The sequence below is a fragment of the Dermacentor silvarum genome, chromosome 1 (genome assembly GCF_013339745.2).
Source record: "Dermacentor silvarum isolate Dsil-2018 chromosome 1, BIME_Dsil_1.4, whole genome shotgun sequence".
Taxonomy (NCBI): domain Eukaryota; kingdom Metazoa; phylum Arthropoda; class Arachnida; order Ixodida; family Ixodidae; genus Dermacentor; species Dermacentor silvarum.
Genome location: NC_051154.1, coordinates 287,727,888 through 287,869,929, shown reverse-complemented (window position 1 = coordinate 287,869,929; position 142,042 = coordinate 287,727,888). Strand labels below are relative to the sequence as shown.

Here is a 142,042-nt window from a genome sequence, read left to right as displayed (position 1 = left end):
GTTGTATTTATTCTGGTAGATTTTCTGTAGCAAGTGCGTGGTGGGGAGAGCGCCGAGCAGCCGCCTCCGTGGCGCAATGATTCCACTTCCGGCCGTCGAAGCGAACGGACGTGCGATGACGGGCTCCGCAGGAGCGGCTACAGCGGCTACTTCCAGCCGCGGGAACAGGAATTTTTCACAGGAAGGAGACTACGAGATGATTTTGCCGAATTTGCCAACAGGTCGTTTTGTTATTAATACAGTTTTTCTTCACGGGGACGTTCAAGCGCGACCTTACCGAGTAGAGGACTTTCGCGACGTGCTGGCTGGGTTGACACTGCTTCCTGAGGTTATCGCCTTAGGGGCGTATCGAATGAGCCATGTGTGGGCCGTAACTTTCAAGAGTGCTGAAGCCGTCAAGAAGATACTCGCTGCAAGTGAACTGAAGGTCAAAGGCCGACGCTGCGTCGTCATTGATCCTGGAAATCAAGATGTAAGAATGAAAGTTCACTGGCTACTACACAACATTCCAGACGACGACGTGCGCGTGGCTTTCCTGCCTTATGGAAGAGTGACGCAAATCAGCAGAGAACGGTGGCGTGTTCACGGAATTGCTGACAAGGGGTCCACCACCCGGTTGGTGTCCCTGCGACTCAAAGCCGGCGTCAAGCTTGAAGACGTACCACACCAGGTGAACGTCGCAGGCGAACAAGCTTTGGTTGTCGTATCGGGTCGTGCACCAATGTGCCTTCGCTCTCATACGACGGGGCACATCCGCCGCGACTGCAGAGTTCCAAAATGCAGCGCATGCCGAAGATTCGAAACATGAAGAAGGACAATGCCCTAAGACATACGCCAGCGTCACAGGCCCTTCGAGTGCTGAGGAACCATCCGAGCTCCTCATGGACGAAACCGACGCCGAGGAAGCTGCCAAGCCTTCAGGTGACGCCGCAACCGGAAAAATGGTAACATTGTCAGCCAGCAAATCTAAGCTGGAGGAAAGGCGTGAACCACCTGCGGGCGAGCCTCAAAACCAAGGTCCGGCACTCGTAAAAGCTGCCACATCGAAGGACACCTGTCAACCTACCAGCGAGGATACAAAGGTGGCGGAAAACCAAGAGACTTGTATGGAAGTCGTCGAAAGCGCCAGTGGACAGCCCATCAAGCGGCCATTAAAGGAAAGCGTCGAGGAAAAGGCGGACAAAAGAGGTGAAGGGACAGAACCACCGTTCAAGGAAATGACCACAAGGCGGACCTCAATGAAACCACGGCCGAATATTTCGGCCGAACGACGGTCGGCGGACAAACCGCCGCCTTGACGCTGGGTCTCCGCATGGGTCTGTGTGGGTGGTCTTCGGGGGAGTTTTCGGGGACTATGGTCGGACTGAGTGCAAGTGTTGTGAAGCCTTGCGGATTGAAGAGGCCCATGGCGTACATTGCACCACATAAGAGGAGTGACTGCAAGGACTGCTGTAAGTCTTCCACAATGCTTACTGCTTCACATTGTAAACGGGTAATCCCATGCGATCAACCTGCACCTTATTAAATATGGCGTTAAAATCAGGAACAGAACTACGTATAGCGACAATAAATGTGAGATGTCTGGCGTCTCGGAGACGTCAGTACCAGCTTAGCCGCCTGATGTTAGAAAATGAACTGGACGTCATAGCAGTTCAGGGGACAAAGATAGAAACGCAAGAACAGAGCGATCGCATGGTGTTACCCTTCCGAAATCGATACAATGTATGCATAAGCCATGCAGTGGGTTTGTCGGCAGGTTGTGCTCTTTTATTGCGATAGCAATTATAGGGACACTTCAACCGGATTTCTGCCGTCGGCGTCGCCGAGAGGTTCCGTATAGATAAAATCTTCGCCGCGCGCCGTATGCCCCAGAGGCAGCGTGCGGGGACGCGCGCTATCACGGAGAGCGAACGCACTCAATCTCCCACGCGCAAGCAAGAAAGCGGAAAGCCAGCGCCGGAGGGAGCAGGGGGGGGCGGGGTTCTCTGCCAACAACCGCGCTCGTCGCTCGTCCGCACAGGCTCTTATCTCTCCCACGCGCAAGCAAGGAAGCGGGAAGCCAGCGCCGGAAGGAGCGGGGGCGGGGGGGGGGGGGGGGGGGGGGCGCACTTCTACGCTGCCAACAACCGCGCTCGTCGTTCGTTCGACCGCACCGTCTCTTATCTCCACACGGCTCTGACCTTTATGCGCATTCGCCGCTCAGTTTCCGTTGAAGCGATAGACCGCGCGTACCTTCGCCCCCTGCTGCGGCGTATATATCCGCTCGCTGCCAGCGTTTTGACGGTCGTTGTCTGCAGTCATTCAGTGTGATCTATTCATGTTTGTTTGTGCGCGCTCACACCACGCTTCTTCAATCAGTTAGTAATAGTCGGGCCACATTTTCCAACGCACGCTACACATGCAATGCTGCCCGGGTCGGCAGTGCAGCGCTACAGGTGTGTCCCTTCGCACGCGCTGCCCACGGGAAGCGCTTCTCATCAACACCACCGTTTCACACGCGCCTTCTCGTGGTCATCGAGTCTCTCTTCATGTCGGTCTACTTACGCCGCAGCACACCTGCTTACTTAATCAGCTCATGTTTACTACAATTCATATTGCTATCAAAGCCGCTCACCTTACTTCGTATGACATTGCTGTGTTGCTATCGCATTCATCGCTTCGCCCTTAGGGCGAAACTGACATTTTTTTTCTTCGAAATTCTATCGGGATCGTTGAAGATTCACTAAGTGTTTGTCAAAGTGGCCGATACATTGTTTGTGATTTTACCTTTGCCGGAAAAAATTGGAGGGTGATTAACACGTATGCACCGAACAGGTCACGTGACCGGAGATCGTTTTTTGAGGAAATGGAAAAGTACCTGCTTTGCGATAAACCAGTGGTATTACTTGGCGATTTCAATTGTGTTTGCGCACCAGAAGATAGAGCAAATAAACAACCCATCCGAGATAAAAGTGCAATATTATTGAGCGCCATAGTACAAGAACACAAATTAGATGACGTAGCTTCTTTGTTTTCGGATAATAACATTCCACAGTTCACACATTTTCAAGGAAATAGCCACGCGAGACTCGATAGAGCTTACATATCGACTGCTCTTGTGCCCTTGTGCATCAATTACACGGTGAATCATGTTTCTTTCAGTGACCACAGTTTAGTGTCTTTCTCGCTTGGTGCAGAAAAAAGAAAAAGTAGATTTAATTGGCAGCTCTGGAAACTTAATGACAATCTATTGGATGATAAACCTTTCGTGGACTACGTGAAGGAAAACCTGAATGAGTTACTAGAAGAAGAGCACCAGTGTATTATTGGTAGATGGGAGCTTTTCAAAGAAAAGATAAAGATTAAAGCAATAGAACGAGCTTCTGAACTTAAGCACGTCAAACTAAAACAAGAAAAGAACTGCAAGCCCAATTGGACTTCTTGATAAGCCAAGAAAGCGTTGCCCCCGGCCTGCGCAGCAAAGAAATTCGAGATACCAAGCGACAGCTTGAGCTTATCGACATCGAAAATTATAGAGGTGCTGTAATACGGGCCCGTACGGAGCGTTTGTGGATGGGCGAAACACCCACCAAACGCGCCATTAGCGACGAAAAAAGATACGCGACAAAAAACGAAATCACAGAAATAAAGTACCGAGGCGTAGTAACAGATAAGAAAAGTGAAATAGAAAATGCTTTTGTAGAACACTTTCGGAATTTGTTTGGCCAAAAGAAAGAAATTAATGAGGGTTTTCAAAATGCTTTTCTACCGCTAATGCCACAACTGGATGAGGACGAAACCTCATTTCTAGAAGCATCAATTACAATAACGGAAATCGAAAAGGCAATCGGTGATCTAAGCTCGGAAAGTCTCCCGGTCCCGATGGACTGGGTTCAGCTTTTTACAAGAAATTCAAAAGTAGCATGGCTGAAGTACTGCATGCAGTGATACGAGAGGCATATGACGTCGGAAAACTTCCACTTTCTTTCCGGCAGTCACATATCATTGTGATTCCAAAAACAGACGACCGGCTTAAGCAACTCTTGGTTGGTTCTTACCGCCCAATTACCCTCGCTAACGTAGATTACAAGGTATTTATGAAGGTATTGGCAAGAAGATTACAGGGCTTTATTAAAGATATAGTCGGACCACGCCAGACATGTGGAATTAAAGGTAGAAGCATAACGACGAACATTCATGTAGCAAGAAATATTTTAGAGTGTTGTGATGTATTTGCCAACCACGTTGCCATGCTGCAAATAGATCTGGAAAAGGCTTTTGACCTTGTCACACATGAAATATTGTTTTCTATTTTAAAATATGTTAATGTGGGAAAAATAGTACTGGAAGGTGTTAAAATGTCGTACACCGAATGCACTGCTTCAGTTATAGTAAACAAACAAGTAAGCGAAAGCATTCAGATTGTCTCTTCAGTGAAACAAGGGTGCCCTTTGTCGTCACTACTTTTTTGCATTTACTTAGAGCCCTTTTGTTTAAAGATTATTAAAAATGAGCACATAAAAGGATTTCGCCTTATGGCATGCGAGGTCAAAGTATTGTCTTACGGCGATGATATAGCTGTCTTCTGTACTGATAGAGAAAGTGTTACAAAAGTTATAAGAGATGCCACGGTTTTCTGTCAGTATACCGGGAGTAGAATAAACTGGGATAAATGTCAGGGGATTTGGCACGGTGACTGGGATAGCACACCGGTCACGTACGCCAACATCCAATGGGCAACTACTCCGAGCAAATACCTAGGCGTACCACTCCAACATTACAAGGACACACAAGAATACTGGAAAGAGGAGACAGACAAAGCTCGCGAAAAAGAAAAAAAAAAAAAAATGGGCTGGACGGGATTTATCGATTTCTTCCCAAGCCACAGTGCGCAACATTTTCATTATTGCTAGGGTATGGTACGTCTTGCAAGCACTGCACATGTCGCGTTTAGGTATTCAACGACTGCATAGAGTGTTAGCAGTCTTTGTGTGGAATTCACCATGGGAAAGGGTAAGCCGCACCAACCTGTTTCTTCCAGTGCGGTCCGGAGGACTGGGCTTGAGTCATTTGTTTGTGAGACAAATTGTCTCTAGGTTCATTTTTTTTTCGCGATCAAACGAATATATTTTTGAGGACCTTTTTGCAAGTAAGACTAGCAAACGCTTTGCCAGATGTTATTGTGTCGTCACGTGCCTATATGCAACCCAGCATTCGTGGATACATGCACGAAATTGTTGCCGCCTTCCAATTGTTAAAAGTCAGATTTTCAATGGAATATCTGAGCGATGTTAAAAGAAAACGTCTGTACAAAGACCTAATCGATGTGATGATGCCCGTGCCTTTGTATCGAACGTTGTACAAGCCAGGACCTGGCAGCAATGTCTTAAAAAGGGTTAAAAGAATGGCCATCCGGTCGTCGATCAAAACTTTTTTTTTTCATGCTACATAGCGGCACACTTTCTACAAAACCGTGGTTGCAAGAAAAATGCATATTCGTGCCGTGGTCGGTAAATTGTATAATATGCAAAAGGCCCGAAACGATCGAGCACATGTTTCTCGATTGTGGCGATGCTGTCTTTCTATGGGACATTCTCCAAAGAACTTTAAAAGGAACTGCCGCTCACACCTTATGGCATTCGATTTCTCCCGGTCGACAGCGAAAGTGTGCCCTATGATATGTTAATCATTCTAGTAATGCACAGTGTATGGAAAACCAGAATGTCAGTGCGCAATGAGGATGTAAACCCAAGGTCAGCCAGAGACAACTTCAACGAAAGCATTGCGTATTTACGAGATGTATACAAGCAGCAGGATGAAAAACCTGATTGGTATGTTTTTCTGGGCGAACTCTTGGCTCTAAAGCGTTTTTAGCCCACATATGCTAACTATAGACAAGTTAGCATTTTTAACATGATGTTATATTATTGTTTTCCCTGTATTGTGCCAAGCAGGCAATAAAGAAAAAAAAAAGCCTCCGTGGCGCAATCGGCTAGCGCGTTCGCCTGTTAACCGAAAGGTTGGAGGTTCGAGCCCTCCCGGGGGCGAAGCTTCTCCTTTTTGATGCTTTTTTGCTGTATTTATTCTGGTAGATTTTCTGTAGCAAGTGCGTGGTGGGGAGAGCGCCGAGCAGCCGCCTCCGTGGCGCAATCGGCTAGCGCGTTCGGCTGTTAACCGAAAGGTTGGAGGTTCGAGCCCTCCCGGGGGCGAAGCTTCTTCTTTTTGATGCTTTTTTGCTGTATTTATTCTGGTAGATTTTTTGTAGCATGTGCGTGGTGGGGAGAGCGCCGAGCAGCCGCCTCCGTGACGCAATCGGCTAGCGCGTTCGGCTGTTAACCGAAAGGTTGGAGGTTAGAGCCCTCCCGGGGGCGAAGCTTCTCCTTTTGATGCTTTTTTGTTGTATTTATTCTGGTAGATTTTTTGTAGCATGTGCGTGGTGGGGAGAGCGCCGAGCAGCCGCCTCCGTGGCGCAGATTCCACTTCCGGCCACCGTAGCGTGCGGACGTGCGTCTCATGAGCTCCCAAGGAGCAGGTATAGCCGCCCCTCGAGGCGGCGGTAACAGGTCAACCGAGATGTTCTGCCAGGACTACCAAATTGTATTGCCGACTTTGCCCTCAGGTACGACTGTGAAGGACACTCTCTCTTTACACGCCGATTTGAAAGCCATGCCGTATAGGGTCGAACATTTTAGAGATGCACTCGAGCAACTTTCGCTACTGCCGGAAGTGGTCGCACTAGGGGCTTATCAAATTAATGATGTCTGGGCGGTGACGTTCTGTGACAACGAAGCAAAGAAAAAGATGCTGGCAGCTGGAAACTTCACTGTGAAAGACCGACGCTGCGTTATAGTCGATCCGTGCAACCAGGCGCTAAGGATAAAGCTGTACTGGCTTTTGCATGGCGTTCCCGATGAAGACGTGCGCACTGCATTGGCTCCATTCGGCAAAGTCCTGGAAGTCACCAGAGATAAGTGGCGTGTTCAAGGCTGTAACGAGAAGAATACTACAACGAGGTCAGTGACCTTACAACTGAAGGTGGGCGTGAGTACGGATGACTTGCCGCATCAACTGCGAGTTGCGGAAGACCTGGCCCTTGTCTCTGTTCCGGGCAGAGCACCGCTCTGCCTCCGGTGCCACGGCATCGGACACATGCGATGAGACTGTCGTGTCCCACGCTGTGGCCATTGTCGCCGCTATGGCCACGATGAGACCATGTGCGTGCGATCTTATGCATCAGTAGCAGGCCCACCGCGAAGTTATGATACGTCGGAACATATTATGGACCTGAATGACGCCAAGGAAGCTACACGGGAAGATGAGCATGAAGACTCCGCTGTGACAACTGTTGAGACAAAGCCACCCGGAAAGATACGAACACGAAGGACACCAACGAAGACGAAGGCCCCGTAGCCGCGGCAACTAACACAGACAAAAAGCCCGCTAGTCAACATGAAGTTGCTAATACGACTATGCCTTCAAAAGATATAATTGAAGTGACGGAAGCTCCCGAGGTCGCAATGGAAACAGTTACCAGCGCTGCAGCGAAGCGTACCCGTGATGAAACCCAAGACAACAGACAGAACAACGGCCAGATGAGCACAGGGGAACCACCTACGAAGACGGGCACTGCTCGTCGCAGCATCACGCATTTCAAGCCCAATGTACCACCCGACCGGAGACCGACGCCCACAGAGCCCCCGCCTTAGCGAGGGAACTGTTTGTGTAGTGAGAACTCGAACAGTCCGATCACTGATCGGGCCTCTTTATGTGACAAGATGGCTCTAAACCCACCAGCAACAAAAACGATTTCGGAGCCTACCATCCTGTCGAACGGCGATGTGAGTACTACAAGTATTGTAAAACCTGTTTAATATGGCCAACAAACTAAAATTTCCTTTACGCATAGCGACCTTAAATGTGCGTGGCTTGTCAGCCCGCGGGAAACAATACCAGCTAAGTCGCCTTCTGTTAGAAAATGATCTGGATCTGATCACCGTACAAGAAACAAAAATAGAGACCCAAGAGCAAACAGATCGAATGGTGGAAACTTTCAGAGCTAGATTTAATATTTGCGTGTCGCATGCTGTGGGTACGTCTGGAGGCTGCTTGATATTATATCGAAATTCTATAGATATTGTTGAAGAAGCAGTTATGGCATGCCAGAGTGGCCGGTTTGTTGTGTTGGATTTTGGATTTTGTGGTATGTTTTGGCGGGCCCTATGCGTTTACGCGCCTAATACACCCCAAGAAAGACGTGATTTTTTGGAACTATACAATCGTATGTAAAGTGTGACCGAAATGTCATCCTGTTTGGCGACTTTAATTGTGTGCAAAGACCAGAGGATAGAAGTAAAAAGTTACTGGCGAGAGACAAGAGTGGGATGTATTTGACAGAATTTGTAAATGAACATGACCTAGAAGATGTAGGAAGCGTACTAGTCTCTGGAAACGGCACGAGGTACACCCACTTCCAAGGTGATTGCCATGCCAGGTTAGACCGTATTTATGTGCCTGCTCTTTTTTTGCCTGAATGTGTTGACTATCACGTCAAATGTGTTAGTTTCAGTGATCACTGTTTAGTAGCAGTTACTGTGGGCACAAAAGAAAAAGCTTCCAAATTTAATTGGTTTACTTGGAAGTTCAACGATAAATTATTACAAGATCAACCTTTTCTTGAAAAACTAAAAGAAAAGATACATAACTTGTGTGATGAGTCAGGTAGCATTTCAGCTTCATGGGAAATCTTTAAATCAGAGTTAAAACTTGCTGCGATTGACCGAGCATGTGTGCTACACAGAAAAGAAAAAGAGAAAGAAAAGGAACTTTATACCACGCTAGAATTTATGATTGCAACGGAAAACTACAAGCCGGGTTTGTTTGCAAAGCAAATAAAAGAAATTAAAAGTAAGCTAGAAGCAATTGACATTGAAATATATCGAGGCGCAGTAGTCAGGGCACGCGCAGAGCGGGTTTGGTGCGGGGAAACGCCCACCAAACGAGCGCTAGGCGATGAAAAGCGGCATGCAGTAAAGAAAGAAATAAACGAAATTTGTTATCACAACCGTGTTACCACAGATAGTAATATCATTGAAATGGCCTTCGTTGAGCGCTTCCGTAACTTACTAAATCATAAGAAAGAAAACACCGAGCTGTTTAAAAATAACTTCTTGCCACTAATGCCTAAATTAGAAAAAGAACTATGTGAGGAGCTAGAAAGACCAATTAGCGTGAAAGAAGTTGAAAAAGCAATTGATGACTTAAGCCTTGGTAAATCACCTGGACCAGATGGACTAGGGGCAGCTTTCTATAAATGCTTTAAAGCAGAAATGGCAGAAGTATTGCACCGCGTAATAAATGAGTTACGAAATGAAAAGGATGCCCCCATCATATAGGATGATACATATGGTACTAATTCCAAAGACCAATGATCCTTTGAAGTTACGCTCTGTAGAGGCTTACAGACCAATAAGCCTCACAAATGTTGATTATAAAGTTCACATGAAAGTGCTTGCTAAGCGACTTCAAAAAGCAATTAAAATACTAATTGGGCCTCACCAGACCTGTGGAATCCAAGGAAGAACGATATACACTAATATCCACGTTGCCAGAAGCATACTTGAATCATGTGATGCCGAAGAAGGTCGGGTTGCCATGCTACAGTTAGACCTTGAAAAGGCGTTTGATAAGGTTACACACGAAATTTTACTATTAATACTGGAACACACCAATGTACGTTCTGTCATTCTGGATGGTGTGCGAATGGCTTATGAAGGTTGTACCACTAAACTAGTAATAAATAAGCAACTTAGTGAAAGTGTAACAGTTACCTCTAGTCTGCGCCAAGGATGTCCAGTCTCGTCATTGTTATTTGCTCTGTATGTAGAACCTTTCTGTTTAAAGATTCTTCAGAACCCCACTATTCAAGGCTTCCGATACTGTAATAATGAAGTCAAAGTGTTGGCATATGCCGACGACATTGCTATGTTTTGTTCAGACATAAAAAGTGTTGAAATAGTAGTGAAAGAGACTACAGCCTTTTGTGAAGCCACAGGAAGTGCTGTCAACTGGACAAAGAGTCTCGGCATTTGGTATGGAAACTGGCCAATCACACCAGAGGTGTACTGCAACATGCAATGGTCGAATTCGACAAACGTATACCTTGGAGTGCCACTGCAACACCATAATTCAACGACTGGTTATTGGCTTGAGGAAGCTGATAGAGTAAGAGACCAGACTCAGAAATGGGGCGGTCACAAATTCTCAGTATTTACAAGAGCAAATGTGTGCAATACATTTCTAGTGGCCAAAATATTCTATGTATTGCAGGTATTGAGTATGACAAGAATGACAATACAGAAACTCCACTGAGTGTTTGCAGTTTTTATTTGTGGCTCCAGTTGGGAGCGCACAAGCCGATGCAATCTGTTTCATGCAGTGCGGAACGGCGGACTAGGGCTGTCGCATTTGTTCTTGAAACACGTAGTTTCAAGATTTATCTTTTTGCGTGATCAGAGTGATACATTTTTGAGAACTGTAATACAAGTACGCCTGCGGAACCATCTTGCGGATTATGTTGTGTCAATCAGCACTGCAACACAAAGTGCACTACCATGTTTCCTGCGCGAGGTTGTGGCTGCTTATCGCATTGCTCGCGCGTATTTTTCTCTTGAACACCTTTGCATTGTAGGAAAGAAAAAGTTCTATAAGGATTTAGTGGATGGTTTTCTTCCGACACCTTTATATAGGGCAAACTATTATTTGGGTGATGAAAGAAACGTGTTGAAAAGAGTTAAGCGAAAGCCTGTACGAAGCTCTGCGAAAACATTTTTTTTCAATTGCATACTGAAACGCTCCCTGTGAAGCCATGGCTTCAAAGCAAGGGTATTTTTATTCCCTGGACAATAAACTGTAGAATATGCCAGAAACCGGAAACTATTGAGCATATATTTCTGGATTGCCACGATGCACGATTTTTGTGGGACATTCTTCATCGCACAATTAAAAAAGATTTAGTACTGTCACCATTTGGCATACGGTTCTTGCCTTATGACGAAACAGGGGGCGTTCCTAGTGGTATGATTATGTTGCTTTGTATGCATGCACTTTGGAAAACACGGATGGCAGATAGATATGCTGACATTGATGCACGACCAGCGCGACAATATTTCATGGAAAGCGTTATCTATACAAGAGATGTACTGAACTTTGCGGTCAACGCTCCTCAATGGGCGACGCAATTGGATGAATTCGCGTCACTAAAGCCTTTTTAAAATTGCATCATGCTCAAGACTAGCTGATGTATTTTACATTTTGAAATATTTCTCACTTTTATTACTGTATGTTGTTGAAAACGGAAATAAAGAAAAAAAAAAGCCTCCGTGGCGCAATCGGATAGCGCGTTCGGCTGTTAACCGAAAGGTTGGAGGTTCGAGCCCTCCCGGGGGCGAAGCTTCTCCTTTTGATGCTTTTTTGTTGTATTTATTCTGGTAGATTTTCTGTAGCAAGTGCGTGGTGGGGAGAGCGCCGAGCAGCCGCCTCCGTGGCGCAATCGGGATTCTACTTCCGGCTACCGTTCGGTACGGACGTTGAATGTCGCGCTCCGTATACAGGGGCGGTGTTTGCGGCTATGCCAAGCCGCGGAAACAGGATGACTGCTACCGCTGAACCAGATTACCACGTTGTTTTGCCGCCTCTGCCAACAGGTTCGTGTTTTAAACACCGTTTTTCTTCACGGTGACGTGAAAGCGAGGCCATTTCGTGTCGAAGATTTTCGTGACACGTTGGGTCATCTGGAATTGCTCCCTGAGGTTGTCGCCTTGGGGGCGTTTCAGATGAACCACGTCTGGGCTGTGACGTTCGAGAGTGCAGAGGCGACGAAGAAGATGCTGAAGCACGCGGAAGTTCAAGTCAAGGAACGACGCTGTTTGGTTGTGGATCCGCATAACCGGGAGGTGCGGCTAAAGCTGCACTGGTTACTGCACAATGTGCATGACGATGACGTACATGCGGCGTTTGTTCCGTACGGGAAAGTATCCGACATCCAGAAAGAACGCTGGCGTGTACAAGATGTCACGGACAAGGGATCGTCTATGCGTACGGTGTCCCTGAAGCTGAAGCCTGGCTTGACAATTGATGATCTTCCGCATCAGATACGAATAGCAGGCATAATGGCGCTAGTGGTCGTGGCAGGTCGTGCTCCCCTATGTCTTCGGTGCAACCGTACGGGGCACATCAGACGTGAGTGCCGCGTGCCGCGTTGTTCTGTGTGTCGACGATTCGGCCACGAAGAAAGTCAGTGCGTACGCACGTACGCAAGCATTCCAGGGCCACCAAAAAATGAGGAAATCATCAACGAGCTCCTTATGGACGAAGTTGACGTGGAGGAAATTGTCAGTGCGCCTGGACCAACCTTGTCGCCGCCTTCGAAGAAAGACTTGGCGGTAACGACCGAGAAACACGATCTTACGCAGGTCGCGAGTGGAGCCATATTGACATCAGGCGCGCCTACACCTGCTAAAGAGGCTGAAACAACGACGCAAGTGCAGGCAAGAAACCCTCCGTAACAACTTCCCAGGATGAGGCATGCGTCATGGACACTACGGAAAGAAGCAAAGCGGCGGCAGCGGCTAAGAGAACGCACGAAGAAAGTGCCGGCGGGGACCAACAGTCGAACACCCCAACCGCGAGCGAGCCACCTGTGAAGACAGCAACTGCCCGGAGGCCTACCTTTCGACCGGCGCCAAACATACCGCCGGACAGAAAGGTGTCGGGGACACCTCCGACTTAATACGTCGTACTTGCGTGTGTTTGTGCCCGTTTCAGTGGGGGTTGAGGGAAGACAATGCTGCTACTTCGGAGCTGTGGATGGAATGCCAGTCAAGCGTGCAAGCTGACTGCAGACACGTGAAGGCAATGTGAGTGTCCTTTCGTAGCCGACAATAGCAGTGCATAGATTGTGATCTCTTTCATGTAGAAATGGAGTTACGCCTCGAAACACCCTTACGCGTAGGCACGATTAACGTGCGGGGTCTTACGGCAAGGAGGAAGCAATGTCAGCTTAACCGCTTGTTCATCGAAAATAATCTTGACATCATTGCGGTTCAGGAAACAAAGATTGAAACTGAGGAAGGGACGGACCGCCTAGTGCAACCTTTCATGACTAGATATTATGTGTGTGTTTCCCATTCTGTTGGAAGGGCTGGGGGCTGTGCGCTCTTTCTACGGAATAATATTGGGATATCTGTTGAAAATGTATTTAGTGATGATAGCGGGCGCATTATAATGTGTGATTTTTTGTTTTCTACTCTGAAGTGGCGTGTTATCTGCATTTACGCGCCGAATAGAACAGCCGAGCGCAGGGCGTTTTTTGAAAGCGTGGAATGTCACTTGAGGTGTGAGAGAACCATAGTCATCATGGGAGACTTCAACTGTGTCTGGAAAGTGGAAGACAGAGCCCGTAAGCAGCCTGGTCTCGATGTAAGTGCGCTACGTTTAGCAGCACTGGTGGAAGAACATAATTTAGAGGATGTAGGCGCCGTTTTGGCCAATAATGATGCACCTCAGTTCACTCATTTTCAAGGGGACAGCCACGCAAGACTGGATCGTGTCTATGTTTCTGCGGAAGCGATACCATTGTGCAGTGATTATGAAATCAGCCGTGTTTATTTTAGCGACCACAGTTTGGTCCTTTTTTCACTTGGTCCAAAAAAGCCGTCAAGTTTCAACTGGGGACTATGGAAATTCAATGAAAAACTGCTGCAGGACGAAACCTTTGTAAAAAAAATTCAAGATAGCCTCAAAGAGCTGTTATCGGGTGGTTAAAAAGAATATACAGAAAAGTGGGAGTGTTTTAAGCAAGAAACGAAGTTAACAGCGATAGAAAGATCTAGTGTTTTACACCACCAGGAAAAAAGAAAGGAAATAGAATTACAAAGTGAGCTCAACTTTTATTTAAGCATGGAGAGCAACCATGCGGGATGTTTCGCAAATGAAATAAAACAAACGAAAGCACAGTTGGAACTTGTCGATAAGAAAAAATATCGTGGTGCAATTATACGCGCACGCGCAGAACGTTTTTGGTGCGGGGAACAACCTACAAAGCGCTCGCTTTCTGATGAAAAGAGTTATGCCGCGAGAAAAGAGATAAATGCGATAACATACCAAAATGTAGCAGTACGGGACAAAGAAACCGTCCAACGCGCCTTTGTAGAATATTACGACGAACTTTTAGGACAGGAACCGCAATGTGAACAAGGTTTCGATCGCGAATTCTTACATCTTTTGCCCGGACTGGAAGAGGAAGACCGAAAAAGATTAGAAATGCCAATTAGCATCAAAGAAATAGAGGAAGCTATAAATGACTTGAGCCCTGGCAAAACGCCAGGAGCTGACGGATTGAGTGGGGCATTCTATAAATTTTTCAAAACAGAAATAGCTACAGCCCTTTATCACGTAATCACAGAAGCATATGAAAACCAGTTACTGCCGCCATCGTTTCGCGAGAGCCACATTGTACTGATACCAAAATCTACCGATTCCACATCTCTCCTATCTGTGCGAGCCTATCGTCCAATCAGCCTAACGAATACAGACTATAAAGTATACACAAAACTTTTGGGCAGAAGGTTACAAAGCATAATAACACGGTTGATAGGGCCACATCAAACATGTGGCATCAAGGGCAGGTCAATTACCACAAATATACACGTAGCACGAACAGTACTTGAGCATTGTGATGACTTTTCTGGTAGGGTGGCCATGCTACAATTGGACTTAGAAAAAGCATTCGATAGGGTGACGCACGCTATTCTTTTCGATGATTTGGAGCATGTGAACGTGGGGTCAATCTTAACAGAAGGGATTAGAATGTGCTATGCAGACATCTCCACAAAAGTGATAGTAAACAGAGCACTCAGCCCCAGCATTCAAGTCAGATCTTCCGTGAGACAGGGGTGTGGTTTATCGCCTTTACTGTTTGCCCTATATCTCGAGCCATTGTGTCTAAAGATATTAGATGATAGCAACATCAGAGGTTTTAGGGTGGGCTACAGTGAAGTAAAACTGCTGGCATACGCGGATGACGTCGCTGTTTTTTGTGACGACACGCAGAGTGTAAGCAATGCTGTGAATGTTGTGACAAAATATTGTAAAATAACAGGGAGCATAATTAATTGGGCCAAGTCGACTGGCATATGGTATGGACAGTGGGAGGACACACCTCCATTTTTTGCAAAAATACAGTGGACAAATTTGCCGACCAAGTACTTAGGGGTACCTCTACAACACCACCAGGACACCAAAGATTATTGGCAAGGAGAGGTGGAAGAAATGAAGGCAAAAACGGCGAAGTTCGGTGGACGAGATCTGTCAATGTTCACCCGAGCAACGGTGTGTAATGTATTCTTAGTGGCCAAAATTTGGTATGTGCTGCAAGCACTATGCGCATCAATAGTCAGCATACAAAGAATACACAGGCAGTTTGCCATCTTTATTTGGGGTTCCGTCTGGGAGCGCACCAGTCGCACTAATTTGTTTAGGATGGTGAAAAGTGGAGGCCTAGGGTTAGCTCATCTTTTTTTAAGACAAGTCGTGTCCAGATTTTTGTTTCTACGTGATCCAAAAGATCCGTTTTTGTGCGCAGTCCTTCAAACGCGTTTGCGTAATGCGCTGCCTGAATTTGTTGTGTCCTCAAATTATGCAATAGGACCTAGGATCAGAGGCTTCCTGTGAGAAGTCGTGTTGTCTTTTGAATTCTTATACGTGCGCTTTTCAATGGATTACCTTGCATCTGTTAAGCGCAAAAGACTTTACAAAGATTTACTTGATGTATCATTGCCAGTGCCTGTTTATCGTTCAATGTACCACGTTGAATCCAGTGGAAGGAATGTGCTGAAAAGAGTCAAGCGGATGCCGATACGGTCATCCGTAAAAACGTTTTTCTTTCAATTACACACTGGAACGCTTCCAGTGAAGCCATGGCTGAGGGAAAGGGGAATCTTTGTACCGTGGTCCGTGAACTGCCTGAGATGCAGGCAACCGGAAACCATTGAGCATATGTTTCTTGATTGTTCAGATGCGGTGTTCCTATGGGACATCCTACAACGAACGTTGAAAGAAGAATTGCCGATTACACCATACGGCATCCGCTTCTTGCCAACTGAAAACGCAAATAAGCCATGTGACATGTTTATGGCACTGTGTTTACACAGCGTCTGGAAGACTCGAATGGATGTGCGTCACGAGAGGCTAGTTATTCGTCCTGCGAAAGATTATTTTATGGAAAGCATGCTGTATCTGCGTGAAGCTTACCGAGCAAAAAAAGAACCACCCGAATGGATACATGTATTGGATGAATTAGTGGCGGTCAAGTGTTTTTAACTATTTGCAAGGACCCAAGACGGTCTTTGCTTTTATCATTGTAAAGTGTATATGTTAACTGTGTATGTCGAAGACCGGCAATAAAGAAAAAAAAAGCCTCCGTGGCGCAATCGGGATAGCGCGTTCGGCTGTTAACCGAAAGGTTGGAGGTTCGATCCCTCCCGGGGGCGAAGCTTCTCCTTTTTGAAGCTTTTTTGCTGTATTTATTCTGGTAGATTTTCTGCAGCGTGTGCGTGGTGGGGAGAGCGCAGAGCAGCTGCCTCCGTGGCGCAATATTCCATTTCTGGACGCGCTAGCGAACGGTTGTGTACTCATGTGCTCCGATGGAGCGGATATTGCGGCCCACATGGGTCGCGGAAATAGGATTTTTGCCGAAGAAAACCGGGATTATGTAGTAATTTTGCCACAGTTACCCAAAGGTGCGTGTGTTACAAATACTGTTTTTCTTCACGGAGACATCAGGAAGAGACCTTACCGTGTCGAAAACGTCCGGGATACGATGGTTCGTCTGGGAATGCTGCTCGAGGTGCTTGCCTTAGGGGCCTTCCAGAGGAATCACGTCTGGGCGGTGACCTTCAGCACACCAGAAGCAATGAAGAAGATGCTTGTGGTTGCTGACGTCAAGTTAAAGGAAAGGCGATGCCTCGTTATCGACCGAAACAAGCAGGACATCAGGCTAAAGCTTCATTGGCTTTTGCATTACATACCCGATGAAGATGTATGCACCGCGTTTGCGGCTTACGGGAAGGTGACTGAAGTCTCAAAGGAGCGTTGGCGTGTCCATGGTATCAAGGACAAGGGAACATCTACTCGCACCTTAACCCCGGAACTGAAAAGCGGAGTGACTATCGAGGATCTGCCACACCAGCTTCGAGTGGGTGGTATCAACACGCTCCTGATTGTGCCCGGGCGTGCGCCACTGTGCTTACGATGTCGTCGAACGGGGCATATCCGACGCGACTGTCGCATACCCCGGTGTAGTAAATGCAGGCGCTTCGGTCATGAAGACAACGAGTGCGCTCACACATACGCCAGTGTGGCAGGTCCTGTGACAAGCGACCGTGTCGCGGAGCACATAATGGACCAAGCTGACGCTGAAGAAACAGCCAGCAGCGGAAGAGGGGGTCCCGTGTACATGCCCCTTTCGAGAACACCGAAGGAAAAACAAAACCGAGCGGCCCACCCGGAAGAATTCAGGCGTCATAATGAAACACCCAAGGCTCACAACGAGGCTCCGGTGGACGAAAATGACGACGAGGGAACAATTTCCAACGCATCGAACAGCCAGCCAGAAGACGTTGGACGTCGGGACTACAGGTGTCAGTGGCGCATCTGCAAAGCGACCGATTGAGGATGTCGCTGGTGACTGCGACAGACAAGGCGCCGAGCCCGGAGGGGAGCCGGTGGTGAAAGTGGCCTTGGGCCGGCGACTCAGCACTAATCCTAAGCCTAACGTCAGCGCGGGCACCCGACCGCCGGCGAAGCCACCTTCGTAGCAACGAGGGTTGTGCTTCAACTAGAGGCCTCGAAACTGGAGACCTAAAAGGACACGGCTAGTATGGCTTCAGCATTATGTGAAGGGTGTGGCGTGTGCACGCCGTGTACGTGTATACCCGCAAGTCTTTCAGCGGCAGCTGTAGTCAACGCCGGGCCTATGTGTGAGGTAAGAACCATGGGGTCCGTTCCAACATGCACGCAGACTTCGCAAACCAGAAGAGCGTTACGTGATGCCACTTTCAACGTTCGTGGCCTACGGTCTAGACGAAAACAATACCAGGTCAGTCGTCTGGTCCGAGAGTATGACCTTGATTTGATAGCAGTTCAGGAGACGAAGGTTGAAAGTCAGGAGCAAACGGATCGCATGGTCGAACCTTTTAGGTCTTTTTACAATGTTTGCGTGTGTCATTCAGTTGGCACCTCTGGAGGCTGTGCGATATTCTTGCGAAATTCTTCAGGTGTTGTGGAAGAATATGTTTATAGTAGTGAAGACGGCCGACTTGTCGTTTGCGATTTTTTGTTTTTGTTTCAGAAATGGCGCGTCATCTGTGTATATGCGCCAAATAATGTTAAAGATCGACATAGGTTTTTTGCAAGTGTTTAACCATATTTAAAATGTGAAAAGAACGTGATGTTGCTGGGTGATTTTAACTGCGTGTGCCTAAAGGAAGGCAGGAGCAGGGGATTGCCTGTTCGGGATCAAAGTGCTTTGTTTTTATCTACGATTTTGCAAGAGTGCGGCCCAGAGGATGTTGGAAATGTACTGCAATATGGATGTGGTCCTATCTATACCCATTTCCAACGTGATTGCCATTCCCGTTTAGACAGAGTATACGTGGCAGATGTGCTCGTACCACTTTGCAACAGTTATGATGTTAAACCGGTATCATTTAGGGACCACAGCGTCGTTATGTTTTCAATAGCAGTGAAGAACATTAGGTCACGTTTTTCGTGGAAGTTATGGACATTCAATAACAAATTACTTAACGATAAAATTTTTGCGGACGAAGTAAAAGTACATATAGAAAAATTACACTTGTTAGAGTCAGGGAGATTTGTTGAAGCCTGGGAGCGGTTTAAGGAAGAAGTTAAAATTACAGCTATCGAGAGATCTTCAACATTACGCCGGAATGAGAAAAGAAAAGGAACTACAGTGTCAGTTGCAATTCTTGTTGTCAGTCGAGAGCGCGCAGCCAGGCACTTTCTCTGAAGAAATAAGAAAAATAAAGAATCAGCTTGAGATAATAGATACAGAAAAATACAGAGGCGCATTTATACGCGCACGCGCAGAACATCTCTGGCTCGGCGAAACACCCATGAAACGATCCATGAGCGAAGAGAAGCGGAATGCTTCACGTAAGGAAATAAAACAGATACGATATGGTGGAGAGACTACAATGGACAAACTTAAGATACAACAAGCGTTTGTAGATTATTACAAAGCATTGCTTGGATTCAGCGTTAACAGCAAGGCCTCTTTCGACAGTGAATTCTTGTCGCTGATGCCCACTTTAGACAATGAAACCAGGTCACGCCTTGAAATGACAATTAGCTTAATTGAAATAGAAAGAGCAATAGATGATTTAAGTGAAGGGAAAACGCCGGGTCCAGACGGACTTGGGGCTGCTTTTTACAAAGCGTTTAAGCATGAACTCTCGAGGGCTCTTTTTCAGCGCTTCGCTGAGGCGTACGCAATAAAGGAAGCACCGCCATCCTTTAGAAGGTCGCGTATGGTACCGATACCAAAAATTGACGATCCGGTGGAGTTTTTATTTGTGAGTGCTTACCGTCCTATAAGCCTAACTAATGTCGATTATAAGGTGTTCATGAAGGTGCTAGCAAAGAGATTGCAGACTGTAATACAGTTAATCGTAGGTCCTCACCATACGTGCGGCATAAAGGGCCGAACAATAGGAACGAACATCCACACAGGAAGGAGCATCCTCGAATGCTGTGATGCATGGGACAGACAAGTCGCGATGTTACAACTAGATCTCGAGAACGCTTTTGATCGTGTTGTTCATGACGTACTTTTTTCCGTATTGGAACATGTAAATGTCGGGAATGTTGTCTTAGATGGTGTGAAAATGGCGTATAAAAATTGTGAGGCTAACATTGCAATTAACAAAGAAGTCACTGAAAGTTTTAAAATCGCCAGGAGCGTCCGCCAAGGGTGCTCAAATTCACCACTGTTGTTTGCTATTTATTTAGAGCCTGTTTGTTTGAGCATAATTCACAATAACAAAGTACGGGGTTTTAAGCTTATGATGGCGGAGATCAAAGTGTTGTCTTATGCTGATGATATTGCCGTTTTTTTTTGTGAAGATAGGGAAAGTATTAGCGAAGCTGCGAAAGTAGCCGACAAGTACTGCATATGGCCCGGTAGTGCAATAAATTGGGATAAGTGTGTAGTTTTGTGGCATGGCACCTGGGAGGCAATGCCAGATTTCTATGAAAATGTCAGATGGAGGACCGTGCCAACCAAATATCTGGGTGTGCCACTGGAGCGATATAAAGATCCCAATGAATACTGGAAGGACGAAACAGAAGTGTTGAAGGAGAAAACAAATAAGTGGGGAGGGAAAAACATCTCTATATTCACACGGTCAACAGTCTGCAACATGTTCTTAGCGGCGAAAGTTTGGTACGTACTTCAGGGGCTGTGCATGAATAGATTAGGCATTAAGAAGATACACAGAGTCTTTGCCACTTTTGTTTGGGGCTCCCAATGGGAGCGTACGCGTCGTACAAATCTTTTTCGACCAGTGAAAGCCGGTGGGCTGGGATTGGCCCATTTGTTTTTAAGGCAGATTGTGTCAAGGTTTATTTTCTTACACGATCAGGGTCACCCATTCTTGCGCACCATGTTACAAGTTAGATTATGCTATTATTTACCGGAGTTCATCGTATCTTCTTCTTGTGGAGGGCGTGGGGGTATACGTGGTTATCTGCGCGAAGTAGTATTGGCGTTCAATATATTAAAGGTTCGTTTTTCTCTGCAGTACTTGTGCGAAGTAGAAAAAAAGGTGGCTATATAACGATCTTATCGATGTAAGGATGCCAGTACCCTTGTATCGAACGATGTATGGAACCGGGCACGGAAAAGATGTTTTTAAGCGAATGAAAAGAATGCCAGTACGCCCATCAGCTAAGACCTTTTTTTTTCAACTACATACCGGTACATTGCCAGTGAAACCATGGTTAAAGGAAAAGGGCCTATTTGTTCCTTGGAGTATTAATTGTCTTTTATGCCGTAAGCCGGAGAGTATCAATCACATCTTTTGGACTGTTGGGATGCTGTATTTCACTGGGACATCCTGCAGCGAACATTAAAGAAAGACCTCCCTATAACACCATACGGGATTCGTTTTTTGCCGGTTGAGTGTGAAAGTGACATACCGTATGATACGTTTATGTTGTTGAGCATGCACTCAATATGGAAGACGCGTATGGCGGTGAGGCATGCCGATGTAAACGCACGCCCAGCTATGGAATATTTTATAGAAATTATAGCGTACACGAGGGATGTATATTGTGCAGGCGAAGATCCGCCGGAATGGTTACCCGTTCTCAATGATCTCATCTCATTAAAGCACTTTTAATCATCCCACGCCAAGCAAAGTGTGCTTGACGTTATTTTAACATTATTCAGTGTCATTATTTCTGTAAAAGTGTTTTGTCCTTCTGTTGTTCTTTGTACATGATGTACCTTCAAGCGAATAAAAAAAAAAAGCCGCCGTAGCGCGTTCGGCTGTTAACCGAAAGGTTGGAGGTTCGAGCCCTCTCGGGGGCGAAGCTTCTCCTTTTTGATGCTTTTTTGCTGTATTTATTCTGGTAGATTTTCTGTAGCATGTGCGTGGTGGGGAGAGCGCAGAGCAGCCGCCTCCGTGGCGCAATCGGCTAGCGCGTTCGGCTGTTCACCGAAAGGTTGGAGGTTCGAGCCCTCCCGGGGGCGAAGCTTCTCCTTTTTACTGATTTTTTGCTGTATTTATTCTGGTAGATTTTCTGTAGTGTGTGCGTCGTGGGGAGAGCGCAGGACAGCCGCCTCAGTAGCACGTTCAGGTGTTAACCGAAAGGTTGGAGGCTCGCGCCCTCCCGGAGGCGAAGCTTCTCCTTTTTACTGCTTTTTTGATGTATTTATTCTGGTAGATTTTCAGTAGTGTGTGCGTGGTGGGGAGAGCGCAGGACAGTCGCCTCCGTGGGGGTCTGGGGTTGGCGCATCTTTTTGTGCGACAGCTTGTCAATAGATTTTTGTTTTTACGAGATGTGCGTGATCCATTTTTGCGTACGGTATCACAGCTCAGGTTAAGAGCCGCTTTGCCGGCACTCATTGTTAGTACCAATAGTATGCCAGGAACGATTCGCGGCTATCTAAAAGAAGTTGTTGATAGTGTGCGCTTTCTGTGTGTGCGTTTTTCTTACGATTATTTATCTGGCGTGAAGAGAAAGACGTTATATAGAGATTTATGCGATATTGTATTCCCAGTGCCATTGTACAGAGCAGTATACAGTCGACGACCAGGACAGGATGTCCTTAAACGGGTGAAAAGAATGGAGGTGCCTACTGGGGGTAAAAACATTCTTTTTTAGGCTACACGCAGGAACACTGTCAGTGAAAACATTCATGGAAGAACGTGGCTTCCTTGTACCATGGGGCTCACATTGCTTGATCTGCAAGCAACCTGAAACCATAGATCATGTGTTCTTGCATTGCTGGGAATGCGTCTACTTCTGGGACGTCCTGAAACGGACAATCAAGAAGGATTTTCCATTGAGTCCGCATGGGATAAGGTACCTAGCGATAAACAATGAGGACGGAGTTCCACACGATTTACTAATGCTCCAGGGCCTCCACTGTTTATGGCGGGCAAGGATGGCTGGGTACAATTGCGACCCAGACGCTAGGCCTGCACGTATTTATTTTCGAGAGAGTATGTCTCGCTTTATTGCAATAAAGAAAACACAATATTGTGTACCCGATTGGCTGTCGAGGCTAGAACCTCTGACAGCTTTAAAAGAATTTTAGTTAGACAACGCCAGTCCATGTAGGACTGGTGGCTTTCATGTTTTTCAATATGTTTTGTAGTTATTTTTGTGATTTTGTTCTGTAGTGTGGGCTCTGTACGTTGTCAAAGACCGGCAATAAAAAAAAAAGGAAAAGACAGTCGCCTCCGTGGCGCAATCGGCTAGCGCGTTTGGCTGTTAACCGAAAGGTTGGAGGTTCGAGCCCTCCCGGGGGCGAAGCTTCTCCATTTCGAATGTTTTTTTGCTCTATTTAATCTGGTCGATTCCCTGTAGTGTTTGCGTGGGGGGAGAGCGCAGGAGAGCCGCCTCCGTGGCGGGACTCGGCTTTCTGCCGCGCTAGCGAGCGGACGTGTCGAACATGAGCTCCATAGGAGCGGCTTCAGCGGCCCAGCAGGGCCGCGGTATCAGGAATTTTGGTTCACAAGACCCGGACTATCAAGTTTTGCAGCCTCAACTGCCTGCAGGCCGGATTGCTCCAAATACATTGTTTTTACATGCTGATGTGCGTGCCAGGCCGTATCGGGTGGAGCATTTCCGCGACGCACTGGCTAGCTTAGGCCTACTGCCGGATGTTATCGCATTAGGGGCGTATCAAATGAGCCACGTTTGGGCAGTGACTTTCAAGAGCGATGAAGGTGTGAAAAGGCTTGCAAGCGGCAAGGAAGCAAAGGTGAATGAACACCGGTGCATCGTGGTTGATCCAGCCAACCAGGCCGTGCGGCTGAAGCTGCATTGGATGTACACAACTTGACGGACGAGGACATACGCACCGCCCTTTCACCGTTCGGGAACGTCCACGGACGTCTTCCGGGAGAAATGGCGTGTCCACGGAGTGCAAGATAAAGCATCGTCAACGCGTGCGGTGTCGTTGGTTTTGAAGCCGGGTATGACCGTGGAAGACCTGCCTCATCAACTTCGTGTCGCTGGTGAGCAGACCTTAGTTGTTGTACCAGGCAGAGCACCACTTTGCTGAAATGCCGAAGCACCGGCCATGCTCGACGTTACTGTCGCGTCCCGAGATGTGCAGTTTGCCGTCGCTGCGGCCATGATGAGACGGAGGTTTGTTAAGACCTACGCGTCCATAACGGGACCGGCGCTTCGGGAGGACGTGGCTGACCTGTTAATGGATGAAGCTGACGTGAATGAGTCTTTCCGCGCGCAAGTACTGTCGGCCGACACAATTGCGAGGCCCACTGAGCAGGCTTCTATAGCCTCGAAGGTAGCAACTGTGGTAACTACTGAGCAGAAAGCTGCAGTGCCGACAAGTGACGGAAAAGGCAAAGAAGAAACGGCCATAGAACTCGCCACTGCCGGGGCGAGTACAGCAGAGCACGGGCCAGCAACTGCAATTATGGACGTCGCAGACGCGAGTGCAAGCTGTGCGGCTACGAAGAGAGCAAGGGACGTAACGAGCAGCCAGGAGGAGGACTTCGACAATGAGACCAAAGGCGACCGCCGCCAAAAACCCAGGCGAGTCGTCGGGCGTCCATTCGCCCGAAACCGAACATCCCGCCGGACAGACCGACGGCGGAAGAGCCACCCGCCTAGGACCCGGCGCCTACTGGGCGCCCGGACTAGCGTCGTCAAGAGATGGGTGCTACCTCAGAATTAGCGTACGCGTACACCGTAAAGGTACGCGTGTGGTTAGAGCGACTTTTCGTTGAGCATTTGTTTTTGGAAGGTTGTTTTACTAAGTGTTGGGATGATTTGTTTTCCAGCGGCACCTTGCGATCGGCTTGCTTATACAGACTATTGGCGGTGAAATTAGAGACAGCATTCAGAGTGGCCACTTTAAATGTTCGTGGCCTCGGAGCGCGAAGCAGACAGTATCAACTGAGTCGCTTGTGTATGGAGAAGGAACTCTATGTTGTCGCTTACAAGAAACTAAGGTCGAAACTCAAGAGCAGACCGATACGCATGGTGACGCCTTTCACGGCGCATTACAATGTGTGCGTATGCCATGCTAATGGTACATCAGGGCGGGTGCGCGTTGCTTATACGGAAGAGTGCTGGCATTATTGAAGAACGTGTAACTGCATGTCAAACTGGCCGCATGCTCATTGTCGATTTTCTTTTTCCGGAGCGTCGTGGCGGCTCATATGCGTTAATGCGCCGACATTGTGAATGACGATCGTTGTATTTTGAGTGTATAGAGCAGTATCTAAGTGTGATCGCTACATCATATTTCTTGGTGATTTTAATTGTGTATGTTCTGCGGAAGATCGAAACAGAGGGGAACATGTTCGTGATAAAAGCGCTCTCTTTTTGAGCTCACTAATTGACGATCACAACTTAGAAGATGTGGGTCAAATTTTCCTGATGGTACGATTCCGCAGTACACCACATTCAAGGAAACAGCCGAGCAAGGCTGGACAGAGTGTATGTTTCACTAGATTTGATCCCCCCATTGTAACAGTTATAACGTCACACCGCTATCAGTTCACGAATCATAGCTTAGGAGCTTCGTGATGGGGGAAAAGGTTAAGAGAACACGATTCAAGTGGAACACGTTGGAAATTCAACGAAAAGCTGCTTGATGATGAGCCATTTGTGCGCAGAGTAAAGGAAAAGATATTAGAGTTGATGACAAACAAGCATGACAAATTTAGTGTGCATGGGAAGAATTTAAGGCCCAAGTTAAGTTCATTGCGATTGAAAGAGGAAGCAGCCGCCAGCATGAAGAACTGCAGAAACAAAGAGAGCTGCAAAGACAACTAGAATTTCTTTTGAGCGTACAAAATACGGTTCATGATCAGGTTGCGGAAAATGTAAAGAAAGTAAGACATGAGCTGGAAGTTATTGACGCAGAGCGATACAAAGCTGCAGTTATACATGCTCGAGCGAACGGTTATGGGGTGAGATGCCAAACAAACGGGCAATGAGCGATGAAAAGCGGCAAGCGTCAAGAAAGGAGATTAAGCTGATACGTTTTTCAAAACGAGGTGACGTCAGAAGCTGCCTTAATCGAGAGAGCCTTCGTTGAGCATTATCGGGAATTGTAAGGCAATGGGGCACGCTCTGGACTAGGCTTCGACAGCGAATTCATGAGCGAAATGCCAAGGTTGGAAGACGGCGTTAGAGAAAGCCTTGAAACGCCAATAAGTATACCAGAGATTGAAAGGGCGATAGAGGAGTTGCCGTCAGGACAGTCGCCAGGGCCAGACGGCCTAGGCGCCAAGTTTTACAAATCATTCACTCAAGAGTTTTCCTGTATTTTGCAGAGACTATATATATATATATATATATTATATATATATATATTATATATAATGTCACGGGATGTTCTTGCAAGTCCCAGGGCGTCTGACTGACGTACAAGAAGACGGAGCAGTCTCAGCTGGACACCGATCGAGCGTGCACTCTAGTTCGTCGACTTCCTCTTTCACACTTTACCGTGCCAGTACCGATTATCTCCCGTACAATCACCCCCCGCACAGAAAGAAGCCATCCTGGCGACCTAGGGAAAAGACAGCATCGGCGGTCGTAACACGGTTTTAAGCCGTGCTACATGAACTATTTCGCGCCCTCGGCAACGGCGATCAGAAGACGGCGCGAGCGGCTCGTTCACATAGTTCACAGGTGATGCTTGCGGCAGTACGCGGTAGGGACCGTGGTAGTTGGACAAAACTTAGTGGATTGGCCGGGGGGAAGTAGCCGGGACCCGAAGCCAAACAAGCATTCCGGGAGAATAGTGGGCACTGGGAGCGGATGCGTCATGGCGTGATTTTTTGGCGCCACTGATTTAGGGTGGTGAACGAGCGGTCTAGTTGGCGACATTCTTCAGCATAAGCAGCTGCTTCTGAAACAGGGGTCACTTCAGAAGCGCCAGTACGGTAAGTGAGAATGGTGTCCAAGAGGCAGGAAGGTTCTCGGCCATATAGAAGAAAGAACGGAGAGAAGCCGGTGGTAGTTTGCGGGGCAGAGTTATAGGCCTAAGTGACAAAAGGAAGAACCCGGTCCCAATTGGAGGATCGCCAGACACATACATGGCAAGCATGTCGCCAAGCGTACGATTGAAACGTTCCGTCATGCCGTTAGTTTGTGGATGGTAGGCGGAAGCGGTGCGATGAACGATGTTGCACTCCTTTAGCAGGGCCGCGATGACATTGGAGAGAAGACGCGCCAACGGTCACTTAATAATTCACGTGGAGCACCGTGTCGCAGAATGAGGTGGCGAAGAAGGAAGCAAGCGACGTCTTTCGCGGTGGACGCTGGCAGCGCAGATGTTTCGGCGTACCGTGTGAGGTGGTCTACGGCGACAATGATCCACCGGTTACAGTCCGGAGTGCTTGGAAGGGGCCGTAAAGATCAATTCCAACACGGTCGAATGGTCGAGCAGGGCAGGGTAAAGGTTGCAGGGGACCTGCAGAACTCTGAGGAGGGGTCTTGCGGCGTTGACACGTTGCACATGAACGGACGTACTGGCGAACGAATCTGTACATGCCTCGCCAGTAGAATCGAAGACGAAGACGGGAATACGTTTTGAAGACGCCGGCGTGGCCACATTGGGGTCATCGTGGAAAGCGGCGCAGATGTGCGAGCGCTAGTGACTGGGGTAACGAGCAGCCATCGACGGCCGTCGGTGAGGTAATTCCGTCGATACAAAAGGTCGTCGCGGATGGCAAAGTGGTGTGCTTGACGACGCACGGCGCGTAGAGAGACGCAGATGAGCGGTGAGAGAGGAAGTCCAGCAGTAGAGAGATCCAGGGATCTTTACGCTGCTCGGCCGGCATGTCGTTGAAGCTAAGAGCTGACAAATCGCAGGTGGGAGGTAAGGAGCAAACTGAGGCAGGAAGTAGCGGAGAACGGGATAGGACGTCGGCATCTGAATGTTTGCGTCAAGAGCGATAAATGACACTATTACTCTTGCAGCCGTAAGGCCCAACGAGCGAGGCGGCCACTGGTCTTTCAAGGACGATAACCAGCATAAGGCATGGTGATCAGTGACAACGTGAAACTGACGGCCGTAAATATAAGTACGAAATTTGCTGATTGCCCAAACAATCGCCAAACATTCTTTTTCCGTCACAGAATAGTTGGATTCTGCCTTCGTTAGGGTGCGGCTGGCATATGCGACAACGTACTCGTCAAAGCCATCTTTGCGTTGGGCGAGAATGGCGCCAAGTCCGACACCGCTAGCATCCGTATGTATCTCAGTAGGCGCATTGGGGTCGAAGTGGCGCAGTACTGGAGGGGACGTGAGGAGCCGGCGGAGCCTCATAAATGATTCGTCACACTCCGAGTTCCAAGCCGACAGATCTGACGAGCCATTAAGAAGCTGCGTCAAGGGAGCGATGATCGAGGCAAAATTACGAATGAAAGGCCGGAAATAGGAAGACAAACCGATAAAGCTCCGTACTTCCTTTAGAGTAGTGGGCCTGGGGTACTCAGCAACGGCGCGAAGTTTGGAAGGATCAGGCAGATTCCCTCTCTTTGGAGACGACGTGGCCTAGGATGGTAAGCTTACGGGCACCAAAATGCCATTTTTTCAAATTGAGTTGCAACCCAGCTGACGTGAGACAGGCAAGAACTTGCTCAAGGCGGGCGAGATGCGTATCGAAATCGGTAGAAAAGACCACAATGTCGTCTAAGTAGCAAAGGCATGTGTGCCATTTAAGACCCTGAGAATAGCGTCCATCATTCTCTCGAAAGTTGCAGGCGCGTTGCAAAGGCCGAAAGGCATTACATTGAACTCGTAAATCCATCAGGAGTTACAAAAGCCGTTTTGGGCGGTCGGCTTCAGCCATCGGCACTTGCCAGTACCCGGAGCGCAGATCCAGTGAAGAGAAGAACTCAGCTCCCTGTAGGCAATCCAGGGCGTCGTCGATGCGTGGTAGGGGATAAACATCCTTGCGGGTAATCTTGTTGAGTCGGCGGTAATCGACGCAAAACCTGATTGAGCCATCCTTTTTCCGCACCAGCACGACCGGAGACGCCCAAGGACTGTGGGAGGGCTGGATCACACCTCGTTTCAGCATGTCGTCTACGTGTTCGTCAATGACACGGCGTTCGGCTGCGGAAACACGGTATGGACGTTGGCGCAGCGGAGCATGGTGACCGATGTCAATACGGTGAACAACTGCTGTCGTGCGCCCCAAGCAAGGTTGGCCGAGGTCGAAAGAAGCACGAAAACGTTCAAGAAGTTCAACAACTTCACTGCGTTGAGTGGGCGTAAGCGCGTCGTCGAAACTCAGAAGCGCCTCAGAAACTTGTGCTTGGATGACACGACGGAGCGATGGTTCTAGCGTGGAAGCAGGCTCAGCAACACACGCTACAAGAGAGAGCTGGCGAGCCACTTCTTCCCGAATGTATTGTTGAATCTGCGGCAGCAAGCCAGAGTGATCAGCGCCAAGGCATCCAGGCTCCAAGGCCGAGAGGTCCGCGGACTGCAACACTGGTGCGCCGGATGGAAAGGCACTGCTTGCGCAGCTCGTCGAAGCTTTGACAGAGCTCAATTACTTGTGCAACTGTCGTAGGATTCTTGGCCACGAGCATATGGAAGGCATCGTCGTCTATGCCTTTCATAATGTGCCTTATCTTATCGGCTTCGGTCATGGACGCATTTACGCGCTTACAGAGGTCGATGACGTCCCTAATGTAAGCTCGTGAAGGTTTCACCGCTTTGTTGAGCGCGACCACGCAAACGGTGTTCAGCACGGAGTCTGCGCACAGCGGGACGGCCGAAGACCGAAGTGAGGGTCTCGGTGAAAGCTGACCAGGTTGGAAATTCGGCTTCGCGGTTTCTAAACCACAGATGTGCCACATCAGTCAGATAAAAGATGGCGTTGGTCAGCTTGTCGCGATCAGACCACTGTTATGCGCGCTAACGCGGTCTTACTATGCAAGCCAGTCCTCCACGTCGTGATCGTCGGTGCCGCTGAAGATGGCAGGGTCGCGCTGACGTACCGCACCAGAACACACAACAGCCGGGGGGGCGGGAGCGGATTGCGAAGGGCCGGCGTCGTCGGTCATTGTGGCCGCAGATGGCAACGTACGGCTGCGGAGCTCCAGGTCGGGGAAAACGTTACCCCGCACCTCCACCAAATGTCACGGGATGTTCTTGCAAGTCCACAGGGTGTCTGACTGACGTACAAGACGGAGCAGTCTCAGCTGGACACCGATCGAGCGTGCACTCCTAGTTCGTCGACTTCCTCTTTCACACTTTACCGTGTCAGTACCGATAATCGGTGGACCATTAGGGTTACAGAATGGATACCAAGAGAAGGGAAGCGCAGTCGAGGACGGCAGAAAGTCAGGTGGGATGATGAGGTTAGGAAATTCGCAGGCGCAAGTTGGAATACGCAAGCGCAAGACAGGGGTAATTGGAGATCGCAGGGAAAGGCCTTCGTCCTGCAGTGGACGAAATATAGGCTGATGATGATGATGATGATGACCGATAATCTCCAGTACAATATATATATATATATATATATATACTCTCAGAAGCTTATGAAGTTAAAAAAGTGGCACCCTCATTCCGCATGTCACACGTAGTGTTGATTCCCATACCGATGACCGGGAAACAGCTTCTTTTAGTAGGTTCATACAGACCGATAAGTCTGACCAACACAGATTACAACATCTTTATGAAAGTACTGGCTGGACGATTCCAAAGCGTGATTAAGGAGCTTGTAGGGCCACACCAGAGATGTGGCATTAAAGGCCGCACAATTTTCACCAACACCCACATTGCAAGGAATGTGCTAGAATGTTGTGATGACATTGGGGGGTCGGGTGGCGATGTTCCAGCGCGACCTTGCGAAGGCCTTCGACCGGGTGTCACATGAGGTGCTTTTCTCTATATTGCAGCAATGTAATGTGGGAACATCATTTAGAGGGCGTTAAAATGGCTTATGAAGTGTGTTCAACGCAGATGCTTTAGTTCGAAGGTGCCAGTCCGCTCGTCTGTACGACAAGGCTGTCCTTTGTCTCCATTTCTTTTTGCCGTATACCTCGAACCATTTTGTGTGGCAGTCATCCATGATGTAAACATACGTGGTTTTAGGCTGCACGCCGCTTGAAGTTAAAATGCTAGCCTATGCAGATGACGTCACCATCTTTTGTGAAGACAAGGAAAGCGTGATCGAGGCTGTCCGCCTGGCAAGATCTTTCTGTAAGTACACGGGTGCCCAGATAAACTTCGAAAAAAGTGTTGGCATATGGCATGGAAGGTGGGACGCGATGCCCCCTAATTTCGACGGAATGCAATGGACTACAGTGCCTCACCTTATCTATTGTTCCCCTTGAGCACTATCAAGACTCGACGCAGCTATGGAGCGGACAAACAGAATTGATGAAAGAAAAGATAAAGGGATGGCAACGCCAGGGATTATCAGTGTTTGCGCGTGCCTCAGCTTGCAGTGTTTTTTGATTGCCAAAATCTGGTATATACTGCAAGTAATGTTCATGTCTCGCGTCATGTTCAAAAAGTGCATCGAGTGTTTGCCACCTTTATATGGAACTCCACTTGGGAGCGAACCAGCCGCACAAAACCTTTTTCGCAGTGTTCGCAGTGGAGGCCTTGGGCTCTCACACTTGTTCATTAGACAGATTGTATCGCGGTTCTTTTTCCTACTTGATGAAGAATGCTTTTCTCCGCACTGTCATTCAGGCGAGAATGGCAACAGAACTGCCGGAATTTGTTTTAACTACATCCAGTGTTATCAGTAGAAGAGCGACTGGTTTATTATCGTGAAGTAGTTGCGTCTTTTCGAATACTCTGTGCACGGTTTTCGTTGGAGTATTTGTGCCTCAGTGAGAAATAAAAACACTGTACGTCGATTTTTTTTGACAGCATGCTACCTACCCCACTCCGATAGGACGGTTCAGTGTGGAGGCCCAGGAAAGATGTGCTGAAACGAGTCAAAAGGATGCCTGTAAGACCTGCTGCGAAAACATTTTTTTTCCAGCTACACACAAACACCCTTCCCATTAAAGTATGGCTTTGAACAGAAAGGAATATTCGTACCGTGGACAACCAACTGCTTGCTGTGTAGAAAGCCCGAAACAATTGAACATGCCTTCATTGATTGTCGGGACGCAGTATTTCATTGGGATGTCTTGCAGCGCACTCTCAAAAAAGAACTCCCCATAACCCCGTATGGAATTCGATTCCTGCCAGTTGAAAGTGATCAAGGAATACCTTTTGATATGTTCATGCTCCTGGGCCTCCACAGTTTGTGGACGACGAGAATGGCTGTTCGTCATGCTGACGCCAATGTGCGCTCTACGCGAGAGAACTTCATTGAAAGTGTTTCTTTTTTACGAGAAGTGTATCGTGCACAGAATGAACCCGCAGACTGGGTTAGCATTCTTGATGAGCTGGTGTGCCTCAAGAATTTTAATATGACAATCCCGCCTGATGTGATGTCGGTGCACTGTATATATGCATTTGTATTTTTTCGCTAGTGTCAAAGCAGGCAATAAAGAAAAAAAAAAGCCTCCGTGGCGTAACCGGCTAGCGCGTTCAGCTGTTAACCGAAGGTTGGAGCATCGAGCCCTCCCGGGGCGAAGCTTCTGCTTTTGATGCTTTTTTGCTGTATTTATTCTAGTAGATTTTCTGTAGCGTGTGCGTGGTGGGAGAGCGCAGAGCAGCCGGCTCCGTGGCGCAATAGATTCCACTTCCGGGCACCGTATGAACGGACGTGTTATCATGTGCTCCGAGGGAGCGGTGTTGGCGGCCGTGAACGGCCGCTGTAACAGGAATGCTGTTTTATTGCGATAGCAATTATATGGACACTTTCAACCGGATTTCTGCCGTCGGTGTCACCGTCGCCGTGAGGTTCCGTATAGATAAAATCTTCGCCGCGCGCCGTATGCCCGAGCGGAAGCGTGCGGGTACGCGCGTCACGGAGAAGTGAACGCACTCAATCTCCCACGCGCAAGCAAGGAAGCGGGAAGCCAGCGCCGGAGGGAGCGGGAGGGGGGGGGGCGCACTTCTACTCTGCCAACAACCGCGCTCGTCGTTCGCCCGTACCGTCTCTTACACGGCTCTGACCTCTGTGCATTCGCCGCTGCGGCGTATGCGCTTGCTGCCAGCGTTTTAACAGTCTTTGTCTAGAGTCATTCAGCGTGTTCTATTCATGTTTGTTTGTGCGCGCTCACACCAGGCTTATTATTGCGATAGCAATTATATGGACACTCCAAACAGATTTCTGCCGTCGGCGTTGCCGTCGTCGTCGCCGTCGCTGTTGCTTTCGCCGTCGCCGTGAGGTTCCGTATGACGCCAACGACGATGAAATCGTCGCCGCGCTCCGGACACTGTATGTGCGAGTGAAAGGGCGCGAGGGACGCGCGCTTTCACGGGGAGCGAACGCGCGTCGGAGAGCAAACGCGCGTTCTGCGCCGTGCTCACTGAAGGGCTGCCGAATTAAGCGTCTCTTTCCTCCTCTCCATAGATAGAGAGCAAACGCAACTTTTTTGGTCGCGCAAGAGGCTGTGGGGGGACGGGAGGGAGGGAGGGAGGGGAGGCGACGTTTAGCTGCGGCACCAATACGTATTTATATAAAAACGCCGCGCGCGTTCGGTGCGAACGCGGGCAATACGCCGACGGCATCGACAACAGTTCTGCGCGTTGCTGGTGCTGCTGCATGTCCAAGTTTATACAGCTGATAAAACTACTATCCTTACTCCGTATAGCTCTCTACTAATTTGCTATCGCAATTGGTGCTTCGCCTTTTGGGTGAAACTGCGACAATTTTTTTCATTCAGTTAGTAATAGTCGGGCCACATTTTCCAACGCCCGCTACACATGCAATACTGCCCGGATCGGCAGTGCAGCGCTACAGGTGTGTCCCTTCGCACGCGCTGCCCATGGGAAGCGATTCTCTCAACACCACAGTTTCACACGCGCCTTCTCGTGGTCATCGAGTCTCTCTTCATGTCGGTCTACTTACGCCGCAGCACACCTGCTTACTTAATCAGCTCATGTTTACTACAATTCATATTGCTACCAAAGCCGCTCACCTTACTTCGTATGACATTACTGTGTTGCTATCGCATTCATTGCTTCACCCTTTGGGCGAAACTGTGACCTTTTTTGACGACTACGACTATCAGGTAGTTTTGCCGCACTTGCCTACCGGACGAATTGTCCTTATACTGTTTATTGCGATAGCAATTATATGGGCACTTCAACCGGATTTCTGCCGTCGCCATCGCCGTCGCCGTGTGGTTCCGTATAGATAAAATCTTCGCCGCGCGCCGTATACCCGAGCGGAAGCGTGCGGGGACGCGCGCTATCACGGAGAGCGAACGCACTCAATTCCAAGCGCAAGCAAGGAAGCGGGAAGCCAGCGCCGGAGGGTGCGGGGGGGTGGGGGGGCGCACTTCTACTCTGCCAACAACCGCGCTCGTCGCTCGCCCACACCGTCTCTTATCTCCACACGGCTCTGACCTTTATGCGCTGTGCATTCGCCGCTCAGTTTCCGTTGCAGCGATAGACCGCACGTACCTTCGCCCGCTGCGGCCTTGCTGCCAGCGTTTTGACAGTCGTTGTCTACAGTCATTCAGTGTGATCTATTCATGTTTGTTTGTGCGCGCTCACACCACGCTTGTTCATTCAGTTAGTAATAGTCGGGCCACATTTTCCAACGCACGCTACACATGCAATGCTGCCCGGATCGGCAGTGCAGCGCTACAGGTGTGTCCCTTCGCACGCGCTGCCCACGGAAGCGCTTCTCATCAACACCGCCGTTTCACACGCGCCTTCTCGTGGTCATCGAGTCTCTCTTCATGTCGGTCTACTTACGCCGCAGCACACCTGCTTACTTAATCAGCTCATGTTTACCACAATTCATATTGCTACCAAAGCAGCTCACCTTACTTCGTATGACATTACTGTGTTGCTATAGCATTCATTGCTTCGCCCTTAGGGCGAAACTGTGACATTTTTTCTACACGCGGACGTCCATGGAAGACCGTACAAAGTTGAGGATTTCCGTGACGCTCTGGTTCGTCTGGAACTGCTCCCCGAAGTAGTTGCTTTGGGGGGGGGGGGGTACCAGATGAACCACGTCTGGGCGGTCATGATGAAGACGGCGGAAGCAACTAAGAAGCTGCTTGATGCAGTGACCATCACCGTCAAAGGACGACGCTGCATTGTCGTTGACCCCAACAACCAAGGTGTCCGCATGAAGCTACACTGGTTGCTGCCAAGCGTGTCAGACGAAGACATACGACAAGCTCTTGCGCCATACGGAAAGGTGACAGACGCGGCGAAAGAACGCTGGCGTGTTCAAGGTATATTGGACAAGGGCTCAACGACGAGGTCGGTGACGCTGCAGCTGAAAGCAGGAATTACAGTCGACGATATTGACACGTATACATGTTTATCTTTCACCGGTAGCCGCTTTCAACATTGGCTGACAAATGTTAAACGTTATCGCTCGGCGCAGGACGCGCCTGCATTGGAAGCTTCTCGGACGTTATCAATGCTTCTATCCGTCGTCTGTGGTCACCGACGCCCATGTAATCTGATTGTATGAGCGACGCGAATTGTCTAGAACTTTCTGGAAGACACGCGGGCATCAGGGATTAATCTGGAACCTTCGATGACTCAGGTATAAAAGCCGACGCGTTTCGCCGCTGATCAGATTTTCGACGATCGCCGACTGTGTTCGCCGCTATCGTTGTGCTTTGAGTGTAGCTTGCTTTTGTGGGCACAGGTTCGCCCAATAAACAACCAGTTTCGTCATACACAGTTTTGTGACTGTTTTCTCTACCGTCACTACTACGTGACATCTGGTGGAGGTGCTAGTTCGTTCATGCACCGAACGCCCCCGCAAAGCCGCGACCCAAGCCCGAAACCGGAGAACGAGACCAACGTCGCCAAGGACCAGCGAGCTAGCCGTAGGCAGCAAGGACTTGTGCCGGAGCTCGCACTTCTTCCCGAAAAGACCACTGCAATCAAGGCCAAGTCAACGACCAAAATGGCAGCACCAGCGTCCCCCATCCTGCTGCAGCAACCTCGGGAGCCACCGACTTTTCGTGGATCATCGGCTGAAGACCCTGAAACCTGGCTGGAGACATACGAGAGGACCGCGACGTTCAACAAATGGAGCGACGACGACAAGCAGCGCCATGTGTATTTTTCATTAGATGATGCTGCTCGGACTTGGTTTGAGAACAGAGAGACCACCCTGGTGACGTGGGACCTATTTCGTGAGAACTTCATGAGGACTTTCACGAATGTCGTGCGAAAAGAAAGGGCCGAAGTTTTATTAGAAACCAGAGTGCAATTGCCGAACGAGAACATCGCAATCTTCACGGAGGAGATGACTCGCCTCTTCCGCCACGCCGACCCCGATATGTCAGAGGAAAAGAAAGTTCGGTTCTTGATGCGGGGCGTCAAAGAGCATCTATTCACTGGATTGATGCGCAACCCGCCCAAGACTGTGGCAGAATTTGTTTCGGAGGCCACAACCATCGAGAAGACCCTTGAAATGCGAGCCAGGCAATACAACCGCCGTGCACTGACAAACTACGCCGAAGCTCAAGCTCTAGGCGCCGACGACCTGCACGAGACGATCAGAGCGGTTGTACGGGAAGAACTACAGAAATTATTCCCAAGATCGCATCCTCAGGTGACTTCAATCGCTGACATAGTTAAAGAAGAGGTTCAGCGATCACTAGAAGTGCCAGAAGTTCCGGTATTGCCTCAACCACAGCCGCAAGCGATGACCTACGCCGCCGTCGCCCGTCGTCAAGGCCCCCCTCCGCGCTCGCGCCAGGGCCCCGTAACGCCGCAGTTCCGTCGTCCACCGCCGCCGCCGCCAGCACGCCCGCCCGTCGCCCAGCGCAGCTCCCAGCGGAAGACGGACATTTGGCGCGCCCCCGACCACCGCCCGCTCTGCTATCACTGCGGGGAAGCTGGCCATGTCTACCGCCGATGCCCATACCGCGAGATGGGCCTACGAGGGTTCGCCGTCAACGCGCCACGTCCACAGCTTGGCGAGCGACCACGTGACATCGCCGACTACCTTGCCGGAGCCCAGTGGCAACCACGACGGCCCTCACGCTCGCCGTCACCAGGCCGCTACATCTCGCCGCATCGCCGCCTGTATGCCGGCCCAACCCGGGGCCGATCTCCCAGCCCATACCCGGGAAACTAAAAGCAGCAACCGATGGAGGTGCGGTTGCTGTACGACGCAATGCCGAAGATCCTCCGCCGCCGACGACGACGACGATTCGCGAATCATCACGACGAGATATCAGCACGCCGCCTAGCAACAGCCTTGACAGCACATCGCCGCCGAACGAAGACCTTCCGACGCGACGTAGCAGCAGCAGAGCAAGCCGACGCAGCCGTGATCCGACGCCACGAATTAACCGCAACGCCAGACGCCGGTCCACCGATCTAGACGTGCTCATCGATGGTCATAACGTCACCGCTCTCGTCGACACTGGCGCCGACTATTCAGTTTTCAGTGGCGCGTTCGCCGCCAAGTTACAGAAGGCGCAGACGGCCTGGCAAGGACCCGATATACGGACAGCGGGAGGTCACCTAATAACGCCGGCTGGAATCTGCACAGCGCGAGTCACGGTAAACAACCGCACTTACCCGGCGAGCTTCGTAATCCTGCAGCACTGCTCCAGGGACGTCATCCTAGGCATGGACTTTCTACACCAACATGGTGCAGTCATCGACTTAAGGTCCAAGTCGATAACGCTTTCAACACACAAAGCGATACCGCCGGATACATGCATCAGTTACCATGCCTTGAATGTGCTTGAAGAACAAGTCACCGTTCCGCCTCACTCCAGCGTAATGATTTCCGTCGGTACGGAAGTGCCTGCAGACATGGAGGGCGTCATCGAGGGCGATCATCACTTACTGCTGTACCGTGAAATTTGCGTCGCTAGAGGCATAGCTGAGCTACGTGCAGGGAAAGCAACGGTGATGCTCACGAACTTCAGCCCCGAATACAAGCACATTAACAAAGGCACCACGGTTGCCTACATCGACGAAATAGTACAAGCCAGCAGTGCTTTCGCCTTCACGGATTCCAGTGCACCCGCAACGACGACTATAATACCTGAAGCAACTTTCAACGTTAATCAGAACCTTCCCAGGCATAAGAAAGAACAACTAAAAGCTCTGCTCCTGCAATACAAGGATTGCTTCTCGTCGTCGTCAAAAGTTCGACAAACCCCTGTCGCCAAGCACCGAATCATAACCGACGAAAATGTCCGCCCACTGCGTCAGAGCCCGTACCGAGTTTCGGCACGCGAACGCGAGGCCATAAGGCAACAAGTCGACGAAATGCTACGCGACGACATCATCCAGCCGTCCAAGAGTCCGTGGGCGTCCCCCGTGGTGTTAGTGAAGAAGAAGGATGGAACCCTGCGTTTCTGCGTCGATTATCGTCGCCTCAACAAGGTCACGAAGAAGGACGTATACCCCCTTCCACGGATTGACGACGCCTTGGATCGACTATACAACGCAAAGTATTTTTCGTCGATGGACCTCAAAACCGGCTACTGGCAAATCGAAGTCGACGAGAGGGACCGGGAGAAGACGGCCTTTATAACACCAGACGGACTGTTCGAGTTCAAGGTCATGCCGTTTGGTCTTTGCTCGGCACCTGCGACTTTCCAACGCGTCATGGATACAGTACTGGCAGGCTTGAAGTGGCAGACTTGCCTCGTCTATTTGGACGACGTCGTTGTGTTTGCCTCAAGCTTCGAAGAACACCTGCGGCGCCTTGAAACAGTTCTTCAAGCAATCAAAACCTCCGGACTCACGTTAAAGCCAGAAAAGTGCCGCTTCGCATATGAGGAGCTCTTGTTTTTAGGCCACGTCATCAACAAGTCTGGAGTGCGCCCCGACCCTCAGAAAACTGCGGCCATCTCCAACTTTCCTCTGCCCGCTGACAAGAAGGCAGTGCGTAGATTTCTGGGACTGTGCGCCTATTACAAGCGCTTCGTCAAGGATTTTTCACGGATCGCCGAGCCACTGATGTACCTCACGAAGGCCGACGTCGAGTTCAAGTGGGAGATGCCGCACATCGAAGCATTTGAAGAACTGAAGCGACGCCTACAATCGCCGCCCATCCTTGCGCATTTCGACGAAAATGCCGATACCGAAGTCCACACCGACGCAAGCGGCGTAGGACTCGGCGCCGTGCTTGTGCAGAGGACTGATGGACTAGAAAGGGTTGTAAGTTACGCTAGCCGGTCGCTATCGAAGGCGGAAGCAAATTATTCCACAACAGAAAAGGAGTGCCTCGCCATCATCTGGGCTACATCAAAGTTTCGCCCCTACCTCTATGGCAGGCCCTTTAAAGTTGTGAGCGACCACCACGCCTTGTGTTGGCTAGCTAACTTGAAGGATCCTTCAGGTCGCCTCGCACGATGGAGTCTGAGACTTCAAGAATTCGACATCACCGTCGTTTACAAGTCCGGGCGAAAGCACTCTGACGCCGACTGCTTGTCTCGCGCCCCCGTCGAACCGCCGCCACAGGATGACCAGGATGACGACACTTTCTTGGGACCCATCAGTGCCGACGAATTCGCCGAACAACAGCGAGCCGACCCGGAACTAAGGAACCTTGTAGATTACCTGGAAGGCAAGACCGTCAATGTGCCGAAGGTGTTCAGGCGAGGATTGGCGTCGTTTTTCTTGCAAAACGACATTCTCCTAAAGAAGAACTTCTCGCCTCTCCGAGCCAACTACCTCCTCGTGGTACCCTCAGCATTGCGTCCAGAGGTTCTGCAAGCTCTCCATGACGACCCAACGGCTGGACACCTCGGTTTTTCCCGCACGCTCGCAAGGATACAAGAAAAATACTACTGGCCTCGCCTCTCTGCCGACGTCGCCCATTACGTAAGGACATGCCGAGACTGTCAGCGACGCAAAACACCGCCGACAAGGCCAGCCGGACTTCTACAGCCGATCGAGCCACCTCGCCGACCGTTCCAGCAGATTGGGATGGACTTACTGGGGCCTTTTCCGACGTCGACGTCCGGGAATAAATGCATCGTCGTAGCTACGGACTACCTCACCCGCTACGCCGAAACAAAAGCCTTGCCCAAAGGCAGTTCTGCCGAGGTAGCCCGATTCTTCGTTGAGAACATCCTCCTGCGTCACGGTGCCCCAGAAGTCCTCATCACCGACAGAGGTACTGCCTTTACGGCAGAACTAACTCAAGCCATCCTGCGATACAGCCACACAAGCCATCGCCGGACCACCGCCTACCACCCACAGACGAATGGCCTCACCGAGCGCCTAAATAAGACCATCGCCGACATGCTGGCAATGTACGTCGACGTCGAACACAAGACGTGGGATGCCATCCTTCCGTACGTGACCTTCGCATACAACACGGCCGTGCAAGAAACGACGCACATGGCGCCGTTCAACCTGGTCTACGGAAGGAACCCGGCAACGACGCTTGACGCCATGCTACCGGACGTCACCGACGAAGAAAATCTCGACGTTGCCACCTATTTGCAGCGTGCCGAAGAAGGTCGACAGCTCGCCCGCCTGCGCATCAAGAACCAGCAGAGGACCGACAGCCGACACTACAACCTTCGACGACGCTACGTCGAGTACCAGCCCGGTGACCGTGTTTGGGTCTGGACTCCGATACGCCGACGAGGACTTAGCGAGAAGCTGTTACGTCGCTATTTCGGACCATATAAGATCACCCGACGTATTGGCGCACTGGACTATGAGGTCGTGCCAGACGGCATTTCGCAATCACAGCGGCGCCGGGCACGACCTGAAGTCATCCACGTGGTGCGTCTTAAGCCTTTCTACGCCCGCTGACAAACTTAGGTACTTTGTTACTTTGTTATTGTTTTTTTGTTATTTTGTTTATTACGCATGGTTTTGTTTTCGCTTTCGTGTTTGTTTGTAGCATCGGGACGATGCTTTTTAAGGGGAGGGTATTGACACGTATACATGTTTATCTTTCACCGGTAGCCGCTTTCAACATTGGCTGACAAATGTTAAACGTTATCGCTCGGCGCAGGACGCGCCTGCATTGGAAGCTTCTCGGACGTTATCAATGCTTCTATCCGTCGTCTGTGGTCACCGACGCCCATGTAATCTGATTGTATGAGCGACGCGAATTGTCTAGAACTTTCTGGAAGACACGCGGGCATCAGGGATTAATCTGGAACCTTCGATGACTCAGGTATAAAAGCCGACGCGTTTCGCCGCTGATCAGATTTTCGACGATCGCCGACTGTGTTCGCCGCTATCGTTGTGCTTTGAGTGTAGCTTGCTTTTGTGGGCACAGGTTCGCCCAATAAACAACCAGTTTCGTCATACACAGTTTTGTGACTGTTTTCTCTACCGTCACTACTACGTGACAATATTCCGCACCAGCTACGTATAGCAGGGGAGCTCGTCCTTGCCGTCATTCCCGTCTGCGCCCCCCTTTGCCTGCGGTGCCATACAACCGGTCATATTCGCCGGGACTGTCGTGTTCCACGCTGCGAGGTTAGCCGACGCTTCGGCCATGATCGTTCTCAGTGCGTCAAGACGTACGCTGTCGTTGCAGGACTAACGAGGAAAGCCGACGAAGTAACTGAACACCTCATGGATGAGGTTCAAGTTGAAGATATTTCACGTGCTACAAGCGACAAGGCTGGCAACTCAGTCACGGAAAAGCCGCCTCTTCACTTTAAAAACTTGGTTCTAGACAAGAAACCTGACGTCGAGGATGTTTCTCCGGAAAAGAATGAAAACGCCGTGACTGAAAACGAGAGCGTCGCGACAAAACAGAAGGACGCCCGGAAGCTCGCCTGCCATTACATGTGCCGAAACGTCTGCAACGCCTGCCACGACCGACGTCGACATGGCAGCAGCCACTAACACGCCTGCGAAGCGGGCTCATGAGGAAACGCTCGGCGTATCTGGGACCTCTGGAGCGACGACATGCAGCAAGCCACCCACAAAGGCGGCTCAGCTGCGACGTACGTCATTCAAGCCGAGGCCCAACGTCCAAGTTGAGCGGAGACCCGAGACGGGGCCGCCCCCGTAGCGGCTTCGATTGGGTCTTGCAACCTTCCCACAGCTTCTACGTGTGATACCGCCAGCTTGACCGGCGGAGCCACGTACTACACGGTGAATGGGCCGTTCAAGGTAAGCGCTATGCGACCTTGATCATAATGGCAGCTAAACTAAACACAGCGATCCGTGTTGCCACGCTTAACGTCCGTGGACTAAGCGCAAGGCGACGGCAATACCAACTGAGTCGTATGTTTCTGGAAAATGATCTCGATATAATTGCAGTACAGGAGACCAAGATATCGAGTCAAGAGCAAATGGATCGCATGATGCAACCTTTCGTTCCGCGTTACGCACCCGCCGTGGTTGCTCAGTGGCTATGGTGTTGGGCTGCTGAGCACGAGGTCGCGGGATCAAATCCCGGCCACGGCGGCCGCATTTCGATGGGGGCGAAATGCGAAAACACCTGTTTACTTAAATTTAGGTGCACGTTAAAGAACCCCAGGTAGTCCAAATTTCCGGAGTCCCACACTACGGCGTGCCTCAATCAGATCGTGGTTTTGGCACGTAAAACCCCATAATTTAATTTAATTTTTTTTCTGCGTTACAGTTTATGCGTTTGTCATGCGGCCGGCACATCGGGGGTTGTGCTATTTTTTGCGCAACAGCTTAAACGCATCTGTGGAAGCAATGACAGTGTGTGAAACAGGACGCCTGATTGTTGTCGATTTTATGCTCAGTGAAATTTCCTGGCGAGCTGTTTGTATTTACGCACCTAATAGACAGCACCAGAGGGAGTCCTTTTTTGAGCGAGTTGAGGTTTATTTAAAAACCGATAGGCTTCTGCTTTTACTAGGTGATTTCAACTGTGTGTGCTTTCCAGAGGACCGTGTCAAAAATTTGCCTGTGAATGACCTTAGTGCATTGCTATTTGCGAAGCTTCGCCCTCCCGGGGGCGAAGCTTCTCCTTTTTGATGCTTTTTTGCTGTATTTATTCTGGTAGATTTTCTGTAGCGTGTGCGTGGTGGGCAGAGCGCAGAGCAGCCACCTCCGTGGCGCAATCGGCTAGCGCGTTGGGCTGTTAACCGATACTTTGGAGGTTCAAGCCCTCCTGGTGGCGAAGCTTCTCCTTTTTGATGCTTTTTTGCTGTATTTATTCTGGTAGATTTTCTGTAGCGTGTGCGTGGTGGGGAGAGCGCAGAGCAGCCGCCTCCGTGGCGCAATCGTATAGCGCGTTCGGCTGTTAACCGAAAGGTTGGAGGTTCGAGCCCTCCCTGGGGCGAAGCTTCTCGTTTTTGATGCTTTTTTGCTGTATTTATTACAGGAGACCAAGATATCGAGTCAAGAGCAAACGGATCGCATGATGCAACCTTTCGTTCCGCGTTACGCACCCGCCGTGGTTGCTCAGTGGCTATGGTGTTGGGCTGCTGAGCACGAGGTCGCGGGATCAAATCCCGGCCACGGCGGCCGCATTTCGATGGGGGCGAAATACGAAAACACCCGTTTACTTAAATTTAGGTGCACGTTAAAGAACCCCAGGTAGTCCAAATTTCCGGAGTCCCCCACTACGAAAATTGGAGAACGATGGAGAACAACGATAAGGACCCGAGCTGCGCCTTCCGAAGGCTGCCCGGGCAGCTATGGAAGGTTCGTGCAAGAGGCCAAGGAAGCACCGACCCCAGACGCATGAGGTGGGTGCCACGCGGTCCGTTTGTTCTTCACAAACTACAATGATGGCCCAAAACACTGCACTTCGTCTTGCTACCCTAAATGTTCGCGGTCTTTGTGCCGGAAAGCGGCAATACCAGCTTAGCCGGCTTTTCTCGAAAACAGATATTGATATAGCGGCGGTGCAGGAAACTAAGATAGAAAGTGAAGAACAGACGGATCGCATGGTGCTGCAGTTCCGCAATAGATACAATGTTTGCGTATGACATGCTGTTGGAACTTCCGCGGGGTGCGCTATTTTCATTAGAAATAATCTGGGAGTCATAGAAGAGAATGTTTTTTCCTGTCAAAGTGGGAGACTGCTTATTGTGGATTTTTCCTTTTCGGGCGTAGGTTGGCGGGTGATATGTGTGTACGCCCCCAACATAGAAAGTGAGCGGTTGTCCTTTTTTGAAAGTGTAGGCCAGCATTTACAGTGTGACAGGAAAGTCTTGTTGCTCGGAGATTTCAATTGTGTATGTTTTGCTGCTGATCGAGTGAAACAGCTTCCAGTGCGCGACAAAAGTGCTTTACATTTAAATACACTCGTGCAAGATGCTAACCTAGAAGACGTTGGTCATGTATTGTCCAGTGCTGGTGTGCCCGCGTTCACACATCTTCAAGGGCATAGTCACGCCAGGCTAGACAGAGCATATGTTGCACTGGACCTTGTTCCCATGTGTGGCATTTATAGTGTGAAACACGTGTCGTTCAGCGATCACAGCCTTGTAACGTTCGCCATAGGTACTAAACAAAGTAAGTCGCGATTTAACTGGAAGACGTGGAAGTTTAATGATGGGCTGCTGCTGAACGAATCGTTTTGTGAAGGCGTGAAAGAAAAGTTACACAGATTGATGGAGACCGAAGAAGGTAACATGCTAGAATTATGGGAGATTTTTAAACAAGAAGTTAAGATCAGCGCTATAGAAGAAGCCACTACGGAAATTTTCAACAAAAGAAAAGAGAAAAAGAAATACAACGCGAGCTTGATTTTTTGTACACCGTAGAAAGCGACAGACCAGGGAGCCGAACAAAAGAAATAAAAGAATTGAAGAGCCAGCTTGGGCTTATCGATGAAAATAAGTTCAAAGGAGCAGTTATAAGAGCACGAGCGGAAAGGGTCTGGCTAGGCGAGACTCCGACAAAACGAGCTCTATCGGACGAAAAGACGTACGCGAGGCGGAATGAAATCAGAATGATTCGATACGGGAACGAAATCCTGGGCCAACCTGAAAAAATCGAACAGGCGTTTCTTGATCATTATGGTGAATTATTCGGGAGTGCTAAGGACGTCACAGAAGGATTCAAAACGGACTTCCTGTCAAACATGCCGCAATTAGAAGACGATATTCGTGAGCGTCTGGAAAGGCCTCTGAGCATCGCCGAAATCGAAGGAGCCATAGATGATTTAGTTGTAGGCAAGTCCCCGGGACCTGATGGACTCGGAGCGGCTTTTTATAAGACCTTCAAAAGTGAGGCCAGCCAGGTCCTGTTACGATTGTTTAAGGAGGTCTACACCCGAAAGCTGGTTCCTCCATCTTTTCGGACTTCGCACGTGGTGCTGATTCCAAGAACAGACGACCCAGATAAATTGTTAGCTGTCGACGCTTATCGCCCGATATCACTGATGAACGTCGACTACAACATATTTACGAGAGTGGTCGGAAAGCGATTACAAGGAGTGGTGAACCGCATCTTAGGGCCGCACCAAACATGCAGCATTAAAGGACGGTCAATCTACACAAACATTCACATCGCCAGAAGCATATTAGAATACTGCGACGACCTAGGTGGACACGGAGCAATGTTACAGTTGGACATGCAGAAGGCTTTCGACCGTGTGGCCCATAAAAATCATTTCTGCATTCTAGAACATGTAAATGTAGGTGAATTAACTTTGGACGGGGTAAAGATGTGCTATCAAGACTACCGCCAGCCGCATAATAAACAAGGTTACCAAAAGCTTTAGGGTGCGATCATCCGTGCGCCAGGGGTGTGGTTTGTCCCCTCTTTTGCAATATACATAGAGCCGCTTTGTAGGAAGATCAACAATGACAATAGAATATTGGGTTTCAGAGTACAATCTGCCGAAGTGACAATGCTCGCATATGCGGACGACATCGCGTTGTTTTGTCGGGATAAAGAAAGTGTTGAAATCGCGATCGCGGAAGTGTTTCATACTGCAGAACGACAGGCAGTGCTATCAACTTTGATAAATGCCTAGGGGTATGGATAGGCAACTGGGTAGACCCTCCGAGTACCTTTGTGAATATCCAGTGGACCGTCACGCCGGCAAAGTATCTCGGGGTGCCGCTTGAGCACTACCGTGACGCAGTGGATTACTGGAACGCTGAAGCAGAAAGAGTTCGTGAGTGCACACTTAAATGGGGGGGGGCCGAAATTTCTCAATGTTTGCTCGCGCGACGGTCTGCAACCTCTTTGCCGTTGCCAAAATTTTTTAGGTGCTTCAAGCATTGTGCATGTCAAGGGCCAACATACAACGATTACACAGAGTACTCGCAGTGTTTGTATGGGGTTCAAGCTGGGAGCGCACCAGTCACACCAATCTGTTTCGCTCCGTTAAAAGTGGTGGACTAGGTCTTGCACATTTGTTCATAAGGCAGATTGTGTCGAGGTTTGTTTACTTGCGTGACCAAAAGGACCCGTTTTTGTTAACTATGTTTCAAGTAAGGCTGAGCGAAGCTATACCCGAATTCATCGTTTCGTCGCGCCGGTGCAGTCAAGGTAGATTGCGCGGTTTTCTAAAGGAAGTCGTCTGGGGTTTCCAGCTTTTGAAGGTTCGCTTTTCGATGGAATACCTAAGTCGGGTCCCACGAAAGCGCTTATATAAGGACCTGATAGAGGCAATGTTGCCGGTACCATTGTATCGCGCGGTGTTCCGCATTGGACCGGAAAAGAACGTGCTAAAGAGAGTAAAACGAATGCCAGTACGCCCATCAGCGAAGTCCTTCTTTTTTCAGCTCCACACCAATACTTTACCTGTCAAACCATGGCTTGAGGAGAAAGGACTTTTTGTGCCTTCGAGCGTCAATTGTTTACTATGCCGGAAGCCCGAAACAGTCGAACACATCTTTCTCGACTGTTGGGATGCGGTATTCCATTGGGATGTTTTACAGAGAACCTTAAAGAAGGACTTACCGATTACGCCATGCGGGATTCGTTTTTTTGCCTACTCTAAATGAAGACACTGTACCATATGACATGTTCATGCTCTTGTCCTTGCATAGTCTATGGAAATGTAGAATGGCCGTGAGACATGCCGAACCAAACCCCCGGCCTGTTAGAGAGTACTTCATCGAAAGCATTTGCTATATCAAGGACTTGTACAGTTTGCAAAAAGAACAACCGACATGGCTCAATGTGATGACTGAGCTTGCGAACCTCAAGCGTTTTTAGCCCCCGTGTCAGCCAACCAGTGGCAGACACTTTTATCGTGACCCTCATGTATTGTTAATATGTCTTGTGTTGTATGTTGCCAAGTCGGTAATAAAGAAAAAAAAAAGCCTCCGTGGCGCAATCGGCTAGCGCGTTCGGCTGTTAACCGAAAGGTTGGAGGTTCGAGCCCTCCCGGGGGCGAAGCTTCTCCTTTTTGATGCTTTTTTGCTGTATTTATTCTGGTTTTCTGTATTTATTATGATTTTCTGTAGCGTGTGCGTGGTGGGGAGAGCTCAGAGCAGCCGCCTCCGTGGCGCAATCGGATAGCGAGTTCGGCTGTTAACCGAAAGGTTGGAGGTTCGAGCCCTCCCGGGGGTTTAAAGTTTGAGCTGCTTAAAGTAAAGCTGCTTAAAGTTTGAGAGGGAGATGAAAGAAAGAGACTTGCGAAAGATACTTAAGCAGCTGATAGCGCTGGAATGCAATGAGCCAGGGCAGTACAAGCAAGATATGCGAACCATTAAAGAAAAAATTGAGCAGTTGGACAAAGAACGCTATCAAGGCGCGATTGTGCGCGCAAGAGCAAAGGCATTAGAAGCGGGGGAGACGCCCACCAAAAGGGCGCTTGGACTTGAAAAAGCTCATGGTCGACGTAATCATGTCGATAAGATCTTGTGGAATGGCACACTTGTCGACGATAAGAGCATAGGTCGAGCGTTTTTAAACTATTACCAGTCGCTGTTTGCATTTCAAGAAGCCAATGTAGATGAGTTTAAGAAGGGTTTTCTCGGTCGCATGCCGCGATTGAGTGACGACACGAAGGACCAATTAGAAGGGAATATAAGAAAACACGAAGTCGAAAAAGCAATAAATGATTTGAACAATGGTAAATCACCCGGACCTGACGGTCTCAGCGCGTGCTTTTATAAACTTTTAAGAAAGAACTGTCGCCTCTGCTAACAGGCCTGTTTAACGCTGGCTATGTGAACAAAACTTTGCCGCCTTCTTTTGGTAAAGCGCATACCATCCTGTTACCTAAGAGTGACCAAGCGGAGAAACTTAGGCTAGTGACGTCTTATAGGCCGATATCTCTAACTAATGTCGATTATAAGATTTTTATGAAGGTTTTGGCAGCATGACTGCAAAGAGTCATCAAAGAAATAGTCGCTGACCACCAAACGTGTGGGATCAAAGGGAGGTCAATTTTTTCGAATATTCACATGATGCGGTGCGTGCTCGAGTGCTGTGACATAACGTACGACGGCGTCGCAGTGCTTCAGCTGGACCTAGAGAAAGCGTTTGACTGTGTGTCTCATGATATTTTGTTTGCCATTCTGGATCACGTTAATGTAGGTGCCAGCATCACTGAGGGAGTGGCGTTGGCGTATCAGATCTACACAACACGCTTAATTGTGAATAAATCATTGGGGGCCCCCATTAACGTCATGCGTTCTGTGCGTCAAGGCTGCCTCCTCAGTCCTCTTCTGTTTGCAATTTACATAGAAACGATGTGTTTGGCAATAATTGAGAACGAGCAAATACGAGCTTATAGCTTGGCAGCCACAGAAGTCAAGCTCCTGGCATACGCAGATGATATAGCCGTGTGTTCTACGAACAGAGAAAGTGTAACAGAAACGATACGCGTTGTGAAGCAGTTTTGTGATGTGACGGGCAGTAAAGTGAACTGGGGTAAGTCCCTCGGTTTGTGGCACGGAGAGTGGTCTTCGGCCCGGGACAACTTTGCGAATGTGAGCTGGGTGAAAATCCCTACCAAGTCTCTCGGTGTTCCCATGGACAGTTACAAACACAGCGAGTGATACTGGACGAACCAAATAAAAGAAACAAGAGAAAAAGTAGACAGGTGGAAAGGCATCAACCTGTCCATTTTCGCAAGGGCAACTGTATGTAATATGTTTTTCATTACGAAGTTGTGGTACGTCATGCAGACGTTGTTTTGTTCAAGGGTAAACGTGCAAAGGTTGCACAGAGTGTTCGCCGTTTTTATCTGGGACTCTAACTGGGAAAGATGTAGCCGAACAAATCTGTTCAGGCGGGTGAAGGAAGGGGGGGCTGGGGTTGGCGCATCTTTTTGTACGACAGCTTGTCAATAGATTTTAGTTTTTTCGAGATGTGCATGATCCATTTTTGCGTACGGTATTACAGCTCAGGTTAAGAGCCGCTTTGCCGGCACTCATTGTTACTGCCAATAGTATGCCAGGAACGATTCGCGGCTATCTAAAAGAAGTTGTTGATAGTGTGCGCTTTCTTTCTGTGCGTTTTTCTTACGATTATTTATCTGGCGTGAAAAGAAAGACGTTATATAGAGATGTATGCGATATTGTATTCCCAGTGCCATTGTACAGAGCGGTATACAGTGGAGGACCAGGACAGGATGTCCTTAAACGAGTGAAAAGAATGGAGGTGCCTACTGGGGTAAAAACATTCTTTTTTAGGCTACACGCAGGAACACATTCAGTGAAAACATTCATTAAAGAACGTAGCTTCCTTGTACCATGGGGCTCACATTGCTTGATCTGCAAGCAACCTGAAACCATAGATCATGTGTTCTTGCATTGCTGGGAGGAAGGCGTCTACTTTTGGGACGTCCTAAAACGAACGATCTAGAAGGATTTTCCATTGAGTCCGCATGGGATCAGGTACCTAGCTCTAAACAATGAGGACGGAGTTCCATACGATTTAATAATGCTCCAGAGCCTCCACTGTTTATGGCGGGCAAGGATGGCTGGGTACCATTGCGACCCAGACGCTAGGCCTACACGTATTTATTTTCGAGAGAGTATGTCTCGCTTTATTGCAATAAAGAAAACACAAGATTGTGTACCCAATTGGCTGTCGAGGCTAGAACCTTTGACAGCTTTAAAAGAATTTTAGTTAGACAACGCCAGTCCATGTAGGACTGGTGGCTTTCATCTTTTTCAATATGTTTTGTAGTTGTGTTTTTTTATTTATTTGGTTCTAAAGTGTGTTCTCTGCATAATGTCAAAGACCGGTAATAAATAATAAAAAATGTGGTTGATCCCTCTTATATAGGAATCGGTATAGAACACGAAAGTGAAACGTGTCTTCACAGAAGTAGTGTAATGTTTATTGCACATTGATATATAATGTCTATTGGTGTTTTGTGGCTAAAGCGCCCTTAGGCGTTGATGCACCCACGCTGACGCCTGGTGGCACGTCTCCTCCATCACGACTACCAACGTCGATGACCATGAGCAACCGTCGTGCATATGGAAGCTGCACTACGCTGCACACGCTAGCACAACGCGAAAGACGAAGCATGTAACTGACACACTAATACAACGCGCAAGACAAAGCACGTAACTGAATCGTCACCGAGTCAAATCAGCGCGTAAAGCGCGTCGTAATTGCAGCCTCCGCGATCAACTTCAGAAACATTTTCAGAGCTAATTGCGGAGGCCACGCTCCGCTGTGCTGAGTACGGTGAACGCCACCTAGGTGGCGTTGGTAGTGCTTCTTGATGCCAGCGTCTCTTCGAATGCTGGCATCGAGGCGTCGTAGTGCTGAGACCACCGAAGCGTTCACTGTCGGTGCGCGTTAGTGTCATAATGCAGTACTTCTCTTTTCTGCTCGTAGGCGGCGGCACCGCCCCGAGCAAGAGCGCGGGTACACGGAGGAGTGTTAGATATATAAGGCGAGTCTGTGTAGCTCTCTGCAAATGCGTTTGTGGCGCAATGGGTTAAACGCTCGGCGATCTATCGTCGCGGACCGAGAGGTCGTGGGTTCGATTTCGAAATTTTGCATGTTTGTGGAACTTTTTCTTCTGGTTTCTTTCTTTGTATTATGTTCGTGTACATTGTAAGCTGACGTATTTCCGTGACGGAAATACGTCAGTGAAGTCTTGGTGGACCCCGGCATAAAACACTTTCGTGTTAAAAAAAAAGCCGCCGTGGCGCAATCGGATAGCGCGTTCGGCTGTTAACCGAAAGGTTCGAGGTACGAGCCCTCCCGGGGGCGAAGCTTCTCCTTTTTGATGCTTTTTTGCTGTATTTATTCTGGTAGATTTTCTGTAGCGTGTGCGTGGTGGGGAGAGCGCAGAGCAGCCGCCTCCATGGCGCAGTCGGCTAGCGCGGCTGCTTCCGACCACCGAACGTGACGGACGTGTGATGACGGGCTCCGTAGGAGCGGCTTCAGCGGCCATGTCTGGCCGCGGTAACAGGGCTACCGAAGAGGAAAGTTCATACCCGGTTGTTTTGCCAGGACTGCCTACAGGGCGTTTTGTTGTAAATACTGCTTTTTTGCACGCCGATATCAGGGCCCACCCGTATCGGGTCGAGGATTTCCGGGACACGTTAGCTCAGCATGAGCTGCTCGCCGATGTTATCGCCCTGGGGGCGTATCGGATGAGCCACGTCTGGGCCGTTACTTTTTAGGATTCTGAAGCGGTAACGAAGATTGTCAGCGTCGGTGAGCTACATGTGAAAGGAAACCGCTGCCTGGTGATTGATCCGGCGAACCAGGACGTGCGACTCAAGCTTCACTGGCTGCTACACAACGTGCCGGACGAAGACGTACGTGCCATCTTTTAGTTCATTGTTGCTTGCTAAATCTAATCCTGTCATTTTATTTACACTATTAGCGCCTTTGCGTCATACGGGAAAGTCACCGAAGTGTCCCGGGAGCGTTGGCGGGTGCGGGGTATGTCAGAGAAGGGCTCTACAACGAGGCTCGTCACACTTAAGCTGAAAGCTGGCGTGAAGCTCGACGACTTGCCGCACCAGCTCAACGTTAACGGTGAGTTGGCGCTCGTCGTCGTACCAGGCAGGCCTCCGTTATGCCTTCGCTGTCGTAATCCCGGCCACATCCGTAAAGATTGTCGGGTCCGACGTTGCGGAGCCTGCCGACGGTTCGGCCACGAAGAGGGCCAATGTGCCCGCGCTTATGCGAGCATCGCTGGCCCCGGTACAAGTGAAGACTCGTCTGAGCTGCTAATGGACGAGGCGGACGCGGAGGATGCAGCCCGTGAAACTGGGCAACCAGCGACGGCGGGATAGGCCTACGTTGACGCCACTGACGAAGCAGAGTGCGACGACGTCCAATGCAGTAGCGGCGGCCGTACAAGTGCAACGTGAGGTTCAGCCGGAATACGACGGCACGCTAGAGGATACGACAACAGTTTCAGCGAAAACTCCCGACAACGTAGAGCCTAGGAACCTCGAGACCATGGATTTCAGACAGGAGGCTGCCGCCCTGACAGCTGGGAAGCGCACCCACGAGGAGTTCGTCGGTAAAAAGCAAGAGCCGGGTGGTGGTAGTGACGAGCCGCCGTCGAAAACCCCAGGAATTCGGTGCTCTACTTTAAAACCGCGGCCCAACTTAGCGGCCGAGACACGGCAGGCGGACTAACTGCCTCCGTAGTCTTGCTGTGTTTGCCTGTGCGTGTGTGAGTGGGTGCGTGTGTGTTTCTTCCCCGGTTGTGGTGGCAAGTATATCCACTAGACGGTGTGCACTGGTCTGGAACTGCCGACAAAGGAATGCCTGCCGGTTTTCCCGACGCCTGCACACGGACTCGAGGAATGGCGACGCCGTACAGTGCTCCCTGTGGAATCAAGTACGGTGTGCAATGTATGTCACCGGTCTTTTTTCCTAGCCTGGTAGTTTCCTGGTGACGAAACTTGACGTAGCATTACGCGTAGCGACTCTCAATGTCAGGGGCCTTGGCGCTCGAAGGCGTCAATGTCAACTTAATCGTCTTCTCGCTGACAACGATCTGGACATTGTAGCCGTCCAAGAGACGAAGATCCACAGCGAGGAATTTGCTGAGCGTATGGTGTCCACCTTTCGTGCACACTTCAATGTCTATGTTTGCCATTCTGTTGGAACATCGGGTGGGTGCGTCCTGTTTCTTCGCAATAGTTTAGGCATTATCGTGGAGTCAATTTTTTCTTGCCCAAGTGGTCGCCTTCTCGTCGTAGACTTTTCCTTTTCGAAGTTGTGTTGGCGCATTATATGCGTGTATTCACCAAATGTTGACTCTGAACGCCGCGATTTTTTTAACTGTCTAGAGTCCTACATTGTTTGTGACAAACTGCTGTTGCTTGTGGGCGATTTCAACTGTGTGTGTGCCGCTGCCGATCGAGTGAAGGGTACGCCTGTGCGTGATAGGAGCGCACAATTGTTAAACGGTCTGGTTCATGACAATAGCTTAGAGGATATTGGCAGCATATTCACCTACGGGAACAGACCGCAATACACGCACTTTCAACGAGATAGCCATGCCAGACTGGATAGGATTTACGCATCCGTTGAGCTTGTACCCCTTTGCACAGATTACAAAGTTGAACCTGTGGCTTTTAGCGATCATTGCCTGGTGATCGCAAGTTTTGGTGCGAAAGAAAGGAGTACGCGCTTCAACTGGAATCTCTGGAAATTCAACGCTAAACTTTTGGAGGACGAGGGATTTGTAAAGGGCATTGCAGATGAAATGCAGAAGCTGCTCGAGGAGCGGCCCAGTATTTTTGCTGTTCAGTGGGAAGATTTCAAGGAGTGGCTAAAAAGTAAAGCCATAGAAAAGAGCTGCTCCAACCGACAAAAGAAAAGCAAGAGGAAAAAGCAGCGCGCGAGCAACTACAGTTCTTAATTAGCATGGAGAGTACCGAGCCTGGGAAGTATACGAAAGATATAAGGGATGTGAAAAGCCAGCATGAAAGAATAGACACTGAAATGTATAAATCAGCATGTATACGCGCAAGAGCACAGAAAGTGTGGGCCGGTGAAACACCAACGAAGCGAGCTTTAACAGATGAAAAACGATACGCTTGCCAAAAACAAATCAGGCAGATAAGAAATGGTGATGAAATTTCAAGCGATGCTAATGTAATCCAGCAGGTACTTAAAGAGTACTTCAGCGACCTTCTTGGCCATGCGAGAGAGATGGGTGATGCTTTCTGTTGTGATTTTTTGTCTCTCCTGCCAAGACTTGAGGACGATTTAAAGGAGCGTCTTGAGATGCCCATAACTGAAAACGAAATTGAAACTGCAATAGAAGACCTACAGACTGGTAAAACTCCAGGACCTGATGGGCTTGGTGCAGAGTTTTACAGGACATTTAAGCTCATAGTCGCTCAGTTACTGTTACGAGTATTGACTGAGGCGTATGAGCGAAAGCAAGTACCACTGTCATTCACCACATCGCACATAGTGTTAATCCCAAAAACAGATGACCCAGAGAAGCGTTTGTTGGTGCGGTCCTATCGCCTGATCAGCCTCACCAACGTTGATTATAAAATATACATGAAAGTCCTAGCGAAGAGATTACAGGGCGTGATAACGAAATTGGTTGGACCGCATCAGACTTGCGGAATCAAGGGACGTAGCATTGCCACGAATGTACATGTCGCACGTACGGTATTGGAATGCTGTGATGCGCTGGGGCATCGGATTGCAATGATGCAACTAGATCTGGCAAAAGCCTTGGATCGTGTGTCACATGATATTATTTTTTGCATACTAGAGCACGCTAACGTAGGAGGTGTGATCATAGAAGGTGTCAGAATGGCGTATGCAAACTGCACTACGCGCATTATTGTAAATGGTGACCTTTCAGACAAGCTGGTAGTGCGTTCGTCAGTAAGGCAGGGATGCCCACTGTCGCCCCTTTTGTTTGCGGCATACCTAGAGCCACTCTGTTTGGCTGTAATCAAAAGTGAGCGCATCTCAGGCTTTCGTTTACAGTCAGCACATGTCCAAATCCTCGCTTATGCGGACGACATTGCAGTATTCTGTTCAAACAGAGACAGTATTACTGAAGTGATCAGCATGGTTGATGAATTTTGCAAGCAAACGGGGTGCCTGATAAACTGGGATAAGAGCTCTGGTTTTTGGCATGGTGACTGGGAAACGATGCCCGATCATTTCGCGCGACTGCGATGGTCTTGTCTGCCAACGCAGTATCTCGGTGTCCCTCTTGAGTGTTATCGAGAACCAAGTGAATGTTGGAATGAGCAAGTGTCAAGGGCAAGGGAGAAAGCAGATGCATGGCAGGGGAGGCAGTTATCAATGTTATCGCGCGCCTCCGTCTGTAACCTTTTCCATGTATCCAAAATATGGTGCATTCTGAATGTTTTGTGTGCAACGCGGACCAGTATTCAAAGAATGCACCGCGTTTTTGCAGTTTTTATTTGGGCGTCTAACTGGGAGAGAACCAGTCGTACCAACTTGTTTCTTTCTGTTAAGGCGGGAGGGCTTGGACTTGTGCACTTATTTCTGCGTCAAGTTGTGTCGTGTTTTATATTCTTCCGTGATCAAAGGGATACTTTTCTGAGGACTGCTATTCAAGTGAGGTTGCAGAGGCATCTCCCAGAAATCGTTGTTTCATCGTGTGAGAGTATGTATGGGGCTATCAGTGGGTACATTCAAGAGGTTGTACTTTCTTTCCGGCTATTGCATGTGCGTTTTTCTATTGAGTACTTGTGCAATGTTTCGAAACAAAATCTGTATAAGAATCTTGTGGACACAATGTTGCCGATTCCTATTTATCGTTTACCTCACCGTGGAGGCCCAGGGCAAGATGTTCTGAAGCGAGTTAAGAGAATGCCGGTTAACCTATCCGTGAAATCTTTTTTCTTTAAGTTACACTCTAACACACTTCCGGTTAAGACGTGGCTGCATGAAAAGGGGATTTTCGTCCCATGGACGATTAACTGCCTGCTATGCAAAAAGCCTGAGACAGTAGAGCATGTGTTCCTTGACTGCTGGGACCCAATTTTTCATTGGGATGTCCTCCAACGAACAGTCAAAAAACATTTTCCCCTGGATCAATATGGCATCAGGTTCTTGCCCATCGCAAATGAAGCGGAAGTACCATTTGACCTAATCATGGTTTTGGGCCTCCACAGTCTGTGGAAGACTTCTACTCTGCCAACAACCGCGCTCGTCGCTCGTCCGCAGCGTCTCTTATCTCCACACGGCTCTGACCTTTATGCGCCGTGCATTCGCCGCTCAGTTTCCGTTGAAGCGATAGACCGCACGTACCTTCGCCCGCTACGGCGTATGCTTGCTGCCAGCGTTTTGACAGTCGTTGTCTGCAGTCATTCAGTGTGATCTATTCGTGTTTGTTTGTGCGCGCTCACACCACGCTTGTTCATTCAGTTAGTAATAGTCGGGCCACATTTCCAACGCACACTACACATGCAATGCTGCCCGGATCGGCAGGGCAGCGCTACAGGTGTGTCCCTTCGCACGCGCTGCCCACGGGAAGCGCTTCTCATCAACACCACCGTTTCACACGCGCCTTCTCGTGGTCATCGAGTCTCTCTTCATGTCGGTCTACTTACGCCGCAGCACACCTGCTTACTTAATCAGCTCATGTTTACTACAATTCATATTGCTACCAAAGCCGCTCACCTTACTTCGTATGACATTGCTGTGTTGCTATCGCATTCATTGCTTCGCCCTTAGGGCGAAACTGTGACATTTTTTCTACACGCGGACGTCCATGGAAGACCGTACAAAGTTGAGGATTTCCGTGACGCTCTGGTTCGTCTGGAACTGCTCCCCGAAGTAGTTGCTTTGGGGGGGGGGGGTACCAGATGAACCACGTCTGGGCGGTCATGATGAAGACGGCGGAAGCTACTAAGAAGCTGCTTGATGCAGTGACCATCACCGTCAAAGGACGACGCTGCATTGTCGTTGACCCCAACAACCAAGGTGTCCGCATGAAGCTACACTGGTTGCTGCCAAGCGTGTCAGACGAAGACATACGACAAGCTCTTGCGCCATACGGAAAGGTGACAGACGCGGCGAAAGAACGCTGGCGTGTTCAAGGTATATTGGACAAGGGCTCAACGACGAGGTCGGTGACCAAAGCCGCTCACCTTACTTCGTATGACATTGCTGTGTTGCTATCGCATTCATTGCTTCGCCCTTAGGGCGAAACTGTGACATTTTTCATGTGCTCCAACGGGGCGGTGCTAGCGGCCAAGCTTAGCCGCGGAAACAGGGATGACATGGAAGACAACCAGGACTACCAAGTGTTGCTGCCTCATCTGCCAAAATGTCGGATTGTTTTAAAACGGTTTTTTTGCACGGTGATCCACGAGCAAGGCCGTACAGGTTTGAAGACTACCGGGATGCCCTTGGTCGTTTGGAATTGCTGCCTGAGGTTGATGCCTTAGGAGCATTTCAAATGAATCATGTGTGGGCTGTTACGTACAAGAGTCATGAAAGTATGAAGAAGTTGTTGACGACTGGGAATATTACTGTGAAAGGCAGAAAGTGTCTGGTAGTAGACCAGAATAACCAAGATGTCCATGTGAAAATCCACTGGGTCCTTCCTAATGTGACGAACGACGACATTCGTATGGCTTTCGAGCCATACGGCGAGGTGATGGAAGCGACAAAGGAGTGCTGGCGTGTCCTCGGAATTTCGGGAAAGGCTACGACAACGCGCGTGCTAAACCTCAGGCTAAAGGCCGGAGTTACAATTGAAGACATCCCTTATCAAGTACGTGTCGCCGGTGAGCCCGCCCTCGTAGTTATTCCAGGCAAGGCGCCACTCTGCTTGCGCTGCCAAGGAAAAGGTCATATCCACCGCGACTGCTGAATCCCCCGATGTTCACGGTGCCGCCGGTTCGGCCATGACGAAACCCAGTGCGTACCCATGTACGCGAACATAACGGGCCCTAGAAAGGACGCTGACGTATCAGACAACATCATGGACGAGGCTGAAGCTGAAGAAGTAGCAGCGATGGTGACGGTGAAACAAAAAGCGGTGGAAACGCCCCCGGCAGTGATACATCAACGTGAGTCAACAACTAGTGAAACGAAAGAGCTGGAAGAAAATGCGACAGGACCAAATAGTGAAGACGTGCACAACAAAATGGCCGAAAAGTGTTTACCGCAGAGGAAACCGTCAAGTGAACCTCAGGATACACCGCCAAATGAAACGTCGACAGTGCAGTGTGAAACGATGGATGGCGTTGTAGAGGCGTCGACAAAGCGTATGCACAGCGACAGTGTTATGATCGGCTTGGAACTGCACCTGTCAAATTTGGGAATCAAGCTCGAGCGCCTTTCCCGTGACGAGATAATCCTCTTTCATCCCCGAGAGAGCGTCTGACCTCTACGGAGCAGACAAAAACAGCGAGCTACCAAGAAGGAAGACCCGAGGGAGAGGAGGTCGCCAACTTGACTGCCCGACAGAGGTCTGACACTTCCACAAGTTCCCCGAAGGGGTCATCGGCAGGTTATGCCTGGAATCTGTATCTCTCCAATGTGGGAAGCAAGCCCCAGCGCTTTTCCCGTGACGAGATAATCCCATTCAGCCCCAAGAGAGCTCTCACCTCTACGGAGCAGACGAAAACGGCGAGCTACCAAGAAGGAGGACCCGAGGGCGAGGAGGTCGTCAACTTGACCACCTGAGAGAGGACTTCCCCGAAGGAAATGCCGGCCACCACGAGGGGATTTAAGGCCGTCCTGGCCCCCGTGTTAATCAGAACCGCTCGAGACTCGGATAGAGTCAAAACCATGTACCAATGAAGTGAATACAATCTTTTCTATTTTTCATCCTCACGATGCCCGCCTTCATCGTCGTTTCCTGATTCCTGCGGTGACGACCCACCTCACCCGGTCGAGATTATATCAGCTGGTTGGCAGCAATGGGATACTCCACCCTTCGTCCTGGCTTCAGCAGAATGGTGAGCGCTTGACTTTCTTTGAGAATTTGCCAGGTTTTAGCTTGTGTGTTTTCTAAAACGGCGAATTAGTTTCTGTACGTGCAGGCTCCTGTTGAAAGCTTCCTCACGTCACAGCAGAGTAAGAAAGTCCTCGTTCGGGATTGACCATGGATTTGGGCAAACGGAAAAAGCCAGAGTTGTTATTACTTTGTGAAGAGCTGGGAATTGAGGTCGGGAAAAGTCAGAGAAAGCCACAGCTTATTGAGGCGATTGAGAAGTGCGGGGCTCTTGAGGACGAAATTTCAGAAGCATGGGAAGAGATAGAGAAACGAGCTGAGAAAGCTGAGCAAAACGCTGCAGAAGAGAAGGAAAGGCAAAGAGCTGAGAAAGCTGAACAAAACGCTGCAGAGGAGAGGGAAAGGCAAAGAGCTGAGAAAGCTGAACAAAACGCTGCAGAAGAAAGAGAAAGAGAAAGGCAGAGAGCTGATCAAAAGGAAGCTGCAGAAAGAAAGGAACGCGAGGAACAGAGAGCTGCAGAGGGAAAGGAACGCGAGGAACAGAGAGCTCACGAACTAAGGCTAAAAGAACTAGACGTGCAGCGGGATCTGGCCAGGCAATCAGCAAATAACTTCTCAATATATGAAAGACGTTCAGGTGAAGTAGGAGTGAAGAAAAGGGATCTCATGCCATCGTACAAGGTGAACGATGACATGGGATTGTTTCTCGTTATTTTTGAACGAACCTGCGAGAGAAACGGGTTGGCACTAGAGAGTTGGCCGCAACAGATTCTGACCGTTCTTCCTGGCGAAGCAACCGAAATAATTGCAAGGCTAACGAAGGACGAGTCAGAAGATTATCAGAAAGTAAAAGCTGCGTTGCTAAGGAAATATCGGCTCTCAGCGGAGGCTTTCCGCCGCCGTTTTCGGGAGGCAGCTAGGACACCGGGCGAGTCTTTTCAAGATTTCACTTACAAACTGAAAGCCAATTTAATTGAGTGGCTAAAAGGAGAAGATGCGTTCGGTTGTCACGACAAGGTTGTTGAGTTAATCTGCATGGAGCAGTTCTATGGGTCCTTGAACGAAGAGATGCGCCTGTGGATTCAAGATAGGTCGGGCGAGAAGGGCTTAGAACGTGCTGCAGTGCTAGCAGATGAATTCGCCGCACGTCGCGAATCCGAGAAAACGCGTGTCAGGCCGTTGACTAAATTCGGCAAAGAGGAAAACAGGCGCCCCTTTCACAAAGAGAAAGCGGGAAGTGAGACCAAAGGCATGCCGACAGATAATTTAGGCCAGAATAACAGTGCAGCGAAAGACGAAAGAAAAACAGAAAAGGCATTCGAGGCTAGAAAACCGGTCGTCTGTTTCCGTTGCCAGGAGCCTGGACACCTTGCGATCGGCTGTCGGAGGCCTAGGATTGTTTTTTCTTTCGTGAATGACGACAACTTAGCGCTCCTAGAACCCTACCTTCGCGACTTCAGAGTGAACGGAACGCCATGTAGGGTACTTAGGGACTCGGCTGCGACAATGGACATCGTCCACCCTGCGTATGTGCAACCTGAGGATTTCACCGGGGAACATGCGTGGATCCGGCAGGTAGTTGAGGAGAATAGTGTTTGTTTGCCCATAGCTAGCGTAAAGATCGATGGGCCATTCGGAATATTGCTGACTGAAGCCGCAGTATCACAAAATCTGTCCAAGCAATACCCATACTTATTTTCAAATCGCTCGGAGATGCTGTTAAAGAAGAAGGGTCTGAGTTTTGGCGACCATACGGCCCAAGCTCTCCCGCGTCCCCAGGCTCATGAGATCGCGGCGGAGATAAGGCAAGGCAATGAAGAAAGGAAAAGGCCTCATGACATAGGCACTCAGGAAGCGCAGCACATAGCTAATGAAAGCGCGGAAAAAGGTGCTAGCGAGGAGGCATTCGGCTCAGTGGGCATACCGCAGCAGAGGCTGGTAGAGGAATTAGAAAATAATTTGGAGCTGTCACATTCGGAGGGCTATTTAGACCATTTGATGATTGTTATGCGCGCCAGTTACGCGAATAAAACTGCGAAGCAGGTTTTGCGACGGTGGTGGCTCGTGAACGCGCTGTTTTTGTAGATAGGCATTGACATTGGAGGTTTGTAGAAACAAACCATTTTGGGTAATTCAATGCTTACAGGGTAGGTGCGTTTATCGGCTACCATTGCAGATAGAGTATGGCTTTTGGTTTTCTGGCTTTAAATGCCACTTTATGAATCAGCTTAATTAGGAGTTCAAGCGGTCATCAGAGCGCAGTACATTTTGCCTTAGAAGCGCTGGTACTGGCAGATACTATTGACCCAACGAGTAACTAACTCACTGCGCAGCATTTATCCGTCTGATCATTTTCAATGCACTCTCAGTCTCTCAATAAATGTGGCTTCCCCGGGCAGAAGAAACAAAAACGTTAGGTATTAGGTTAATTGAAATATGCACTTAAGTCTAGTTTCTTCCTTTTGTTAATTTTCAAGAAGCTCGAACGAGGGCTGCAGGTTTAATTCTGATAAGGTTTTGCGTGAAGAATATGTGAACCTGGCAGTTCTCATGGTTAGTTGGGTGCTCTCTGTTTGTTGTGCCTTGGGCTTGGCGTGGTCTATTTCCAGAGGGTGTCACCTGGCCTGCCTTGGAACGAACGGTGAAACAAAGCAGAGGCACGGGGTCTGTGGTCTCTTCGAGGTGCTTGGATGCTGCAACCCCTTCGAGACCTCCTGTGGCGGTGGACGGGCTGTTATGATCGGCTTGGAACTGCACCTGTCAAATGTGGGAATCAAGCTCGAGCGCCTTTCCCGTGACGAGATAATCCTCTTTCATCCCCGAGAGAGCGTCTGACCTCTACGGAGCAGACAAAAACAGCGAGCTACCAAGAAGGAAGACCCGAGGGAGAGGAGGTCGCCAACTTGACTGCCCGACAGAGGTCTGACACTTCCACAAGTTCCCCGAAGGGGTCATCGGCAGGTTATGCCTGGAATCTGTATCTCTCCAATGTGGGAAGCAAGCCCCAGCGCTTTTCCCGTGACGAGATAATCCCATTCAGCCCCAAGAGAGCTCTCACCTCTACGGAGCAGACGAAAACGGCGAGCTACCAAGAAGGAGGACCCGAGGGCGAGGAGGTCGTCAACTTGACCACCTGAGAGAGGACTTCCCCGAAGGAAATGCCGGCCACCATGAGGGGATTTAAGGCCGTCCTGGCCCCCGTGTTAATCAGAACCGCTCGAGACTCGGCTAGAGTCAAAACCATGTACCAATGAAGTGAATACAATCTTTTCTATTTTTCATCCTCACGATGCCCGCCTTCATCGTCGTTTCCTGATTCCTGCGGTGACGACCCACCTCACCCGGTCGAGATTATATCAACAGTGTTGGTGAACCAAACCATCTCGATGATGCAGATGATGGGGGGCCGCCAATGAAAACGGCTTTCACGCGACGAACGTTGTTGAAGCCGAAACCGAATATTCTTTCTGGTAGACGCCCGCTGGAGAAACCGCCGGAATAAAGGCGGGGTCTCGCTACCCCTTGCTAAGTAAGCAACATGGGACCGCGAAAGCGACAACGCATGGACGATGCTGTCCCGTCTAGTCACCGAACTTCGGTTGACGAGGCAGGCAACAGACAGCGAGTTCATCCCGACCAACTACGGCCGCAACTCAGTGAAGGCTCTAATGCACCCTTGCTCCCTATGTAAACACTGCGCGATCCATCAGCTCTTCGCAACTTAAAGACGAAAGGCTCGGTCTTGCCTTGCGTGTTGCCACTGTAAATGTACGAGGATTGGCGACCAAGAAACGACAAAATCAACTTAACCGACTTTTTATGGAAAATAACTTATACATAGTAGCCGTGCAAGAAACAAAGATTGAAAGTGAGCAGCAGATGGATCGCATGGTGGAAACTTTTCGAAGGCATTTTAATGTTTGTGTTAGCCACGCAGTAGGCACATCCGGCGGTTGTGCAATTTACACAAGGAATAACGTAGGCATCGAAGGCGAAAATGTTGTTGCGTCGGAGGCGGGACGATTGCTTGTTCTTGACTTTTCGTATTGTGCAAGGGCATGGCGTGCTATCTGTATATAGGCACCAAATACCGATTATGAGCGCGTTGTGTTGTTTGAAGAGTCGGAAAAATTTTTGAAATGCGAAAAATGTTTAATTATGTTTGGCGACTTTAATTGTGTGTGTTTCGCTGAAGATCGAGCCAAAAACACCCCTGTACGAGATAAAAGCTCACGGTTGCTTGTTTCACTGTTTCAGGAATATTATTTAGAGGATCTTGGATATTTATTGTTAAGAGGAAGCCGCCCTACCTACACCCATTATCAGCGCGGAAGGTGTGCTAGGCTGGATAGGATATATGCTACAGTCGACCTTGCCAGAGATTGTGACCACTATGAAGTGAAACAAGTGTCATTTAGTGACCATAGCCTTGTAATGGCTACACCAGGAACCAACTTGAGAAAAAGCCGCTTTAATTGGGCTTTATGGAAATTCAACGTGAAACTTTTACATGACGAAAAATTTATGGAGAGTGTAACAAGAAGAATTGAACAAATGGCATCCACGGTATCACATGGTTGGGCAGCTGAGTGGGAAAACTTTAAGAGCGCAGTCAAGATGATTGCGATTGAAAGGGGAAGCATTAATAGTCAAATGCAAAAGAGTAATGAAAAGGAACCCCAGTGCCAATTCGATTTTCTTATGTGCATGGAAAGCAGCAATCCCGGCATGTACATAAAAGCAATTCGTGAAGTAAAAAACAAACTAGAAGTAATTGCAACGGAAAAGTACAGGGCCGCAGTGGTAAGGGCGCGAGCTGAGAAGATGTGGCTTGGTGAAACGCCCAACAAGCGAGCGATTTCCGATGAACGAAAATATGCGGCTCAAAATGAAATACGACAGATCCTCTATTGCAACGAAGTGACATCAGACAGGAGTAAAATTGAGCAAGCATTTGTTGAGCATTACAGCGAATTATTTGCGAATAACAAGGGCCGCAAAACTGGGCTAAGAACCGAGGTTATTAACTTAATACCCAGGCTTGATGAACAAGTTAAGACGCGATTAGAACAGCCAATAAGTATAGATGAAGTGAGAAGTGCCATTAAAGAATTGGCTCCAGGAAAAACACCCGGACCAGATGGAATAGGCGCAGCTTTTTACAAAATGTTCATCGAGGAAATCAGCCCTATTTTGGATAAGGTAATTCAAAACGCTTATGAGGAAAAATTGTTACCGCCTTCCTTTCGCGTTGCTCATATGGTTTTAATACCTAAAACAGATGATCCTGCGAAACTTTTATCAGTAGGGGCCTATCGCCCAATAACTCTTACAAATGTTTACTATAAAATCTACACAAAAATTTTGGCTAAACGTCTGCAAAGCGTTATTATGCTTCTCGTTGGACCACACCAGACATGTGGAATAAAAGGGCGTTCGATATGTACAAATGTGCATGTAGCCCGCAGTGTTCTCGAATGCTGTGATGCTATATCAGGACGAGTTGCAATGTTACAACTCGATCTCGCTAAGGCTTTTGACCGTGTCACACACGATGTTCTTTTTTCTGTGTTTCAGCATGCCAATGTTGGCAAAGTGTTATCAGAAGGTTTAAAGATGGCTTATAGTGATTGTACTGTGCGCATTATAGTGAACAAGAATCTCACCCAGAATATTGACGTCCGGTCATCTATAAAACAAGGATGTGCGTTGTCATCACTGCTCTTCGCTGTTTACCTTGAACCCTTCTGCCTTAGTCTTATTAATAACGAAGAGGTACATGGTTTCAGGCTTCAGACGCATCACGTGAAAATCCTTGCCTACGCTGATGACGTAGGTGTTTTTTGCACTGACCGCAAAAGCATAGCAGAAGCCATTAGCGTCCCCAAAGATTTTTGTAAACAGACAGGCTGCGCGATAAACTGGGAGAAAAGTATTGGTTTCTGGCACGGAACATGGGACGTTAAACCAGAAAAATTTGCGAGCTTTACGTGGGCAAGAAGTCCGTCTACGTATTTAGGTGTTCCTCTTGAGCATTATAACCAAACAGCAGATTACTGGGATTACCTGACGCCAAAGGCTGAAGGAGAAAGTTGGAGGATGCCAAGGCCGTGAATTATCGATGTTTGCTCGGGCCAGTGCGTTCAATGTGTTTTTGATTGCCAAAGTGTGGTATGTCCTGCAATTTTTATCAATGTCACGCATCCATGTGCAAAAACTGCACCGAATATTTGCGGTGTTCATTTGGGGCTCCAGTTGGGAGAGAGTTAGCCGAACTAATCTATTTCACTCAGTCAAAGACGGAGGCTTGGGCCTTTCGCATCTGTTCATCCGGCAGATTGTGTCGCGTTTTATGTTCATGCGGTACTAGAGAGACCCGTTTCTGAGAGAAAGCGCACAGCAGCCGCCTCCGTGGCGCAATCGGATAGCGCGTTCGGCTGTTAACCGAAAGGTTGGAGGTTCGAGCCCTCCCGGGGGCGAAGCTTCTCCTTTTTGACGCTTTTTTGCTGTATTTATTCCGGTAGATTTTCTGTAGTGCGTGCATGGTGGGGAGAACGCAGAACAGACGCCTCCGTGGCGCAATCGGCTCATTCTGCTTCCGGCAGCCGAGCTGAGCGGTCAGCAGAGTCATGGGCTCCAATGGAGCGGCGACAGCGGCCCTAGTTGGCCGCGGAAACAGGGTGAACTGCGAAGACGACACAGGCTATCAGATTATTTTGCCTCCCCTGCCAAAAGGACGCGTGGTGCTAAACACCGTGTTTTTGCACGGTGACGTGCGAGCCAGACCCTACAGAGCTGAGGATTTTCGGGACGCTCTCGGCCCAACAGGATTGCTGCCGGAGGTGCTTGCCCTTGGGGCTTACCAGATCAACCACGTCTGGGCGGTGACCATGAACAACGCCGACGCCACGAAACGGCTGATGGACGTCAAGGAGCTCAAGGTAAAGGGGCGGCGCTGCATCGTGGTTGACCCCCAAGACCAGCAGGTACGGCTGCGTCTTCATTGGCTAATACACGGTGTGGCTGATGAAGATGTAAGAACGGCGCTGGGCGGCCTTTGGAAAGGTCGTTCAGGTCACCCGAGAGCGATGGCGGGTACAAGGAATCAGCGACAAGGGGACGACTACCCGCTCCGTGTTGCTCAAGAGCGGCGTGAAGCTGGAAGACCTCCCACACCAAATCAGGGTCGCAGGTGAACTGGCACTTGTTGTCGTGCCTGGCCGCCCAATGCAATGCTTGCGCTGCCAAGGCTCTGGTCATGTACGTCGGGAGTGCAAGGTCCCTCGGTGCTCGCAATGCCGCAGGTTTGGTCACTCGGAAGACCTGTGCATACGCACGTACGCTTCTGCGACCGGGCCGGCCGAGGGTGACGACGCCGCGCAGTTGGTGATGGATGTGGCCGAGGCCGAGGACGCGGCAAAAGGGGCAGGAGACCAGGCAACCCCAAGTGCGGCAGCCTGTTCGCTTGCACCGGCTGTCGAGGCGGTGGTACCAGTGGACAACAAGGCTACCGATGGAGGGGCAGAAGATACAGCGGGCAAGACTAAGGAAGAAAGCACAAGCAACTCAGCAGATGCATGTGTGCCAATGCAGACAGTGGAAGACCCGTTGGAAAAGAACGACGCAACGGGCAGCAACGTCCGGAGCCTCTGTCAAACGTCCTCTTGAACAGCCTGCAGGCAGCAACGCAGCGAACCAAGGAATTAGCGAGGACGGGCCGCCTTCGAAGACATCTGTGGGCAGACGCAGCAGCTACAAGCCACGTCCCAACATTAATACATGGGAAAAAAAGACTGACAACAAGCCACCGCCGCTTTCCAGTGGCACCGGGTGGAACTGGGGGCGTCTAGCGGAGAGCTAGACGCTAAAGGTAAGCACCATGCTCCGGGCCCAATCTCATTTCACTTGACAGCCATGGCTACGAACCCGACGCTTAGATTGGCGACGCTAAACGTTCGAGGTCTGGCCGCCAAGCGAAAGCAGAGCCAAATGTTCAGGCTCCTGGTGGACCATGACCTTGACGTGTTAGCAGTGCAAGAGACAAAAGTGGATGGTGACGAGGAGACACGAAGCATGGTGCAGCGGTTTACGTCGCGGTATTACGCGATAGTGAGCCACGCCATAGGGGCGTCGGCAGGTTGCGTATTGTTTGTTAAGAATTTATCGGGTCTCGCAGTGCAAGGTATTTTTTCATGTTCATGCGGCCGGTTAGTTTCGTGCGATTTTGTATTGAGTGGACTTGAATGGCGTGTGGTGTGTATTTATGTGCCAAATGTGTCAGAAGATCGGTCGCTTTTTCCCCGGTGGAGGCAACACACCTCTTCGGCCTCTGCTTCACATAGACGGCACCTCCAGACTGACCCACCTGGAGGAAATCGACAGTCGCCTTTTCCTGTCCCCCTCTCAACACTTTTTCTTTCTCTTTCACTGTCTCTTCTTTCCTGTCTCCTATTATCTTCTCCTCACTTCCAAATTTCTGGGCGGCAAGGGTTAACCTTGTGTGGCTAGCCACTCTTGGCTATGCTGTATTTGGTTATAGCAGTGATGTACAACTGGCGTTGGCAGGATTCCCATTACAGGAACTCCTGTCACGTCCCCGCGTTGGGCTCCTTGGTGGGTGGTTGGCATCGCTGCCGAAAATCCCAGCTATACCCATGGACAGCGCCTTCCCTAAACTCCCTGATCGCCCTCAAAAACGAGGGCGCACCGAAGATGTATTTCAATTTTTTGGCAACAGAACACAAAACTTTCCACGATTTCACGTCATCCACTCTGATAAGCCTGAAAAGACAGTGAAAATGATCTCACCCTTCCTTGTCTCGAAGTCTCTGACTGAAGTTCTTGGCCGAGGTTACAAAGCATCAAAAATGGCAAGCGGTGATCTGCTTCTAGAGCTCCGCGATCAGATACAATACGAAAAACTGCCGAAATTAGTGTCATTTGGGGACATCCCAATAACACTGACACCACACCGTACTATGAACACCACGCGCGGCGTTGTTTCAGATGATGATTTAATGGAGCTAACCGAGGCTGAACTCTTGGAGGGCTTCAGTGAGCAGAATGTAATAAACGTTAAAAGAATTAAGATGAGGCACGACGGGAAAGAAATCAAGACTAAGCACCTGGTGCTCGCTTTCGGCTCAAGTGTCCTGCCCGAGTCCATCGAGGCCGGATACATCAAACTTCGTGTCAGGCCATACGTTCCAAATCCTCTCAGATGCTTTAAATGCCAGCGATTCGGCCACAGTTCTCAGAACTGCCGAGGCCGGCAAACATGCGCGAAATGCAGTGCTCATGAACACATCTGAGTCTTGTGAAAACTCGCTACATTGTGTGAACTGTGATGGGGAGCACGCCGCATACACGTGGTCGTGCCCATCCTGGAAAAAAGAAAAGGAAATTGTAACGATTAAAGTAAAGGAAAATCTAACGTTCAAGGAGGCACGCAGGCGGGTATCCTACCTGCCAAAGAACACCTTTGCCGAAGTGGCGCGTCAGGGGGCAGCGTCGCAACGGCTTCCGGCGGCTGTCCGGCCCGCACACAGTGAGCTGGCAGTGACGCCATCCGCCCCCCCCCCCCCCCCCCGGCGGCTGAAGCTAGCGCTGCTCCGCCAACTCACAAGAAGGGGCCATTGACCTCCGGGCTGGTGACCTCAAGAGCCTCGTCCCTCGAAACGAGGCCTTCCCGTCAAACCAACCGCTCGCAAGAGCGCGTGTCCAGCGCCTCGCAAGAGGCGATGGACACAACAACTGGCCAGACGGCGCCTCAAGCGCCAAAGGAGCCGCGAGAATCTCGCGATCGCTCCAAAAAAGAAAAAGCCCACATCACAGGGCCCGACAAGGGCTCTGTAAGTTAAGTTAGTCTCTTTAACACAAAGCACAAAAACACTTTCAGCATGAATACACAAATAATACAATGGAACGTCAGAGGACTCCTGCACAACCTCGATGACGTCAAAGAAATCCTACACAGTTTTAATCCTAAGGTGCTGTGTGTTCAAGAGATACACCTCAAATCCACACAATCCAACTTTCTCCGGCAATACGCCATTTTCCGGAAAGACCGAGACGACGCTCTTGCGTCGTCCGGTGGTGTAGCAATTGTTGTAGACCAGTCTGTAACTTGTCAACATGTACCCCTTCAGACGGCCCTTGAGGCAGTGTCAATTCGGGCAATTCTTTTTAATAAATTGGTCACTGTATGCTCTATATACATAACCCCAAACTATATTCTCGGAAAAACTGATTTTTACAACCTCATTGACCAGCTTCCCGAACCTTACGTTCTTGTGGGCGATTATAACGCTCACAACACGTTGTGGGGAGACTCGCGATGCGACGCGAGAGGTCGACTCATGGAAAATTTTCTTCTGACCCCTGGTACCTGCCTTTTTAATAAGAAGGAGCCGACCTACTATAACGCCCAACACGATTCGTACTCATCGATAGATCTAGCAATTGGATCTGCTTCTCTTATGCCTGACGTTGAATGAAATGTCATTAACAATCCTTTTGGAAGTGACTACTTCCCCGTAACTTTAAACTTAACAACACAGCATAATAACCCTCCCAATATTCCTCGATGGAAATTAGCATCGGCTGACTGGGAGCATTTTAAAGAATCAACTTTTTTACCACGACATAAACAATTTCAGTATCGACGATGCCGTTGCATATTTTACCGCTTTTATTATTAATGCTGCTGAAAAGTGTATCCCACAAACGAATGGTGGTTCACTTAAAAGACGTGTTCCCTGGTGGAACAAAGACTGCAGAGAGGCGCGAAAGAGACAGAATAAGGCATGGGGCATATTGCGTAGATTGCCAAATGCAGAAAATCTTAATCAATTTAAACTCATTAAATCGCAGGGAAGGCGGACACGACGTCAGGCAAAGAGAGAAAGCTGGGTGAGGTTTCTATCGGGTATAAATTCATACACACAGGAGGCAAAAGTGTGGAACGGCGTAAGGAAGCTAAAGGGGCAACAAATCCATCCGTTGCCTCTGGTGAATGACCAAGAGAATACCTTGCAGGACCAGGCAGACTGTCTTGGGGAGCATTTTGAGCGTGTTTCAAGCTCAATCCATTATTCACACCCCTTTATTAAATATAAACAGAGAGAAGAATGTAATCCATTCGTACGCAAATGTCGACAGAACGAACCATATAACCTTCCTTTCAGTATTGCCGAGTTGAGAGCTGCCTTGATCGCATGTAAGAGCTCTGCACCGGGACCCGACAGAGTCATGTATGATATGATTAAGAACGTACACCCTGATACACAACTGACACTACTCGCACTTTTCAACACTATTTGGGCTGCCGGATATCTTCCGTCCGCATGGAAAGAAGCGATTGTGGTCCCTGTATTGAAGCAAGGTAAAGATCCTACCTCGGCGGCAAGTTACCGTCCCATAGCTCTCACACGTTGCGTATGTAAGCTATTTGAAAAAATGGTTAATCGACGACTCATAGATTTACTTGAACTGAACAAAATGCTTGATCCCTATCAGTGTGGATTTAGAGAAGGGCGATCCACAACTGATCACCTTGTGCGCATTGAAGGAAATATCCGAGACGCATTTGTACATAAACAGTTTTTCTTATCGGTATTCCTCGATATGGAGAAGGCGTACGACACAACATGGCGTTACGGAATCCTGAGAGACTTGTCGCGAATGGGCATCCATGGCAATATGCTAAGCATAATAGAAAGCTATTTGTCTAAGCGTACCTTCCGTGTCAGAATCGGCAATGCATTGTCACGTCCATTTATACAAGAAACTGGTGTACCCCAAGGAGGGGTGCTCAGCTGCACACTCTTCATCGTTAAGATGAACACACTCCGGACCTCATTACCACGGGCTGTTTTTTCTTCCGTCTACGTAGACGACATACAAATAGGCTTCAAGTCATGTAACCTCGCAGTGTGCGAGAGACAGGTACAGCAGGGCTTGAACAAGGTGTCCAAGTGGGCAGACGAAAACGGATTCAAAGTGAACCCCCACAAAAGTTCTTGTGTTCTTTTCACCAGGAAGAAAGGGCTTGTTCCAGATCCCACAATCAAAATGTATGGACAACAAATACCTGTGAACAAAGAGCACAAGTTCCTAGGCATCATACTTGATTCTAAACTTACTTTCATTCCGCATATCAAATATCTCAAGATGAAATGTCTAAAAACACTGAACTTACTGAAACTTTAATCTCACACATCCTGGGGTAGCGACAGGAAGTGTTTAATGAATCTCTACAAGAGTCTAATTTCATCACGACTGGATTATGGTAGCGTGGTATATCACTCTGCCGCCCCTAGTGCGCTGAAGATGCTGGACCCCGTCCACCATCTAGGTATCCGCCTGGCCACTGGAGCTTTCAGAACAAGCCCCATTGAAAGTTTATACGTCGAATCAAATGAGTGGTCACTCCACCTGCAGAGAACATACACCAGCCTCACATATTTCCTTAAAGTCCACTCTAATCATCAGCATCCGTGTTTTAATACCGTTAACGATATGTCGTGTGCTACACTTTTTCGTAATCGTCCCTCTGTAAGACAGCCTTTCTCACTTCGTGCCAGGGAGCTTAGCGAAGAAATGGATATCCCACTCCTCGAACATCGGTTAATGCCTTCAGCCAAGCTGTTACCACCTTGGGAGTGGCAGGTAGTAGCATGTGATATATCATTTGTAGAGATTACAAAGCACGCTTCAGAGATTAAAATACGAATACATTTTCTAGAATTACAGTCCAAGTACTCGTGCACAGAATTTTATACAGACGCTTCTATATCACATGCCGGAGTATCTTATGCAGCCGTCGGTCCGTCCTACTCGGAATCCGGCGTACTCTACCCAGAAACAAGTATCTTTACGGCTGAGGCCTACGCAATATTGTCAGCCGTAAAGCATATAAGGAAATCAAAACTTCAAAAATCTATTATATTTACAGACTCTCAAAGCGTAGTAAAAGCCTTGAAGTCACCCTGTAAACAGAAAAACCCTGTTCTCATTGAGCTCTATTCTGTTATTTGTAGAGCATACGCAACTAACCAGCATGTCATTATTTGCTGGGTGCCTGGGCATAGAGGCATCGAGGGTAATGTTCTTGCCGACGAAATGGCCACATCAGTCACATCACCCGCTATTATCCCTACAGCTGCTGTTCCTGCAACAGATTTGAAACCTTTCTTGCGAAAGAAACTGCGAAGCCACTGGCAACGCTTGTGGGACGCAGAAACAAGTAATAAGCTTTATTTGATTAAGCCACAGTTGGGTTACTGGCCTTCTGTAACGAAAACCCGGCGAACTGATATCCTATTCTGTCGTCTCAGAATAGGACACACGTACGGCACCCACAATTTTCTATTGAATGGTCATGATCCTCCAACCTGTGGTAGATGTGGCGACAGGCTCACCGTCCTCCACGTCCTCCTGGAGTGTCGGGAAGGCGAAAGAGAAAGAAAGAAACATTTTCCTCTAGCATATCGCTATTGTGTCCCTCTACATCCCGCTATGTTTCTTGGTAAAGAACCGATTTTTAACACCAAAGCAGTACTCGCATTCCTGAATGATGCTGTGCTACATGTTATTAGCCCAATAAGCTCGTAGCGCATCCTCTCTCCAGAGGATGTTGCTGTGATGGTTTTTTATAGCACATGCCTCCAGGCCCTTGTGTCTCAAGGGCTCTGTTTAGGCACTTGTTCTTCTGGCCAATTCTTGCATCTGTAATATTTTTTTGTAAGTCCTATCATTCTTTTGCAATGTATTGTTCATGTCTATAGTACACATCATTAGTCATTGCCATAATCTTATTACGTATAGATTTTTTACGCACTTTACAGCGACTGTTTTTAGGCCCCTTTACAGCCATGCCACATCTAATGTTCATATAATTGACTATTCATATACCACTAACAAATCATTACCATCGTCTTGGCGCTCTTTGGCCACATCTGGCCCTTGCGCCAAAAAAACACAATATTCGTTCATTCATTCGGTCGCTTTTTTTTTCAAAGTTAAAGGAGCACATGTCTTCTGATAAGCATATGGTACTGTTAGGTGATTTTAATTGTGTTCTCAATGCCAGAGATAGGTCAAACCGAGGCCTAAAGAGCGATAAAGGTCGGGACATTTTGGCCGAGATAATTACTGAATGGGAATTGGAGGACGTGGCTAACTGCATGATGGGGACGCGAGATGTGCGTTTCACGCACTTTCAGGGAAACAGCCGTGCGCGTTTAGATCGCATTTACGTGTCGCTTGCAGCAATACCGATGTGCAACAGTTACAATGTCTGTCCTATTTCCTTCACTGATCATTGTCTAGTTAAATGTGACATAGGAAGAAAGACAAAAGGTTGCAGCTTCTCTTGGGAACTGTGGAAAATGAATTTGAAACTGACCACTGATGAAAGTTTCGTAGCAGAGGTGTTGGGGTGCATCGCAGAAACTCTTCTGAACGGAGAAGGTAAATTTGCAGAACGATGGGAAGATTTTAAACAGCGGATTAAAATGAAAGCCATCCATCGTACCGTCACACTAAATTATGAAGCAAAAAAGAAAGAAAAAGAACTAAGAACAACCTTGGAAAAGTTGACAGAACTGGAGTGCCAAGAGCCGGGAGCATTCAAAAGTGATATACGGAATATCAAAAATTTAATTATGGCGTTTTACGTGCCAAAACCAGTGCTGATTATGAGGCACGCCGTAGTAGAGGATTACGGAAATTTGGACCACCTGGGGTTCTTTAACGTGCACCTAAATCTAAGTACACGGGTGTTTTCGCATTTCGCCCCCATCGAAATGCGGCCGCCGTGGCCGGGATTCGATCCCGCGACCTCGTGCCCAACACCATAGCCACTGAGCAACCACGGCGGGTGATATACGGAATATCAAACAGCAACTTGAACTGCATGACGAGGAACGTTATCGCGGCGCGATTGTTCGTGCTAGAGCCGAGTCCTTTGCTGTGGGGGAGACACCCACAAAAAGGACGCTTGGACTGGAAAAGTCGCACGCACGACGCAATCAGATTGACGTGATCGAAGCAAGCGGTCACGAAGTTACAGGTACCGATAGCATAGCACGTGTGTTCTTTCAGCACTATGAGAATCTATTTGCACATAGGCAGGTAGACCTGGAACGCTTTAAAACGAAGTTTTTAGCACGCATGCCCCAACTGAGTAATGAAACGAAAGCTGCATTAGAAGCGCCTATAACTGTTTTTGAAGTAGAACGCGCGATTGATAACTTGAATCCCGGCAAGTCGCCTGGCCCTGATGGGCTTTGCGCTGCGTGGTACAAGCGGTTTAAAAAGGAATTGTCAGAAGTACTCGTAGCAGTTTTCAACGAAGCGTACGAAGGAAAGGTATTACCACCGTCGTTCAGTGAATCCCACACGGTGCTGATTCCGAAGTCAGAGGATGAGGACAAGCTGAAGCAAGTAACATCATATAGACCAATAGCACTCACAAATGTGGACTACAAGGTTTTAATGAAAGTTCTAGCTGCTAGACTTCAGACAGCTATTAAAGACATAGTCGGTGCGCACCAAACATGTGGAATTACGGTCGCAATATAGCCACGAATGTTCACAAGATGCGGTCCGTTCTAGAGTGTTGCGATTCCCTGGAAGCTTGTGTGGCCGTACTCCAGTTGGACCTGGAGTCGGCCACACAATTGTGTAGCGCGTGTTATTTTGTTTACCATATTAGAACACATTAATGTCGGGTCCATCATCATGGACGGTGTAGCTCTGGCGTATCAGAATTGCTCTACCAGACTAATTATTAACAAGCTGCCCCATAAGTCCACTTCTGTTCTGCATTTATATTGAAACGTTATGTTTGTCAGTACTTGAAAATAATTCTATTACCGGTTTTCGTTTACAATCATCAGAGGTGAAATTGCTCGCATATGCAGATGATGTTGCAGTGTGTTGTATCGATTATGAAAGCATCGAAGAGTCCATTAGAGCTGTCAAAGTTTTCAGCGACGTTACAGGAAGTCGGGTAAACTGGGGAAAGTGCCTGGAATTTTGGCGCGGAGTGTGGCCGTCGACGCCGGACATTTTTGCCAACGTCGTGTGGCAGAGGATGCCTGTGAAGTACCTCGGTGTGCCATTTCAGTACTACAAAAATAATAATGACTACTGGCAGCAACAAGCAGACCTCTTACGTGAAAAGGCGAATGCTTGGAGGGCTAATTATCTCTCCATGTTTGCGAGGGCTACCGTGTGTAACATGTTTTTTGTGGCTAAATTATGGTATGTGATGCAAGTTATGTACTGTTATAGGGTAAATGTGCAAAAATTGCATAGGGCTTTTGCGATCTTTGTGTGGGGGTCTACCTGGGAAAGGTGCAGTCGCACAAACTTGTTCAGGAGAGTAAAATGTGGGGGGCTTGGACTGGCACATCTCTTTCTCAAACAGTTAGTGAACCGGTTTTTCTTTTTTCGCGAGATATGCGACCCATTCCTGCAAACGGTGTGCCAGGCAAGATTAGGGCGACTGTCACCCGACTATGTTATTGGCACCCATGTCATGGCGGGTACGGTGCAGGGTTACTTTCTGGAAGTAGTATCAAGTGTGCGATTTCTGTCGTTCGGTTTTCTAATGATAATTTGTATTCTGTTACAAAGAGAAAATTGTATAAAGACATATGTGACATAGTGTTGCCAATTCCCTTGTACAGGGCCATATACAGTGCAGGCCAGGGTCAGAATGTCCTGAAAAGAGTTAAAAGAATGCAAGTAGCGCCAAGTGTGAAATCTTTCTTTTTCAAACTGCATACCGGGACGCTACCAGTGAGAACTTTCCTGGAGGAGCGTGGGTTTTATATGCCCTGGGGTTCTCACTGTTTTATTTGCAAACAACCGGAAACCATCGATCACGTTTTTCTTCACTGTTGGGAGGGGGTCTCTTTTTGGGATGTGTTGCAGCGGACAATGAAAAAAGAATTCCCGCTAGATACGCACGGTATCAGGTACCTTGCAATAGACAACGAAGGAGTAGCTTTTGATCTGATTATGTTGACTGGTCTGCACAGTATATGGCGCTCACGAATGGCTGGCTTCTGCTGTGAACCAGATAGAAGACCGGCAAGGCTGTACTTTCGAGAGAGCATGGCTCGTTCAATAGAAGTAGAAAAAACAAAAGAATGTGTTTCCCCCTGGATTGCCAGCGTGGAACCCTTGGCTACACTAAAAGAATTTTAAATGACATCGCCAGTCACCACGTGACTGACGGCATTATGTGCATTACAATAACAACCTTATTGTAACCTTGTTTTGACGTCTCATTTGTGATGTGTGCTACGTGTTGTGTTGTCGAAAAACCGGCAATAAAGAAAAAAAAAGCCTCCGTGGCGCAATCGGATAGCGCGTTCGGCAGTTAACCGAAAGTTTGGCGGTTCGAGCCCTCCCGGGGGCGAAGCTTCTCCTTTTTGATGCTTTTTTGCTGTATTTATTCTGGTAGATTTTCTGTAGCGTGTGCGTGGTGGGGAGAGCGCAGAGCAGCCGCCTCCGTGGCGCAATCGGATAGCGCGTTCGGCTGTTAACCGAAAGGTTGGAGGTTCGAGCCCTCCCGGGGGCGAAGCTTCTCCTTTTTGATGCTTTTTTGCTGTATTTATTCTGGTAGATTTTCTGTAGCGTGTGCGTGGTGGGGAGACTGCAGAGCAGCCGCCTCCGTAGCGCAATCGGATAGCGCATTCGGCTGTTAACCGAAAGGTTGGAGGTTCGAGCCCTCCCGGGGGCGAAGCTTCTCCTTTTTGATGCTTTTTTTGCTGTATTTATTCTGGTAGATTTTCTGTAGCGTGTGCGTGGTGGGGAGAGCGCACAGCAGCCGCCTCCGTGGCGCAATCGGATAGCGCGTTCGGCTGTTAAGCGAAAGGTTGGAGGTTCGAGCCCTCCCGGCGGCGAAGCTTCTCCTTTTTGATGCTTTTTTGCTGTATTTATTCTGGTAGATTTTCTGTAGCGTGTGCGTGGTGGGGAGAGTTCACAGCAGACGCCTCCGTGGCGCAATCGGATAGCGCGTTCGGCTGTTAACCGAAAGGTTGGAGGTTCGAGCCCTCCCGGCGGCGAGGCTTAATTAATTCTCCTTTTTGATGATTTTTTGCTGTATTTATTCTGGTAGAATTTTTGTAGCGTGTGCGTGGTGGGGAGAGCGCAGAGCAGCCGCCTCCGTGGCGCAAATTTTGCGTTTCAGCTGGAGCCCAGATAAATTGGGATAAAAGTTATGGCTTCTGGCATGGGAGTTGGAAAGACACGCCGGAGACGTTTTCTCGATTGAATTGGTCAAAGTTGCCTACACAGTACCTGGGGGTGCCTCTCGGAAGTTACCGTGAGGCCGAACCTTACTGGCTCGACCAAGCTTCGAGAGCAAAGGAAAAGGCTGACGGTTGGAGAGGAAAGCAATTGTCAATGTTTTCTAGAGCCACTGTTTGCAACCTCTCTTTAGTTTCTAAGATATGGTATGTTATGAATGTGTTGTGTGCTGCGCGGGTAAGCGTGCAAAAAATTCACCGCATTTTCGCTACTTTCATTTGGGCCTCTACCTGGGAGAGGACGAGTCGAACAAACTTGTTTCTCCCGGTCAAGAAAGGTGGGCTTGGTCTAGTTCACTTGTTTTTGCGACAAATTGTGTCACGCTTTGTGTTTCTGCGGGATCAAAATGATCTCTTTCTTCGAACAATAGTACAAGTACGGCTGGGCAGACTTCTTCCGGGATTCGTTGTTTCGTCGGCTCAAAACATGCCGGGAACTGTGAAAGGATACCTGCGTGAAGTGGTGATGTCATATAGGATGTTAAATGTGCGTTTCTCACAGCAGTATCTGACCACCGTTACAAAGAAAAAATTGTACAGAGATCTTGTGGACACGATGCTCCCCGTACCTTTGTACCGCTCGCCACACCGTGGAGGCCCCGGACAGGACGTGCTAAAAAGAGTGAAGAAAATGCCAGTACGGCCATCAACTAAGTCCTTCTTCTTCCAATTACATTCAAACACACTTCCCGTTAAGACCTGGCTTCATAGCAAGGGTATTTTCATCCCCGGGAACACCAACTGCTTTTTATGTAAAAAACCAGAAACAATAGAACATGTTTTCCTAGATTGCTGGGACCCGATCTTTCACTGGGACGTTCTGCAGAGAACGCTGAAGAAGCAGTTGCCCCTGGACCCGTATGGGATACGGTTTTTGCCTATAGATACCTCAGAGCAAGTACCGTATGACCTCATTATGGTCCTGGGCCTCCACGCTATGTGGAAAACTCGCATGCAATTTGAACATGCAGACTTGGTTGTTATACCGGTACGAGAACATTTCATTGAGAGTGTTGTTTACGTGAGAGACGCTTACAAATCACTGGCTGATCCACCACAATGGATGCATGTACTCGATGAACTGGTGTCACTGAAAAGATTTTAGTGCTGTGTTGGCCAAAGTGTGGCTGGCAAGTTTTATCATTTGTAACCCTTGATTTTGTACGTCGACGACGGCAATAAAGAAAAAAAAAGCCTCCGTGGCGCAATCGGATAGCGCGTTCGGCTGTTAACCGAAAGGTTGGAGGTTCGAGCCCTCCCGGGGGCGAAGCTTCTCCTTTTTGATGCTTTTTTGCTGTATTTATTCTGGTAGATTTTCTGTAGCGTGTGCGTGGTGGGGAGAGCGCAGAGCAGCCGCCTCCGTGGCGCAATGGATTCCACTTCCGGACACCGTAGCGAACGGTCACGGAATGTTTCGCTCCCAAGGGGCGGTTACAGCGGCCCAGCAGGGCCGCGGTATCAGGCTTACGGAAACGTCTTCAGAGGATTATCAGCTTGTTTTGCCTCAGCTGCCATCAGGTACGACCGTGTGTAATACCATGTTTTTGCATGGTGATTTGAAGGCCCAGCCTTATCGTGTTGAACATTTTCGCGATGCGCTTGACCGCTATAAGCTTATGACGGAGGTGGTAGCCCTAGGGGCCTATCAGATAAACCATGTTTGGGCCATAACATTCAAGGACGATGTCGGGAAAAGGAAGCTTTTGTCGGCGAAGGCCTTTAGCGTTAAGGAACATCGCTGCGTCGCGATTGACCCTTGCAAGCAGGGCATCAGAATGAAGCTTTAGTGGCTGCTTCACACGACCCCCGACGAAGACATCAGAGCAGCCCTGGCTCCATTCGGCACTGTGACCGAAATATCCAGGGAGAGGTGGCGAGTACCCGGTTGCGGAGACAAAGGCTCTCGCACGCTACTTGTATCCCTACGCTTAAAGGCTGGTATGACCATGGAAGACATCCCGCATCAGCTACTAGTATCAGGAGACCATGCACTCGTGATCGTGCCAGGCAGACCTCCGCTCTGCCTCCGGTGCCGTGGCACCGGCAATATACGGCGTGAGTGCCGTGTGCCACGTTGTGGGCTCTGTCGTCGTTTTGGCCACGAAGAGACCCAATGCGTGCGAAGCTACGCTAACGTGACTGGGCCGGGCCGGAGCGACGCCTTCGACGAGCACCTGATGGACCAGGCAGACGCGGAAGAGACTGCTGGAGGGGGTGGTGACCCACAAGGCAAGCAAGAGAAGCCAGTGGTCTCGGCTAGCGACAAGTGCCAACCTACCAAGGGCAGCAGTGAGGTTAAGGACAGCGAAGCGCAAGGTCAACCGGCTGCGGAAAATGCGATGGTGTATGAAAGCGCAGACAATGCGGTGGATACCGAGGGCGTTCTACGTCAGGGCAACCCTATCGCGGCCGTATACTCAAAGAGTCTTTCGAGAAAAACGACCATCGCGGTTTCAAAGAGGCCCCGGCAAGTCACCGACGTGGAAGGCACGCTTGAGCAAGACGACGGTGGTAGCAACGAAGGGCCGCCCTCGAAGGCTTCCTTTTTCCGCCGGTATACGCTTAAGCCCAAACTAAACGTTCCGACAGACAGGAGGCAGACGCCGGCAGTTCCCCCAGACGGACGCCAAACGCCGGCGGTTCCCCCAGACGGACGGCAAACGCCGGCGGTTCCCTCGGACGGGCGGCAGACGCTGGCAGTTCCCCCAGACAAGCAGACAACGCCGACAGTTCCTCCGCAGTAGCGGGGTACTGTTCTCGTAGAACGCTAAGTTGTGACTCGGGTTTTCGGAACGTTCGAGGTCAATGATGTGTGCCGAAGAGCGAGACGTCGTGGCTTCGTCACATGCGACGGAGCTTATAAGAGTGCAGAGAATATCTGTAAGTTGCACTACCTTTGCTTCCATAAAGTTATTCTGTTATCGCTTGCTCTTCTCTTTCCATGGCAAATAATCTTGGGCTAGCATTACGTATTGGCACGCTTAACGTACGCGGGTTAACGGCCAGACGGCGACAAGCCCAATCAAGTCGCCTGATGCTAGAAAATGACATAGATGTTCTTGCGGTTCAAGAAACTAAAACTGAAAACGAAGAGCAAACGGACAAAATGGCCGATATTTTTGAATTGCGTTATAGCATTTGTGTTTGCCATGCGGTAGGCAAGGCCGGTGGCTGTCTTTTATTTTTGCGTAATTCAATAGGGATTGTTGAACAAAGTGTAATGACGGCCCAAGATGGGCGATTGGTACTGTGCGACTTCTCTTTAAATGATGTGGGTTGGCGAATTATCTGTGTGTACGCTCCGAACAAAGTTTGTGATAGGAAAATATGTTTTGACTATGTTGAGACACTTCTGGAATGTGAAAGAAATGTCGTCGTTCTCGGATACTCTAATTGTGTGTGCATGTCCGAAGATAGGGTGCCGAATACTGTAGTACGCGATAAAAGTGCCCATAAACTCAACGCAATCATGGCAGGCTATGATTTAGTAGACGTGGGAAACGCTTTAAGCGGAAACACAGTTCTTTTTACTCATTTTCAAGGTAAGAGTCATGCTCGACTAGACCGTCTATATGTATCAGAAAGCCTCGCGCGCACGGTCACTAGCTACACAGTAAAGCATGTGAGCTTCAGTGACCACAGCCTGGTAACCTGTACAGTGGGCGAGAAGCTTAGAGGGTCTAACTTTAACTGGGAACTTTGGAAAATGAGTGGCACAGTCTTAAGTGATGAATGGTTCGTAAAAACTGTAAAGGAAAAAATTGATGGAATGCAAATGGATGTCACATCAAACTATGCTGAGCTATGGGAGCAGTTGAGGTGAAAATGAGTGCTATCGACAGGGCTTGCGTGATACGTCATAAAGCTAAACAAAGAGAGAAAGAGCTACAAAACATGCTGGATTACTTTCTAAACGCGGAGTGCACCGTGCCGGGATTTTTTTCTATGCAGATACGAGAAATTAAATACGAACTTGAAACGCTGGACGCCGAAACTTATCAAGGGGCTGCGATAAGAACACGAGCCGAGCGATTGTGGCTCGGAGAAACGCCAACTAAGCGGGCTCTCAGTGACGAAAAGAGCTACGCTTCCAAGAACATAATGAAAGAAATGTGGTTTAACGACGCAATGTCTAAAGACCAAGAAGTCATTGAGAAAGCTTTCGTTGAACACTACCGAGCTTTGCTGGGTAGGCAGGTGCCCGTTACGGCAGAGTTTGTAAATACTTTTCTAACGCTTCTGGCGAAACTAGAAGATGAAATTAAAGAGGGACTCGAGAGGCCAATCATGGCCAAAGAAATTAAAGAAGCCATGGAAGACTTGAGTAAAGGAAAAGCGCCTGGACCTGACGGCCTAGGAGCTTCATTCTATAAAACTTTCAAGGCGGAAATAGCTGAGTTACTTTACTGTGTTGTTGCGGAAGCTCATGAAACTAAGCACTTGCTGCCATCATTCAGGAAAAGTCATGTCGTACTTATACCGAAATCCAATGAAGTGGTAAAGCTGCAATTCGTTAATGGATACAGGCCTATAAGCCTCACGAACGTGGATTATAAGATCTACATGAAAGTGCTTGGAAAAAGACTACAGATAGTTATCAAGTTAATAGTAGGTCCTCACCAAACATGTGGTATCAGAAAAAGGACATTAATGTCGAATATTCACGTCGCTAGGAGTATATTGGAGTGTGGCGATGCAAACCTCGAATGTGTAGCAATGGTTCAATTAGACTTAGAAAAAGCTTTCGACAGGGTTGCTCACAGCATACTCCATGCAGTGTTAGAACACATCAATGTAGGAAAAGTGATTCAGGACGGAGTAGCCATGGCCTATGAGAAGTGTTCTGCTCACCTGGTAATCAACAAAAGAATTAGTGAAAATATACCAGTGTTATCCAGTGTGCGCCAGGTGTGCCGTTTGTCTCCTTTACTTTTCGCAATTTTTCTTGAACCTTTCTGTTTGAAGGTACGGGAAAACGAAAATATTCGCGGCTACCGTCTTTTAACACAAGAGGTAAAAATATTAGCTTACGCAGATGACATCGCACTTTTTTGCATTGATCAAGAGAGCATTCGGGAGGCAGTCAAGGATGCAAGAAGGTTTTGCGCTCTCACTGGCCCCCGTATTCACAAACGCACCTCGACTCGACCCTCCACTCGAAATGCTCCTCAAGGGTGGCTTTTCATTTCACAAATCGCCCTCCACTCGAACGCGCCTTGAGTGAAGGAAACCTCGAGCGTTTTACTCAAGAATCTCAAGGTAGCCCCACAGCTACCTTGAATCGCTCCTTGAGTGAAGTTAGTGCGCAAACATGGCTGCGTCGTGATCTGTCGCTCGCCTCGTCGGCTTTTTCAGTTGGACGCCAGTTGCCTCCGCAGCTTTTCTTTCGTTAACGATGCTGCGCATCTTCAAGGGCATCGTTTTACGGACTGGTGCAATCCTCTGGAGCGCTTCGGCAACGGAGTAATTCTACTGTGGCACCGAGACAGACCGGCCGTCCTGTCAAGAAGACTGCCAGCTAGTGCAGTGACCTGTCGTCTTATTCCGTGCATGAGCCAGTTGATGACCTGCATCCGTGTATTCTTCGTGCGAGTGCTCCGAAACTACTATCAGCGCCAGTGACGTGTTTCTCGCGCGGGATCAAACAAAGCAGCACCATTTGAAACGCTGCACGATACATAACTGCGGCGCACTTCGAGCCTATGAAAAGAAAACAACTGCGAAGATTCCTGCCGTTAGTGAGTGTATTGCCTGTGTGCTCGATGCTGGATGCTGGTCTGGCTGCGCGAGCGCCGGAATTCGCTCCGCCTGAGCGGTTTGTACTCGGGTGCATCACTTACTACGCTATTCCAAGGACGGCGTAGCGTACCACAGCAAGGCGAGCTTCTCTAAAAACGACCAGGTGCGTTCACTTTTCTGTTTCTCTATAATTTCATGCAGTTAGTTGCTGTAGGGAAACCAAAAAAGTATACTGTTTTTTCCGTGGGACGTGTGACAGTAGCTGTTATTTACAGTCGTTAGCAATAATTACGTGAGCCTTGCTTCAAAATATTTAGTTTAATTAGCCCATGCTTATGAACATTCAAGCCCAACGAGGAAGTGAGCAACCATGAAATGGTTTCCATAAGTATACCTGCACGTATACAGAGGGAATGTAATATTTTATTTCAATACAAAACATTGAATAACAATACAAGAGAGGATAGTTTTTGTACATCACATTATCTTTATTGTAATAAAAAAAGCATTAGCAGTTGACCCAGCTCCTAAACCCCAAACCGCTAGCAAGTGGTAGCAGATATATGTCACATATATTTGTTGTGCACATTCCAGCTATTAGTGAGTGCATTATGTAAGTGTTAGATTGGTGTATGTCGGTCTGGCTGTGCAAACGCCAAACCAACCTAAAACTGTATCTTTGCAAATATGAATGAAAACAGTCCGAGCTTATCAATGTAAAAAAAATCGGCTTCCTGAACACAATGAAAATATGTAATGAATGTATTTACTGCGAAAAGTAAACTCATGAAAACGAATACTGTACCTAAGCTAGTTTTTATGTGCGTTAACATCATTGTATGTTTATAACCAACCCCTTCTCTTATGCAGGACCCAGGCTGCCAACGCAACCACGCAGAGCAACTGTCTTTTCAAAGGTGCTGCGCTTGCGTTGGTGTACAAGCGGAGAAGAGTGGAGCTCCAGTTAATGTGTACTGCTGCACTGTAGTCGTTGTCGCACTATTTTGGCTAAAACATCGATCTCCTTTCTGACATCCTAACAGCTCAAACATCACCACTAAAGGCAGTTTTCATAAATCCTGCCTTCATAGGCACCTTGCAGCTTAATTCTGTATTTTTCATCCAGGTTTCTTTTCTTAAGCCATATTTAATAAAGCACTCTGTATTACTCTGTAAATAATTTCTTGTCAGTCCAAGTGTCAATCTCTGAAACAATAAATTAAAATTATCCTCGTCTTTTTGTGTTCTGATAGGATTGCAAAAAGAGCGTGGACTCTGATCCTACAAACACAAGCAGTAGCACTACTGACAAAGCTATTCTAGAATAAAACGCCATCCGTGTTCTAGACAGTAGACTAGCAGTGTTCTAGACAGTAGCATAATGTCGGGTGTGGCCACCCGACGGTATGCAGTGGTAAATTCTTACAGATTATACGCTGTTTCAGCTCCGTTTCTAACTTCAGCTTAAACATTAATTATCAAGGCCGGGACAATGAATTTGTTCCATTCGATGCGGATCACAGTTGGCTTCCATGGGGCTTGCAGAAGTTCAGTAATTGATCGAGGAACAGAGCATGTCTTGTGGGATCCCACAACAGGCCAAATGGTGATGCAGACTGTCATAATGGCGTTGCTGAAAATACAGTATAGAGCGCATTACTACCATGAGTTCCGCAAAGCTCAGAACAACCATTAAAATTATGGTATATTTCTGGATGCACACTTGCTCATGCAAAAGTAGCTTCAACATTCCACTAAATACTAAAGTGCTGCATTACAAATTGTGGGCAGTAAGAAAGCTCACGTCTCAGATGTAACACTTTATGGGCAACTCATGACTTCGCACATCATAATCATGACTATGCTCTTCAAAACGATAATATATGACTGTTGAAGAGGAATGAAATATGAGTTTGATTTCATTACTGCATAGCTGTTTCGTGTTTGCTGTTTTAAATAACCCGGCGTGCATTTCACCATTTTGTCAATGTGGCCAGACATAACATCAATATTATTAATGATAAGTATGAAAAATAAGCACAGACTAACTACCGGGCTGATCAGTCAAGTACTTCCGCAGCACCTAAGTTCTTTCAGGGAAGCGAGATGGTGCATTTCCATAGGCAGACACCGTATTTATCGATGCTTTCACGTCAGTTTAATGTCTTACCATGCAACACAGACGTTGATTTTTTTTCTATGAGCTGGTCTTTCCAAGGCCCACATCCTGCAGCAGAATACCAAAAATGATATGTACATAGGGCGTTCGCACGGCAAGTTCAGTGCAGCTAAGCAACTGAAAAGAAAAGACATAGCACAACTAAAAAAAAAAATGTGGGCGTTGCGTGAACTTGAAAGCACAGTTTATGGAACCTGCAGGAGATGCTATGACATAGCACATTGAAAGAGGTAAGACGAACAAACACTAATGCTGGTAATGAACTACTGAGAAGTGAATTTTCGGAAGAATAAAAGATTGCGGAGCGTATATGTGAAGTAAAGCAGCACTGGAAATGCAGGCATCAGTGCTGGTTCACTGACTATATGCGCTACAATTTGAACAAACCGACTAACCACCATGGCTTCTAAAATAAAGTACAGGACTGAAAAACATTTGTTTCCTTAAAACTGCCGGAGCTACGCACACAACGATATGCATTCTGCCACATGTATACTACAACTGCTTCTTCTCTACTGAAATATTTCCTACGCGTTAGCGGAATGATCATCGGATACAGTCGTGGAGCGGTGCCTTGTGCATTTATGTTTAAACAACTGAACCGATAACAGATTGTCGCGCCGAATCTCCCACAAGCTCCAATGCAAAAGAAAAAAGAAAAAGAAAAAAAAGGAACGTCTCGCGCAATCTTATGCTGCCTCGAATAGTCTGCTTCGGGTGCTAATGCCCGCAGCATGAGCAACTTGAGCCAGTCATGCTTGGATACATTGGCCATGTTTTATTGATAGCGCGGCGGCAACTTCACGAGAACCGCAACAGCGTAATATGCTTCCGTGCAGAAACTGCTCACTCACCCTTATTTTTTGTCCTGTTGCTTTCAGAAAGCTTTCAGCAGCACATGGTCTTGAAGTTAAACAAAGCTGCCCATCGGCAGTTCCATGCGTTGCAACCTTCGAAGTCAATCCGGCTCGATCACAGTACACACACGGACAAAATCATCCATAATAACCACGATTAACAACTGCAACGTGAACCGCAAATTAAGCACAAGGAAACAATGAGCAGCAGACAAGTGCGGGCGCAAATTTTCTTATTTCTCAGCCATGCGCCAAGCTCAGCTGCTGGGGTGCGATCGTTGCCAGACCTCAAACACAGCTCCCGCTTGATCTATCAGTCGAACGCTAACAGTGGCAGCGCTGCCGAGCTAAATTTGTGCATTGCGCCGTGTTGTCATTTGATAACGAAGCCAAATTAACGGAAACACATATCTGTCTTAAATAATTGGGCTTTTGCTAAGCGCATTTAAGAATAGCCTCGATATCAGACGCTTTTCTCGGTCGGTGCACTTCACTCGAGTCAAGGGCGCATTTTCAAGGCGTTCCTTGGCGGAGGAAAAGTGAAGTAGTGTTCATGAAACGCAAGGGCGCCTTGAGTGAAGGAACGCTCGTCGCCTCGACTTGACTGAGTCGAGGAGAAGCGCTGAGTGAAGGCGTGTTTAAGAATACGGGGGTGGGAGTGCCATAAGTTGGCAAAAAAGCTGAGGCTTCTGGCACGGTGATCGGGATAGCCGGCCTGCAATGGTCGAAACGATACCGTTCACTCATATGCCAGCCAGTTATCTTGGTGTTCCTTTAGAATACTATCGCGATACGACCACGCAATGGACCGAGCAAACAGAGCGGCTTAAAGCACAAACAACAAAGTGGGGTGGCAAGAATCTGTCAATATTCGCGAGAGACATGGTGTGCAAAGTGTTTCTTGTCGCCAAATGTTTTACATGTTACAAGTTTTATGTATGTCGCGAGTGTGTGTACAGAAGTTGCACAGGGTGTTTGCTATGTTCGTGTGGGGGTCCGGATGGGAGCGCACGAGGCGTCTGAATCTGTTTCATTCAGTGCAGAAAGGAGGTTTGGGGTTATCGCATTTGTTTTTTAAACAGATAGTGTCACCGTTCATATTCTAGCGAGACGAAAGCGATTGTTTTTTGTGGTGCGTTATCCAGACGCGATTAGGTGACGCCCTGCCAGAGTATGTAGTGACGTCATGTACTAGAAAAAAAGTAGTTGTCCGAGGTTTTTATGTTGGAAGTGATGAGTGCTTTGCGTCTTTTAAAAGCACACTTTTCTATGGAGTACCTTAGTACTGTCGCAAGAAAGCGATTATACAAGTATTTAATAAATATCATGTGTCCTGTGCCAATATACCGTGCAATATATGCACTGGAGCGAGAGCAGAACGTGTTGAAGCGTGTTAAAGGAATGCCAGTGAGACCAACAACAAAAACCTTTTTCTTCATGCTACACACTGGCACGCTTCTTGTCAAGCCATGGCTGCAGGAGAAAGGGATCTTTGTACCTTGGAGTGTCAATTGCCACATCTGTAAGAAACCGGAAACAATTGAGCAGATTTTTCTGGAGTGCTGGGACTCAGTCTTCCTTTGGGACATTCTACAAAGGACCATTAAGAAAGAATTCCCATTAACACCTTTTGGAATCCGGTTTTTACCTTTTGAAGAGACAGAAGGCGTGCCATGTGACATAGTGATGCCACTCTGCATGCACAGCGTGTGGAAAACTCGAATGGCGGCGCGAAATGAAGATGTACACGCAAAACGGGCGAGAGAATATTTTATAGAAAACATCTTGTTTATTCGCGAAGTCTATAAAGTACTCGGTGAACCACCTGAGTGGTTACCAACCTTTGAACAGCTTGCAGCCATTAAGCTGTTTTAAACATTTACTGACAAGGTACACTTGCACCTAGAACTGTACTGTCTTTTTTTGTTTTGAATTCGAGGCGGAGAATTCCTGTGCGTTGTATATATGTTGTTATGAAGCAGGCAATAAAAAAAAAGCCTCCGTGGCACAGATAGCGCGTTCGGCTGTTAACCGAAAGGTTGGAGGTTCGAGCCCTCCCGGGGGCGAAGCTTCTCCTTTTTGATGCTTTTTTGCTGTATTTATTCTGGTAGATTTTCTGCAGCGTGTGCGTGGTGGGGAGAGAGCAGAGCAGCCGCCTTCGTGGCGCAATCGGCTAGCGCGTTCGGCTGTTAACCAAAAGGTTGGAGGTTCGAGCCCTCCCGGGGGCGAAGCTTCTGCTTTTTCATGCTTTTTTGCTGTATTTATTCTGGCAGATTTTCTGTAGCGTGTGCGTGGTGGGGAGAGAGCAGAGCAGCCGCCTCCGTGGCGCAATGGCGATTCTGCTTCCGGCCACCGAGCGTGACGGATGTATAATGACGAGCTCCGTAGGAGCGGCTTCAGCGGCCATGTCTGGCCGCGGTAACAGGGCTACACAACAGGAAAGCACCTACCATTTTGTTCTGCCAGGTCTGCCAACAGGGCGTTTTGTTTTAAACACAGTTTTTTTTGCACGCGGATATCACGGCCCGACCATACCTGGTGGAAGATTTCCGTGACGCTGTGGCACAGCATTCGCTTCTTCCGGACGTTGTCGCCCTGGGGGCGTATCGCATGAGCCATGTCTGGCCTGTCACTTTCAAGGATGCTGATGCGGTGAAGCAGATCTCGAGCGTCGGGGAGCTACGTGTAAAAAGTCGCTGCTGCCTGGTGATTGACCCGGCCAACCAGGAGGTTCGACTGAAACTCCACTGGCTTGTACACAATGTGCCTGATGAGGACGTGCGTGTCGCGTTTGCGCCGTACGGAAAAGTTGCAGAATTTGCCCGGGAGCGCTGGCGTGTGCAGGGAATGACTGAGAAGGGCTCAATTACCCGGCTCGTCACCAAAAGTTGAAAGCAGGCGTGAAGCTGGACGACTTGCCCCACCAGCTGAACGTTAGCGGTGAATGGCTGCACAGGAACAAGCTGCGCTTTGTTGTTGTTCTCATTATTGCGCTTGTCTAAAAAGAATGTACCCACCCCCTCTGTAATGCCACCTAGGCCCTGAGGGTATTGCAATAAATAAAAAAAAAATTGGCACTAGTCGTTGTACCGGGCAGGCCCCCGCTGTGCCTTCGGTGTCGAGGTACAGGCCACATCCGCAGGCAGTGTCCAGTCCCGCGTTGCGGAACCTGCCGACGCTACGGGCACGAAGAAGACCAGTGTGCTCGCACTTACGCGAGCATTGCAGGGCCAGGAACCAGCGAAGACTCGTCCAAGATGCTGATGGACGAAACGGACGCATAGGAAGCAGCCCGGGCAGCATGGAAACCAACGCGAGACACTGCGCCTTCGTTGACGCCTCTGGTGAAGCAGAAGGCGGTGGTTTCCAGTGCAGTGGCTGATAGTGTACCGGCGCAGCGTGAGCCGCAAAATGACGGCGATGACAAGGCGATGGACGCAGCGAAAGCCACGGTCGAAACACTAGGCAGTGTAGAGACCCCAGACATGGATGCCATGGAGACCAGCCAGGGAGCGGCGGGCTTGACGGCCGGGCAGCGTCCTCACGAAGAAGACGGCGTGAAACAGCAGCCTGCAGGCGAAGGCGACGAGCCTCCGCCGAAGGCACCGGGTGTCAGACGTTCGACGCTAAAGCCACGGTCGAACCTTCCGGTCGAAGCACGGCAGGCGGGGAAACCGCCTCCGTAGCAGCGCTGGGTCCAGGTCGACGTGAGCGCCGGTTGTTGGTCGACCGGCGTCAAGAAATTCCGGCAGTTGAGAGGAGAGCTGCGCCGACCGTGAACCTAGGCACCATGCGGACTGAGTCGTTTGTGTTTTAAGACATGGCTATTTATCTAAGTAATCCACTTCGTGTAGCGACCTTGAACGTCAGAGGGTTGGGAGCAAGATGGCGACAGTACCAGCTTAATCGCCTCCTGCGACATAGTCCAGCGACATAGTCGCTGTACAGGAGTCGAAAATAGAGAGTCAGGAGCAAACCGACCGCATGGTGTCCCCCTTTCAAGCAAATTTTTATGTGTGTGTCTGTCACTCTGTTGGGGCGTCGGGGTGTGATGGCTAATAATCATCCGTAACGCGTTAGGAATAAGCGTAGAGTCGGTCTTTGCCTGCCCAAGTGGTCGACTTTTCGTTTCTGATTTAATGTTTTCAAAATCTATGTTGGCGCATTGTTTGTTTATATGCGCCCAATGCAGAAAGCGAGCGTCAACTTTTCATTGAGTCCCTTGAGCCATGGTTGAACGTTGACAAGATTTTGCTTGTATTGGGGGACTTCAACTGTGGGTGCGCGCAGTTGACAGAGTCAAGTGTAGGCGACTTATTGACAAGACCTCACTTGTTCACGATTATGGTCTCGAGGATGTTGGCAGTGTGTTCTCTACTGGGACCCCCCCAGAATTCAAGCACTTCCAGCGGGAGAGTCATGCTAGACTTGACCGGATGTATGTGTCTGTTGATCTTGTGCCCTTATGCTCTAGGTATGATGTTAAACCTGTGCCTTTCAGCGATCATTGCCTTGTGAGTACCACTTTAGGAATAAAGGGCAGGAAATCGCATTTTAACTGGCTCTTATGGAAACTGAATGCAAAACTTCTGGAAGATGAAGGGTTTATTTTGCCAGTTCGGACCGAGCTAGAGAAAATGCTAGATGCGCAGAGTGCTACCTTTGCAGTTGAATGGGAAGGATTCAATGAGTGGGTAAAAATGAAAGCTATAGAAAAGTGCAGTGTAGCTCGTTATAAAGAGAAAGAGAAAGAAAAAGAACTGAATGGGCAACTTGAATGGCTGCTGAGCATGGAAAGTAGCGCGCCGGGAAATTTCACTAAAGAAATACGAGAAGTGAAATGTGAGCTCGAAAGAATCGACGCAGACAGATACAGAGCCGCCGTTATACGCGCAAGGTCCGAAAAATTGTGGGTTGGCGAAACGCCAAGAAAGCGAGCGCTATCAAACGGAAAAAGATACGCTTGCAAGTAAGAGATTAGGAGCATCCTGTATGACGGCCGGATTACAGAAGGTACTAAATGCATTAAGAGCGCTATAGCCGAACACTTCGGTGAACTTCTTAGCAATAAACTCAAGACCATAGACGGCTTTCATGTAGACTTTTTAAGACATATGCCAACTCTAGATGACGAAATTAAAGAGCTTCTTGAAATGCCTATAACATTGCGGGAGATAGAGAAAGCGATAGACGACTTACCATCTGTTAAAGCCCCTGGGCCAGACGGGCTAAGTGCTGCTTTCTTTAAAACCTTTAAGCATTCTGTTGCACACTACATGCTCCATGTGTTGACTGAGGCTTACGAACGCAAGCACGTTCCGCTGTCTTTCTCTGCTTCCCACATTGTTTTGATTCCGAAGACTGACGATCCCGTAAAACGGCTGTTGGAGGGGTCATATCGACTGATTAGCTTCACCAACGTCGACTACAAAGTCTTTATGAAGGTGTTAGCAAAACGACTGCAGTCTGTGATCACGAAATTGGTTGGGTCTCACCAGACACGTGGCATTAAAGGCCCTAGCATCGCCACAAATATACACGTTGCACGCAGCGTATTAGAGTGTGTTGATGCACTTGGCAGTCAGGTAGCAATGATGCAGCTCGACTTGGCAAAAGCCTTTGACCGTGTCTCTCACGAAATACTGTTTTCCATTCTGAAACACTGCAACCTTGGTTGCGTTATAGTAGAAGGCGTAAAAATGGCCTACAAGAACTGTACGACCCGTATTATAGTTAACGGCGAACTCACTGACAGACTCGATGTACGTTCTCCAGTAAGGCAGGGATGGCCGCTTTCCGCCTTGCTTTTCGCAGTTTATTTAGAGCCGCTCTGCCTGGCAATTATCAACTCTGATAATATTCCGGGTTACAGGCTGCAGTCATCGCATGTGAAAGTACTGGCGTATGCAGATGATATAGTGGTGTTTTCTGCAGACAGAGAGAGCATCTGTGAAGTCACGAGTGTGGTGGGAAAATTTTGCGTTCAGACCGGAAGCAAAATTAATTGGGAAAAAAGTTCCGGTTTTTGGCATGGTGAATGGGACGTAGCACCGAATTGTTTTTCTCGGCTACGATGGTCTGCCTTGCCAAGGCGATATCTAGGAGTGCCCCTGGAATGCTATCGGGATCCCAGCTCGTACTGGAAAGAAGAAACTTTGAAAGTGAAAGAGAAAGCGGACGCGTGGCAAGGGAGGCAGCTGTCAGTGTTTTCCCCGTGCCTCTATCTGCAAAATTTTTTTTGATTTCGAAGCTGTGGTATGTCATGAATGTACTGTGTGCGACGCGGACAGCTGTTCAAAAAATGCATCGTGTTTTTGCTGTTTTTATTTGGGCGTCCACTTGGGAAAGAACCAGCCGAACTAACCTTTTTGTTTCATGCAAAAGGGGAGGCCTTGGCCTAGTGTATTTATTTTTGCGGCAAGTAGTTTCGCGATTTATGTTCCTACGTGATCAAAGTGATCCATTTCTAAGAACTGTTATGCAAGTGCGCTTACAGAGGCTGCTCCATGGAAGAAAAGTCTCATGTGATAACATGTATGGAGCGGTGACAGGCTACTTGCGCGAGGTTGTCCTTTCGTGCAACATGTTTGAAGTACGATTTACCCCTGACTACCTATGCAATGTTAATAAGAAAAATCTGTACAAAGCGCTTGATCACGTGATGTTGCCGATACCCTTTTACCGGTTACCACACTGTGGAGGCCCAGGACAAGATATTCTTAAACGAGTTAGAAAGATGCCCGTCAGACCTGCAGTAAAAACATTCTTTTTTAAACTGCATTCCGGTACGCTGCCTGTCAAAACCTGGCTGCATGATAAAGGGATATTTGTGCCATGGACAACAAACTGTTTGTTATGCAGGAATCCCGAGACAGTTGAACATCTTTTCTTAGAATGCTGGGATCGCATTTTTTACTCGGATGTGCTTCAGAGAACGATTAAAAAGAGCTCCCCTTAAACTCTTATGGCATCCCGTTCTTACCAGTTGAAAACGAAGATGTGCCCTACGATTTAATCATGCTCCTTGGCCTCCACAGTCTGTGGAAAACACGAATGTAGGTGCGACACGCTGACATAAATACACGTTCTACACGTGAAAACTTTATCGAGAGTGTTGTTCATATTCGTGAATGTTTCAGGGCGCAGCCTGATCCACCAGAGTGGATGCCACTGCTTGATGATTTGGTGCAACTGAAAAGATTTTAGCTCCGCACGGCGTCAGCTCAAGTGTAGCTGAGGTGTTTTTATCTTTTGTGCTTTGTATTTCCATGTCCGAGAAGGCAATAAAGAAAAAAAGCCTCCGTGGCGAAACCGGCTAGCGCGTTCGACTGTTAACCGAAAGGTTGGAGGTTCGAGCCCTCCCGGGGGCGAAGCTTCTCCTTTTGATGCTTTTTGTTGTATTTATTCTGGTAGATTTTCTGTAGCGTGTGCGTGGTGACGAGAGCGCACAGCAGTCGCCTCCGTGGCGCAATATTCACGTAGTAGTGACGCTGAAGAAAACAGTCGTCAAACTGTGTACGACGAAACTGGTTGTTTATTGGGCGAACCTGTGCCCACAAAAGCAAGGTACACTCAAAGCACAACGATAGCGGCGAACACAGTCGGCGATCGTCGAAAATCTGATCAGCGGCGAAACGCGTCGGCTTTTATACCTGAGTCATCGAAGGTTCTAGATTAATCCCTGATGCCCGCGTGTCTTCCAGAAAGTTCCAGACAATTCGCGTCAGTCATGCAATCAGATAACAGAAGCGTCGGTGAAAACAGGCAATGGAAAGAAGCATCGATAACGTTCTAGAAACTTCCGATACAGGCGCGTCCTGCGCCTAGCGATAACGTTTAACATTTGTTAGCCGGTGGAAAGCGGCCACCGGTGAAAGATAAACATGTATACGTGTCAATATTCTGCTTCCGGCCACCGAGCGTGACGGACGTAAGATGACGGGCTCCGTAGGAGCGGCTTCAGCGGCCCAGAGCGGCCGCGGTAAAAGGATCTTCACCTCGGACAGCGAGTATCAAGTTGTTTTGCCGAGTTTGCCAACAGGACGTTTTGTTGTGAACACAGTTTTTTTACATTGTGACATCAGGGCCCGCCCATACCGGGTGGAAGATTTCCGCGATGCGCTCGCCTCGTTATCGCTCCTGCCGGAAGTGGTGGCTCTCGGGGCCTACCGTATGAGCCACGTTTGGGCCGTGACCTTCAAGGACGACGAAGCCGTGAAGAAGATAGTCAGCGTTGGTGAGCTGCAGGTCAAAAAGGGCCGATGCCTCGTCATTGACCCCGCCAACCAGGATGTGCGCTTGAAAGTGCATTGGCTGCTGCACACCGTTCCCGACGAGGACGTGCGTATTGCCTTCGCGCCGTTTGGAAAGGTCACGGACGTCGCCCGCGAGCGGTGGCGTGTTCATGGCGTGGCTGATAAGAACTCTACTATAAGACTGGTTACGCTGAAGTTGAAGCCGGGCGTAATGCTGGATGATCTCCCACACCAGGTGAGCGTCTCTGGCGAGCTGGCTCTCGTGGTTGTGCCGGGCAGGGCCTCACTCTGCCTACGCTGCCGCGGAACAGGCCATATTCGTCGCGACTGCCGCATACCGCGGTGTGGTGCGTGCCGACGCTTCGGTCACGAAGAGAGTCAGTGTGAGCGGACGTACGCTAGCGTGACCGGACCCGTGCGCAACGACGACAACTCCGCCCTACTCATGGACGAGGCGGACATGGAAGACACATCGTCCACGCCTAAGGAAGCAGCTGGCGAGGCGGCAAAGACGGAGGTACGACTTCAGCAACAGGAGCAACATGTCAATGAAGCCGTCGCCACTGAACAACAAGAGCAAGTAGAGGGCACTGTAGCCATGCCGAACCGTGAGGAAGAGAGCCCACCTGATTCGGGAGCGGCCTCCATCCCCCCTGAACAGGAAGACATGGACACCCATACCGGGCTCGCTAACTTGCAGGCGGGGAAACGCCCGCGCGACCAGACCAATAGCCTGGCTACGACGCAGGACAGCAGCGGCGGAGACGAGCCACCGCCCAAAACGCCAGGTATGAGGAGACCAACCTTGAAGCTGCGGCCGAACATTACGGCCGATTCACGGCAGGCGGGTAAACCGCCTCCGTAGTTCTGTACTGTGTTTAGCTTGAGGCGGGTTTGGGGGTTGGTGAGTGCAATGGCCGTCACCCTGAGCGCTATTCTTTTGGATATGTGTCAAGAACGAGGGCCCAAGCTGCATGTGAGTGTTGCTTTCGAGAAGTCGGGTTGTGTTCCCTATTGTGACATTCGACGCGGTTATCGGCACGTCATTATGAACACTCGTCTATGCGTAACTGTGATGGGCACCATTCTACCATGTAGTCATGGCAGCTAATATCGAAGGAGCGCTACGTGTAGCCACTTTAAATGTACGAGGGCTCGGTGCAAGAAGGCGGCAATGTCAGCTAAGTAGCCTACTCTTAGATAATGACTTGCATCATGTGGGAATCCAAGAAAGGAAAATAGAGAGCAAAGAACTAACCAACAGAATGGTGTCCAATTTTCGTGCGCACTTTGACGTGTGTGTTTCTCACGCTGTTGGTGGATCAGGTGGTTGTGCTGTATTCATTCGAAGAATTAAACTTTCGCATTTGTGTGCAGTCAGTGTTTTCGTGTGAAAGTGGGCGCCTTTTAGTGGCTGATTTTTGTTTTTGCGATAAGGATTTCCGTGTCATTTGTGTCTACGCACCGAATATTAAAACAGACCGGCGATCTTTCTTTGAGCGTCTTGAAGAGTACGTAAACTGTGACAAGGTGGTAATACTGCTGGGCGATTTTAACTGTGTATGCGCTGCTGACGACCGCGCAAAATTTTCACACGTACGCAATAAGAGTGCTGAATTGCTAAATGTAGTGGTGCACGATTACGACTTGGAAGATATCGGTAGTGTCTTCGCCAGTGGTACTCACCCGCAGTTTACCCACTTCCAGCGTGATAGCCACGCTCGGCTAGATAGATTATATGTGTCAGCCGAATTGGTGCCCTTGTGTAGTGAATATGATGTGCAACCCATTGCATATAGCGATCACTGCTTGGTAACTGCCACCTTTGGGAAAAGACAGATCATACACACCTTTAACTGGGACCCCTGGAAATTGAACGCGCAGTTGTTGGATGACGATGCTTTCGTTGATGATGTTGCGAATGAACTAGAAAGCCTGATTTCAGTCGAATTAGCAAGCTTCGCCATTAAATAGGAAGAATTTAAACAGAAAGTTAAAACAATGGCTATTGAAAGAAGCAGTGTCCTTCGGCATAACCTGAAACAGGCAGAAACAAACCTACGCCAGCAACTGCAATTTTTCATCACCATGGAAAGTGTCCAGCCTGGTGTGTATGTTAACGAAATAAAGGAAGTGAAAGCCGAACTCGAAAGGATATACTGAGAAATACAAAGCCGCCGTTGTGCGATCAAGGTCTGAGAAGCTGTGGGCGGGAGAAGCGCCAACAAAACGAGCTCTCTCAGACGAGAAAAGGTACGCATGTCGGAAGGAAATCCGCCAGCTAGCTTAAGGCAATGACATCACGTCCGACAAAAACGACATCAAACAAGGGATCGTCGATCACTTCAAAGCCTTCTTAGGTCAACCACGCGAACCTAAAGATGGCTACCAGACGGAATTCCTTTCATTGATGCCAAAGCTTGATGAAGAAGTTAAGGCACGGCTAGAACATCCCATTACCCTGAGTGAGATAGAGTGCGCAATAGACGAGTTGGCGCCCGGTAAAGCACCTGGGCCTGATGGCTTAGGGGCCACTTTCTATAAAACGTTTAAGTCAGCGCTGGCTCATGTCCTCCATCTAGTTATCAGCGAAGCGTATGACAGAAAAAGATTGCCCTTGTTTTTCACAACCTCGCATATTGTGTTAATCCCGAAGAGTGATGACGAAAAGAAACGTTTGTTGCCAGGCTCATATCGCCCGATAACTCTAGCCAACGTTGACTATAAGATATTCACGAAAGTTTTAGCGAAACGACTGCAAAGTGTGATCCAAACACTGGTAGGGCCGCACCAGACTTGTGGCATTAAAGATCGCAGTATTACCACAAATGTACACGTGGCTCGAAGTGTGCTAGAGTGTTGCGATGCGATTGGCGATTACGTCGCGATGATGCAGATCGATTTGGCAAAAGCCTTCGACCTCGTCTCGCACAAGGCTCTTGTATGCATACTTGAACACACGAATGTTGGCAGTGTGATAACGGAAGGTGTCATGATAGCGTACAAAAACTGCTCAACGCGAATTATTGTTAATGGGGAGCTCACCGATAGCTTTCGTGTGCTCTCTTCTGTGCGTCAAGGATGCCCGCTTTCGCCCCTTCTGTTTGCTGCTTATATCGAGCCACTCTGTTTGGCCATTAAAAACAACGAACGCATAGCAGGCTATTGACTACAGGCAGCACATGTAAAAACATTGGCGTATGCCGACGACATCGCGATTTTCTGCACAGATAAAGCCAGCATTAAAGAGGCAACTGCTGTAGTCGAAAAATTTTGCGATTCAGCTGGAGCCCAGATGAACTGGGATAAAAGCTATGGCTTCTGGCATGGGAGTTGGGAAGACACACCGGAGACCTTTTCTCGATTGAATTGGTCAAGGTTACCTACACAGTACTTGGGGTTGCCCCTCGGAAGTTACCGTGAGCCTGAACCGTACTGGCTCGACCAAGTTTCGAGAGCAAAGGAAAAGGCTGACGGTTGGAGAGGAAAGCAACTGTCAATGTTTTCTAGAGCCACTGTTTGTAACCTTTTTTTAGTTTCTGAGATATGGTATGTCATGAATGTGTTGTGTGCTGCGCGGGTAAACGTACAAAAAATTCACCGCATTTTCGCTACTTTCATTTGGGCTTCTACCTGGGAGAGGACGAGTCGAACAAATTTGTTTCTCCCGGTCAAGAAAGGTGGGCTTGGTCTAGTTGACTTGTTTTTGCGACAAATTGTGTCACGCTTTGTGTTTCTGCGGGATCAAAATGATCTCTTTCTTCGGACACTAATACAAGTACGGCTGGGTAGACTTCTTCCGGGATTTGTTGTTTCGTCGGCTCAGAACATGCCGGGAACCTTGACTGGGTACCTGCGTGAAGTGGTGCTGGCGTATAGGATGGTGAATGTCCGTTTTTCGCAGCAGTATCTGTCTACCGTTACAAAGAAAAAATTGTACAGAGATCTCGTGGACACGATGCTACCTGTACCTTTGTACCGTTCGCCACACCGCCGTACCGTTCGCCACACCACACCATCAACTAAGTCTTTCTTTTTCAAATTACATACAAACACACTTCCCGTTAAGACCTGGCTTCATAGCAAGGGTATTTTCATCCCCTGGACAACCGACTGCTTTTTATGTAAAAAAACCAGAAACAATAGAACATGTTTTCCTGGATTGCTGGGACCCGATCTTTCACTGGGACGTTCTGCAGAGAACGCTGAAGAAACAGTTACCTCTGGACCCGTATGGAATACGCTTCTTGCCAGTAGATACCTCAGAGCAAGTACCGTATGACCTCATTATGGTCCTGGGCCTCCACGCGATGTGGAAAACTCGCATGCAATTTGAACATGCAGACATCGTTGTGATACCGGTGCGAGAACACTTCATTGAGAGTGTTGTTTACGGGAGAGACGCGTACAAAGTACTGCCTGATTCACCACAATGGATGTCTGTACTCGATGAATTGGTGTCACTGAAAAGATTTTAGTACTGTGCTAGCCAAAGTGTGGCTGTCACGCTTTATCATTTGTAACCCTTGATTTTGTAGTCGAAGACGGCAATAAAGAAAAAAAAAAGCCTCCGTGGCGCAATCGGCTAGCGCGTTCGGCTGTTAACCGAAAGGTTGGAGGTTCGAGCCCTCCCGGGGGCGAAGCTTCTCCTTTTTGATACTTTTTTGCTGTATTTACTCTGGTAGATTTTCTGTAGCATGTGCGTGGTGGGGAGAGCGCCGAGCAGCCGCCTCCGTGGCGCAATCGGGTAGCGCGTTCGGCTGTTAACCGAAAGGTTGGAGGTTCGAGCCCTCCCGGGGGCGAAGCTTCTCCTTTTGATGCTTTTTTGTTGTATTTATTCTGGTAGATTTTCTGTAGCATGTGCTTGGTGGGGAGAGCGCCGAGCAGCCGCCTCCGTGGCGCAATCGGATAGCGCGTTCGGCTGTTAACCGAAAGGTTGGAGGTTCGAGCCCTCCCGGGGGCGAAGCTTCTCCTTTTGATGCTTTTTTGTTGTATTTATTCTGGTAGATTTTCTGTAGCATGTGCGTGGTGGGGAGAGCGCCGAGCAGCCTCCTCCGTGGCGCAATCGGATAGCGCGTTCGGCTGTTAACCGAAAGGTTGGAGGTTCGAGCCCTCCCGGGGCGAAGCTTCTCCTTTTTGATGCTTTTTTTGCTGTATTTATTCTGGTAGATTTTCTGTAGCATGTGCGTGGTGGTGAGAGCGCCGAGCAGCCGCCTCCGTGGCGCAGTAGGATTCCACTTCCGGACACCGTCGGGTACGGACGTGGTTGATATGAGCTCCGTCAGCATTGGAGCGGCTTCAGCAGCCGAACAGGGCCGCGGTACCAGGACAAGTATGAACGAGGATTCGGAGTATCAGGTGCTGCTGCCACAATTACCAACTGGGAGAGTTGTTTTGAACACTTTGTTTTTACACGCAGACATGCGTGCTAGACCGTATCGCGTGGAACATTTCCGGGACATGCTGGCAAGTTTGAAGTTGTGGCCCGACGTAGTTGCGCTAGGGGCGTATCAAATGAGTCACATATGGGCAGTAATATTCAAGAACGGTGAAGCTGTGAAGCAAATGCTATGTGCAAGAGAGGTCAAGGTCAAAGAGCGGCGTTGCATGGTTATCGATCCTGGGAACCAAGCAGTGCGTCTAAAGGTACATTGGATGCTTCACAACCTTCCGGATGAGGATGTGTGCGAAGCCTTGGCACCCTTCGGCACTGTCAAGGACATTGCTCGAGAACGGTGGCGTGTTCAAGGACTGCGAGACAAGGGTTCGTCAACACGGCTTGTCAATTTAGTGTTGCGGAAGGGACTGACAGTGGAAGACGTGCCACATTTGTTGCGTGTCGCGGGGGAACAGGTCTTGGTAGTAGCACCAGGCAGAGCACCGCTTTGCCTTCGGTGCAGGAACACCGGACACATCCGTCGGGATTGCCGCGTTCCTCGTTGCGCACTCTGCCGTCGCTATGGGCATGACGAGTCGCAGTGCGTGAAAACATACGCGAGCGTGACAGGGCCAGCAGCAAAAGAAGAAATGGTTGAGCTCCTAATGGATGAAGCCGAAGTTGCTGAAGTGTCTCCTGGTGATGCGGATCAGACGAAGGTACCGGTGACGCCCTCTGAGCAAGAGCCACTGGGACCAGAGGAGGGAAAATCGCCCGGGACAAGTGAGCCTGGAGATGAAGTGAAACAGAGCGCAATAAACGACCCAAACATGGTTGACAACGTAGATATAGAACCATCAAGCACCGATACGACTTGCAGCGACGAAGCGTATACTGAGGAAATGGAAGTAGCTGGCGTAAGCGGGTCCGTCGTGAAAAGAACTCGCGACCAAACAGACCGCGAGGAGGGCGATTTAGGAGACCCTTCAAGCGAGGAACCGCCTGCAAAATCGGTGGTTACGCGTCGGCCGACCTTTCGACCGAAACCAATTATCCCGCCGGATAGACAACCGGCGGCTACAAAGCTCAAGTAAGACGTGAACACGTGCCTGCGAAGGCGCACGGGCAGAGAACCACGCACCATGGCTACAAAATCGAGAAAGGTCGTGTGCTACGCATCCAAGGTACGCGTGAAGACGGTTCTTGGAAATTGTGGGAATCTGTGTATACTGACATGCATGCATCTGTTGGACGTTATGCACGTTGGGTGTAGGCGCGGAATGCGCAATATGTGGTCAGTTTGTTTTTAATCGACAATGGCAGTGAATCTGGTGAGAGCACTGCGAGTGGCCACGCTTAATGTACGTGGCCTTGCCGCAAGACGTCGGCAATATCAGGTCAGTCGCCTCCTTGCTGAAAATGAACTGGATCTTGTTGCAGTACAAGAAAGAAAGGTTGAAAGCGAAGAACAAACTGATCGCATGGTAGCCACTTTTAGGATGTATTAAAACGCTTGTGTGTGCCATGCTGTGGGGACGTCCGGGGGCTGTTTACTTTTGATACGAAAGAGTTTGGGTATCACTGAGCAAGCGCTCACTGTAAGTGAAACTGGTCGTCTTATCGTTTTTGATTTTTCTTTCAGTGGTTTTCAGTGGAGACTTATTTGTGTGTATGCGCCCAATGATATGCATGAAAAAATGTGTTTTTCGCCGAAGTTGAACAGTATCTAAGTTCTGATAGCGATAGGTATATCATATTTTTGGGGGACTTCAATTGCGTATGTTATGCTCAAGATCGCGCTAACCGAACCGCAGTGCGGGACAAAAGTGCTCTGTTTTTGAACACCCTAGTTCAGGAACACAACTTAGAAGATGTTGGCCGTCTCTTAATCGGTACAACACAACTGCAATATACGCATTGTCAGCGCGGCAGTCAGGCGAGATTGGATAGAGCGTATGTTTCGCTTGACCTTGTACCAATGTGTAACGGCTATGTTGCACAGACGGTGTCTTTCAGCGATCATAGTATGGTGTTTTTTACCATTGGCACGCGACCAAAACAGTCGCGTCTCAACTGGCAGCTTTGAAAATTTAATCAGAACCTTCTTCAAGATGAATGCTTTGTTACCAGAGTAAAAGAAGAAATAGCAAAAGTATTAAACGACCAGCCAAGGGACTATGCGGAAGCATGGGAAGAGCTAAAAATTAAAGTTAAAATGATCGCGATTGAAAGAGGATGTGTTAGGCGCCACAAGGAAAAAACGAAGGAAAAGGAGCTCCAACGACAGCTAGAGTTCTTGCTTGAGATGGAGAGTGCCGAACCTGGAAAGTTTACAGGTGATATTAGCACCGTTAAAAACGAATTGGAAGATATCGACATTAGAAAATATAAGGCTGCTGTGATTCGGGCGCGAGCAGAGAGGCTATGGGTTGATGAGAGGCCAAACAAACGCGCCCTGGGCCGCTATTTTGTAGCGATGCCTTTAAAGTAATAATGCCTTTTCGCTATTATCGCGCTTTGTCAGTGGTCAGAGCGACGGTCCGCTCACGATATCAACGTTGATAACGCGAGCGGACCGTCGCTCCGACCACTGACAAAGCGCGATAAGCGCGAAAAGGCATTATGACATTAAAGGCATCGCTACAAAATACCGGCCCTGGCCGATGAAAAGAGGTATGCTATGAAGAATGAAATTCAACAAATCAGGTATGATGATAAGATCACATCGGATCAAAAAATGATAGAAAACGCCTTTGCAGAGCACTATCGGAAACTTTTTGGTGAAAGGAAACTGGTGGATTTAGGGTTTGAAAGAGATTTCTTGAATGCCATGCCGCAACTTGATGATGACGTAAGAGAGAGATTAGAAGAACAGATCAGCAAACGTGACATCGAGCATGCGATAGAAGAGCAGGCTGACGGAAAGGCGCCGGGACCGGATGGGCTGGGATCTGCTTTTTATAAAGCTTTCGCACCTGAAGTGTCATATATATTATTACAAGTGTTCGCTGAGGCATACGAGAAAAAGCAAGTACCTCCGTCATTTCGTAGTGGCCATATGGTCCTAATCCCAAAAACAGACGATCACGAGAAGCTTTTATCAGTAAGCTCATATAGACCAATTAGTCTTACAAATACAGACTACAAGATATTAATGAAAATCCTGGCGAAGAGGCTACAAACTTTGATCAAAGACATTGTCGGGCCACACCAAACATGTGGCATCAAAGGGCGCACCATTTCCACCAACACTCATGTGGCACGCAGTGTACTCGAATGCTGTGACGCCTTTTCAGGTCGTGTTGCCATGCTGCAGCTCGACCTAGCGAAGACATTTGATCGAGTGTCACATGAAGTGCTGTTTCTTATTCTTAGTTACGTAAACGTTGGCAATGTTATTATGGAAGGAGTAAAAATGGCATATCGGGACTGTACTATACAGATTATCATTAATAAAAACCTGAGTGAAAGGATTTCAGTCAGATCCAGCGTCCGGCAAGGATGTCCGCTCAGCCCCCTGCTTTTTGCGGTGTACCTTGAGCCATTCTGTTTAGCCGTGATCCGTAGCGAGAATATTAGAGGATTTAGACTGCAAAGGACCGAAGTAAAATTGTTGGCGTACGCGAATGACATTGCTGTTTTCTGCGATGATCGAGGAAGTATCCGAGAAGTCATTCGCGTGACAAAAGAGTACTGCAAGCAAAAAGGATCTGAAATAAATTGGGCAAAAGCTGTGGCATATGGCATGATCATTGGTACATAACGCCAGATTGTTTTGCATCGGCACGCTGGACGACCACACCAGCAAAATATCTGGGAGCGCCACTCCAGGATTACAAAGATAGCAAGGATTACTGGTTGGACGAAACTCATAAGATGAAGGAAAAAGCAGGTGGCTGGATGGGACGAGGCTTGTCAATGTTCGGCCGCGCTAGTGCTTGTAACTTGTTTTTAGTAGCCAAAGTGTGGTATGTAATGCAAATTCTGTTCATGGCTAGAGTGAATGTGCAAAAGATACATAGGGTATTCGCTGTGTTTATTTGGGGTTGCAGTTGGGAAAGGGTCAGTCGCAGTAATTTGTTTCGGTCAGTTCGCAGTGGTGAACTGGGTCTCGCTCACTTGTATATCACGCAGCTTGTGTCGCGCTTTTTCTTTTTACGAGACCAAAGTGATGGTTTCTTGCGAACAGTAATTCAGGTACGGCTGGCAAAAGCTCTGCCAGAGTTCATTATAGCGTCTTGTGAAGACAGAGGGCAAAGTGTGACTGGATATATGCATGAAGTGGTTATGTCTTTTCGTATCTTGCATGCGAGGTTTTCCTTGCAATATTTATGTACCATCACAAAGAAAAAGCTCTATAAGGATTTAGTGTATGTTATGATGCCAATATCTATATACCGAACTGTAAACTGTGGAGGACCAGGAAATTACGTTTTGAAGAGAGTAAGAAGGATCTTCAGTTAAGTGATGCCAATATCTATATACCGAACTGTAAACTGTGGAGGACCAGGAAATGACGTTTTGAAGAGAGTAAGAAGGATCTTCAGTTAAGTTTCTTTTTTAAATTGCATACCAATACGTTGCCAGTAAAGACATGGTTAGAACAGAAAGGGGTTTACGTGCCATGGACAGCTAACTGCTTGCTCTGCAAAAAACCGGAGACCATTGATCATGCTTTCATTGACTGTTGGGATGCAATATTTCATTGGGACATCCTACAACGAACGCTCAAAAAAGATCTTCCAATCACACCGATAGGTATACGTTTCTTGCCCACTGATAATGAAGGTGAAATACCGTATGATACGTTCATGCTCCTGAGCCTCCACAGCTTGTGGAAAACAAGAATGTCGGTCCGTCATGCTGATATAAATGTTCGCACGACACGTGAAAATTTCATTCTCAGTATTGCAGAAGTTAGAGAACATTATCAAGCGCAAACCGAGCCTCCTGAATGGGTGGCTATTCTTTATGACCTTGTAAATTTGAAAAGATTTTAATATGACTACGTCAGCCAAGTGTGACTGATGTATTTTATACGTGTACTCATGTTTTGTTTTAGTGTAATTCTGTCAAAGCAGGCAATAAAGAAAAAAAATCTGTGGCGCAATCGGATAGCGCGTTCGGCTGTTAGCCGAATGGTTGGAGGTTCGAGCCCTCCCGGGGGCGAACCTTCTCCTTTTTGATGCTTTTTTGCTGTATTTATTCTGGTAGATTTTCTGTAGCGTGTGCGTGGTGGGGAGAGCGCAGAGCAGCCGCCTCCGTGGCGCAATAGTGACTTCCGGCCGCGCTAGCGAACGGACGTGTTTTTTCATGAGCTCCGATGGAGCGGCGATAGCGGCCAAGCTCGGCCGCTGTAACAGGTCATCGGCAATGGAAAGCGATTACCAGGTTGTTCTGCCCAGTTTGCCTACAGGTCGGTTCGTTTTAAATACCGTGTTTTTGCACGCGGACGTCAAGGCTCGCCCCTACAGGGTAGAAGACTTCCGCGACGCTCTGGCTCAGTATTCGGTGCTCCCCGAGGTAGTCGCCTTGGGGGCGTACCGTATGATCCATGTGTGGGCGGTCACCTTCAAGGACGCTGAAGCGGTCAGGAAGTTGGTCAGCATCGGTGAACTGCAAATTAAAAGCAAGCGCTGTATCGTCATCGACCCGGCCAACAGGGACGTCCGAATGAAGGTACACTGGTTGCTCCACAGTGTGCCTGACGAGGACGTGCGCCTTGCCTTCATGCCTTTCGGTAGTCACCGACATTGTCAGGGAGCGTTGGCGGGCCGAGGGATTGACTGACAAAGGGTCTACAACGAGGCTTGTGACTCTGAAGCTGAACGCCGGAGTCAAAATTGACGACTTGCCACACCAGCTAAGTGTGTCCGGTGAGCCCGCCCTCGTCGTTGTACCGGGCAGGGCTCCGCTCTGCCTTCGCTGCTGGGGAACGGGCCATATCCGTCGCGAGTGCCGCATCCCGCGATGTGGTGCTTCGGTCACGAAGACGGCCAGTGTGAGCGAACGTACGCCAGCGTGACGGGGCCTGGGGGCAGCGAGGACACCGCCGACCTGCTCATGGACGAGGCAGACTTGGAATAGGCGACACCTCAGGCAAACTCCCGTGAAGCACAGCCGTCTACACCGTCCGCTTGTCCGGAGGGCGAGCGTAACAAGCAGCAAGACGCCGTAACTTCCAAGGACCAGCACGAGCCCGCCAAAGGTGTTGACTCTGCATCGACTGGACGGGATACGCCACCAGATGTGCAGCCTCCGGTGAGCGTGACTGAATCCGTGGAGGAGTGCATGGATGTTTCGCGCGACGAAGCCAGCTCGATGGCCGGGAAGCGGGCGCATGAGAGGACGGTGGACAGTGAGCAACAGCGGGACGACGGTGGAGGCGGCGAGCCGCCCACAAAAACGCCAGGTGTGAGGCGCTCCCCTTATAGACCGCGACCTAACATTCCGGGAGAACCACTGTGGGCGGTGAATCCGCCTCCGTAGATGTTCCTTACGGCGAGTAAATGGGGGATGGGGTTGGGGTGGGTCAAAAATTGTCAAAAAGTGCAATGTGCATCACTTTTCTTGCGCTGCTCTCCAGACGCGACAGCTTTACGGCCGCGGGCCGGGTTTAGTTTCGCGGTGTCATCCTGTGAGGAAAATATGGCAATAAGTTTCATCTCTGGTTTGTTCTTCGCAACGGACACCATTCGGAAGGGCAACATAATTTGCAGTCATGGCCCTGTTAACTGAAGCGACCTTGCGCGTAGCAACCCTGAATGTACGAGGGCTAAGCGCTAGAAGGCGACAGTGCCAATTAAGCCGCTTACTGCTCGAAAACGATTTGGACTTGGTCGCAGTTCATGAGACTAAAATAGAGAACCCGGAAGTAGCCGACCGAATGGTGTCAGTTTTTCGTCCTCATTTCAATGTACATTTTTGTCATGCTGTTGGCAGTTCTGGTGGTTGTGCCGTTTTCATGCGCAACGACTTTTGTAGTTGCGTACAAACGGTTGAGTCATGCCAATCTGGCCGCCTTTTAGTGGTGTATTTTAGTCTTTCGGGTGTGAGTTACCGCGTTGTGTGCGCTTATGCACCGAATGTTGTAAGAGATCGCACTTTTTTTTGAGAAGTTTCAAACGTACCTAAACTGTGATAAAGTGCTAATACTCCTAGGCGACTTCAACTGTGTTTGTGCAGCTGAAGATCGATCCAAAAAGAGCCGTATTCGTGATAAGAGCGCCGAGTTGTTATCGGAGATAGTACATGATCACGGTTTAGATGACGTAGGCAACGTTTTTTCCAATGGTACTCGCCCGATTTATACCCACTTTCAGCGAGATAGCCATGCAAGGCTGGATAGAATTTATGTCTCAGCTGAACTAGTTGCGTTGTGCACCGCGTACGATGTGAAACCGATTTCTTTTAGCGTCCATTGTTTGGTTATTGCCGGGTTTGGCAGAGGGCAGGCGAAAACACGTTTAAATTGGAACCTCTGGAAATTTAATGTGAAGCTCCTGGAGGACGAAAAGTTCGTTATAGTAGTGACGGATGAACTGGACAGGCTACGCGCTGCGCAGTCAACAAATCTAGCGGCCGAATGGGAGGAATTTAAGCAAAGAGTTAAAATAGCTGCCATTGAGAGAGGTAGTGCCCTCAAGTATAAGCAGAACCAAAGTGAACGAAAGCTTCGCGAGCAGCTTGAATATTTTACTTGCATGGAAAACATCCAGCCTGGTGTTTTTAAGAAGGAAATGAGAGACGTGAAGAGCCAACTGGAGAAAATTGACGCTGAGAAGTATAAGGCCGCGATAATACGGACAAGAGCAGAAAAATTGTGGGTAGGTGAAAGACCAACGAAGCGGGCGTTGTCTGATGAAAAGAGATATGATGAAATAGCTAGTGGCAACGATATGACGTCGGATATCAAGGTGATCATGCGCGTGATAGCTGATCATTTTTCTAAGCTGCTTGGACAACAAAGGAACATTATGGAAGGGTTCCGGGAGAGATTTTTACTGTTTATGCCGAAGCTGGACGATGACGTTAAAGCACGTTTGGAAGAGCAGATTACTCTATGGGAAGTCGAGGATGCAATCGGTGACTTGACGCCGGGCAAAGCGTCCGGGCCCGATGGCCTTGGGGCCGCCTTCTACAAAGCCTTTAAAAGTAGGGTCGCTCCCTTGTTGCTTAATGTTTTCGCTGAAGCTTATGACAGCAAGCGAGTTCCGCTGTCTTTCAGAAGATCACACGTTGTGCTGATACCCAAAAGTGATGACCCGGAAAAACGTCTCTCTGTGGGTTCTTATCGTCCGATCAGCCTCACTAACGTTGACTATAAAATACTTATGAAGGTATTAGCCAAAAGCCTCCAGGGGGTTATTACAAAGCTGGTAGGGCCACATCAGACTTGTGGTATTAAAGGCCGCAGCATAGCGACAAACATACACGTAGCACGAAGTGTGCTTGAATGTTCTGATGTTTTAGGCGAACGCGTGGCAATGATGCAGCTCGACCTGGCAAAAGCTTTCGACCGTGTCTCGCACGAGGTTTTATTCAGCATTCTAGAACACTCAAATGTTGGCCATGTAATACTAGAAGGCGTAAGAATGGCGTACACGGACTGCACCACGCGTATTATAGTCAACGGTGACCTTACGGAGAGCGTGAACGTTCGCTCCTCAGTGAGGCAAGGATGCCCTTTGTCACCTTTGCTGTTCGCACTTTATCTCGAACCGCTCTGTTTGGCCATTGACCACAGTGAAGCTATTACGGGCTTCAGGCTGCAGACAGCACACGTCAAGATTTTGGCATACGCAGATGATGTTGCGGTATTCTTCTCGGACAGTGAGAGCATCAAACAAGCCACTAATATCGTTTGGGACTTTTGTGACTGCACCGGTGCCCAAATAAACTAGGATAAGAGTTACGGCTTTTGGCATGGCGACTGGAATGTCACGCCAGAGCACTTCTCTCGGTTACGTTGGTCGACAATTCCAACGCGTTACCTAGGCGTGCCACTTGAATCTTATCGTGAGCCAGAAGCGTACTGGTCTGACCAGGCGCAATGCGCGAAAGAAAAGTCTAGTACTTGGCACGGCAGGCAATTGTCTATTTTTTCACGGGCTACTGTCTGCAACATTTTTCTAATTTCGAAAATCTAGTATGTGATGAATGTGTTATGTGCATCCCGAATTAGCATACAAAAACTCCACCGTGTTTTTGCTGACTTTATTTGGGCGTCCACCTGGGAGCGGACTAGCCGAACGAATTTGTTTCGCCCTGTTAAGAAAGGAGAGCTTGGTCTTGTTCATTTGTTTTTGAGACAGGTTGTATCACGATTTGTGTATTTACGGGATCAAAAACACCAGTTCCTCCGTACTGTCATGCAAATGAGGCTGCGGCGACTACTCCCGGAAGTTATAGTGTCGTCGCGTGAAATGATTAACGGTTCTGTAACCGGGTGCCTACGCGAAGTGGTTCTCTCGTTCAGGTTGCTGAACGCACGATTTTCTTTAGAGTATTTATTTAATGTTAGGAAGGAAAAACTATATAAGGACCTAGTGGAAAACATGCTCCCACAGCCTTTGTACCGTATCCCACATAGCGGAGGCCCAGGACAAGATGTGCTCAAACGAGTAAAGAAAATGCCTATACAACCATCAGTCAAAACCTTCTTCTTTCAGTTCCACACGAACACACTCGCTGTTAAAACCTGGCTTAAAGATAAAGGCATCTTTGTACCCTGGACTACTGACTGCTCCTTATGCAAGAAACCAGAAACGATCGAGCACGCATTTCTAGATTGTTGGGACCCAATCTTTCACTGGGATGTGCTTCAGCGCACATTAAAGAAACAATTACCCCGTTGACCCATATGGCATTCGTTTCTTGCCGGTAGACGTATCCGAGGATATTCCGTACGATTTAATCATGGTCCTGGCACTCCACGCCTTGTGGAAAACGAGAATGGAATGTCGGGCATGCTGATGAAAATGTACGCCCTGTTCGAGAACATTTTATCGAAAGTGTTGTGCGTGGGCGAGATGTGTATCGTGCTCTAGCCGATCTACCAGACTGGATCCCTGTATTTGATGTGTTGGCATGTATGAAAAGATTTTAATGCCGCGGTAGCCAAAATCTGGCTGCCACGTTTTATTCCCTGTAACGTGTTATTTCGGCAATAAAGGAAAGAAAAAGCCTCCGTGGCGCAATCGGATAGCGCGTTCGGCTGTTAACCGAAAGGTTGGAGGTTCGAGCCCTCTCGGGGGCGAAGCTTCTCCTTTTTGATGATTTTTTGCTGTATTTATTCTGGTAGATTTTCTGTAGCGTGTGCGTGGTGGGGGAGAGCGCAGAGCAGCCGCCTCCGGGATTCTGCTTCCGGCCACCGAGCGTGACGGACGTGCGATGACGGGCTCCGTAGGAGCGGCTTCAGCGGCCATGTCTGGCCGAGGTAACAGGACTACTGAAGAGGAAAGTACATATCCGGTTGTTCTGCCAGGACTGCCTACAGGGCGTTTCGTTGTAAATACAGTTTTTTTGCACGCCGATATCAGGGCCCGCCCGTATCGGGTCGAGGACTTCCGGGACACGTTAGCTCAGCATGAGCTGCTCGCCCATGTTGTTGCCCTGGGGGCGTATAGGATGAGCCACGTCTGGGCCGTTACTCTCAAGGATTCTGAAGCAGTAACGAAGATTGTCAGCGTTGGTGAGCTGCTGGTGAAAGGAAACCGCTGCCTGGTGATTGATCCGGCGAACCAGGACGTGCGATTCAAGCTTCACTGGCTGCTGCACAACGTGCCGGACGAAGACGTACGCGCCGCCTTTGCGCCATACGGAAAAGTCATTGAAGTTTCCCGGGAGCGTTGGCGTGTGCGGGGTATGTCAGAGAAGGGCTCTACAACGAGGCTCGTCACACTGAAATTGAAAGCTGGCGTGAAACTCGACGACTTGCCGCACCAGCTCAACGTTAGCGGTGAGTTGGCACTTGTCGTCGTACCAGGCAGGCCTCCGTTATGCCTTCGCTGTCGGAATACGGGCCACATCCGTAAAGATTGTCGGGTCCCACGTTGCGGAGCCTGCCGACGGTTCGGCCACGAAGATGGCCAATGTGCCCGCACTTATGCGAGCATCGCTGGCCCCGGGACAAGTGAAGACTCGTCTGACCTGCTAATGGACGAGGCGGACGCGGAGGATGCGGCCCGTGAAACTGGGCAACCAGCGACGCGGGATGGGCCTACGTTGACGCCGCTGAAGAAGCATAGTGCGACGACGTCCAATGCAGTAGCGGCGGCTGTAGAAGTGCAACGTGAGGTTCAGCCGGAATCCGAAGGCAAGCTAGAGGATACGACGACAGTTTCAGCGAAAACTCCCGACAACGTAGAGCCTAGGAACCCTGAGACCATGGATTTCAGCCAGGAGGCTGCCGCCCTGACAGCTGGGAAGCGCTCCCACGAGGAGTTCGTCGGTAAAAAGCCAGAGCCAGGTGGTGGCAGTGACGAGCCGCCGCCCAAACCCCAGGAATTCGGCGCTCTACTTTAAAACCGCGGCCCAACTTAGCGGCCGAGACACGGCAGGCGGACAAACCGCCTCCGTAGTCTTGCAGTGTATTCCTGTGTGTGTGTGAGTGGGTGCGTGTGGTTTTCTTTCCCGGTTGTGGCAGCAAGTATATCCACTAGACGGTGTGCACGGGTTTGGAACTGCCGAAGGAATGCCTGCCGGTTTTCCCGACGCCTGCACACGGACCCGAGGAAGGGCGACGCCGTACAGTGCTCCCGGGGGGACCAAGTATGGTGTTCAATGTATGTCACAGGTATCTTTTCCTAATGCATGGCGATGAAACTGGACGTAGCCTTACGCGTAGTGACACTGAATGTCAGGGGCCTCTGTGCACGAAGGCGCCAATGTCAACTTAATCGTCTTCTCGCTGACAACGCGCTGGACATCGTAGCCGTCCAAGAGACGAAGATTGACAGCGAAGAATTTACTGAGCGTATGGTGTCCACCTTTCGTGCACACTTCAATGTCTGTGTTTGCCATGCTGTTGGAACATCGGGTGGGTGCGTCCTATTTCTCCGCAATAATTTAGCCATTATCGTGGAGTCAATTTTTTCTTGCCCCAGTGGTCGCCTTCTCGTGGTAGACTTTTCCTTTTCGAAGTTATGTTGGCGCATTATATGCGTGTATTCCCCAAATGTTGACTCTGAACGCCGCGATTTTTTTAACCGGCTAGAGCCCTACATTGTTCGTGACAAACTGCTGTGGCTTGTGGGCGATTTCAACTGTGTGTGTGCCGCTGCCGATCGAGTGAAGGGTACGCCTGTGCGTGAGAGGAGCGCACAATTGTTAAGCATTCTGGTTCATGACAATAGCTTAGAGGATATTGGCAGCATATTCACCTACGGGAACAGACCGCAATACACGCACTTTCAACGAGATAGCCATGCCAGACTGGATAGGATTTACGCATCCGTTGAGCTTGTACCCCTTTGCACAGATTACAAAGTTGAACCTGTGGCTTTTAGCGATCATTGCCTGGTGATCGCAAGTTTTGGTGAGAAAGAAAGGAGTACGCGCTTCAACTGTAATCTCTGGAAATTCAACGCTAAACTTTTGGAGGACGAGGGATTTGTAAAGGGCATTGCAGATGAGATGCAGAAGCTGCTCGAGGAGTGGCCCAGTATTTTTGCCGTTCAGTGGGAAGACTTCAAGGAGTGGCTAAAAAGTAAAGCCATAGAAAAGAGCTGCTCCAACCGACACAAAGAAAAGCAAGAGCAAAAAGCAGCGCGCGAGCAACTACAGTTCTTAATTAGCATGGAGAGTACCGAGCCTGGGAAGTATACGAAAGATATAAGGGATGTGAAAAGCCAGCTTGAAAGAATAGACACTGAAATGTATAAATCAGCAGGTATACGCGCAAGAGCACAGAAAGTGTGGGCCGGTGAAACAGCAACGAAGCGAGCTTTAACAGATGAAAAACGATACGCTTGCCAAAAACAAATCAGGCAGATAAGAAATGGTGATGAAATTTCAATCGATGCTAATGTAATCCAGCAGGTATTTAAAGAGTACTTCAGTGACCTTCTTGGCCATGCGAGAGAGATGGGTGATGCTTTCTGTTGTGATTTTTTGTCTCTCCTGCCAAGACTTGAGGACGATTTAAAGGAGCGTCTTGAGATGCCCATAACTGAAAACGAAATTGAAACTGCAATAGAAGACCTACAGACTGGTAAAACTCCAGGACCTGATGGGCTTGGTGCAGAGTTTTACAGGACATTTAAGCTCATAGTCGCTCAGTTACTGTTACGAGTATTGACTGAGGCGTATGAGCGAAAGCAAGTACCACTGTCATTCACCACATCGCACATAGTGTTAATCCCAAAAACAGATGACCCAGAGAAGCGTTTGTTGGTGCGGTCCTATCGCCTGATCAGCCTCACCAACGTTGATTATAAAATATACATGAAAGTCCTAGCGAAGAGATTACAGGGCGTGATAACGAAATTGGTTGGACCGCACCAGACTTGCGGAATCAAGGGACGTAGCATTGCCACGAATGTACATGTCGCACGTACGGTATTGGAATGCTGTGATGCGCTGGGGGATCGGATTGCAATGATGCAACTAGATCTGGCAAAAGCCTTTGATCGTGTGTCACATGATATTATTTTTTGCATACTAGAGCACGCTAACGTAGGAGGTGTGATCATAGAAGGTGTCAGAATGGCGTATGCAAACTGCACTGCGCGCATTATTGTAAATGGTGACCTTTCAGACAAGCTGGTAGTACGTTCGTCAGTAAGGCAGGGAGGCCCACTGTCACTCCTTCTGTTTGCGGCATACCTAGAACCACTCTGTTTCGCTGTAATCAAGAGTGAACGCATCTCAGGCTTTCGTTTACAGTCAGCACATGTCAAAATCCTCGCTTATGCGGACGACATTGCAGTATTCTGTTCAAACAGAGACAGTATTACTGAAGTGATCAGCGTGGGTGATGAATTTTGCAAACAAACGGGGGGTGCCTGATAAACTGGGATAAGCGCTCTGGTTTTTGGCATGGTGACTGGGAAACGATGCCCGATCATTTCGCGCGACTGCGATGGTCTTGTCTGCCAACGCAGTATCTCGGCGTCCCCCTTCAGTAATATCGGGATCCAAGTGAATGTTGGAATGAGCAAGTGTCAAGGGCGAGGGAGAAAGCAGATGCATGGCAGGGGAGGCCGTCATCAATGTTTTCGCGCGCCTCCGTCTGCAACCTTTTTCTTGTATCCAAAATATGCTACATTATGAATGTTTTGTGTGCAACACGGACCAGTATTCAAAAGATGCACCGCGTTTTTGCAGTTTTTATTTGGGCGTCTAACTGGGAGAGAACCAGTCGTACCAACTTGTTTCTTTCTGTTAAGGACAGTAGGGCTTGGACTTGTGCACTTATTTCTGCATCAGGTTGTGTCGCGTTTTATATTCCTCCGAGATCAAAGGGATACTTTTCTGAGGACTACTATCCAATTGAGGCTGCAGAGACATCTCCCAGAAATCCTTGTGTCATCGTGTGAGAGTATGTACGGGGCTATCAGTGGGTACATGCGAGAGGTTGTACTGTCTTTCCGGCTATTGCATGTGCGTTTTTCCATGGAGTATTTGTGCAATGTTTCGAGACGAAACCTGTATAAGAATCTTGTGGACACAATGTTGCCGATTCCTATTTATCGTTTACCTCACCGTGGAGGCCCAGGGCAAGATGTTCTGAAGCGAGTTAAAAGAATGCCGGTTAACCCATCCGTGAAATCCTTTTTCTTAAGTTGCACTCTAACAAACTTCCTGTTAAGACGTGGCTGCATTAAAAGGGAATTTTCGTCCCATGGACGATTAACTGCCTGTTATGCAAAAAGCCTGAGACAGTAGAACATGTGTTCCTTGACTGCTGCGGGACCCAATTTTCCATTGGGATGTCCTCCAGCGAACAGTCAAAAAAGATTTTCCCCTGGACCCATATGGCATCAGGTTCTTGCCCATTGCAAATGAAGCGGAAGTACCAGTTGACCTAATCATGCTTTTGGGCCTCCACATTCTGTGGAAGACGCGAATGCAAGTGCGACATGCAGATGTACACGTCCGTTCGACGCGCGAAAACTTTATTGAAAGCGTTGTGGCCCTTAAGGAAGTGTATCGGGCGCAAGCTGAACCGCCCGAATGGATTTCTGTACTCGATGACTTGGCTGTCATGAAAAGATTTTAATCCCTCCTACGTCAGCCAAAGTAGGCTGATGTTTTTATCATTTGTATTTTTGTTGCTTTGCTTGTCACAATCGGCAATAAGGAAAAAAAAAGAGCCTCCGTGGCGCAATCGGATAGCGCGTTCGGATGTTAACCGAAAGGTTGGAGGTTCGAGCCCTCCCGGGGGCGAAGCTTCTCCTTTTTGATGCTTTTTTTGCTGTATTTATTCTTCTAGATTTTCTGTAGCATGTGCGTGGTGGGTAGAGCGCCGAGCAGCCGCCTCCGTGATGCAATCGGATAGCGCGTTCGGCTGTTAACCGAAAGGTTGGAGGTTCGAGCCCTCCCGGGGGCGAAGCTTCTCCATTTTGATGCTTTTTTGCTGTATTTATTCTGGTACATTTTCTGTAGCATGTGCGTGGTGGGGAGAGCGCAGAGCAGCCGCCTCCGTGGCGCAATCGGATAGCGCGTTCGGCTGTTAACCGAAAGGTTGGAGGTTCGAGCCCTCCCGGGGGCGGAGCTTCTCCTCTTTTATGCTTTTTTGCTGTATTTATTCTGGTAGATTTTCTGTAGCGTGTGCGTAGGGGGGAGAGTGCAGAGCAGCTGCCTCCGTCATTCTGCTTCCGGCCACCGAGCGTGACGGTTCGTAGGATCATGGCCTCTTCAAGGGCAGCGACAGCGGTCACTTTTGGCCGCGGTAACAGGACCAACGACGATGACAACGAATATCCGTTTATTCTGCCTCAACTGCCCCAAGGACGAGTGGCGATTAATACCGTGTTTTTGCACGGTGATGTGCGTGCCAGACCTTACAAGGTCGAGGATTTCAGGGAAACCCTGCTGCCGACAGGCTTGCTGCCGGAGGTGCTATGCATAGGGGCGTACCAGATTAACCACGTCTGGGCGGTGACCCTCAAGGATGCGACCGCCACAAAACGACTAGTGGCCCACAAGGAGCTCCAGGTGAAGGGACGACGGTGCGTCATCGTCGACCCACAGGACCAGCAGGTGAAGCTTAGGCTTCACTGGCTTCTGTACGGCGTGGCCGACGAGGACATCCGGACGGCGCTCGCGGCTTTCGGCAAGGTGGAGAAGGTAAGCCGGGAGAGGTGGCGCGTCCAAGGCATGGGGGACAAGACGTCAACCACCAGGACCGTGCTGCTGAAGCTGAAGAGCGGCGTTAAAGTGGAGGACCTTCCACATCAGGTCCGCGTCGGCGGAGAGTTGGCCTTGGTAGTTGTTCCCGGCCGGCCCATGCAGTGCTTGCGTTGCCAGGGCACGGGACACGTCCGCCGTGAATGTAAAGTCCCCCGCTGTTCATGGTGCAGACGTTTCGGCCACGTGGACGCTGACTGCGTGAAATCCTACGCCACCGTGACGGGCCCTGCTGCGACTGACGTTGCGGCGGAGCACGTCATGGACGTGGTGGAGGCGGAGGACGCTGCGAAAGGAGCCGGAGACCCGGTACCACTACCGACAGACAGTGCTGCGTTGGACGTAAATACAGACGTCAAGGTGGCTAAGGCCGCTGCGAAGCCGAGTACGTCGGCACAAGTCGCGAATGCAGAGGAGCAGGTGACGGGGGGCGTTAGTGAAGACGCACCCTTTGACGACACGGCGGCAATGGAACAAGACGAGGGAATCAATGACGGCGACCGGACTACGACTCCCGCTCCAGTCAAGCGACCCCACCAGGGCTAGGTCAGCTGGTATACCCCCCCGGGTAAACGATGTTTGCGTCACTAGCGCCAATTTGTCCCCTGGTGTTTGGTAGGCCAAACTGTGAAACCAATAAACAATAAAAAAAATTGCTGATGCTGCTATGGCAACGCTTTTGTTGATGAGAGAGGAGGAAACGCAGAGCTGCTTGTCGTCTGCTATGCGCTCGACGAGCGCGCGACCGCTTTGTGAGCCGCAAGCGGAAAAGAGCACCGCTTGCATCTTTTTTAGATTGTGTTGCTGCTGCATATACTGTTTTCTACAGCTTTCGGTCGCTAATTTTCTCGGACGTTGAGCACGTCCACGAAACATTTGTTAGGAAATATTTCTCAGTTAAAATGCACGCGAGCTAGCAAGCTCGAAGCGTGACAATTTTGTTTGAGCAAGAAAATTGAGTAGTCGGAAAATGTGGTGTATTCACTGATTTTATTAGCAACGTATTGCAAACGATACAACTCAATACATACCACAATAGCACAGAGCTGTGTAATTCGTACAGTAAATACAAATGTTGGCGTCTGTATTGGTTACACAAACATAAGAGAAGTCTTCACACAATTCATCGTATATAGATTATCGCTGCAGGGGTCACCACGTTCATTGGCTGTACACAGTACAATTCACCACAAACGAAGGTTCATAGTAACACGTTCGTGAGTAATGAACTGATCATGCAGAGCAGGTGACGAGGACGTTGAGCCCAACATTGCCAGCTCCTTTTTCTTTTTCCATCTTCTGGAAATAAGGGGGAAATGAGCAGCATTTTAGGTCACATGTTTTAAACAAGTCTCAGCACTTTTTTCGCAAAATGGCGCTTCCAACTTATGCGGGTCAGCTTCGATTGTGTATGTTTGCATGACTTCAACTAAAAATATTCCTCTAAGAGACATTAAGCTTTGCTCAAAGTTGCATTGCTATTGTACAATTACGTAACATGTTTAGCATTGGTGTTGTCTCATTAGCTGGCTAGGAACATTGTAGTATTGCAGTTTCTATTTTTTAATTTACTTTCGCTGTACTATTGCCTACACAGCCCACAAGAGGTAATTAAGTCAAAATAATTTAAAAGCTGCTCTGCGCCGGCACGCGCACACCTGCTCCTGTAAAATTTCTACTATAGAACGAAAATTATGGAGATCGTTGCAGCGTGTACCCAAGACTTAGCTTAGTCGTATTGAATTGTGCGATTTTACGTACCACGATGCGTGCGTGAGACACGCCGTAATAACCGACTGCGAAATATTTCGACCATCGGCGGCGTGCGTTAACTTCGGCCCTATCGAAACTCAATTTATTTCTGCGACCTCGTGTTTCAAAGTGTAACGCCATGTCCGATAAGCGACAACGGCGGGCGACAGATATGCCGCTTACGCAAGGCCAAGTGGGCTGCGTCTTCTTACGAGCGTGAATTCTGTCGTTGTGAAAAGAAGATATTCGCAGCTTTCGCTGCATCTGGAAGCTGGAAAATATTCGCAGTGTTAGCTACACCAGCAGTTTGGAACACCCTTTACCACGCATGATCATCGAATATTAAGTAAAAACGAAAAGAACGCAATTCCCTGGAGCACGCGCAACAAATTTCGCGGCGTAACGTCACACGAAGCCGTAGCAGACGACTTGAAAAAAGAAAGAAAGAAGCGCTCCGTGCTGTTCACTTTTGCGCCGTATCTTGCATACTAGTTCTACACAAAGCAAGAATGCACGCCGCCTGCCTTAATGCCCAAAATCAACAAGTCGGCCTTTGCATACCTACAACCTGGACGACGCTCTTTTGGCCGGCAGGGTGGTCTTGAGCCGAACCAGCCGTGGCTTCTGTGGCTTCTGCCCGGGAGGGTCCTGGAAGATAGGGTAGAAATCGGTCTCGGTTAAGGAGGTAGCGAAGGAAGGCAGTTGTACATTAAGCTGGTTGCATGAAATCCAATGTAAAGGACACAACTTGAACTCATGCTTAAATATGGAACGTGAATTATGTATCAAGCGATAAGGCGCGTGAAAACGAACTACAAATGCGCACACATTCGCAACCGCTAATAAATTGTTTTTCTTACCCTCGTCGATCGGGGACCCCACTTCCACTGCAGCAGTGGGAACAGCCGTCCACAGGAGTCGTGTTTTGGCAGGGTCGGCGTAGGCATTTTCAGCGAAGTGGTCCGAGCAGAGGCGGTAGCCGTTGTACATTTGCTCCCGTGCGAGTCCCTCAAGATCTGCTCTTTGGGCGTAATTCCGCCATACGTCACACCTAGAAAATGAAACAGGTACCACCATGAATATCAATAAACAACACATAAAAGCGACACTAATATATAGAGTGCTAAAAAGCGAGAAAATATGTCACGAGTTCAAAAGTAAAGCGAAGCTCGCCCTTTGCGCAGGTAACATGAACTTCTCGTGACACGTAATGTAAGCAGTCGCTCGTACGTAATTATTTTGGGGGCTTCTTTCTTAAACATTCAAATGTGGTAATGTCACCCCAAGGAACTGCTCGTCGGAATGCTCTGAAGCCGAGCCAGTTCGTCGAATAAGCGCGTTCGGCGAACATATATATACTTTGCAAGATTTCTTCGCGAAGAAAAAAAATGCAGGTCCACCGCTAAAAAAACCAATACCGAAGCGAAATTTCCGTTTGAGCGTCAGCTGGCATCAACCGGCTCACCAGAAACTGTCCACAAGTAGCTTTACATGCTTACAACGTTACTGAAAAATGCGCAGTGCCAGGAAAAAGAATGACTGTAAAGCAAAGGCAGAAATGTTTCGGTTCGCTCTGTGGCCGCTTTGATAAGCACAGCACATGATTCTTCGTACCGAAAAAAAGTATGCTTACCTTTCGTCCGCTGGGAAGCGGAAAAATTTGGCTGCGCTGTTCCTTCCCGAGTTGCGGCACCAAAGAGCAGCACAACACGCCTTGTGTCCTGTGCCTAGTTTCGCCGACATTTTCAGATGTTCGCACTCACAAACACCAAAATTGTCGCTTTCCTGCAATTCTAAAAAGTTTCACACGTGGACAGCGAAAAGGGCTGGAGCAGACGAACGGAATGGCAGCAGACGAGATAAGAGCGAGAGCGCCGCCCTTCGGCGCAACGAAGGCCGAGTCTGGATAAATATATAGGGTGTTAAAAAAACGAAAATGGCCAAGGACATATTTTTTTCAACACATAATTGCATAACTTAACTTTATTCATGCGTAGGTTGGAAAGGTAGGGCCACACATGCAAAAGTTGCTGAATTTTCGCTTCCTACCAAAACAATGGCGGACGCTTTATTTCAGATACCGAAACTAGTCGAAGTGTCCGGCCCCTGACCCCACGACGAGACAAAGGACCGAGAGGAGGGTGCAACGAGTTCCAGCGAGGGGCCACCGACAAAGACGCCTCTTGGGAGGCGATTAGGCTTCAAGCCAAAGCCCAACATCCCGCCTGAGAGAACGCCTGGCGACAAAGCGCCTCCCACGAACAACGCCGGCAAGCCGGAAGGTCCCGGAGGCGGCTAGCCGAGGGCTAGTCGTGAAAGGTAAGCACCATGCTCCTGGGCCTACCTCATTCTTTAGTACAGCATGGCACCTGAACCGTCTCTCAGTATTGCCACACTAAACGTGCGAGGCTTGGCGGCTCGCCGTAGGCAAAGTCAAGTCCTACGGTTGGTCACTGACCACGACATAGACGTTCTAGCTGTCCAGGAGACCAAGGTAGACGGGGAGGAGGAGACCGGGAGCATGGTGCGGCGTTTCACGACTAGATATTATGCGGTCGTGAGCCACGCGGTAGGGACGTCCGCTGGATGTGTCCTGTTGGTTAAGAAGTTACGAGAACTGGTTGTTCAAAGTGTGTTTTCATGTCAGTCGGGAAGGATTGTTATGTGCGATTTTGTTTATTGTGAAGTTGAATTCCGAGTCATATGCATATATGCGCCGAATGGTGTAGAAGAACGTGCATTATTTTTTTCCAATCTTTTTCAGTATATTAGCAGTGAAAAGTGCATGCTTTTGTTGGGGGATTTCAACGGTGTTTTGAGTGCTCGGGATAGATCGAATAATGCTGGTATCCGCGATAAAAGCAGTCATATATTGTCTAGGCTGATTAGTGAAAGTGAACTAGACGATGTATGTGAGTGTCTGGAGGGAGAGAGGGAAGTGATGTATACGCGATTTCAAGGCAGTAGCCATGCGCGGTTAGACCGCTTGTACATGTCACAGGACATGATTCCAAAGTGCCACAGTTATTCTGTTGCACCTGTGTCGTTCTCCGATCACTGCTTGGTGACGTGTACCAAAGGAATGAAGAAGAAGAGTCAATCTTTCAACTGGGACCAATGGAAAATGAATGCCTTACTACTAAAAGACGCGCCATTTGTAGACGCAATTCATGAGGCCGTTATGGAATTAAGCGATGTATGTATTGAAACAATAGCAGAGAAATGGGAATGGTTCAAACAGAAGGTAAAAATGAAAGCAATAGAAACATCGAGCTGCTTAAAGTGTGAGAGGGAAATGAAAGAACGACACTTACGAAAGATACTTAATCAGCTGACAGCGCTGGAGTGCGAAGAGCCAGGGGCGTATAAGCAAGATATGCGAACCATCAAAGAACAAATTGAATAGTTGGACAAAGCACGCTATCAAGGTGCGATTGTGCGCGCAAGAGCAAACGCATTAGTAGCGGGGGAGACGCCCACTAAAAGGGCGCTTGGACTTTAAAAAGCTCATGGTCGACGTAATCATGTCGATAAGATCTCGTGGAACGGCACGCTTGTCGACGATAATAAGAGCATAGGCCGAGCGTTTTTAGACTATTACCAGTCACTGTTTGCATATCAAGAAGCCAATGTAGATGAGTTCAAAAAGGTTTTTCTCAGTCGCATGCCACGATTGAGTGACGACATGAAGGACCTATTAGAAGGGAATATCAGAGAGCACGAAGTCGAAAAAGCAATAAATGACTTGAACAATGGCAAATCACCCGGACCTGACGGTATCAGCGCATGTTTTTATAAAGCCTTCAAGAAAGAACTGTCGCCCCTGCTAACAGACCTGTTTAACGCTGCGTATGTGAACAAAGCTTTGCCGCCTTCTTTTGGTAAAGCGCATACCATCTTGATACCTAAGAGTGACATAGCGGAGAAACTTAGGCTCGTGACATCTTATAGGCCGATATCGTTAACCAATGTTGACTATAAGATTTTCATGAAGGTTTTGGCAGCCAGACTTCAAAGCGTCATCAAAGAAATAGTTGCAGACCACCAAACGTGTGGGATCAAAGGGAGGTCAATTTTTTCGAATATTCACACGATGCGGTGCGTGCTCGAGTGCTGTGACATCACATAAGACGGCGTCGCAGTGCTCCAGCTTGACCTCGAGAAAGCGTTTGACTGTGTGTCTCATGATATTTTGTTTGCCATTCTGGATCACGTTAATGTAGGTGCCATCATTACTGAGGGAGTGGCGTTGGCGTATCAGATCTACACAACACGCTTAATTGTGAATAAATCATTGGGGGCCCCCATTAACGTCATGCGTTCTGTGCGTCAAGGCTGCCTCCTCAGTCCTCTTCTGTTTGCAATTTACATAGAAACGATGTGTTTGGCAATAATTGAGAACGAGCAAATACGAGCTTATAGCTTGGCAGCCACAGAAGTCAAGCTCCTGGCATACGCAGATGATATAGCCGTGTGTTCTACGAACAGAGAAAGTGTAACAGAAACGATACGCGTTGTGAAGCAGTTTTGTGATGTGACGGGCAGTAAAGTGAACTGGGGTAAGTCCCTCGGTTTGTGGCACGGAGAGTGGTCTTCGGCCCCGGACAACTTTGCGAATGTGAGCTGGGTGAAAATCCCTACCAAGTATCTCGGTGTTCCCATGGACAGTTACAAGCATAGCGAGGGATACTGGACGAACCAAATAAAAGAAACAAGAGAAAAAGCAGTCAGGTGGAAAGGCATCAACCTGTCTATTTTCGCAAGGGCAACTGTACGTAATATGTTTTTCATTACGACGTTGTGGTACGTCATGCAGACGTTGTTTTGTTCAAGGGTAAACGTGCAAAGGTTGCACAGAGTGTTCGCCGTTTTTATCTGGGACTCCAACTGGGAAAGATGTAGCCGAACAAACCTGTTCAGGCGGGTGAAGGAAGGGGGGCTGGGCTTGGCGCATCTTTTTGTACGACAGCTTGTCAATAGATTTTTGTTTTTTCGGGATGTGCGCGATCCATTTCTGCGTACGGTATTACAGCTCAGGTTAAGAGCCGCTTTGCCGGCACTCATTGTTAGTACCAACAGTATGCCAGGAACGATTCGCGGCTATCTAAAAGAAGTTGTTGATAGTGTGCGCTTTCTTTCTGTGCGTTTTTCTTTCGATTATTTATCTGACGTGAAAAGAAAGCCGTTATATAGAGATGTATGCGATATTGTATTCCCAGTGCCATTGTACAGAGCGGTATACAGTGGAGGACCAGGACAGGATGTCCTTAAACGGGTGAAAAGAATGGAGGTGCCTACTGGGGTAAAAACATTCTTTTTTAGGCTACACTCAGGATCACTGTCAGTGAAAACATTCATGGAAGAACGTGGCTTCCTTGTACCATGGGGCTCATATTGCTTGATCTGCAAGCAACCGGAAACCATAGATCATGTGTTCTTGCATTGCTGGGAAGGTGTCTACTTCTGGGACGTCCTAAAACGGACAATGAAGAAGGATTTTCCATTGAGTCCGCATGGGATAAGGTACCTAGCGATAAACAATGAGGACGGAGTTCCATACGATTTAATAATGCTCCAGGGCCTCCACTGTTTATGGCGGGCGAGGATGGCTGGGTACCATTGCGACCCAGACGCTAGGCCTGCACGCATTTATTTTCGAGAGAGTATGTCTCGCTTTATTGCAATAAAGAAAACACAAGATTGTGTACCCGATTGGCTGTCGAGGCTAGAACCTTTGACAGCTTTAAAAGAATTTTAGATAGACAACGCCAGTCCATGTAGGACAGGTGGCTTTTCTGTTTTTCAATATGTTTTAAAAAAAATTATAGGGTTTTACGTGCCAAAACCAGTTCTGATTATGAGGCACGCCGTAGTGGGGGACTCCGGAAATTTGGACCACCTGGGGTTCTTTAACGTGCACCTAAATCTAAGTACACGGGTGTTTTCGCATTTCGCCCCCACCGAAATGCGGCCGCCGTGGCCGGGATTCGATCAATATGCTTTGTAGTTATTTTTGTGCTATTCTCTAGTGTGTGCTCTGTAAATTGTCAAAGACCGGCAATAAATAAAAAAAAGAGCAGCCGCCTCCGTGGCGCAATCGGATAGCGCGTTCGGCTGTTAACCGAAAGGTTGGAGGTTCGAGCCCTCCCGGGGGCGGAGCTTCTCCTTTTTTATGCTTTTTTGCTGTATTAATTCTGGTAGATTTTCTGTAGCGTGTGCGTGGGGGGGAGAGTGCAGAGCAGCCGCCTCCGTGGCGCAATCGGATAGCGCGTTCGGCTGTTAACCGAAAGGTTGGAGGTTCGAGCCCTCCCGGGGGCGAAGCTTCTCCTTTTTGATGCTTTTTTGCTGTATTTATTCTGGTAGATTTTCTGTAGCGTGTGCGTGGTGGGGAGAGCGCAGAGCAGCCGCCTTCGTGGCGCAATCGGATAGCGCGTTCGGCTGTTTACCGAAAGGTTGGAGGTTCGAGCCCTCCCGGGGGCGAAGCTTCTCCTTTTTGATGCTTTTTTGCTGTAATTATTCTGGTAGATTTTCTGTAGCGCATGCGTGGTGGGGAGAGCGCAGAGCAGCCGCCTCCGTGGCGCAATCGGATAGCGCGTTCGGCTGTTAACCATTCCACTTCCGGCTTTCGAGCGAAACGGTCGCGGGATGGTTGGCTCCCACGGAGCGGTTCTGGCGGCCCAAACGGGCCGCAGTAAGAGATTTTTTGCGTCTAGTGCTGATGATTATCAGGTTATTCTGCCCAATCTGCCATCCGGACGCATCGTCGCGAACACCGTTTTCATGCATGGCGATCCCAGAGCCCGGCCCTACCGTGTCGAAGACTACCGGGACACTTTGGCCAAACTTGGTGCGCTCCCCGACGTTTTGACGTTGGGGACGTATCAAACGAACCAAGTGTAGGCTGTGACAATGACGAGTGCTGACGCTGCTCAGAAATTGCTCTCCGCCGTCGACGTGAAGGTAAAGGATCGCCCATGTTTGCTCATTGATCCAAATAACCGCGAGGTTCGCTTAAAGTTGCATTGGTTGCTGCACGGCGTGACCGACGAAGACGTACGTGTGGCCCTGTCACCCTACGGAAAAGTGTTGGAAGTGACGCGAGAGAAGTGGAGAGCGCAAGGCGTCACTGAAAAGGGCTCGACGACACGCTCCGTGGGACTAAAATTGCATTGCGACGTCAAAGTCGATGACATTCCACATCAGCTAAAGATAGCCGGAGAGTTGACTCTCGTTGTTGTCCCGGGCCGCGCTCCGCTGTGTCTGCGCTGCAAGAGCACCCGGCACATAGGTCGCGACTGCAAGGTGTCGCGCTGCAATCGTTGTCGCCGCTTCGGCCACGATGACGCGGAGTGCGCAAGGACATACGCCAGCGTGACCGGACCAGTCCAGGCAAACGACGCATCGGATCACCTCATGGATGAGGCAGACTCGGAGGAAACCGCAGGTGTGAGCCGAAGCTCGGCTACCCAAGATGGTTCGCCGAACACGCCACAGGACGCCCGCCTTGAACCACCAGGTAAGCCCGAAGCCGGGCTGCCACACGATGCCGTCGAAGGGCGGAATGAAAAGGGTGATGCGAGTAGTACCGGCAACACCTCTTCCGGCGGAGCCGTTGAGACCCCCTCCGAGGTAGAGCCGATGACCGGGATTGACAGCGACAGTGCCAGTGCGGCTGGGAAGCGGCCCCACGACGCAGGCGAAAATGAGAAGGGAACTAGTGCTGGGCACAACGGACGAGCCCCCTGCGAAAACGACTCGCGTGCGGCGTCCTCCCTTTCGGCCACGGCCGAACACTTTGACGGATCGCAAGACGGCGGAAACGCCGCCTTTGCCGCTGTGAGGACTGTACCGTGGCGGCATTCAGGAGCAAAGCGCAGTTGTGAGGTAAGCGTCATGCCCCCGGCTTTTTCAACGCCTCCCAATGATGCTAATGGATAAGTCTATTCGTGTGGCCACTTTAAACGTGCGTGGGCTTGCCTCGCGGAGGAAAACAATCAACTGTACCGACTAGTAAGCGACTTTGACCTGGACATTTTAGCTGTGCAGGAGACGAAAGTCGAGGGCGACGAGGAAGCCGGGGGCATGGTGCGCCAATTCTTAGCGCGATACTGTGCTCTAGTGAGCCATGCTGTGGGAACTTCTTCCGGCTGTGTGTTGTTCGTCCGACAGTCTTGGACCCAGAATAGAAGCCGTGACGTCATGCCCGTCTGGTCGCCTTATTGTATGTGATTTTTTGTTTTCTTCATTGGAGTGGCGTGTAATTTGTTTGTATGCGCCGACTGTTGCTGATGAAAGGCGCAGATTTTTCGAACAGCTAAAACAGTATACCAAGTGTAATAGGCTTCTCATTGTTACTGGTGACTTTAACTGCGTTCTTTCAGCCCGTGATAAAACTAGCGCTCGACCGTATAAGGACGCAAGCACCGTTGCCCTAAGCGAGATAATAAGGGACGATGGCTTGGAGGACGTGGCTGAATGTCTTGGTGGTGGGAGGACTACATAGTACACCCTCTTTCAGGCAGCCAGCCACGCTCGCCTAGATAGAGCATATGTGAGCCTTGATTTGATACCCTTTTGCAAGGAGTACCAAGTGAGCGCCATTTCAATTAGTGATCACAGCTTGGTTAGCTTTTTAGTAGCAAGCGCGAAAGAAAGAAAAAATGGCTTCCAGTGGCAACTATGGAAATTTAATTCGATATTATTAAGCGATGAAATGTTTATGGCGGACGTAATGAAGCAAGTTGAAGAAATAAAAGCTGGGGGTAACAAGACACACAGAAAAAAGTGGGAGAACTTCAAGCAGGGGCGGGGGGGGGGGGGGGGGGTTAAAATGAAAGCATTAGAGCGCGCGAATGCGATATGCAGAGAAAAAAGAACAGAAGAAAAACAGATGCGCAGGAACCTGGAAAAATTGATCAGTGAAGAATGCAGGATGCCCGGCATGTTCATGGAAGATATTTGCGCACTGAAGCGTAAAATAGAACAATTCGATATCAAAAGATACCGCGGTGCTGTGGTAAGGGCAAGGGCTGAAAGGCTGATAATGGGAGAAGCACCGTCAAAAAGAGCGTTGGGTTCAGAAAAGTGGCACGCGCGGCGCAATCAGATAGCGGAAATTGAAGATGGTGGGGAAGTCAGCGACGCAGCAGAAGATATTGAGCGCGCTTTCTTTGAGCACTACAGTGGTTTATTCGCTAACTGCTCAGTTGACATTGACCGTTTTAAGAAGGACCTTTTAGCGCTGATGCCAATGCTAGACGACAGCACGAAAGAAATATTGGAGGAACCAATTTCAGAAGAGGAAGTGAAAAGTGCCATTGAAAGTATGCATCCGGTGAAGTCCCCGGGCCCTGATGGCCTGACCTCAGCCTTGTATAAATTTTTGAAAGGGGTGATATCACCAGTCTTACGGCGGTAATACCTTGAGGCATTCGAGCTCAAGGTATTACCGCCGTCCTTTTCAACTTCACACTCTGTTCTTATATACCGAAATCAGAAGACCCCGTTGCATTGCGCAGAGTAACTTCTTACCGCCCAATATGCCTCACTAATGGTGATTATAAGATAATGATGAAAATCTTAGCCAAGAGGTTGCAGACAGTCATCACGGAGCTCGTGGGGCCGCATCAAACGTGTGGCATTGAAGGCCGAACTATCTTCTCTAATATACACGTAGCACGGAGTATTCTCGAATGTTGCGACGCAATGGGTGCACGAGTGGCAATGCTCCAAATTGATCTTGAGAAAGCGTTCGACAGGGTGCCTCATGAAATTCTTTTGTGTATTCTCGATCATGTGAATGTGGGTAAAATAATTAGAGAGGGGGTTGCCATGGCGTACCGGGACTGCTCAACGAGGCTAATTGTCAACAAGGCGGTGGGGGAGCGCATCCAAGTCAAGCGTTCGGTACGTCAGGGTTGCCCTCTCTCGCCACTGTTGTTTTGTTTATATATAGCGTCTTTTTGTTTGAGTGTCATAGAGAGTGCCTGTGTCCGCCGGTTTAAAATGCATGAGGTTGAAGTACGACTGTTGGCTTATGCGGACGATATTGCCATGTTTTGCACCGATTCAGACAGTATAACACAGGCTGTCAAATGTGTTAAAAGTTTCTGTGCTGTGAGTGGCAGCGCAGTAAACTGGGGCAAGTGCCTCGATTCTGGCACGGGGACTGGCCGGAGGCCCCGGACACCTTTGCCAACATGAGTTTCGCAACGACTCCGGTTAAATACTTGAGAGCTCCCCTCCAGTGCTATAAAGACAGTGAATCGTACTGGAGAAGTGAAGTGGATAACCTGGAGGGACAGAGTAAAAAAGTGGAATGGCTGGAATTGGTCTGTTTTCCAAAGCTAGAATTTGTAACATCTTTTTAGTGAGCAAACATTGGTATATTCTCCAAATCTTGCATTGCTCAAGGGTGAACATTCAAAAAATTCTCCGTGTGTTCGCTGTGTTCGTGTGGGCATCGTCTTGGGAAAGATCAAGTCGCACCAATTTATTTCTTCGAGTTCGAAATGGAGGACTTGGTTTGTCACACTTCTTTTTGAGACAGGTAGTCAATCGGTTTTCTTTCTTCAGGGACGTAAAAAACCCGTTCCTATACACGGTATGTCAACTTCGCCTGGGGAGATACTTGCCCAACATGGTTATCTCAACCTGCAGTTTTCCCGGTGGTGTTTATGGTTTTCTTCGTGAAGTTGTGGTTTCTTGTAAGTTTTTGTCAGCGCGGTTTTCGCTTGAATACTTGAGTGAAGTCAACCGGAAAAAATTGTACAAGGACCTTTATGATGTGGTTCTACCCGTGCCTCTATATCGATCCCTTTATGGTGCAGGCCATGGGCACAATGTTCTAAAGCGTGTTAAGGCGATGCTAATACCGTCAGGTATTAAGACTTTCTTTTTTAAGTTACACACAGGAACGCTCACTGTCAAATCATGGATGGCTGAAAGGGTTTTTTTTGTTCCCTGGGGCACCCATTGTATAATTTGCATAAAGGAGGAGACAATTGAGCATGTATTCTTGGATTGCTGGGATGCTGTTTTTCTTTGGGATGTGCTCCAGCGCACAATCAAAAAAGAATTCACCCTCGATGCATATGGGATTTGCTGCTTGCCAATATAAAGTGATGACGGTACCCCATTTGATATGATAATGCTTATGACCCTGCATAGCATTTGGAAATGCAGAATGGCAGTAAGGCACGCTGATCTCGATGCAAGAGCGGCTCGCCAGTATTTTAAAGAATGCATAAAGGACTTTGTGGAGGAACAAAAGTTGCTGGAATGTATCCCAGAATGGTTGCCACGTGTGGAATTATTATTGACGATGAGACAATTTTAGCATATGCGCGTCCGCGCAAGTTAAGCGGTCGTTTTCAACTGATATTGTGACTGTGATTGTGGTTGTGTTTAGCGATTCTCTGTGAATTTGTGTATTTCTGTTTGTGCCAAAGACCTGCAATAAAGAAAAAAAAAGCCTCCGTCGCACAATCGGCTAGCGCTTTCGGCTCTTAACCGAAAGGTGGAGGTTCGAGCCCTCCCGGCCGGGGGCGAAGCTTCTCCTTTTTTAATGCATTTTTGGTTGTATTTGTTCTGGTAGGTTTTCTGTAGCGTGTGCATGGCGGTGAGAGCGTAGAACAGCTGCCTCCGTGGCGCAATGATTCCATTTCCGGACGCGCTAGCGAATGGTTGTGTCCACATGAGCTCTGATGGAGCGGATTATGCGGCCCATATGGGTCGTGGAAACAGGATTTTGCCGAAGAAAACCAGGGTTATGAAGTCATTTTGCCACAGCTACCCAAAGGTGCGTGTGTTACAAATACTGTTTTTCTTCACGGAGACATCAGGGCGAGACCTTAAAGTGTGGAAGACGTCCGCGATACGATGGTTCGTCTGGGAATGCTGCCCGAGGTGCTTGCCTTAGGGGCCTTCCAGATGAATCACGTCTGGGCGCGGACCTTCAGCACACCATAAGCAATAAAGAAGATGCTCGCAGTTGGTGACGTCAAGTTGAAGGAAAGGCGATGCCTCGTTATCGACCCAAACAAGCAGGACGTCAGGCTAAATCTTCATTGGCTTTTGCATATACGCACCGGATGAAGATGTATGCACCACGTTTCCGACTTACGGAAAGGTTACAGAAGTAACAAAGGAGCGTTGGCACATCAATGGCATCATAGGCAAGGGAACATATACTCGCACCGTAGCCCTGGAACTGAAAACCGGAGTGACTATCGGATGACCTGCCACCCCAGCTTCAAGTGGGGGGGGGGGGGGGGGGGGGGGAGTATCAACACGCTTCTGATTGGGCCAGACCGTGGGCCGCTGTGCTTATGATGTCGTCGAACGGGGCATATCCGACGCGACTGCCGCATGCCCCGGTGTAGTCAATGCAGGTGCTTTGGTCATGAAGACAACGAGCGCGCTCAGACATACGCCAGTGTGGCAGGTCCTGTGACAAGCGACCGTGTCGCAGAGCATATAATGGACCAAGTTGACGCAGAAGAAGCAGGCAGCAGCGGAAGAGGGGGTCCCGTGTACATGCCCCTTTCGAGAACACCGAAGGAAAAACAAAACCGAGCGGCCCCGCGGAAGAATTCAGGCGTCATAATGAAACACCCAGGGCTCACAACGAGGCTCCGGTGGACGAAAATGACGACGAGGGAACAATTTCCAACGCGTCGAACAGCCAGCCAGACGACATGGACGTCGGGACTACAGGTGTCAGTGGCGCATCTGCAAAGCGACCGATTGAGGATGTCGCTGGTGACATCGACAGACATGGCGCGGAGCCCGGAGGGGGGCTGGCGGCGAAAGTGGCCTTGGGCCGGCGACTCACCATCAAGCCTAAGCCTAACGTCAGCGCGGGCACCCGACCGCCGGCGAAGCCACCTTCGTATAGCAACGGGGGTTGTGCTTCAACTAGGGGCCTCGAAACTATAGACCTAAAAGGACACGGCTAGTATGGCTTCTCCATTATGTGAAGGATGTGGCGGGTGCACGCCGTGTACGTGTATACCCGCAAGTCTTGCGGCGGCTGCTGCAGTCAACGCCGGGCCTATGTGTGAGGTAAGAACCATGCGGTCCGTTCTAACTTGCACGCAGACTTTGCAAACTAGAAGAGCGTTACGCGCTGCCACTTTCAACGTTCGTGGCCTACGGTCTATACGAAAGCAATACCAGGTCAGTCATCTGTTCCGAGAGTATTACCTTGATTTGATAGGAGTTCAGGAGACGAAGATCCAAAGTCAGGAGCAAAGGGATCGCATGGTCGAACCTTTTAGGGCTTTTTACAATGTTTGCATGTGTCACTCCGTTGGCCCCTCTGGAGACTGTACGATATTCTTGCAAATTTTTTTAGGTGTTGCGGAAGAATATGTTTATACTAGTGAAGGACGGCCGACTTGTCGTTTGCGATTTTTTGTTTTTGTTTCAGAAATGGCGTGTCATTTGTGTATATGCGCCAAATAATGTTAAAGATCGACATAGGTTTTTTGCAAGTGTTGAACCATATTTAAAATGTGAAAAGAAGAACGTGGTGTTGCTAGGTGATTTTAACTGCGTGTGCCTAAAGGAAGATAGGTGCAGCGGATTGCCTGCTCAGGATCAAAGTGCTTTGTTTTTATCTACGATTATGCAAAAGTGCGGCCTAGAGGATGTTGGAAATGTACTGTAAATTGTCTATACCCATTTCCAACGTGATTGCCATTCCCGTTTAGACAGAGTATACGTGGCAGATGTGCTCGTACCACTTTGCAACAGTTATGATGTTAAACCGGTATCGTTTAGTGACCACAGCGTTGTTATGTTTTCAATAGCAGTGAAGAACATTAAGTCACATTTTTCGTGAAAGTTATGGCAATTCAATACCAAATTACTTAACGATCAAATTTTTGTGAACGAAGTTAAAGTAATTATAGAAAAAATACACTTGTTAGAGTCGGGGAGATTTGTTGAAGCCTGGGAGCGGTTTAAGGAAGAAGTTAAAATTACAGCTATCGAGAGATCTTCAACATTACGCCGGAATGAAAAACGAAAAGAAAAGGAACTACAGTGTCAGTTGCAATTCTTGTTGTCAGTCGAGAGTGCGCAGCCAGGCAGTTTCTCTGACGAAATAAGAAAAATAAAGAATCAGCTTGAGATAATAGATACAGAAAAATATAGAGGCGCAGTTATACGTGCACGCGCAGAACATCTCTGGCTCGGCGAAACACCCACGAAACGATCCATGAGCGAAGAGAAGCGGTATGCTTCACGTAAGGAAATAAAACAGATACGATATGGTCAAGAGACTACAATGGACAAACTTAAGATACAACAAGCGTTTGTAGATTATTACAAAGGATTGCTTGGATGCAGCGGTAAAAGCGAGGCCTCTTTAGACAGTGAATTCTTGTCGCTGATGCCCACTTTAGATAACGAAACCAGGTCACGCCTTGAAATGCCAATTAGCTGAATTGAAACAGAAATAGCAATAGAGGATTTAAGTGAAAGGAAAACGCCGGGTCCAGACGGGTTTGGTGCTGCTTTCTACAAGGCATTTTAGTATGACCTCTCGACGGCTCTTTTTCAGCTCTTCGCTGAGGCGTATTTAATAAACGAAGAACCACCATCCTTTAGAAGGTCGCATATTGTACTGATACCCAAAAGTGACGATCCGGTGAAGCTTTTATTTGAGAGTGCTTACCGTCCTATAAGCCGCACTAATGTCGATTACAAGGTGTTCATGAAGGTGCTAGCAAAGAGATTGCAGACTGTAATAAAGTTAATCGTAGGTCCTCACCATACGTGCGGCATAAAGGGCCGAACAATAAGAACGAACATCCACACAGCAAGGAGCATCCTCGAATGCTATGATGCATGGGACAGACAAGTCGCGATGTTACAACTAGATCTCGAGAACGCTTTTGATCGTGTTGTTCACGACGTACTTTTTTCCGTATTGGAACACGTAAATGTCGGGAATATTGTCTTAGATGGTGTGAAAATGTCGTATAGAAATTGTGAGGCTAACATTGTAATGAACAAAGAAGTCACAGAAAGTTTTCAAATTGCCAGGAGCGTCCGCCAAGGGTGCCCAAATTCCCCATTGTTGTTTGCTATTCATTTAGAGCCTTTTTGCTTGAGCATAATTCACAATAACAAAGTGTGGGGTTTTAAGCTTATGATGGCGGAGATCAAATTGTCTTATGCTCATGATATTGCCGTTTTTTTTTTGAAGATAGGGAAAGTATTAGCGAAGCTGCGAAAGTAGCCGACAAGTACTGCATATGGTCCGGTAGCGCAATGAATTGCGATAAGTGTGTAGTTTTGTGGCATGGCACCTGGGAGGCAATGCCAGATTTCTATGAAAATGAAAGATGGAGGACCGTGCCGACAAAATATCTCGGTGTGCCACTCGAGTGATATAAAAATCCCAATGAATACTGGAAGGATGAAACAGGAACGTTGAAGGAGAAAACAAATAAGTGGGGAGGGAAAAACTTCTCGATATTCGCACGGTCAACAGTCTGCAATATGTTCTTAGCGGCGAAAGTTTGGTACGTGCTTCAGGTGCTGCGCATGAATAGGTTAAGCATTCAGAAGATACACAAAGTCTTTGCCACTTTTGTTTGGGGCTTACCATGGGAACGTACGAGTCGTACAAATATTTTTCAACTAGTGAAAGCTGGTGGGCTGGGATTGGCCCAATTGTTTTTAAGGCAGATTGTGTCAAGGTTTATTTTCTTACGCGATCAGAGTCATCCATTCTTGCGCACTATGTTACAAGTTAGCCTATGCTGTTATATACCCGAGTTCATCGTATCTTCTTCTTGTGCAGGGTGTACGGGTATACGTGGTGATCTGCGGGAAGTAGTGTTGGCGTTCAATATACTAAAGGAAGGGGCCGGAAACTCCCTATTCTTCCTTTGGGACACTCGGTCCCATGCCGATACGCGGCGGCAGCGCCGCCTTCAACACTGGCGGTTGCCGGATATCCTACTGGAAATAATTCACAAACAAAACAATGCCTCCATGACGTAACTGATGAGGTCAGAAGGTATAGGCAGAGGGCGCGCAGCCGGGAGGAGGAGGGTTGCCGCGGAAGCCGTCCTTTCCCACTTCGTATGCAAGCGCGCTGTGCTCTCTTGCAGGTCCGCTGGCCGTGCGGTGACAATGGCCAAATCGCAGAACAGAACCCGCTGAAGTGTGCCATGTTTAGGAAGCGCTTTCTTTATGACACGTTTATTTTGCGAGCTGCTATTCATTTTTTTAAATCACTGTGATATCGCTCGTACGAACCAGTGCCAAGCAACTATAATGAAGAATATATAGCGAACCGCTGCTAATTACCAAAATTCGTGGTTAATATATTACATTTCGTCATTTCGTGAAAGCAGTGGCTTTGAAATTCCTAACTTGCGGTTACGTTTAGGGCTACACTTCAACTAGTCCACAGATATATATGGTGGGGGGTGGCATAAAGAAAACTTCCTGGCACCATCAATCGTTAATTTTTATTCGTGTGTTGTGAAGTGGATCAGCTAAAACTAGGCAATTTATCAGCCACCCAAAACTTAACACGAGTAAAAGTTGAACGTTTTTGTTTTTATTCACACATTCCGTAGTGGAAAAAGACTGGCCTCCACGAAGTCCGAAAGTGTCAGGCGGCAGAAGCAATTTTTATTCACAACTGAAATTTGTACATGATGAGCGAACATAGATTCCAGAAGATCTAAAAAAGTGCAAAAATTATTATTCATCCAAGGCTGGTCACACGGAAGTTAAATATCACGTATGTTACGACGGCGCACACATTTTGTGGCTTACAGAAAGAAGGTAGAGTACAATACATTTATTTTATTGACAGTATGAGAAGACCCATATAATTTTAAAATGACTAGATCCATCTGGATGTATAGTAAAGAGTGAACAAAATGTACAGCCCAACAAACACGCACTCAAGCCCTTCACAAGTATTTCACCGACAGCAGATGAGCTGCCGTCATGACGAATGGGCCGAGCGTCACTGCTCCTATGTCAGTATACTCAGGCTTGTACAGAACTGGTTTACTCATGAAAAATGAATGGCTGCTCATAAAATAAAGAGAAAAATCTGGTGCTTACCTGCTGTCATTAGGAAACCTGAAAAACTTGGCAGAACTGGAATTCCCAGGGTTCGAACACCTCAGAGCCACGCAACACATGTGATGCCCCGATTTAGCCATCTTCGTCTAATGCTTGGCTGGTTTCCCGCGTCTTGCGTTCGTCGCTCGCCTGATCAAGCCTCTCTGTCTTATCTTTCCCATCTTCATGCTTGGGACGACAACCTAAGCAGACGATCAAGCGCAATCCGACTTGTTATATCGCTGAGCGAGTGGCAAGGGTGAGCGGAGGAAAGCTCGAGGTACGCACGAAGACGAGCACTTCCAGCGCTGCGTCCGATTTAAAATTCGCAAAAAGAGAAATAAAAAAATAATTTAGGATGTCCGGCAACTTCTTGGGGCGCGCATGTTCCTTGAAACAGTAGCCAGCCTTGCCTTCCGGGGGCTGCTAAGTTCGTTTTTCGCTGCAGTACGTGTGCGAAGTAAAAAGAAGAGCGGCTCTATAAAGATCTTATCGACGTAATGATGCCAGTACCCATGTATTGAACGATGTATGGAAATGGGCACGGAAAAGATGTTTTTAAGCGAATCAAAAGAATTCCAGTACACCCATCAGGCAAGACCTTTTTTCTACACACCGGTACATTGCCAGTGAAACCATGGCTACAGGAAAAAGGCCTATTTGTTCCTTGGAGTATTAATTGTCTTTTATGCCGTAAGCCGGAGAGTATCGATCACACCTTTTTGGACTGTTCGGATGCTGTATTTCACTTGGACATCCTGCAGTGAACATTAAGGACACAGGGTAGGGCAACATTTTTAAAAAATTTGATTTTTGGTTTTTTTCCTTTTTTTTGGAATGCCCAGGCCTTCCTCAACAATATCCGGTGCCCCACATTCGTTTCCGCGTTTTGATTGAGCCAAGAAGACCCGGTTTTCGAGACCAAGTGACGAGTGACCACGCCCTCTTTTTTCACCTAGCACAATCTAGCAATCTCTCATGTTTCTTCCAAACGTAAATTTTGTGGAAATCACGAAAGAAGAGTGCATGGGGCACGTACAAAAGAGAATGGGTGCCAGGCTAAGAAAGTTGAAGAAAGAAAGCAAGGGCACATAGCTACTTGATGGCAAAGGTCTGTCAGGACGGGGGTGGTTGACTGACACTTTCATTGACAAAATACAAACCTATTATGGATTAGCCATAAGAAGAAACACTGGAGACTTGGAAAGCATGCGGAAAGCTGTTTGGGCAACATATTTTCGCATGTTGGCTACGGATATCGACCCAAGTCACGGGCTCTGCCCAAAAGATGCCGGCACTTGGTGTGCATACAAGCCGCTAATGAAGCCGCTAATGAAGAACTAAATAATATATCTAAATAGTTCACTGCAAATAAACTGACATTAAACTGCACTAAAACTTATTACGTAGTATTTGCATTCTCGGGCAACAAAAATAAACGTTCAGTAACTTTGAAAATCGATAACAAAGAAATCGTCCAGGTGGACGCATGCCGATACCTTGGCATCACGCTAGATTCCTCATTGCACTTTAAGGAGCATATCAATAACGTCTGCAAGAAACTAACACATGCATGCTTTGTGCTCAATCAGGCACGTCAGCACTTTCCTCTAAGTACACTGAGAATGTTATACTTTGCAATTTTTCATTGTCATCTTACATACTGTGTAGAATCATGGGGATATACGTATTCTTCGTATCTAGCACCACTCAACACTTTGCAAAAACGTGCCCTGCGCATTTTAACCTTTTCAAACTGCAGGGACCATACTGCACCACTGTTTCACGAACTACAGGTTATGCCCTTTATCGTTGCACGTGACTATCAAACAGCACGTGCTATGCATACAATTTTGTCGAGTAATAACCCGCTTCCCTCCACCATCTTTATCCCCCCCAAGAGACACACAAGAAGTCAAGATAACCATAATTTCATCATACCAGCTGTTAACAACTTATACAGTAAGCGACTGTTAGCTTATACAGGCACAAAGATATGGAATGCTCTCCCAGTAGAGATAAAAAGAAGCCCGAATTTTTCTCGCTCACTGAAGGACATTATTGCTAAAAACAATTTTCAATTTCTTGCCGAATTCTAGTGCTATGAAAATAGTGTGCTATCTTGTTCTTGAAATACAGTGTACTAGCATTTTTCTACTCCTGCTATTGTATGTACTTTTGCGGATGTTGAAAAAAAAGGGAAAACACCGATTCGGTTTGATTTTTTTTATTTATTGGTCACTTATATGATTATGATTATTTCTGTTGATTGTTATTTTCATGTAATCTATCTTTCATTTTATTTTATTATTTTCATGTAACCCATCTTTTATGCATGTAAAAGTTCAAACATTATATTCATGTTTTATTACTGGCGCCTGGGTGCTTTGATTTTGTGTACTTATTGCATGGGCCCGAACTAGCAAATTGCTAAGGGCCCAGATGCTTTTGTGACCCGGTTTTGTATGCATATCTCGCAAAATAAATTGAATTGAATTGAAAAAAAGGCTCAATTGACACAGGAGCCTTTTGTGCACAAAGAATACTTGCCTGCACCATTCCTTCATGCTATTAAGCCAATATTCCAACATTTAGCTCATCCAGACCTGCTGAAAAAGTGCTTACGCGCCAAGACACAAAATGCTAATGAGTCATTTAACCATATCGTGTGGGAGCGCGCACCGAAAATGTGTTTCTCGGAATGTAGATGCTCAAAACTGCATGCCACCTTTGATGCTGTGCTCACGTTCAATGAAGGTTGCATGGCAAGAGTTAACGTCCTGAAGGCATTTGGCATATCACCAGTGTGTAACACTGTGATGTGGTTGGGTGAAGTGGACCGTTGTCGACTGTATTTTGCCAAGAGAGAGGCTGAGCACATGACAAAACAAGCCAGGGAAACAAGAAAACAAGCAAAGAAGCGAAACACTGACTTTGGCAATGACTATGTGGCTGGTGGCTATTAGGCAAATGGTTCAGTGCATCTTGTTTTTGAAAGAAAATGAAGTGAACGTGTTTTTTGTCTTTGACCCTCAATATCTCGAAATAACTTTTTTCGTTACATTTGCCCCATTTTTATAAAAACTTCAAATGACAGCAGGTTGATTTTTATCCAGCGTAAAGTAGACACCTATGCACAGCTACTGAACTAGAATCGTATACATGCACTCAGCAGTTAAGTTTCTCTGAATTGTTTTCTTTAGAAAAAACAACAAAAACTGGCTGTGTTAGTAAAAAAATTGCCAAACTGTTGATCTTTGACAAATAATCTTAGTTCTAGTTCCACTGCAAGACGACATGATCGCAAATCAAATGAAACAAACCCGAATGCGCTACACGCAGTAGATGCTGAGAAAATGGGTATCAAATAATGCTCAAAATACATGGGAGGTATAGGGCCTACCCTGTGCCCTTAAAGAAAAACCTGCCTATAACACCATATGGGATTCGTTTTTTGCCGGTTCAGTGAGAAAGTGACATACCGTATGACGTGTTTATGTTGTTGAGCACGCACGACATTATGGAAGACGCGTATTGCGGTGAGACATGCGGATGTAAACGCACGCCCAGCTAGAGAATACTTTAAAGAAAGTATAGCGTACACGAGGGATGTATATTGTGCAGGCGAAAATCATTTGGCAATGTGTTCATTTCATTTCATTTTATTTGGGCCCATTTACAATCAAATGGAGGGGGCCAAGGTAAAAGCTGCTTATCGGCAGCTTTTACCTTCAGCCGGAATAGTTACCCGTTCTGAATGATCTCATTTCATTAAGGCACTTTTAATCATCCCACGCCAAGCAAAGTGTGCTTGAAGTTATTTTAACATTATTCAGTGTCATTCTTTCTGTGAAGCATTTTGTCCTTCTGTTGTTTTTCTACATGATGTACCTTGCAGCGAATAAATAAACAAAAAAAGCCTCCATGGCGCAATTGGCTAGCGCGTTTGGCTGTTAACCGAAAGGTTGGAGGTTCGAGTACTCCCGGGGCGAAGCTTCTCCTTTTTTAATGTATATTTTGCTGTATTTATTCTGGTAGCTTTTCTGTAGCGTGTGCGTGGTGGTGAGAGCGCTGAACAGCTGCCTCCGTGGCGCAATGATTCTTCTTCCGGCCACCGCAGGGAACGGACGCAGAATGCCTTGCTCCGTAGGTTACAGCGGCCCTCGGCCGTGGTACCAGGTGTACGGATAAGGCTTACCCGGAATACAAAGTTGTTTTGCCTCATCTGCTTTCAGGTACTTCAGTTTTGTACACTGTAGTTTTGCTCGCTGATGTTAAAGCCAGACCTTATCGGGTCGAGAACTTTCGAGATGCTATCCCGCGTCTTGTAGTGCTGCTGGAAGTGGCCCTTGGCGCCTTCCAAGTGAACCATGTATGGGCGGAGACCTTCCGTGATGAGACTTCGAAGAAAAAGATCCTAGCGGCGAAATCTTTCACCGTGAAACACCAACCCTGGGTCGTTTATGATCCCTGTAACCAAGGCATCAGGCTGAAGCTTTATTGGTGGAAGCACTTCGTTGAGGACGACGATGTTCACGCAGCCTTAGCCCCTTGCGGAAAGGTTACAGATGTCACCCGAGAAAAGTGCCAAGTACAGGGATGCAATGACAGAGGGTCCTCCACCCGTTGGGTGACACTCCAGCCAAAACCTGGCGTGACAGTTGAAGACTTGCCTCATCAGGTGCGTATCGCGGAGAACTTAGCGCTCGTGCATGTTCCAGGAAGGCGCCCGTTATGCCTCCGGTGCCATGAAACTGGACATATCCGGCGCGAGTGCCATATACCACGCTGTCCACTTTGCCGCCGCTACGGTCACGAAGAACTAGAGTGCGCGAGGCCGTATGCTGTGGTAATAAGCCCAGTTAAAGGCGACGAAATGGCTGAACACATAATGGACCACGCTGACGCTGATGCAGCATCCCGAGCAGCGACCCAAGAGCAAGCGGCAGATAGCACGCCCCCGAAGCCTCTCCAATACCGGAGGAAACCAAGGACTCCTGTGGCGGCCAGTCTGTGGGGGCAAAGAGCGCGCTGTCTGGGAAGCCATTCACTGAAGAAAATGTGACTGGGACAAAGGGCGCGCCTTCAGCAAGCACGTCGGAGTCGACCACGAAAGACGGGACCGAGGACATTGAGGATGTCGAAATGATAGCAGCCGGTAAAGCAGCTACAAAGAGGCCTCGCGAGGTCACCTACGGATTTGATGATTCACCGGAACGATCGAGCTAAGTGAGCCTTCACCGAAGACGTCTATAACGAGGCGACCCGGCTTCAAACCGAAGCCGAGCGTGTACCGCCTGACAGGCGGACGACTTCAACACCGTCCCCGCGTTAGCGGGGAACGACCTGTACCGAGAAAGCGTGCCCTGAGTGCAAGACCTGCCCTAGCGGCCATGTAGATTGCGCCACGTACTGTTTCTTTCCTTTATTGCCTGCCCAGACGTGAGTATCATTCTGTCTGTATGCCTAACCTAAACATGGCTGTTAATCTGACAGTTTCCTTTTGTGTAGCGACGTTAAATGTGAGGGGTTTGGCATCCCGCAGAAGGCAGTGCCAGATAAGCCGGCGCTTGTTAGAAAATGACATCGACATAATGGCAGTGCATTAAACCAAAGTAGAAAGCCAAAAGCAAACAGACAGAATGGTCGAGCTTTTCAGGGATTGGTATCATGTATGTGTGTCTCACGCCAGAGGTACTTCCGCGTGTTGCATGATACTTGTTCGAAAATTCACTGATATTGTGGTGCAAAATGCCACCTATAGTGATAACGGTAGACTACTAGTCATCGACTTCAATTTTTGTGGCCTCCTCTGGCGTGCAATATGTGTTTATGCGCCGAATAATATTCCCGAACGCGAATAAAACATAGAAAACCTGAGAACTTGCCTGACGTACGAAAGAAACATAATATTATTTGGAGACTTTAACTGTGTGTGTAGAGCGCAGGACCAAGCAAACAGATTGACTTATCGCGATAAAATTGCGTCACTGTTAAACGCGCTTGTAGGCGAGTTTGAACTAGATGACGTTGGTTGTATTTTTGACGGCAACGAGCACGTACATTATACGCACTATCAAGGTGTAAGTCGCGCTAGACTTGATAGCTCATATGTTTCTGCAGAAATCACACCGCATGTTACTACGTACGGAGTAAAGAACGTCACATTTAGTGTTCACTACTTGGTGACATGACAGCGACAGTAGGACCCAAAACAAGTGTCAAAATTCAGTTGGAATTTCTGGAAATTAAACGATAAATTGTTGGATGATGAAATTTTTTGAAAAAGTAAAGGAAAAATTATAGATGGAATATTTTCGGTTGAAACTTCTAATTTCACAATGCTTTGGGAACCATTTAAAAATAAAGATTACCGCGATTGAACTAGCTTGCGTGCTGCGTAGCAATAAAAAACAGCAAGACAAAGAACTGCAGAGCACGCTAGATTTTATGACTACTGTTGAGTGTACTAACCCTGGATACTTTAGCAAGGAAATACGTGACCTGAAAAGTAAACATGAAGTGATTGATGGGAATACATATCGTGGGGTGATGGTTAGAGCACGAGCTGAAAGTATATGGCTCAGGGAAGCGCCTACTAAGCGGGCACTCGGTGAAGAAAAGAGGCAAGCAGTAAAAAAAGAGATAAAAGAAATAAGATATAAAAATGAAGCGACACGTGGCAATGAGTTGATAGAGAAAACATTTGTTGAGTGTTATCAAATACTGCTAAGCCCTAAAATAAGAGATACGGTAGCTTTTCGAAATGATTTTCTATCCCTCATGCCAAGGATAGACAATGCAGTGAGAGAAACGCTTGAACGGTCAATTAGTCTGCATGAAGTAGAACAGGCCATTGATGAGCTAAGTACCGGCGAGGCCCCGGGGCCTGATGGAGTAGGGGCTGCCATTTACAAAACTTTTAAGAAGGAACTGGCACAAGCGTTACATCGCGTGATAGATGAGTGCTATGATCGAAAAAGGGCACCTTTATCGTTTAGAAAATGCCATGTAGTAGTCATTCCAAAATCAGATGATCCCAGCAAGTTGATAGCTGCTGAGGCCTATCGACCTTACGAATGTACACTATAAAATATTTACAAAGGTGCTAGCCAACAGATTGCAGAGCGTTATCGCACATCTCGTACTACCTCACCAGACATGTGGCATCAAAGGAAGGACAATTTACACAAATATGCATACCGCGAGAACTATCCTAGAATGCTGTGACATGACTCGCGATAACATAGCTATGATACAGCTAGATCTTCATAAAGCATTTGACAAGGTTAATCATGACATATTACAGTTAGTATTAGAACATTGTATTGTAGGTAGTGTCATCACTGCATCAAAATGGTGTATGAAGAGTGTGCCGTAAACCTTATAATCAACAACACCTTAAGTGAAAACATTCCAGTGCTGTCAGGTATAAAACAAGGTTGGAACCCTTATGTTTAAAAGTTCTAAAAAATAAAAGTGTGCTTGGTGAGA

The 142,042-nt window shown here is 48.4% G+C and overlaps 1 protein-coding gene and 27 non-coding genes across 28 annotated transcripts in view; all 28 read left to right on the top strand.

The window, feature by feature from the left end:
• The window catches only part of LOC125942841 (uncharacterized), a 178,908-nt gene extending 166,366 nt beyond the window's left edge, over positions 1-12,542 (top strand). Inside the window, exon 2 of the mRNA XM_049661085.1 lies at positions 11,811-12,542. Coding sequence (XP_049517042.1) covers positions 11,811-12,542 — 732 coding nt within the window. The remainder of the gene's footprint in view (positions 1-11,810) is intronic.
• Trnan-guu (transfer RNA asparagine (anticodon GUU)) lies at positions 5,953-6,026 on the top strand. Its single transcript has one exon. It is a non-coding gene; the product is annotated as a tRNA-Asn (tRNA).
• On the top strand, positions 6,115-6,188 carry Trnan-guu (transfer RNA asparagine (anticodon GUU)). The gene has a single exon. It is a non-coding gene; the product is annotated as a tRNA-Asn (tRNA).
• Trnan-guu (transfer RNA asparagine (anticodon GUU)) lies at positions 6,277-6,350 on the top strand. The gene has a single exon. It is a non-coding gene; the product is annotated as a tRNA-Asn (tRNA).
• On the top strand, positions 11,352-11,425 carry Trnan-guu (transfer RNA asparagine (anticodon GUU)). The gene has a single exon. It is a non-coding gene; the product is annotated as a tRNA-Asn (tRNA).
• Positions 12,543-16,451: 3,909 nt separating the features above from the next.
• On the top strand, positions 16,452-16,526 carry Trnan-guu (transfer RNA asparagine (anticodon GUU)). The gene has a single exon. It is a non-coding gene; the product is annotated as a tRNA-Asn (tRNA).
• Positions 16,527-21,734: 5,208 nt separating this feature from the next.
• On the top strand, positions 21,735-21,808 carry Trnan-guu (transfer RNA asparagine (anticodon GUU)). Its single transcript has one exon. It is a non-coding gene; the product is annotated as a tRNA-Asn (tRNA).
• Positions 21,809-23,020: 1,212 nt separating this feature from the next.
• On the top strand, positions 23,021-23,094 carry Trnan-guu (transfer RNA asparagine (anticodon GUU)). The gene has a single exon. It is a non-coding gene; the product is annotated as a tRNA-Asn (tRNA).
• A 19,950-nt stretch (positions 23,095-43,044) lies between these two features.
• On the top strand, positions 43,045-43,118 carry Trnan-guu (transfer RNA asparagine (anticodon GUU)). Its single transcript has one exon. It is a non-coding gene; the product is annotated as a tRNA-Asn (tRNA).
• A 3,948-nt stretch (positions 43,119-47,066) lies between these two features.
• Trnan-guu (transfer RNA asparagine (anticodon GUU)) lies at positions 47,067-47,140 on the top strand. Its single transcript has one exon. It is a non-coding gene; the product is annotated as a tRNA-Asn (tRNA).
• Positions 47,141-47,243: 103 nt separating this feature from the next.
• On the top strand, positions 47,244-47,317 carry Trnan-guu (transfer RNA asparagine (anticodon GUU)). The gene has a single exon. It is a non-coding gene; the product is annotated as a tRNA-Asn (tRNA).
• Positions 47,318-65,012: 17,695 nt separating this feature from the next.
• Positions 65,013-65,086, top strand: Trnan-guu (transfer RNA asparagine (anticodon GUU)). The gene has a single exon. It is a non-coding gene; the product is annotated as a tRNA-Asn (tRNA).
• Positions 65,087-76,129: 11,043 nt separating this feature from the next.
• Positions 76,130-76,203, top strand: Trnan-guu (transfer RNA asparagine (anticodon GUU)). The gene has a single exon. It is a non-coding gene; the product is annotated as a tRNA-Asn (tRNA).
• An 88-nt stretch (positions 76,204-76,291) lies between these two features.
• Positions 76,292-76,365, top strand: Trnan-guu (transfer RNA asparagine (anticodon GUU)). The gene has a single exon. It is a non-coding gene; the product is annotated as a tRNA-Asn (tRNA).
• A 251-nt stretch (positions 76,366-76,616) lies between these two features.
• On the top strand, positions 76,617-76,690 carry Trnan-guu (transfer RNA asparagine (anticodon GUU)). The gene has a single exon. It is a non-coding gene; the product is annotated as a tRNA-Asn (tRNA).
• Positions 76,691-78,126: 1,436 nt separating this feature from the next.
• Trnan-guu (transfer RNA asparagine (anticodon GUU)) lies at positions 78,127-78,200 on the top strand. Its single transcript has one exon. It is a non-coding gene; the product is annotated as a tRNA-Asn (tRNA).
• Positions 78,201-87,862: 9,662 nt separating this feature from the next.
• Positions 87,863-87,936, top strand: Trnan-guu (transfer RNA asparagine (anticodon GUU)). Its single transcript has one exon. It is a non-coding gene; the product is annotated as a tRNA-Asn (tRNA).
• A 10,593-nt stretch (positions 87,937-98,529) lies between these two features.
• On the top strand, positions 98,530-98,603 carry Trnan-guu (transfer RNA asparagine (anticodon GUU)). The gene has a single exon. It is a non-coding gene; the product is annotated as a tRNA-Asn (tRNA).
• Positions 98,604-98,691: 88 nt separating this feature from the next.
• Positions 98,692-98,765, top strand: Trnan-guu (transfer RNA asparagine (anticodon GUU)). Its single transcript has one exon. It is a non-coding gene; the product is annotated as a tRNA-Asn (tRNA).
• An 87-nt stretch (positions 98,766-98,852) lies between these two features.
• Trnan-guu (transfer RNA asparagine (anticodon GUU)) lies at positions 98,853-98,926 on the top strand. Its single transcript has one exon. It is a non-coding gene; the product is annotated as a tRNA-Asn (tRNA).
• Positions 98,927-99,013: 87 nt separating this feature from the next.
• Trnan-guu (transfer RNA asparagine (anticodon GUU)) lies at positions 99,014-99,088 on the top strand. Its single transcript has one exon. It is a non-coding gene; the product is annotated as a tRNA-Asn (tRNA).
• Positions 99,089-109,524: 10,436 nt separating this feature from the next.
• On the top strand, positions 109,525-109,598 carry Trnan-guu (transfer RNA asparagine (anticodon GUU)). The gene has a single exon. It is a non-coding gene; the product is annotated as a tRNA-Asn (tRNA).
• A 5,058-nt stretch (positions 109,599-114,656) lies between these two features.
• Trnan-guu (transfer RNA asparagine (anticodon GUU)) lies at positions 114,657-114,730 on the top strand. Its single transcript has one exon. It is a non-coding gene; the product is annotated as a tRNA-Asn (tRNA).
• An 89-nt stretch (positions 114,731-114,819) lies between these two features.
• On the top strand, positions 114,820-114,893 carry Trnan-guu (transfer RNA asparagine (anticodon GUU)). Its single transcript has one exon. It is a non-coding gene; the product is annotated as a tRNA-Asn (tRNA).
• An 88-nt stretch (positions 114,894-114,981) lies between these two features.
• Positions 114,982-115,055, top strand: Trnan-guu (transfer RNA asparagine (anticodon GUU)). The gene has a single exon. It is a non-coding gene; the product is annotated as a tRNA-Asn (tRNA).
• An 8,472-nt stretch (positions 115,056-123,527) lies between these two features.
• Trnan-guu (transfer RNA asparagine (anticodon GUU)) lies at positions 123,528-123,601 on the top strand. The gene has a single exon. It is a non-coding gene; the product is annotated as a tRNA-Asn (tRNA).
• Positions 123,602-123,689: 88 nt separating this feature from the next.
• Positions 123,690-123,763, top strand: Trnan-guu (transfer RNA asparagine (anticodon GUU)). The gene has a single exon. It is a non-coding gene; the product is annotated as a tRNA-Asn (tRNA).
• Positions 123,764-123,851: 88 nt separating this feature from the next.
• Positions 123,852-123,925, top strand: Trnan-guu (transfer RNA asparagine (anticodon GUU)). Its single transcript has one exon. It is a non-coding gene; the product is annotated as a tRNA-Asn (tRNA).
• The last annotated feature ends 18,117 nt before the right edge of the window (positions 123,926-142,042 follow it).